The 110,005-nt window shown below is 37.5% G+C and overlaps 2 protein-coding genes and 1 pseudogene across 2 annotated transcripts; all 3 read right to left on the reverse strand.

Moving 5' to 3' along the window:
- Positions 1 to 13,309: 13,309 nt before the first annotated feature.
- Positions 13,310 to 67,664, reverse strand: LOC100654789 (complement factor H-related protein 3-like). Its single transcript, XM_023549163.2, has 6 exons — positions 67,122 to 67,664; positions 64,788 to 64,982; positions 64,171 to 64,347; positions 36,211 to 36,393; positions 14,732 to 14,914; positions 13,310 to 13,966 (listed from the first exon to the last, which is right to left on the reverse strand). The coding sequence occupies exons 1-6, from the start codon at positions 67,246 to 67,248 to the stop codon at positions 13,755 to 13,757; spliced, it is 1,077 nt and encodes a 358-aa protein (XP_023404931.1). The 5' UTR covers positions 67,249 to 67,664; the 3' UTR covers positions 13,310 to 13,754.
- LOC135228670 (complement factor H-like) lies at positions 17,367 to 35,935 on the reverse strand (annotated as a pseudogene).
- Positions 67,665 to 86,156: 18,492 nt separating the features above from the next.
- LOC135228643 (endogenous retrovirus group K member 6 Pro protein-like) lies at positions 86,157 to 86,780 on the reverse strand. The gene has a single exon (XM_064276479.1). The coding sequence runs from the start codon at positions 86,778 to 86,780 to the stop codon at positions 86,157 to 86,159; it is 624 nt and encodes a 207-aa protein (XP_064132549.1).
- Positions 86,781 to 110,005: the final 23,225 nt, after the last annotated feature.

Here is a 110,005-nt window from a genome sequence, read left to right on the forward strand (position 1 = left end):
CACAAGATTCTGGGAATGCTCTCAGAGTCCTCACTGAAAAACAAAAAAGACAACAAAGACTCATTGGTTATTACACTGTCGAGCTGGACCACATTGCAAGGGGCTACCCCCTTCACCTTACAGCAGTCACTGCAACTGCTAGACCAGTCACGGTCACAGCAGATATAGTTTGGGGAATTTTCTTAGTGTTTATGCCCTTCATACAATGTCAGCCATTTTAAATTCAACACTTATTCAACACCTGTTGACCAGAAGGCTGAATTCTTATGAAGTTCTCCTCTGGCCATTTTTAATATCCAGTTACATACTGTAACCTCGCTGTATCCATCTACGTTATAGTGCTGCTATAACAGAAATACCTCAAGTGGATGGCTTTAACAAACAGAAGTTTATTCTCTCACAGTCTAGTAGGCTAGAAATCCGAATTCAGGGTGCCAGCACCAGGGGAAGGCTTTCTGTCTCTGTTGGCTCTGAAGGAAGGTCCTTGTGATGCATCAGTCTTCCCTTGGTCTGGGAGCATCTCAGGGCAGGAACTTCAGGTCCAAGGAACACGCTGTGCTCCCAGCCCTGCTTTCTTGGTGATATGAGGTTCCCCTCTCTGCTCGCTTCCCCTTCCTTTTTATCTCTTGAAAGATAAAAGGTGGTGCAGGCCACAGCCCTGAGGAACTCCCTTTTTACATTGGATCAGGGAGGTGACCTGAACAAGAGTGTTACATCCCACCCTAATCTATTTAACCACAGGCAGAGATTATGGTTTATAATATACAGGAAAATCAAAAATTGAAGGACAACCACACATACCCTAACAAAGTTGACACATACTTTGGGGGGACACACTTCAACCCATTATAGTTATCTTTACCTAATAATGATGACCATCCACCCCCCCATGATTGCTTAAATCTTACTCAGCAGCTTTTGTCTCTTAGAAAACTGTTATGGATTGAATTTTGTCCCCCTCAAAAATGTATGTCAACTTGGCTAATCTATATTCCCAGTATTGCGTGATTATCCATCATTTTGTCATCTGATGTGATTTTCCTATGTGTTGTAAACCTTTATGATGTTTATGAGATGAGATTAGTGGCAGTTATGTTAATGAGGCAGTACTTAACCTACAATATTAGGTTGTGTCTTAAATCAGTCTTTTTTAGATATGAAAGGGAGAAACAAGAGACAGGGGAAATTCATACTGCCAAGAAAACAGCACCAGGAGCAGAGTGCATCCTTTGGACCTGTAGTTCCTGTATTGAGAAGCTTGTCGACAAGGGAAGACTGATGACAAGCATCTTTCTCAGGGACAGGAAGCCTTCCCCTAGAGCTGTCACACTGAATTCAAACTACTATCCTACTAGACTGTGAGAGAATACATCTCTGTTTGTTAAAGCCATCCATTTGTGGTATTTTTGTTATAGCAGCACTAGATAAGACAACAGGTTTACAAGATACCCCATTATCAAGTCTCGATTTAGTTTTATTTGTAGATGGGTTATATTTAAAGCCTGAACCTATCAGCGCTCATTACCAGGGAGGATATGCTATCACTACCTCAACTGAGCTCTCTAAAATGGCTCCTTTCCTGAAGCCACTTCAGCACAGCAAGCTGAAATAATCACAGTAACAAATGCTTGTAAATTGATTTTGGTGGACCTCAGTAAATATTTGTATGGACACTAGGTATGCTACTGGTATTATTCAATATTTTTCGTATGTCATGGATACAAAAGGGGTTCCCAACTTCTGCTGAGACCCAAATGAAAAATGGCTCTTTAGTAGCAGGCCTGTTAGAAGCCATTTACTCCCATCTGAGATTGCCATAATTAAAAATCCAAGCCCATGAACCCAAAGGGGTTCCACAAAGAGGAAATTTAAGGAAAAAACTTAGCTGATAAAGCAGCTAAACAAGCCGTTTCCCAATCACCCTTCAAAGTCTCCACCCTCATTCACAACCATAATTCCACTCATGATCATGATGAAAAGGAAGGAATAGATAATAGAAAAGTTATGTAACCTATAAATATGACGCCTATAAAATGTTGCCTACCAAAATTTGAGTGGAAAGAAATTCCAGAAGCACTTTTTAAACACCAACAATTACCCCTCACAGATGAAATTAGAGAATGGAGACAGGCCAGCAGTCATCAGGATACAACCACTGGATTATTGATTGGGCCTAATAACAAATGTGTTTTGCCAGAATACTTACATGTTCCAGTGGTTCAAAAATGCTGACATGATAATATAGAAATAACAGTAGATGAACTAATCAAGGCTTTAGAAGTTATTTGGGGAAGATTTTTCTACAGCTGTAGACCATGTTTTTTTTCTCATAGTTTTAAAATTCACACTCCCAACAGGAGACAGAGTACCCCGTAACCAGGGATACACACTTTCTCACCCCCTACACTTCTTACCTGTACGTGGCCTCTCCCACTATCCAACGGCTCACGGTTGCTCAGCTGAAGAGACACCAGCTCATTGCTACCTGAATTTGCCATCTTGGACCTCAGCCACAAAAGACAGCAGACAGGGAGTATGCAAAAGCAACTTCACGGATCTCCCAAAGTACCCTGTAACCAGGGATACATGCTTTCCCACTCCCTACCCTTCTCCCCTCTGTGTGGTCTCTATTGCTTTGTAACAGTCCACAGTTGCTCAGTAGGAGAGATAAGATCTCACTGCAGCCTGGGTTGGCCCTCCTGCTACTGGCTGGCCCCTTCACCGCCATTTTTGTTTGTTGTTTTGGGTTTTTTTTTTTTGTTGTTGTTGCTTTTCTCCCTTCCTTCCATTCCTTTCTCCCTGCAAGGTAGCCCCATGTTCTGTCCCCTCCCCTTCTTGCCAGGCTGTGCCACACTGCTCAGCTAGAGAGCCTCTGGTGCATGACAGCCAGGTCTGCATCACCCCTGCCGATAGGCTCTCTCAAGCCATTTTTTTCCAGATTCTTCCCTCTCTCTCCTTTCCTCCCTTTCTTTTCTCTCCCCAAGCTAGCCCTGTGTGATGTCCTCATTCCTTTGTTATAGGCTGTGCCACACTATTCTGCTAGAGAGACACTAGCACATGACCTCCTGGATCCAGGTCACCCCTTTGACAGGCTCCCTCAGAGCCATGTTTTATTTTGTTTTGTTTTTCCAGTTTCTTCTCTCTCTCTCCTTCCCTACCTTTCCTTTCTCCCTCCAAGCTAGGCCCATGTGACATCCCCACCCCTTCTTGGGAGGCTGTGTCACACCATCCTGCTAGACAGCCACTGGCCCACAGCCTCACGGATCAATGTAGCCCCCTCCAGCATGCTCCCTCAGCACCTTTTTTTTCTTTTCTGGTTTCTTCTGTTTTACTCCCTTTCTTCTTTTGTTTTCCCACCCACCTGGCCCTATAAGCTGCCCTCACACTTTCTCAACAGCAGTGTTGCACTGCTTGGCTAGAGAGACACTCTCGCATGCCCTCCCAGGTCCAGGCCACCCCTTATGGCTGGTTCCTTCAGTGCAATATCTTTTGTTTGTTTGTTTCTTCTCTCTCAGTCTCTTCCTTCCTTTCCTTTCTCCTATCCCTTTCTCCACAGCTGAGACACACCGCTCAGCTGGGACCTACCTGCACATGGATTCTCTGGGTCTGCCCTGCCCTACCTGCAAAATTCTAACATGACTTCATTTTTTTTCCTTCTTTTTTTGTGGCTTTTTGTCATGGATTGAATTGTGTCCCCCCAAAATAAGTGTCAACCTGGTTAGGCCATAGTTCCTAGTATTGTGTGGTTGTCCTCCACTGTGTGATTGTAATTTTATGTTGAGAGGATTAGCATGGGATTGTAACATCACCCTCACTCAGGTCACCTCCTTGGTCCAAGGTCGAGGAAGTTTCCCTGGGGTGTGGCCTGTACCACCTTTTATCTGTCAAGAGATAAAAGGAAAGGGAAAAAAGCAGAGAGTCGGGGACCTCATTCCACCAAAAAAAGCAGCACCAGGGTCAGAGCACAACCTTTGGACTGGGGTCCCTGCTCCTGAGAATCTCCTTGACCAGGGGAAGATTGAGGACAAGGATCTTCCTCCAGACCCAACAAAGAGAGAAAGCCTTGCCCTGGAGCTGACACCCTGAATTTGGACTTGTAACCTACTAGAATGAATTTCTCTGTGTTAAAGCCATCTGCTTGTGTTGCTTCTGTTATGGCAGCACTAGATAACTAAGACAGTTTTTTTTTTTTTTTACATTTTTCTCTCTTTTCTGTCTCTCACCTCCTTAGCTCTGCACATCACATCTTCTCCCTTTTCTCTTGCCAATCTGTACCAAATGCCAAGTGTCACACCTCTGAGAACCATGGAGACAGTCCCTTGAACCCACCCTACACTACACCCTTACTGAGCCCTATTGGCCCCAGTTGATGCCACAAATTACCCATGCCTTCCCCTGCCACCAGCTAGACCCACCATGCTACACCATAACTGAGTGACCGGCCCTGCCTACCTAGAAAACATGGTGAGAAGTATCATGCCTACAGGTTAGCAAGCAACAAAATGCACCCAGCCAACCTGTCCAGATACAACCAAATAAAACAAAAAAGCAGGATAAAACAAAGAAATCTACAATCAATAAATGAAGAAAATAATTTCTGAATGGCCAGAGACAGCAGACAATATCAAAACATATTTAAAAACAAACAAAAACAGGAGAACCTGGTTCTGGAAAGTAACCAAAACACCAGATGACTTTCTGGTAGGAAAAAAGGCACTGGAGCTACCAGAGGGGGAATTCAAAACTCTAAAATTCACAGCCTCCAAGAGGTGAAGGAAAATGCAGATAAAAATAAGGAAAAAAATAAAACAATGGAAAATGTAGGCAAAATCAGGGAAACCATAGATAAGGTAATGGAAGAATTCAGGAAAATAACACAGGAACACAATGTCAAAATAAGCAACCTACTAGAAATCATACAAAATCAGGAATTGGGAATCAAAAAAATAAACTACATGATTTCAAAAATGGACAATGCAATAGATTATATGAACAAATTTGAAATAATAGAAGACAGGATCAGCAAAATTAGAGACAAATTCTTGGATACCACATGCTTTGAGAAAAAATCAGAGGAAAGAATGAAGAAAAATGAAGAAACCCTGAGAACAATATTGGATAAAACCAAAAGCTCAAATTTGTGTGTGATCAAAATTCCAGAACAGGGAGAAAATGAAAAACACAGAGAAGATCATTGAAGATTTGCTGACAGAAAATTTCCTTGATATCATGAAAGATGAAAAACTGACCATCCAAGAAGCTCAACAGACCCTATGTAGGATAGACTCCAAAAGATAATCACCAAGAGATATCATAACAACCCTCGCTAATACCAAAGACAAGGAAAGAAGCCTGAGAGCAGCTTGAGAAAAATGAAAAGTCACAAAGGGGAAACAATAAGACTAAGCTCTGATTACTTGCCAGAAAACATGCAGGCAAGAAGGCAATAGGATGACATGTATAAAATCTTGAAATAAAAAAATTAAAAGTGCTAAACAAGAATAATACATCCTGCAAAACTCTCACTCAAATATGATGGTGAAATTACAACATTTCCAGGTGAAATTAAGGGAACATGGAAAATCCAAATCAAACTTTTAAGAATTATTAAAGAGAGTCCTTTGGTTAGAGAACCTACAACAGCAGATAACAACCTGAAACTAGGACACGGGGCAGCATCAGCCACATACCAGCCTACGTAATGAACACTCAAGGATGAAACAAAACTAAAATATTTACAACAGGGATCCATTGACATCAATCTGTAAATGACAACAATATCAAAACAACAAAAGAGGGAAAAATGGTGTAGGTATAGAACTTTTAAATGGAGAGGAATTCAAGATAATGTCAAGTAATAAAAGACTGGTTTAAGCTTGTGAACATAGGGATAAATTTCAAGGTAAACACAAAGAAATTTAACAAAACTATTTTTATTCATCAAAATAAAGAATAAAAATATAAAATCTCAGTAAACACAAAATCTACAAAGATGAATGAAAGAAAAAAGTCACAAACAAAAGGAATTCAGCACAGGAGAGTAAGAAAAACAAAGAAAATATCAGCACCACAAAAAATCACTTCAAAATGACAGCAGTAAACTCATACCTATCAATAATCACTTGAACGTAAAAGGCTTAAACGCACCCATGAAGAGAAAGAGAGTGACTGAATGGATAAAAAAAGGACCCATTAGCATGCTGTCTACAAGAGACACACCTTAGAAACAAAGACATAAATATATTAAAAATTAAAGGATGGAAAAGAAAATCAAGCAAACAGAAACCAAAAAAGAGGAGTGGAAATATAATCTCAGATAAAATAGACTTTTAAAACAGAATCCACCATAAGAGACAGGGAAGGATGTTATATAATGATTAAACGGACAATCCGCCGTGAGGACATAACCATAATAAATATCTACGAACCCAATGACAGGGCTCCAAAATACATAAAACAAACTCTAATAGCGCAAAAAAGAGGAATCGAGAGTTCCACAATAATAGTAGAAGACTTCAACACATCACTCTCGGTAAAGTGCAGAAGAACATCTAGAAAGAAACTCAGCAATGATACAGAAGACCTGAAGGCCACAATCAAGCAACTTGACCTCATAAACATATAAAAAACACTCCATCCAATGGCAGCACCATACGCAACCTTTCTCTATGCTCTTTGTACGTTCTCCAGAATAGACCACATCTTAGGGCACAAAGCGACCTGAAGAAAAACCAAAACTTTGAGAAAATACAAGGCATCTCCTTTGATTACAACACCATTAAAATAGAAATTACTATCAGGAAGAGAAATGGAAAAAAAAATCAAATATATGGAAACTAAATAACACCTTCCTTAAAAATAAAAATTACTATCAGGAAGAGAACTGGAAAAAAAATCAAATATATGGAAACTGAATAACACCTTCCTTAAAAACCACTGGGTACAGAAGAAATCAAAGATGGAATAAAAAAATTTCTAGAATCAAAGGAGAATGTAAGCACATCATACTAAAACCTTTGGGACACAGCAAAGGCAGTGCTCAGAGGTCAATTTATAGCAATAGATGTGCACATCAAAAAGGAAGAAAGGGACAAAATGAAAATATTAGTTATACAACCTGAACAAACAGAACACCCACAGCCACCAGAAGAAAGGAAATAATAAAGACGAGAGCAGAAATAAATGAAATCGAGAATAGAAAAACACTAGAAACAACCAATAAAACCAAAAGCTGTTTCTTTGAAATGATCAATAAAATTGACAAACCATTGGACAAACCGAGAAAAGAAAAACAGGAGAAGATACGAAAAACCCAAAGAAGTAACGAAATGGGGGACATTACAACAGACTCAACTGAAATAAAAAAGATCATAACAGAGTGCTACAAAGCTACACTCCAACAAATTAAAAAACCTAGAGGAAACGGACAAATTTCTAGAAACGCGCTACCTACCTAAACTAACATAAACAGAGGTCGAAAATCTCACCAGACCCATAACAAGAAAACAAATTGAAAAAGTAATAATAATAAAAAAAAATTCCAGCCAAAAAAAAGCCCTGGCCCAGATGGCTTCACTGGAGAGTTCTACAAACATTCAGAGAATAGCCTGCACCATTACTGCCCAAACTATTTCAGAAAAAATAAAAGGAAAGGATATTTCCAATTCATTCTATGAAGCCAGCATAAACCTGATACCAAAGACAGGGAAAGACACCAAAAAAAAAAAAAAAAAAGACAGTTACAGACTAGTACCTCTCATTAATATAGATGCAAAAATTTTCAACAAAATTCTAGCCAATAGAATTCAGCATCATATAAAAATTAATACATCCCAGCCAAGTGGGATTCATACCAGGTCGTAAGGATGGTTCAACACTAGAAAATCAATCGATGTAATCCACCACATAAATGAAACAAAAATAAAGAATCACATGATCATCTTGATTGATACAGAAAAGGCATTCAATAAGGCCTAACACCCATTCCTGATAAAATACTCTCAATGACATAGGTATAGAAGGGAAATTCCTCAACGTAATAAAGGATGTCTACACAAACAGCCAACACCATTCTTAACGGAGACAGGCTAAAAACAAATCCCCTAAGAACAGGAAAAAGACAACGATGCACTTTATCACCAATCTTATTTAACATTGTGCTGGAAGTCCTAGCTAGAGCAATACAGTAAGAAAAAGAAATAAAGGGCATCTACCTTTGTGAGAAAGAAGTAAAACTGTCCATATTATGGGATGATATGATACTATACATAGAAAATCCAAAGGACTCCACAAGAAAACTACTGGAACTAATAGAAAGATTCGGCAGAATATAAGATAAACATACAAAACTCACTTGGATTCCTATACACCAATAAAGAGAGCTACAAAAAGGAAATCAGGACAGCAATACCGCTTATAATAGCACCTAAAAAAATAAAATACTTAGGAATAAATCTAACCAGGGTTATAAAAAAACCTATACAAAAAAACTAAAAAAGACTACTGCAAGAATCCAAAAGAGACCTACATAAATGGAAAAACATACCATGATCATTGATAGACTCAACATTGTGAAAATGTCAATTCTACCTAAAGCAATCTACAGATACAATGCAATCCTGATCCAAATACCAATAAAAAAAAAAAAAAAGAAAAGAAAAACTAATCATTATCTTTATACGGAAAGGAAGAGGTCCCAGATAAGTAAAGCACTATCTGGTGGCATAGTGGTTAAGAGTTCAGCTGCTAACCAAAACGTTGGCAGTTCAAATCCACCAGCTGCTCCTTTGAAACCCTATGGGGAAGCTCTACTCTATCCTATAGTGTCGCTATGAGTCAGAGTCGACTCGATGGCACCTAATAACAACAACAACATTGAAAATGAAGAATAAAGTAGGAGGACTCACACTACTTGACCTCATAAACCACTACGCAGCTCTGTTAGTCCAAATAGCCTGGTAGCGGCACTATGGAATAGAATTGAGAGTCCAGATGTAAATCCATCCACTTACAGACATCTGATTTTCGACAAAATCTTGAAGTCCATTAAATGGGGGAAAAGACAGTGTTTTTAACAAATGGTGCTGGCAAAAATGGATAATCATCTTCAAAAAATTGAAACAGGACCATACCTCACACCATACACAAAAACTAGTCCAAAATGGATCAAAGACCTAAATATAAAACCGAAAACTGCAAGGATCATAGAAGAAAAAATAGGGCCAATGCTAGAGGTCCTAATACATGGCATAAATAGGATACAAACCATAACTAACAATACATAAACCCCAAAAGATAAACTAGATAACTGGGACCTTCTAAAAATTAAACACTTAAGCCAGTCAAAAGCTTCACAAAAGAGTAAAAAGAGAACCTACAGACTAGAAAAAAAACTTTTGGCTATGACAAATGCGACAAAGGTCTAATCTTTAAAACCTATAGGAAAATCCAACACCTCTGCTACGAAAAGACAAATAAGCCAATTAAAAAACAGGCAAAGGATATGAACAGATGCTTCAACAAAGAAGACATTCAGGAGGCTAACAGACACATGAGGAAATGTTCATGATCATTAGCCATTAGAGAAATGCAGATCGAAAGTACCATCTCACCACAACATCACTGGCACAAATCAATTACAAATGTTGGAGAGGCTGCAGTGAGATCGGAACTCTTACGCACTGCTGGTAGGAATGCAAAATGGTACAATCATTTTGGAAAACGATATGGTACTTCCTTAAAACTTAGAAATAGAAATCCTATAGGATCCAGCAATTGGACTTCTAGGAATATATCCTAGAGAAATAACAGCCATCACACGAATAAGTATATGCACAACCACGTTCACTGCAGCATTGTTCGCAATTATAAAAAGATGGAAACAACCTAAGTACCCATCAACAGATGAATGGGTAAACAAACTATGGTACATACACATAATGAAATGATTCCCAAAGATAAAGAACAATGATGACTCTGTAAAACATCTCACAACTTGGATGAATCTGGAGGGCATCAGGCTGACTGAAGTGAGTCAGTCACAAAAGGGCAAATACTGTATGAGGCCACTAGTATAAAAACTCATGAAAAGGTATATGCACAGAAAAAAAGCAATCTTTGACGGTTACTAGGGAGGGGAAGTGTATGGAGGGAAAAACAGTAACTAGAGAATAAAGGAGTGGTAACTTTGGTGAAGGGTAAGACAGTACACAATACTGGGGAAGTCAGCACAACTTGACCAAGACAAGAGCATGAAAGATTCATAGACACATTGAAACCCCCCGAGAGACTGAATTACTGGGCTGAAGGCTGTAGACCATGGTCTCAGGAGACATCTAACTCAATTGGCATAACATAGTTCATAAAGAAAATGTTCTACATCCTACTTTGGTGAGTAGTGTCTGGGGTCTTAAAAGTTTGTGAGTGGTCATCTAAGATACTCCACCTCCACTGGTCTCACCCTGTCTGGAGCAAGGGAAAATGAAGAAAATAAAAGACACAAAGGAAAGATTAGTCCAAAGGACTAATGGACCACAACTACCACAGCCTCCACCAGACTGATTCCTGCCCAAATAGATGATGCCTGGCTACTACCACCGACTTCTCTGACAGGGATCAAAACAGAGGGTCCCAAAAAGAACAAGAGAAAAATGTAGCACAAAATTCTAACTCACAGAAAAAGACCACACTTACTGCTCTGACAGAGAAATTAATTTGCTCTGTAAACCTTTGTCAAAAGCACAATAAAAGCGAACTAAAACAAACAAACAAACAAAAAAGATAATGAAGGGTCTTCCACTAGAGTTTGCAGAGAGAGCATACTAGTGCCCAAGCCCTGAATCTGGACTTCTAGTCTCCAGAACTGTGAGACAGTGAGTTTCTATTCTCTAAAGCCACCTCCTTTGTGGTGTTTTGTTATGGCACCCCTAGGAAACCTAGACACTCTTTCTCCAGTTTTCACTGGACAATGATCTTGTGTTCACCTTCTTCTAACACGGTTTCCCTGGACACTTGGTGAATAGGAAAAGTCATCTGTGTTAGTTGGAAACACAGGCTTGGATTGATAAATATTTGGGGAAAGGCACAGCTTTGAACTTCCTGAGTGCACTGTGATTTTTCTGTCAGTGCTCCCCTTGGCAGCTCCTGGAAGTTCTACCAAAGTTCTCTTTAGGGAGATATTGACCCCTATGACGCCTTTAATGAGAAAATTAAGAGACAGGAAAAAAAAAAAAAAAATTAGATATTTTTCAACCTTATTCCTAATAAACAAAATGCAAGTTAAAACAGACAAATATGCCATATATCTAGCACGTGGTAAACAATACTTTATTCAGTGGGGGAACAGGTAGAAGGAGGTATGATGGAAATAAGACTACTAACCGAAGACCCTTTCATATAATTTTAATTTCTGAAATTTGTAGTTATACTTCATAGTTTAAAAAAGAAGTTATTTAAAAAAGGGAAGAAGAAGCAAAACCTAAAATTTAAAACAAACTAGAGCAAATAAATTTAAAATTTCATCAATATGGTAATGGAGCCATGGAAAGATCAGAATTATTACAAGTTGTTTTGGAAGAGAGTACTCACACACAGCCTAGAGGCAAACATCCTCGGACAAAAGAAATGCAAAGAAATTTTAACTTTCATTCAGTAGTTGAGCTGTTATTTAATAATAATGTTAGCATTTCCCTGGGGATGTTATCTTTATAAATGTCATAAAAAGAAAAGAAAACAGTAAAAAGAAAATACATTACAAAGTTAGTTAAAAACGGTATTATTAAGTTTTGCTTGTAAAATCCAATTGAATTTTAAATGTCATTTATAATTCAAAGATCTGACCAATAAAAGGTACTGGAAGTGATGAGATTTTAATAGAATTGAACATTCTCAACTAGGACAATAGTGCACAATTCTTGGAGTCTAAATTGTTGTTGTGTGCCATCGGGTCAATCCCGGCTCATAGTGACCCTATTTGACAGAGTAGAACTACCCCACAGAGTTTCAAGGCTATAAATCTTTATGGCAGCAGACTGCCACTTATTTCTCCCATGGAAGCAGCTAGTGGCTTCGAACCACCATCCTTTCTGTTAGTAACCAAGGACTTAAGTTGTGCACCACCAGGCCTCTAATAAAAGTATCGGAGCTAATGGAAAGATGCCTGATAGCAGGTGATGGGCAGGAGAAGGACACAGTGAGCTGAGAACATTGTGCTGTACTACAAGAGGAGAAATGTGCAAAGACTAATGGGGATATGTCAGATACGGTCAGGAGCCAGCTTTGGGGGCACTCATTAGCCAAATTTGGAGTAATTTGGCCTCAAAAGGAAGAAATGACTATAATTGATTGTGACAAATTGAGCAAATGAAATTCCTGACTTCTTGATATACAACAAAAAGAACAGGGAGAGCTCTTCACCCAGCTCCCTTAGTGCTGTAGTTCCTACAGATGTCTTCTAAGTTCTGTAAGACTTGATTTACTCTTTAAAAGTTTTGTATTTTTGTAGAAATTAAAAATGTTTCTAGTAAAGAGTATATTAAGTATTTGAAGTTATTTGAACTGTATGAACATAAAAATTGTATTTCTCAATCTTACTGTTGAATATTTACCAAAACTCTTCTACACTCTTTGTGAAAATATTATTAGGCTGTATGATACTTACAAAGTCTTGTTGCCTTTTTAGCCATCTTTATTTTAAAATATTCCTGTGATTCAAATATGATATATGTTAAAAATTTAAAATACAGGCAAGGATAAAGGAGTTAAACACTAATACTTGCTCCTATTATCTCTAAACTCAAATACGATATTGTTGATGGGTACCTTTGAGTTGATTTTGCCTTATAGTGACCCTGTGTGACAAAGTAGAACCAATAGGGTTTTCTTGGTTGTAATCTTTACAGAAACAGATTGCCAGGCCTTTCTCCCATGGAGCCACTGGCTGGGTTCAAACCACCAACTTTTGGGTTAGCAGCCATTTGTGCCATCAGGTCACCTTAACCCAAACATAGTCATTGGAATATGTTATCAACTTTCCTGCCTATCTTTCTTCTGTAGACATTAATTCAGAGCTTACAGTATCGTGTGCATGTATTTGTGTGTGTGTGTTTAGACATGATATTGGATTTTTATCACTTTTTATGTCAGTGTTTTATGATTGCTATAAACACAATTCGATTTTAGTCTCTCCTTATAATTACTTTTAATTATTAAGTGTGCTAGACATCTTGTAGAAAACCATACATTTGATCTTTTTTGGCATATTTATCTATAGATAGATAAGTAGACCAATATTAAGAACTGGTAAATAATTGCTTCTATTTTGTTACTAACATGGGCCTGACTTAGTTTGGTTTTTACATGTCAGTCATGTAACATTATTTTGAAGATGGAGACCACCAGATCTTTTCCATTTCCTCTGAAGCAGGGAGCCTTAGAAAGCTTCAGACATTATGTCAAAAACTTTGAGACTTAGGAAAGTGATGGACTGAAGCAGATACTAAAATGAGTCCCTCTAATATCTTGCCAAGGATGTTTTAGGAACAGGACACATAGCTTCACAGTTTGCCAAGTTTTAAGATGGTGCTTTCTAGTGTCAGATATTGGTCTCTCGAATTATAATTACATCATTTACTTAATATTTAATGCAAATTCTCATTTATGAATAAAATGACAACATTTAGAAAATAAAATTGCAAAAACTAGATTAATAATACAAAATTGAGGATATGTATGTATATTGATTATATAAGCACATTTTAACCAAAGTATGATTTTTCACAACTGGGATACTCCAACTTCCCTTCCTGACATCTTGCTCGAAAAGTCGCTCTCGGTGTCTTTGCCGTATATCCCCATTTACAAGTAAATTCAACAGTATCACTTGTTTTTGAATAAATTCCTTTGTCATACTTCCATTTTAACTTTATATTATGCATTTCCATCATTTCTTCCGATACTACGCAAGCTTCTGAAAGAAAAAACAAACAAAACTTATTAGTACACAAAGAATTATTTTCACAGACTTTCAGAGTTTCAAGTAGAATGTTAGATAATGGTTCAGGAATTCTTTCTCTAAATCTTTCCAAACTGTCTCTGTGAAAAATCACCATGTATATTTACATATTGTGAAAATGGTAAACCTACATAACCTAACCTATTGCAAGTCAAGTCAATCATGACTTGTCAAGTTAATCCAACCCCATATGTTATACCATAGAATTGCCTCATAGATTTTCTTGGCTGTACTCTTTACAGGAGCAGATTGCCAGGCCTCTTTTCACAGCACTGTTTGGTGGGCTCAAACCCCAACCTTTAAGTGAGTAGATGAGTGCAAATTCTGTGTGCCACCCAGGGAACTTGAAACTAGTAAATGATGTAAAAATGACATACTTACCGAGTGATAACTAGATGTTATTATCAGAGAATCATAACATGAATTATATTAAGAGTTTTGACTAAAGAAATGTTCATATCTATGTTTCAGCAAGAATTTACAAAACTTCATATCCTCACATATCAACATGGGAAAACACTACAGAGCAGTTCTACTCTGTAACACGTGGAATTGCATCGAGTAAAAATTGACTCGATAGCAACAGGTTTTGCTTTATTAATATTTGGAAGTCAAGTATTCAACAAAATGGTTCTTCACTAATTTATATAGTATAAATAGTAAAACATCTTCCTCATTACTCTGATTTTTCCATGTGCAGGAGAATACTGAAGTACTTACCTAAGCATTTTGGTGCTTCTGACCACTGTCCATTTCTACACGTTATATGTTTGTCGCCCTGAAGTTCACAGAAGGCCTGGCACTGGTACTCAGCTGTTGATCCTTGAGCATATGTGGGTAATGGGAATGAAGTTATGTCTCCATTTTCTATAGGTGGAGGGAACCCACATTTTCCTTCAGAATCTAAATATATATATATACATATATATGTTATATGATTTATTGAGATATCAGATCAATAAACAGATTAAAATGAGGCAAAATACAATTAAACATAATGTGTAAAATTTCTGAGGAAAGAAATGATTCACTGAAGAATTCTAATCATATAAATTGAGAGCTACAATATTTTTCAGTTCTTCCTTTTATCCTACTTTAAAATACACTAAAACACTAATAAACATGTCTGCTTTGCAGTATTACAGTATCAATTTTTTCTTCATGAATATATGCAGAAAAATTCATAGCCAAGAGAAACAAAGGAATTTTTCCCTTTCTGTTATATGACATACTGTGGTGTCTATTGGGTCTCTAGCCATTTTTTATTTTATTACAAAAGAAACATCAATTCCGTGCAAAAATTCAATGAATAAAAAATGTGTATTTGTACTCCTGCTAAGTATTACTAAAAATCTTTGACATATTATATAAAACCAAAGTAAGAACACTCTGAAAGATGAAAAGAAGAAGTTGGACCTTGGGGCTCAAGGAACCATATGATAGTAAGTTATTTGGGTTTCCTTTTTGTCTCCTGTATATCCTGAACTGGGCACTGGAGAAGGCTGCAACCCAGAATCGATATCCAGTTCAGACAGAATAGTTCCAAGAAGAGTCTCTTTCTCTAACCAAAGGTTCTGGAAAGGAGTAGCCTAGCAAGACAGCAATCTTTTGAACAATACTCTACCTACTCTAGAATATCACCAGAGAAGAAATAAAGACCATCATCCCCACTCTCATGATCATCGGGGCTGAGTGGTCTAGACTTCCACTCACACCCTGAGGTAACAAGGCACCTGTTCCCTTTCCATGGTGTCAATGAGGCCAAATAGGAAGCCTGGTTTGCACCCTGCACGGCAGTAATGGAGGTCTACTAAAATATCAGATTTAAATAGAATTCAGAGTTTCAAAACACACTACCCGAAAGGTACAGGATACAACTGAAAATCACGCATAATATCAAGGCTGGGGAAAAACTCAAAAGAGAAAAGACAAGCAACAGAGGTCAACACTGAGATGACTCAGATGTTGAAATTACCCGAGAAGGATTATTAAAATCTAATGGGGATTATGTAACTAAAAAATATGCTAACAGACATTCTGAAAAATTCACTGAGTTCAATACCTGACTGGAGATAACAGAAGAGTGAATCCAAAACTTGATTATAAAATAATAAATATTAACCAATGTAAAAGTAGAGGGAAAAGAAGAGTGTGGAGTGGGATAAAAAATATTCAAAATAAAATGGATGAAAATTTCCCAAATTGGGCATAAAGCATAAACCTGCATATGCAAGAAGCTGAATGAACTTCAAACAAGATAAACTCAGAGAAATCTGTGTCAAGATACATCCTAATCGAATAGCTGAAAAGTAAAGTAAAAGAAAAAAAATCTTGAAAGCAGCTGGAGCAACACTATGGATTACCTAAAAGGGCAGAAGGATTCAAATGACAACAGGTTATCTCATCTGAAATCAAGGGAGGTCAGAAGGAAGTGATATGACATTTTTCAAACTCTGAAAGAAAGGAACTGTCTACCACAAATTCTATATGCGGTAATACCATCCTTAGGAATAATGGGGAAATAGAGACATTCCCAGACAAAGGAAAACTAAGAGAATTTGTCTCCAGCGGACCCATCCTTAAAGAATGGCTAAATTAATTTCTTCAAATAGAAAGAAAAACAAAACAGAAGAAGAACTGAGACTTCAGGAAGGAAGAAAGAAAAATGGAGTAGATAAAAAAATAATAGGGGTATATATAATAGACTCTCTTTCTCCACATGAGTTTGTTCAATTTTGGCTGTTGAAGTAAAATTATATCATCTGATGTGGTGCTCAGTGTATGCAGAGGAAGCACTTAAGACATATCTATTAAAAATGTGGTGAGGGTAAATGGAGTAACTGGGCAAAATCGAAGCAATGTTTATATGCTTTGTCTGAAGTAGTGAAATTGCAATACAAGTACCTCCCCACACAGGGAATAAGGTTTGTTACATTCATAACGCACTCTCTCCCTAGGTGGATACCTAGTCTTCTGCTTTGAGATAATATTAGCATTTTTCACTTCTGGTGGATTCTCACAAGAAATATCTGAATAGAAAGAAAAATAGTCTCTTCATTAGGGTTCATTTTGAGTAGCAAATCAATAAATGAAATTGCAAGTTTTTTCAAATGAACTTTAAAAATCAGTAGATAACCTATCATGACAAAATAAAAAAATTATACAAAAGATTGAGGAAAAGTACATTAATAAAATACATAAGGTAGAAATGGTAATAATAGAGCCTGAAGAGATATGGGTAGTCATAATGCTTGCATTCTGATTTATGTATATATGTCTATTTTTTCTTTTTGGTTCTGTAAAAATCTAAGTTATATGTAATTATTTCAAATATTTTACAGAATTATGTATTAAGAAGAAGATAATGGATAAGCTGACAGCAGAGCGAATGACGATGAGATTACATTGATGAGTAGTGATTACTTAGGCTTTAGGAACAAAGACAAGAAGTCTGAAAATAAAGATTAGGAGATGCTAAAAGCACACACAAGAGGATTTAAAAGGAAATAATTTGGCCCATGTTGCCAAACTTTTCTTATTACTAAGGCTAAAATTTTCTGTCAGAATCCAGGATTTTCCAGAGATAAATTGTTAAACTCTACAATTAGTGCTTAGTTGCTTATTTGTACCATTTATGTATGCTTTGAATAAAAGATATTCATCATCCATGGAATAAAACTAAATACACTTTTAGGTAAGATAATTAAAAATATATACTTCTGCATTCTAGTGGGGTAGGCCATTTTCCTCCTAAACATTTTATAGATTCAGGTCCATCAATCCCAAAACCATCAGTACAGTTGTAGGTAACTTCTTCTCCATGTTGGTAGCTGTCTAACTCATGAGACAGAACACCATGGTCAATCAAAGGTGGTGGCTCACAAGGCAGCCCTTAAAAAACAATGAAAGAATGCATTCATGTTTCATTTCTTCTTCTGAAATTTAATTTTATGTACTGGGTTTCCCATTTAGTAGTTTTACTTGAAAAGAAGTGAAAACACAGGAGTTACTATCACACCACAAAAAGGTGCAAAAACACTTTCTAAATCCTCCATTCTGTTGTCTGTCACAACCTGAGCAAGAACCGGTGACTTATAATGTCGATGCATTTAGGAAGGATATAGACAGTGCTTCTCTAACCAGTCATGAGTGTTAAAAAGAAACGCATTGAAGATGAATGATCCTAGGAAACGTACCATTATGTTCTAAGAAATCAGAAAGAACGTTGTAGGAAAAACAGTATAAAAATTAAAAAAAAAAAAAAACCAGTTGGCAAAGCAAACATTATAACTTATATAAATAGCTAAATTTAATTATTCCATGCATCACATTTTACGACAAAATAAATGGCAGAGTTTAAAGGGATTCTATAATGGACTAGTGAAATTAACAAAAAAAATTGATTATGCAAAAATTATTTTAATTGTGAAATATAAAAATAATTATATATATATAAATTATATTGTCTTATGACTTTGGTGACAACTGATTATTTTAAATAAATTATTCAGAAAACAAATTTACTTGTCCATACGCCCTCACCTACACACTGAGGTGGAGAACTCCATTTTCGCATGTGGCATGTTATCCCATCTTCTTTGGATAGCTTGAAACCATCTTCACAGACATAAGTTAATTTAGTGCCATGTGGGTAGAGTCCAGGTTTGGATGTTCTTTGCTTTTTTCTGAAAATCTAGATGACTTAATTGCTCCATTTTCAATACTAGGTGGTGGAGAACATAGAATGTTTTCTATATGAACAACAAAGAGATCAAAGGGTCAAGCACAAATACAACTTTTAAATGGAAAAATAAAATCAAACACTATTTGCGATTACAAAATAAAGGTAATTTAAATAAATATTATTGTTTAAAAACTGAACAGCTATCTGGAGCTTGCAAGGATATTTTTCGCCACAATATCTATGCTGCTATTCGCTTGTTAAATATCCTACTTCATTCTTCTGTTCATTATGAGGAAAGAAATAATAACAAACAACTTTATCTGGTATTTTAATAATATCTCTAAGTCTTTTGTCTGTATTGATTTCACAGTATAAGGGAATGAATGCTGATTAATTTGGGCATAGATTGTAGTTTACTGTTTTAGTTGAAAAGTAATAGACATAAAGAAAGGTCTTCACCTCGTTCAATTATGCAAAGCACTGTAGAGTATTAACCTCATTTGGAAGGAATGTTCTAAAGCAAGTTATGAACTACTAACCAACACAGCGAGGTATTGACTGCCATCTTGCATCTTTGCACACGATTTCATCTCCATCCTGAATTAGGTAATTTTCTCAACAGAGAATAGATATTTTTTCTCCTTCTTGATAATTCACTGTCATTGTCATATTTCGAGTGTTAGGAATGTGAGGTGGAGGTGGGCAATTTTTTTTTATTTCTTCTAAAAACAAAAAATTAGATTGATTAAAAAATCATAAATTAAAAATACAGAGGATGGTTTTAATACAGAGAATATTCGATACCAATGTATTATAAATGATCATATAATAATTATTATGCTCTATATTTGTGGCGTGAAACCCTGGTGGCTTAGTGGGCAAGTGCTACAGCTGCAAACCAAAATGTCAGCAGTTTGAACCCACCAAGTGTTCCTTTGAAACTCCATAGGGCAGTTCTACTCTGTTCTGTAGAGTCGCTATGAGCCAGAAACCAGTAGCTAGCAATGGGTTTGTTTTTTCTGTTTTTTTTTTTTTTTTTAAATATGTAGAGCCCTGGTGATGTAGTGTTCATAACAGCCCAGAGCTCTTAATCAAAAAGTCAGCAGTTTGAATCCACCAGCTCCTTGGAAACCCTGTGGGGCAGTTCTACTCTATGGCATGAGTCAGTACGGACAGCCGGCAACCGTTTTTTGATGTTTATACAAGTAGAACTGACTCCTTGTAGCTTTATAATATCTTAATATTAACACTTTTGGTTTGTATTCTTATAGTTTTCCTTCTAGCTTCTTCCTTTGATTCTTTCTGTGATCAATCTTGAATAATTTATAGAAAATCTACTTTAATTATTTCTAACCATTAGGACGTTTCACAGGATTACCTGTTGCCATCGAGTTGATTTGGGCTCATTGTGATCCTACAGGAGAGAGTAAAACTGCCCGATAGAGTTTCCAAGAGCAGCTGGTGAGTTGGACTGCTGACCTTTTGGCTAGCAGCCAGAAGCTTAACCACTGTGCCACTGATGAGCCAGAGTAAGAATTAATTTACAATCAATTCACCTAGTACTGACTCTTGGCCAAGATTAAGAATTAAATATGTTCACTAGTGATTTATAGTGTGCTATTTTTATTCAAAACGTGAAACTGTTTATAGCTTGTTTACACTAGTTAATGACATTTAGATCGATGATAGGCACACAGTTTAACAGATTAAACAGCCTGGCTTTAGTTATATACCAACAGGGTATAACAGACCCCTCTGTTAACTTGTGTCTAAACTCTCCCGAAACTGAGATACCTCAGATATATCTTGTGGGTTTATAATCTGAAGATGAGGCATGTCCTGTCTGACTGAGAGGGGACTCTGGATGGCTGTACCTGAGAGTTTTTGACCTCTTTCTGACTCCCTGATTTTGCTTTTTCCTCTTGTGCTAGGAGCTTTACCTTTATTAAAGCCTCATACAGCTGTACCCTGGGAAGCCTTGGGAGACCTTTCAGTTGTCCGACACTTTGTGATCTATCCAGGGAGATATTTGAATAAACCTCAATAATCCCAATTAATAACTTCAGGTTTTCTGTTTCTGCCTAAGTCAATATGTGTATTTTATGTTTGATTAAAAATATTTTGCCTCATTATTGTTTTTATATTTCTTTGTATAATTTTTCAATGTATACTTATAAATTTATTTTCTTGTATGATATTTAAATTTTTTTGTTCAAATTTCTTAACTTGTTCTTTGCCTTCATAAGTCTAGCTAGAGTTTGGTTTACATATTTTCCTAAAAACTGAACTATAAATTTATTAATATGCTATATATATGGATTTTTGATTTTCTTATATTAATATATGCTTTATTCTTTCCTTTAAGTTCTTTGGATGTATGTCCTTTCCTAGATTCTATATTGTAATGCCTATTGTTATTATTTTATTTCCTTTTTTGCTGATGGATATTTTAAAATGATGATACTCCTGTTTTCATTGTATCCCACTGATTTCAATGTATAATGTTTTCATTTAAATTTTTGACAGTACTCTATCACATAGGGTCACCATGAGCAGGAATCAATGTGACAGCACATAACAATAACAACAACAAAGGCTTATATTTATAAAATGGGATTGTTTAAATGCACATTTTAATTTACTACCATACGAAACGAGAAAAAAAAAATTAAATTCAAGTAATGGGAAAGGGGAAGAGAATAAAGACCACAGAAAAGAGGAAATTGTCAAAGAAAAACAGAAAATAGAAAATCAATCAAGATAAATATACACAAGCTAAAAGTACAAAAGAGAGGAAATTGAGAAAATAAAAACCTTAAAATAGATTATTTGAAAAGATTAATACAATTGAAAACAAAACTGGGACGAGTGATTGAGATAAAAGAGAACAAAAATGATCAGTATCAGGGATGAAAAATAGCTATCACCAAGGATCCTACAGATATTAAAAGGAACACAGAATATTAAGTGAATATTGGGAACAATTGTATGCTAATTATTAGATAAGTTAGATAAAATGGACGTATTTCCTAAACAATGCAACTTCCATACCCTGACAAAAGACAACAGAGAAAATCCTAATAGCCCTCTACCTGTTAAAGGAATTGAATTCTTCATTAAAAAAAAAAAAAAAAAAAAAACTTCCAAAAAATTAAAACAATCAGATGACTTCAGAGATGAATTCTATAAAACATTAAGGGAAAAATAAGATACATATTGCACAGATTCGACGGCACTAGGTTTTATGGCACAGATACTTTCAAAGTACAGAGGAACACGGAACATTTCTCAGTTCATTATATGAGGGTACAAGAGCCCTGATAACAAAACCTGTTGCAGATATTACAAGAAACTGTAAGTAAACTCCAATATCCCCCAAGAACATATAGACACAAAAATTCTCAACTATATGTTATCAAATCAAATACTTCAACATGTAAAATAGTAGTTATAATATTATCATAAGAATAAATATTACAACGAAGTAGAGTTTATCCAAAGAAGGAAAGCTTTGTTTTACATTCAAAAACCAATATATGGGATTCAACATTTTAACAGAATTAGGAAGAAAATCATTTAATCATATCAAAAAATGCAGCAAAAGTATTTAATGATGTTGAACATCCATTAATGATAAAAGCTCTCAACTAACTAGGAATAGAAGGAAACTTCTTCAATCTGATGAAGAGAGCATTTTTAAAAATCCTAAAGCTAACTTCATAATTGTGGCTAAATATCCAATGGTCAGGAACAGATCAAGGGTGTTTGTTCTCATCACTTCCTTCAATACTCTACTGGAGGTTCTAGACAGTTTCAGAAGATAAGAAAAGAAGCAAAAACATAAAAATGGTACAGAGAAATAAAAATATAATCTGCAATGATATAATTGTGTACGGAAAATTCTAAAAGGTCTACAAAGCTACACCTAAATAAAGAAGGGAATATAGTATAAAATTAATATGCAAAAATCAAGTGTATCTATACCTGCTTCAAAAATTTGAAAATCCGAAGTTTAAAAATAGTACAACTATAATAACAAAAAATGTAAGTTAGGAATAATTATTTTAGAACTGCATACCTTTTAGGCTAAAGACATTCATGAGAAAAATGGATCAGATATAAATAATTGGAGAGATATATCAGGTTTATGGATTGGAACTCCAACATGGTTAAGATGTCTGTTACCCCTACTTATCTGTAGATTTGATGCCATCTGTTTCATTATCTAGGCAGATATTTTCTAGGAATTGGTATATTTTTTTTGAAAATTTTTATAGAAATACAAAGATCAGAATAGCTATCAAACTTCAAATGAAAATCCATTGCCCTCAAGTAGATTCCGACTCACAGCGACCCTACAGGACAGAGGAGAACAGCCCCACAGGGTTTCCAAGGCTGTAAATCTTTATGGGAGCAGACTGCCCCATCTTTCTCCTGAAGAGCAGCTGGTTGGTTTGAACCACCGACCTTTTGGTTAGCAGCTGAGCGTTTAACCACTGAACAGGTGCTCCTTAAATCAATCTTGAAAAGAAGATCATATTTGGAGAACAAATACCATGCTTCACAACTTACTATAGGTAATGTGATTTGGGCATAAGGATAAATAAATAAATAACTAAATAAAGTGTCCAGAAATAAACCAGCACTACTACAGTCAATTGTTTTTCATTTCAAAATCTTTTTAGCAGGTGTTTTTAGGAACTGGGTATCCACCAAAAAAAAAAAAAAACATCAACCTCTACTTAGCACTGCACTCAAAAAGCAATAAGAGATAGATGATATACTTAAATACAAATGCTAAAACTATCAAGCTTCTAGAAGAGAATGCAGAGGAATATGTGCACTTCACTGAATATAAATATTACTTGCTTCCTTAAAAAAAAAAAAGCGTAAACATGTTGAACGGTAGATAGTAGGTTTGCTTTAGGATTGGTGTGAAACTACCATCTGTATGCTAGACCTGTCTCAGTTAAAAGCATTGAGGGTAATGGTACAAGGTTTCTCACAGTTGGAGAAGTCATTTACAGACAAGAAGCTTGGGAAGACTCGGATGAACTCTGCTATTCAATTGGAATTGGAGGTGTCAGTATGACTCGAGATTTTCAAGATAGAGATAGAACGGGGCACTGGTGGCAAAGTGGTTAAGAGCTCAGCTGTTAACCAAAGGTCAACAGCTCAAATCTACCTTGCAAACCCTGCTCTGTCCTATAGGGTCATGGAGTCAGAATCAACTCCACGGCAACGTGTTGTTTTTTTAGGGATGAAAAATTGATAGATGATAGATAATCAATATAGGTGTAGGCATACATATGGATTGATTGTGTGTAATAAAAGAACTGAAGCAATGGGAGTCCCACAGTAATGAGCACAACTTAGTGCCCAGATGTTGATTTAAAGCCACCAAGTTTCTGCATGGTTGTTATACAGACAACTAATGTGCAAGATATAATTATTACTTAGAAACAGTGTTTTGTTTAGCTTTTAAATGACCTTGTGGCTTGAAAAGTATTTCTAGTAATAACTAATTTTTTAAAAGACATGAAGATACTACTTTTACAATTTAGGAAGAAACAGGATAATTTTTTAAAAAAAAAATCCTAAAAGAGACCTTACCTGCGCAAGTTAGCTCGGGATCCCGCCTTCCATTTATGCAGGTTGTTTGTTTGTTTTGTGATTTTCCTTTACAAGTGTAAGCGAAGTTTGCATTATGATTAAATTCAGTCTGATCTGATGGCATTAAATGAGATATAGGTATCCTTGATAATTTACACTTCTCAAGTTGTTCTGTTGCTGTAAAATAAAAATATTCCCATGAAAAGACAAATTATAAAAATTTAAACATCTACTATGTAACTCTATAGAATTGGTGATATAATGAAATTATGATTTATGCTAATGAATCCTAGCAATCCAGCTATTCCTGGTCATGTTGCATGCGATGGACTATTACATGTAAAAATAATTTTTGTGTCCATTCTTTGAAATATCAGAGTAAATATCTGTCATAAAGATATATTGCACTTTGGGAATTGGATGAGTCTAAGAGGTTCACTCTCTTGGACGGTCTACATATGGAACACTCATCATGCAGCCTAATGTGGCCCCATATTTGAAATGTATGCAAATGTGCATAGACTTTTACTTTCCTGATGTAAAAAGACACTACATTATTTTAAATCAATAATATGAAAGCATTAAAAATAATATTACCTATGGCAATAGAATCAAAGAAGTTGCTAGTTTAAATGCTTTTTTTTTCCAGAAAGGTAATGAAATATAAAATATACAGAATTTGAGTATTTTAGCAGCTGTCTTCAAGATCACCCCCCCAAAAAAAAACCAACAGATACAGGTACTTGAACTAAGAAAGGGGTGCTAAGAATCCTGACCCATTTTCTCATATAACCTTAGGGTCTTTGAGAAGTTATTTTATACACCAGATCATTCTATAACCCAATTATATTGCAATGCCATAGTAATGAATCTTTGTTGGCTCAAAATGAGTTAATATGTAGACTATGCAAACTTTTTATACAGCTACATATTTCAGTAATCCTGTGATTATGGGGGAAGCTCTGCTGGTGTAGTGGTTAAGAGCTACGGCTGCTAACCAAAAGGTTTGCAGTTCGAATCCGCCCGTCGCTCCATGGAAACCCTATGAGGCAGTTCTACCCTGTCCTATAGGCTCGCTATGAGTCGGAATTGACTTGACGACAATGGGTTTGGTTTGTTTTTTGTTTTTTAAGATTATGGGAGTCTTTTTGAATTTGGTAAAATAGCAATATAAGTTGTTGGTAGTATTTTTTGTTAATGATTAGAAAAGCAGTTTTGAGTGAGGTTGAACAAAGTCAAGTAATTGGCCAAAGAAAAGCACTAGTTATGTAATACAACCCAGAAAGAAAGGAGGCTGATTCAAAACATAGTAGAGAGTTCAGACAAAAATTACTTCCATCTTTAGGAAGGAATGACCTACAACATGATCTGGAGTAATGCTACAGACAAAGCAAGGTGTTCTTTGAGGGATAGTAACTGCAGGAATATCTGTAGTCAAGAAGAGTTGTTTTTGTCATTGACATGTTGTGTCTTTAATGGTTTTATGAGTGGATTTCTTTATTAGGTGAAAAATAAACACATCTGGAAGAGTGAAGAACCCAGAATAGAGAGGGATCAAAAAAAAAAAAAAAAAAAACACTGAGAGGGGTTAACCGGTAGAGTAAGGCCTACAATGGCTGGAAGGGGGTTACACTAGGCTGAATACATGGACACAATTAAATTAATGAAGGCAACTCTGACTTCAGGAAGGAATAACAATTGAAGCTGAGGTATTGGTATAGGCTAGAATGAAAAGCGGACAGTTCTTATGTCTGATTTTATCTTGAGTTTCTCTCCACCTGGAATGAAGTGAAATCATTCATGGAGATCAAAGAGGACAATGGTGAGGCTGGATCATGAAGGACTGGCGGTGCCATTAACAGGAATGTGTTCAGCGAAAATGCAAGGATTAATCAGAAACAGAGTTTACTGATTCATTTCACGAACCCTATTGAATGCCTTCTTTATGTCAGCCAGTTAGTTTTTTGGGTATTGGGAATACAGAAGTGAATAAGACAGGTAGGAATCCCTTTTCTCCTGGAGCTTGATCCTGAGCTTTACCTTCTCCTGGAATTAATTAATGTCTACAAATCTGATGATTAAATAAGAGTGGGCATCCAGAACTTCTGAATGAACCACAGAGGTAAAGTTTAAGAAAGAACTCATTTAAAGGGAAAATGAATCTGGGCTCCCCATCCTCCCAGCTGGACTTGGCCATCAAAGGGGCAGGATGAATCTCTTATAAGTGAAATCCATGTCAGATTTGTTTCCTGGCCCAGCCCTTCACTGCCTCATGTCACTAAGTTATAGCCCAACTGAGAGGGCCTATGGCCCCCCACTCTGCAGCACCTTCACTGCCTTTTGCTGCATTGGAAACAGACTAAGGAATGATCACTGTTAGAAGCTTTGAGAGAGGCAAGAGTAGCAATATGGGTATTTTCTCAACTTTATTTCTTTTTTTCCAGGCCCTGAAGCAATGAGTCATATAATAACAACAGTGGTATTCATGCAAAATACTTATGTTTCCTGATAATTTGTACTCTTATATCATATGACAATCTGTAGGTAAAATTTAGCTTCACAATTATAAAATAAACCATATTAATACCATAATATTCTGTTGCTAGTTTATATTTTTCCCCAATAGACACATATTGATCTATAAACAACAAATCTTTAGATTCATTACTATTCAAGAAATGACATTTTAGGCAATATCTCTGAATATATTTTTAAGGTAAAAATAATAAAATTTATTAAATGTCTCTTTGAGAATTATATTCTCACCAATGCACTGAGGATATAATGGCTCCACACTCTGCTGACACACGTAATTGATCTGTATCCAATCATTGTAAAGGATTCTTTGCAAGTGAACTCCACTGAATCTCCATGGTGATAGGGAGGGTCAGAGGGCAAGCTGTAGCCATGCTCCAGTATAGGTATATCCCCACATGTACTCGCTTCCGCTACATAAATTTCACAAAAATAAGTTTCTCTTTAAAAGATAATTTGTCTTCATATGAATACAGATGCAATTGCTGATTCAAGTTTAAATATTAATATTGTATGTACATTACCAACACATATAGGCAAAGTTGTCCATTTTCCATCAACGCATTGAATTTTCTTAGACCCCTTCATTAGGGATCTGAGATTGCAATCATATTCCACCACTTCGTTGTGTTCATATTCTTCATTCTTTGTCCCCTTAATGACCCCGTTGAGGAGTTGAGGAGGTGGGCCACAAGAGTTTACTTGCCCTACAGTAGAAATACTGTTTAAATAATGGTTAAGTAGTTTCTTTTGCAATAAAAAGTTAACCAAAGTGAAGAAATATTTTGTTTATTATTTCTTTCATGACAGTATTCTTAAACAATGAAAAAGGAACGGTGTTTACCCCGGATTCTTATTTCCCAATCCTGTTAATTCTACTGAACTACAGGAGCCCTGGTGGTGCAGGAGTCAACTGAAAAGTTGGCAGTTGGAAACCACCAGGGGCTCCACAGGAGAAAGATATGGCAGCCTGCTTCTTTAGAGATGTCCAGCCTTGGAAACCACATTGGGCCGCTACAGGTTGCAATCGACTAGACGGCGGTGAGTTTGGTTTTCATGGGATACTGGTTGCACAGTGGTTAGGAGCTTAGCTGCTACCTGAGTGGAAGGTCAGTGGTTTGAACCCACCAGTGGTTCTATGGGAGAAAGATGTGACAATCTGCTGCCATTAACACTGTAGCCTTGGAAAATCTATGTGACAGCTCTACTCTGTCCTACAGGGTCACCTGACGACAATGTTTTTTTATGTTTGTTTCTTACACTGAACTAGGTCATTGTAGGTATAGTAAAACCTTTAAAATATATTCAATAATCTGTATATTCTAACGATGTGTACAGATTAGCAAATATGGTTGTATAATTAAAGTAATATTCATACTCCATGAAAACACTGTTTCAAAAATTTTTGAAAAAGTACAACCACTTAACAAAATCTGTTGATCAACATATTTTGACTTTGATTAATCCATACATGTGACTGCTGATTGAATTGACTTTAAACTGTTGGAATGTTGTATAGAGAAGCACAATGAGACTTGGGGTAAGACTCATCTATATAAAACATTCAACATTAATTGTGGCATTACAGGTAAAGGGGGAAAAAAAAAAACAAAGGAGTATCTCCAGTCTCAGCTGCCATACATGTATCTCTAAATACTCCTAATACACACTTCTATAAACAATTGGAGAGAGATCTATCTGAGCTGTCTACAACCCAGCCCATATCCTTCCCAACTATAACAAAAAATATCTGGCTTCATGTGTTAGCTTACAATCTGAAAGGTCACAGAAAATGAAAAAAAGAAAAAAAAAAGGTGTTGACATCCAAGAAATAAGTTGTTGTTCCATCAATTGTAAGATATTCACCTTTACATGTCGGGGGACTTGGGGACCATCCAAAGTGGTAGCACTGAGTGGAATCTGCTCCAACTCTTTTAAGTCTCTGTCTACAGGAGAAATGCAAGACATCTCCAACTTTATATTTGTTTTTCTTGGGTGAAGCTTCTAAGTTTCATGGTAAATCAGGAACACCGCATTCTTTTTCTAAAAAAAAGTGAAATAGTTTAGAGAGGAAAAATAATTTATCATTGTCAAAATAAATTTTATATGGTCATACAACAATGAGGTGCTGGATGCTGTGCACACAGAGGGGCATCAGATAAGCTCTTTTCCTTGGGGAAAAAACCTGACGTTTTTGTTCACCCTGTCAATTTTTGTGGTGCTCTGTGAGGAATATTAACGTATTGAACAACAATATGTGTGTCCTGAAAATTTATTTGTAAAGTAAACTTGCTTAGTTTGGATCTCATTTTATCACTGGTATTATAAAATTTAAGGTTAATTTTGCTCACTTTAGAAACATAAAATTATTCTTTCACATTAAGAAAAGGAAGCTACAGTTTTTTATTGCACATTTAATAAAAATTTATATTTTGTTTGATGTAATTAACCCATTGCCATTAAGTCAATTTCAATTCATAGCTATACCATAGGATAGAATAGAACTGCCCCCATTGGGTTTCCGAAGCTGTAATCTTTACTCATGCAAACTGTTATATCCTTCTTCTGCAAGCAAGAAGGTGGGTTGGAACTGCTGACTTTCAGTTAGTAGCCAAGCACTTAACCACTGCACCATCACGGTTCCTTTTAATACAATGGAGGAACCAGAATGCAAGAGTGATGCCATATCTAATGTATTTTAAGTTAGAGGATTATTAAAAATCAAATAATTGAATTTTTTTTATGAAGGAAGAAAACAGTCACTCATTAATTTATAAAATTAAAATCTAGAATTTAAGACTTGGAATCATGCTAATAAGAAAATTCACGCCATCAAGAAGTTAAATATTAACACATGATCATAAAATTAAATGTAAATTAACTATTTCAAAAAAATACTACAAAATAACTAACTAAATAAATGCACTTTTGTTTTTGTTTTTATGTTGCGATTAGGAGCTAAATTGAGATCACACTTAAATGAGAATCACTAATACTGCTCTCTTAAATTTCAATTCCATTCCACTACATAGCAATCCTTTTCTTTGTATTTGTGTTTGTTTACATATTTTGTGCTCATCTTATATAGATTTTATTTCTCATCATGTTGTGGAACAAACTGTCCTATGAAGAAAAACAATGATCCCAATTGTTGAGTATCTTTCAACTACTACATTTATGTAGAGATAATAACCTATGCAATGTGATTAAAGAAACCCTTTGAATGGGTATACCACGAATTAGAGATATTTGGTTTTGAACGAATGTCAAAATTGTAAATCCTAGTACTGTTATCTGCAAATGTTAGTGTAAACTTTTAACCCTAAAAACAAACTTCTTTAAGATTGTTGCAACCACTTGTTTAGTTTAAGTGTTTTATGACAACAATTCTTTGGAAAACTTGCACCAAAAAAAAAAGAACTCCAGAACATTTGATATAGACTTAGATATCAGACAACCTGTGTCTACTTTTCTGCCAAATATCTGAGGGAAGAATATTTTAAAAGAACATTAAGCCATCATTCAATCAGCTACTGAAGGACTACACTATGCTGGTCATTTTCTAGTAGTATGTTTACATGATCATACATTTTTTATAAAATTTGCTAAAGGGAGATATTTTTAACACATTAATTTCTACAACCATCTCTGTCATTCCAGTTTTCTCTGCTTCACATTTTCCTGTCATGTCTAGCAGCATTGGAATGGCTGTGAGAATTATGTATTCATAGTTTTCCTTTTTTTTTTTTAAGAAAGCTCCTCAAAATTGCATAAGGTCTGACTTCGAAAAATCTGTATCTGCCTCTAATCACAGAAAAGAAATCCAAACTGATCCAAACCTTGTCTACATGTCCAATGTTATCTTATTTAAAATATGTTTATCATGTGCTTCATTATTTGGTTTAATCCACTGTGTTCTCACCAACCACACTATTCTATACTTTAATGAAAGCTCTGGAAAGGCAGGTCTATATTTTATTTCTTACTGTTTTCTCGTAGCCTATTTAATAGGTGTTTGTTGGCAGCCTAAATGAGTCAGATGTAACTGGGCCTTCGACTTGCTAACCAGCTCTACCTCACTGCTGTAATACTCTCACTCTTTTCTCCGCAGTATCTGTTTTAAACCTTTCCTCTCTGCACAAAAAAAAAAAAAAAAAAAAAAAAAAATTTAATTTTCTCTGCACAGTGCTGCTCCTTCTCCTACCCCCAAACACTGCTCATTCTCAGATGACCTTGCCTCATACTTCACAGAAAATAGAAACCATCACCTCTTGCTTCTTTTCAGCATTCGATTTACAAAAGCCATTTTCCTTCTTTCCTCCTGTTACAAGGTTGAAGGGAGCCATGTTGCCACAAAGCCTGTTATCTCCACAGGAGCTCTGATTCCCTTTCTCTCCCGCAGTCACAGGGACATATCTACCTGCTGTATTCAATCTCTGTTTCCCTCTCTACCATACCCTTGTCCCCAGCAGTCAGCATGTTCTTATAGCTACAATCTTAAAAATAAATAAATAAATAAAACTTTCCATCGGTGCATAATTTCCTCTAGTCATATCCTGAACCTGTCACAGAAAAACGTCTACAAAGGGTTATGTCACATGCTTCCTCTCTTTTAACGTTTTCTTCTCTTCGTGCCTACAACAGATTCATTTTTAGTTTCTTTTTTTTCCTCCTGATTCTCTGAATCCTCCTTTTTTCCATCTATGTTTTCACCTATTCCCTTTCTCTTTGAACTTTACATGTTGAAATATTTCAGGGCTTATGCCTACACTTTCTTCCTTTTCATTCTGTATGCTTCAATAATTAGATGTCATAACTCATAGGTTGATAATCTAAATGTTTGTCATTTGACTAGACCTATAGTTCCAACTCTCCTGTTTACATATCTAATTTTAAATGACCATGAGTAGTTCAACCATAATGTTTCCAAGCCATAAGTTGTGGTATATCCTCCCGAAAGTGGTCTCTGTCCTACTAGCACCATCTTACAAATTGGCTGCAGTGCAATGAATTGCTTTTATGTGGCCTTTCTAACCGTGGTCTTATAACTTCCACAGATGATTGCCTGGGCCACAGTCTTACAAGGGAATGGTATATTACTGTCATGGATTGAATTGTGGCCCCCCAAAATATCTGTCAGCTTGGCTAGGTCATGATTCCCATGTACGATTGCATAATTCTCTACCATTTTATCATTTGATGTGATTTCCCTATGTGTTGTAAATCCTTTCACTATGATGTAATAAGATAGATTAAACCCAGACCCAGTGCCCTTGAGTCGATTTATGGCAGTTATATTGATGAGCTCTATAAGATTAGATAGTGTTTTAAACCAATCTCTTATGAGATATAAAAGAGAGAAATGAACAAAGAGACATGGCGACCTCACACCACCAAGAAAGCAGTGCCGGGAGCACAGGGTGTCCTTTGGACCTGAGGTTCCTGTGCTGAGATGCTCCCACACCTAGGGAAGACTGATGCATCACAAGGATCTTTCTTCAGAGCTGACAGAAAGAGAAAGTCTTCCCCTGGAGCTGGCGCCCTTAATTCAGACGTTTAGCCTACTGGACTGTGAGAGAATAAACTTCTCTTTGTTAAAGCCATCCACTTGTGGTATTTCTGTTACAGTAGCACAAGATGACTAAGACAATTACTATTCAAATTGAGTGACTTGTAGTCTACCAAGAGGATTGGCCAGGTCATGGTCCTGTTGGGGGGACCATGCCTTGAAATTGACAAGGACTTTTTGTATACAAGAGCCAGCCCCACCGAGGTTCAGAGGGATCTCACTAACATTGAGAGCAGAGCACATCATTTCAGCATAGGTTCCCTGTGCAGAGAACCTCTTAGACCCAGAAAAGAGAGGTGTAACACTGAAGAAGTCACCAGATGGCGAGAAGCAGCAGCAAGTACAGTAGAGCCAAGCAGCAGAGAAGCAGCAGCAGCAGAGCGAGCAGCAAGAACTGCAAGACCAGCCGTGACCTTGCTAGCCCAAGGAGAGTGAGCACTTTTGGGAAGGAGGCTTGCTGATGAAGCAAGGTTCCTTCAGGCACTTGTTGATGGAGCTAAAAGAACTATAACACTCGCCCATGCTAGACAGGGACCTGCGTGTGCCCCATGCTGAGGTCACAGGACCATCCGCCTTGTGCAGTGAGGCAGTACCCATTTGGCTCTCAGGTCGTGTAGGTCCGGGTAGCATGGCAGAAGACAGTGGCAGAGGCCTGGGAAGGCCCAGCTGTAGAGGTTAAGGATATGCTGTGCAGGGGTCTTCCTGTGAAAAAATCGAGGCCCAGCAAGGCCCAGCATCAGAAGAGAAGACTCGGGAGCCATGCAGATGATGTGAAGACAGCATCTGACCTGAACCATGGAGAGCTGACCCAGCAATATAAGAATGGAAGTGGGTAATCTGGGGAAGGGTAAGCACTTCCCCTTTGAGAATCTGTTGTTGCTGTTTATAGTTTGCTTTCCATAAATAATACTGATTTTCACTTTGTCAACACTGTGTAAGTATCTCATGTGTCCAGATCGATCACAAATGAACGAAGCACCCAAGGAATGCTTGATGCCAGGTGTGTATGTGACTCATTCCTAGCAGTCTTATGGCTGCCTGGAAGTTTGAGGTATGACCTGTCTGCATGAGCAATGCAGAGAGACAGACAGATAGGCATACAATGGCATTGCTATTTACACACTTGATTCTGAAAAACAAAGCAAAACATAAAAGTTCCTTGACCCAGCATTTAGTGACATCGCCTCTCCTTTCTACCATCAGGTATGTCCCAAGTTTGTTCTCTGCTCTGCATATCCTCAGCCTTCACCTTATCTGAATCCCCATCATTTCTCACCCTACAAGGACTCACTCCTTCCTGACTTGACTACACATGCACCAAGTCAAGGAACAGCCACAACAACAACAAAAAACCTTTCATAAATGAAAGTCTATTTATATCATTGTTTTTCTTAAGTTTTTTTTTAATGTCTTTTCATCAAGCATAAAATTAACCCAATGCTAATATGCTCTGAAGTAACCTGGATAATCTTGCCTTTGCCTCCTAACCAGCCTCAGCTCATAAAATTTTCCCACGTCTTAACTACACCCATCTCACTCTGGCATTTTCCAAAATGTATTTTTCTTCTAGAGCTTTCCATATTTTATTTCTTTTGTTTAGAATACTCTATATCCACCCATTTTTCATAGATTCAAAGGTACTTTCTATATGTGGAAAACAGGAAACTGTTCGGTAAATATACAAGAGGTTTTCAGAATAGTCCAGAGAAGGTGTTGATATCTGAAAATGAAGAGTTCCTGGCAAGAACTGAAGAACTTTACACTTAAGATGGGAAAGCAAAAGCAAAAACTCAGGAGTAAAGCAGCTGAAGAGGTTGTGACTAACCACAATTTGGTAAAGGGTGCCTCAAAAAAAAAACAAAGCAAAAAAACAAACCTGTTGTTGTCGAGTCCGTTCTGACTCATAGTGACCCTAGTTTTAAATAATTTCAAATCTTTCATTTAAAATTACTTGGAAACACTTTATTTTTCATGACAAATCTGTAATGTATGTGGCCCAAAGGAAACATCACTTTGATGCACTGTTTTAAAGATAGGCTATTTGAGCTTCAGGACACCATTTCCTCCCAGTTAACATTAAATCAGAAGAAGACACCTTGATTTTAATCAGCGTTCCTTAAGGATGTCTCTGGATAATTCCGTTACCCCCCAGAGGAACATATACAGATTATATCACCCCCAATTACCCCAAAGAAACGAATACCAGGAAAAAAAACAACGACAGTACTTACCATAACACGTGGGTGTGTCAGACCAGCCATCATCACCACATACTATAGAGCCCGTGGTGCTCCCACCTGTGTTTTCATAGCCCGCGCTGCATTCATAGTCCAGCTGGTCACTGAGCTTAAACCATGTGCCATTGCTTTTGGGTCTGGCGTTCACAAATGATGGCTTGTCACAAGATTCTAATGCATGATGAAATTGAGGATTTCATTTCATGTTACTGAATGGGCAAGCTGACTGAGTAAATTCCATCCGAGAAGCAAAAATCCTTCCCAATTATGTGCCAATATTTAATTAACTTTTTAAAAAATAAGCTAAGAAGACCAAATATAAATTGTTCTCCTGAAATCATTACAATAAAAAGGTATGTTTATGTATACAGCATTCTTCACATCACTTCAAACATCTGAAAAATTTATATTAAGTTCATTTTCTCAATTCTGGTTATGCCTGTGAGCTTGTCATATACTGGTAACAAAACAAGTCACGAGAAGTGTGTATTGGTTTTCAGAAAACAACATTTTTTTAAAAATTTGAGATATCAATCTTATTACTAATTGAGACATACATAACAGAGAAAATGGGTTAATTGGATATAAAGATCTATATAATTAATATCCAACATTTTTTCTTCCATAGTAATGTCTTGTAATAGATATTCGATCACAATTAGTATAAAACAAGTTGATATGAGAGCAACTTTGGTCATTTTTTCTTTAGCCAGAGCCCAGAGTAAACAGAAAAATTGAAAAAACAAATTAAAAGATAATTACACAGTAGGATAGATATCTTTTACTACAAAAATATCAGAGTGGCCTTGAGAAAATAAAGTGTATAACTAAAGCACAATGAGCAAATTGTTCTTAGAAGATCTTTATAAACTTCTAAGCAGCAGGGCAGGGAAAACTTTCAACACAATAGAATTTAGCACTATCAAGAAATGTTTCTCTTCACTACCTAGATGTTTATGAAGATTTTCCAAAAGGCCAGCAGGAATTTTCATAACTGGACCTCTCCTACAGCATTAATTCTATAAATTATAAAGGTCAAATCTCCTGGGATTCTGCACTATGGACTCATCTCTTCACTTAAAAACATGACATTTATGTTTAGGAGCAAGGACTCCAATATGAGAGGCTGGTCATCTAAACACAGGCACAACGGACAAGAAAGTTTCAACTGAAAACATGCAAGTCTACGGCAGAATACTCGAGGCTCCCTCAGCAGTTCCTAAATCACGAGATTGATTGAAAGTAGGAAAAACTTGAACTGAAGAGATGAAATGATCCTCCTTCATATCAGTAATTACACTAGAAAGGCAAGAAAAGACCTAACTATATATACTATAATCACATATATATATGATTTATATATTACATACATAAATTTTACATATTATTTGTATAAAATTTCTATATTCTATATATGTAATTTGTCAAAGGGTTTTATTCATCCTTACAAATGGAAGCATGTCAGCCCTACCTGCACCCTCCAATCCCGTACAAAATAATTAAGTTAAAGTAAACTTTTGTAAAACTATCATCAAGAAAATGACCCTAATAAATTACTTACTGATGCATACGGGTTGAGTTGACCACCCACTTTCCAAGCACGTAATAGATCCTGATGTTTTACCATCTGCTGTCATGTATCCTGATTTACACTTATATTGTGTTTGTTTATTTACTGGATATGAATACTCAGATTCAGAAAAAAATCCATTTGCAATAAGTGTATCTGATTTTGAACATGTTTCTAAAGGAAGAAGGCACAAGGAAAAAATAGGCATATATTTAATAAACATTTTTTATTCCGTGTTAAATGATAGACAATATAAACATTTTTTATTCAGAGTCAAATAATATGACAATATAATAAAATAATAAATCATTTGTAACTGTAAACCTGAAGTAACTGTAATTATCCAAATTCTAGTGTCAGAAAAATAAGCTCAGTTTTATTAAATGTTTTTTGAAACAAGGCAAGATTCAAAACAAGCACTAAGAAAGAGCCAGTAACAACTAGCTCTAGCATGCTGTAGGATTCCAGATCCATTAAACAATTAGGTGTCTAATAATTGATTATGAGGGGATTATGAGTGCTATTCCATAAAAGGATTATTATTTGCCATAGCTTCAGTGCTGACAGAATGAGACGTTTCCCAGTTCTACGTCATCCTCACTATCACTGGAATTTTCGAATCTAACTTTACAATCATTGTAAAAATCTTTCTTACCAACAATCTCCCTCACCTTCGCTGGCCCACTTTTTCACCAAACACGATGTTGTCCTCTAGTGACAGATCTCTCCTAATGGTGTGTCCAAAGCAACAGATTCAGACAATGTTCTGTTGTGATCCATAAGGTCTTCATCGGCTAATTTTTGGAAGTAGATGACCAGGTCTTCCTTCCTACTCTACCTTACTCTGGAGGATCTGCTAAAACCTGTCCACAATAGGTGACCCTGCTGGTATTTGAAATACCTGTGGCACAGCTTCTGGCATCATGGCAACATGCAAACCACCACAGCAGGTGGTAGTTTGGAGGAAATTTGTCACACTAAATTTCTAGTATTAGATGATTATGTGTGTTCCATGTCAATGACTTCAGTTTCCATATTAAGCATTGGAAAAAATACAGGAAATTAAAACCAGAGAAAACAGAAGAAAGAAAAGAATGATCAGAGCAAAAATTAACAAAGTAAAAAAAAGAAAAACATTAGGGCAATTAATAAAACAAAAAAGCCTGGATGAATAAAATTGCAAACCTTTAAATTGATCATGAAAAAAAGAGAAAAGACACAAATTACCAATGTCAACAGATGTTAAAAGGATAATAAAGGGATATTATGAACAATGTTATACCAATAAACTTGACAACTTAGATGAATTGTCAAATTGCTTGGGAGCTACAGCCTACCAAGCCTCAATCAATGAAGAGTAGATAACAGGGGTAAGTTGAATTTACGGTTAAAAAAAATTTCACAAAAGGAAAGGCCCAAGTACAGCTACCTTCAATGGCGAATTCTACCAAAGATTTAAGAGAGAAAAAATTATAACTCTAAATAGACTTGTCCAAAAATAGAAGGGGTGGAAATATTTGCCTTTTCATTCTATGAAGCTTGCAATCTCCTGTTCCCAAAACCAAAGGAAGACATTAGAAATACTCTTATCACTACTATTCAATATTTTACTGACGTTTTGGTCAGTGAAATAACCCAAAAAGAAGAAATAAAAAGCATCTGGATTGGAAAAGAAGTAGAAAGGTTTTTATCTGCAGTTGCCATGATGTCTTCATAGAAAATCCAAAGGATTACTAGAATTAATAAGTGGATTTAGCAAGCTTACAAGATATGATGAGATCAATAACCACAAAAAATCAATTTATTTTCATATACTTACAATGAACTACCAGATATTGAAATAAGAAAAACAATATTGTGTCCACTGGCATAAAAATATGAAATATTTAGGAATAAATCTGAAAAAAATGTGTGAAAGATCTTTACATCCAGAACTAGAAAATATTGCTGAGAAACATTAAAGAATACTTAATATGTGAAGTGACATAATGTGTTCATGGGTCTGAAGACTCAAAAATCGTAAGTCAATTTTCCCAAAACGAATTCTACAGATTCAATGCAATCCTCATAAAAATTCCTTTTTTTTTTTTTTTTAGTAATCATCAAGATTATTCAAATGGTATTATAGAAATGAAAAGGGCCGCAAACAGCCTTTCGAAAGAAATAAACAAATTTGGAAAGTTAACACTAGTTTTTTTAATGTCAAGACATTAAAAAACTTGAGTTATCAATGCACGGTAGTGTTGGTGTCAAGGTAAAGTTCATCAGAACACGTTAGAGAGTCCCAAAAGAGACCCAAACATCAACAGACAACTGATATTTTACTACGCTAAGGCCATTTAGTAGAGAAGAATACTATTTTCAAAATAAGGTGTTGCAACAATGGAATACCAAAATTCAAACTGATAAAGCTTAAAAATAAATAAATAAATAAATAAATTTTTTTTTTTTTTTTTTTTTTTTACTCCATTACTCTCATCACATGCAAAATTTAACTTAATGTGAAACATAGACCTAAATGCAAACTGTAAGACTTCTGGAAGGAAACATAAAGTGAAATCTTACTACCTTGAGTTAGGCAAAGATTTCTTCCATATGACATCAAATAAAACAAAAACCTTAGAAAAAACAGTTCATAAAAGAAGAAAATTTGTAAGTTGTAATTCATCAAAATTAAAAACCTCTGTTCTTCTAAAGGTAATGTTACAAGAATGAAAAGACAAGTCAGAGACTGATAAAATATTTTAAACCATGTATCTAATAAAGGAGTTTTATTGAGTATACATAAAACCTTTGAAAACTTAATAAGAACAACAGAGCTTAAAAAAAATTGGCAAAAGATTTTAACTGACACTTCAACAAAGAAGATAATTAAATAGCAAATAATAACATGAAAAAATGCTTAACACCAAGTTATTAATATAATACAAATGAAAGCCATTTTAAGGTAAGTGTGTGTATCTTTATAATGTTCAGAATAAAACAACTTTCTAAATGTTGGGGAACTTTCATACACCTCTGATGTAATGTAAAATGGTACAACCAGTTTGATATATACAGTGTTGTACTTCCTTATAAAGTTAACTGTATACCTACCATGTGAGCCAACCACTCCACTCCTAAGTATTTACCCTAAGGAAATGAAAGCATATATTCACATAAACACTTCTATACAAATGTTCATGAAAGCTTTATTTAAAATAGCCCAAACCTGGAAATATCATTCAATAAAAGGTGAACAGATATACAGATAACGGTATATCCATATAATAAGATACTTCTCTGCTATAAATTGGATAAAGTATTGAAACCACATGAAAGGATCTTAAAGCAACTTTGAGTAAATGATAAACCCAAAAACATATGAGACTTCATTTATATAATTTCCAATTTGTTGTGTCAATTTACCTAATCTATGCTGCCCAGTTGTTTGGTCAAACAATAGTGTAACTGCTATTTTAAAGTGGTTACAGTGATTAAATCAGTTGGCCTCATTAATGCAGATTACCTTCCATAATGTCGGTGGGACTCAATCAATCAGATGAAGTTCTTAAGAGCAAAAAGGGAGCTTCTCTGCAGTGTGTTCTGTCACCAGACTATAAATAGACCTTTAGCCAGAACACTCTTACTCTTTACTCTTTCTGTTGCCTGATCTACAGATGCTGGGATACAAGCCAGCAGGTCTCCAGCATGTCACCTGATTTGCAGGTTTTGAACTTGCCAGACTCCCACAATTACATAAACCAGTTTCTTAAAATAATACTTTCCCTCTCTCTCTCTCTCTTATTCTCTGTGTGTGTACTATTTCTGTAGAGAACCCTGACTAAGATATAACCATAAAAAAATATTTATCAAATCTATAAGGAACAGAGCCCTTGTGGTGCAGTGGTTAAGAGTTTGGCTGCTAACCAAAAGGTCAGCTGTTCAAATACACCAGCCACTCCCTGGAAATTCTATGGGGCAGTTCTACCCTGTCCTACAGGATCGCTATGAGTTGGAATCAACTCCACAGCAATGCAATAAGGACCTGAAGCAGATAGTGTTTGCTCAGGAGTGGTAGGGATAATGGGATAGGCCAGGGAGGATGGATTCCAAAAAGGCATAAAGAAATTTCTGAGGGTGATGGCTATGTTCACTCTATGGTTTGTGATTTCACAGGTGTATACATATGGGTCAAAATTTATCAAGTTATATATTTTAAATAAGTGCATTTTTTTGTTTCAATTATACCTTCATAATGCTGTTATTAAAAAGTTGTAAACAGCATTAACACTAAATAAAAGGTGCTTATCGTCAGTCTGCATAAAAACCTCAAGATTTAAAGACATGTGAACTAAAAGAAGCCCATTTAAACATAAAGTAACAAATAATTTATAAGAAAATGAAGCATCATGCAAAGGTAAGAAAGCTGGAGTGGTTATGTTGTATCAAACAAAATAGACTTCGAAAGCAGTAATGTTATTGTAGATAAAGACGGCCATCAAATTATAGGTAAGGAATAAATGGTGAACACTAATATAATAAAAAGATCTATGCATCAAAAATCCTGAAAATCCAAACTGTGTTTAGGTAATAATAGAGTTTCAAAATGAAGGAAACAAAATAAAAACAGACAAAACTGAAAGAAGAAATAGACACACCTGCAATTATGTTTAGAGATTTCAATACTCCTTCTCCAATAATTGATAGAACATGTGAGCAGGAAATCAGTAAGGAAATAAAAGACTTCTAAAATATTATCAAGCAACTTGACTTAAAGTATACACCAAGAATATATATTATTTTCAAGTGCATGTGCTGGGCCCTTAAACAAATCTGAACAAGCTTCAAACGACTGACATCAGAGTACGTTCTCCAAAAACAGCGTAATTATATTACAAATTAATAACAAAAGATAGACAGTAAATAAAATATTTGCAACTTAAACAATACATTTTGAATAAACCATTTTAATAAACCATGGATAAAACAAAAATCACATAGAATATTAGAAATTATATTAATTGTGTGATATAAAATGGAAAATATCAAAATATGTAGGGTGCATTTAAAACAATGCTTAGGAAGACACTTTTGAATTCATTAATTATATTTTAAAAAAAGTTTTTAATACCAATGATCAAAGATTCTACCATAGATATCTAGAAACTGAGGGATAAATTAACCCAAATTATGGAGGAAGGGAAACAAAAATATGAGAACAAAATATCAATGATATGGGAACTGAATAAAGAATAGAAATAAAACAATTAAAATAAATGTTAGATCTTTGAAAAGATCCATAAAATTATTAGTCCTGTAGCTAGAAAAATCATGAGAAAGGAAAAGCAAAATTTACCAGTATCAGGAATGAAGGATAAAACATCAGTACAGATCCCAAGACATTCAAAACTAATGAACATTTGTTTACCTTTAAAATTTGACAACTTTACACAAAAAATTACCAAAACAAATGCAAGAATGAAGAGAAAACATGAATATATTTGTTTTTATTCTAAAAATAAATTTGTGATTAAAAATCATCCTGCAGTGAAATAGCCAGGGACAGAAGGATTCAGTGGTGAATTCCATTAGTCATTAAAGAAAAATATTCCAGCCCTACACAGAATCTTTTAGATAGTAGAGGAGAAGGAAACATTCCCTAGCTCATTTTAAGGGCCAACACTATTCTGCTAACAAAATGTAAAACAGACACATACGCAAGACACAACAGGCTGATTCCTCATGTACATAGACACAAATATTCAGAACAAATAATTATCAAATTAAATCCAGCAATATGTGCAAAATATAATACATCACAACCAAGGTGGTTTATCACTAGAAGGTAATGCTGTCTCGGGATTACAAAATCAACCAAAGTAATTGACTCTATTAACAAAGTAAAGAAGAAAATTCACATGATCATATTAATAATTACAGAAAAAGCATTTGGAAGCAATTTTAATGTCCATCCGTGATAAAAATAAATACTCCCATAAAACTGGGAATAAAAAGAACCTTGTTTAAAGTCATTATGGGTGTTGCGATGGTTAGAGTTTGTGTCAAGTTGGCTGGGCCATGTTTTTCAGTGGTTTGACCCTGGTATAATGATGTATTTTGGCACTTATGTAATGATGCAATTTGGCAGTTATGAAACGATGTAGTTATTCTGTTGTGATATAATGTAATCACTTCCATGATGTGATTAGAGGCGATCAGCCAATCAGTTGTAAGGGGAGTTTCCCTGACTGTCTGCCCTGCATCCAATATATATGGACCTTCTGGCAAAGCTCTTTGGCTTTTGCTCATCCAACTCATCATCATCTGACCTCCAGTTCTTGGGACTTGAGCCAGTGGCCAGCCATATCGCTTGGCATCTTGAGATTCGTTGTTCTCCACAACCTGTGGGCCAGCATCCTAGCATCTGACCTACAAACCTTAGATTCATCAGCCCTGCTGCTATGTGAGTCAGGAGAAGCCTCCAGCCTTAACCTGACCTATGGACTTGGGAATCTCCACTCCCTACAACAGATGAGTCATTTCCTTGAGATAAATCGTTCTCTCTCTCTCTCAATCTATCTATATACATACACTTCACTGATTTTGCATCTCTAGAGGACCCAGCCCAAAACGTATGGTACTTGGAGTGGTTCTAGAGAAACAAAATTGGAAGGATGAGTTTTCTAAATTGGTTCTAAAGTCTGGTTAGTGTTTAAGATATTGATGACTTTGCTACCAGTAGTAAAGATGGCATTACTAATCCATAGCATGAGGTGGCAATAGAAATACAGAAAATACCACCACCACTAGATCAAGTATGGGTGAGAGATGATCACATGCTTGATACTTTTCTACAATTTTGTCCGAATGAGAAGTATAAGGAAGCTAGTTGGTTGGTCCTACTTTCACTAGACAAAGTAGTGAAAGAAAGAGATGAGCTTAGGGTTTCAAGCACCATATAAACTACCTCTAAGTTGCCACTTGAGCCCTGAAAGAAAGGCTTATTTCCTGTAATAACACAGCTGATATTGCAGGAAACCTAACCCACAGTCTTATTGTAAGAGTGGCTGATTTTCGACACCAATTGAGTTTCCAGCCTCTAATAGTGCCTGAAATTAAAGTGAGGGCATTGATCAGGAAGAAATGGAATTCTGAAACTTGGGATGGGGATATATGGGCAGATAATCAGGGAGCTGAGGACACTGAGCCCCTAAATTCCATTGAATCACTGCTGCCCACAGAACCAGCCTCTCACTCCCATATGAAGAGATTACTCCATGTTTGTCTGCTAAGCCATCTTCCCCAGTAAAACCATTATCCCCTCTACCCCCATCTGATGAGATTAAACTGACTGTGTCTAAAGAACCTTTATATGAGATATCCCCTGGGGCTGCATCTGAGTCGTTGCCTGGGGTATCACCTGAGGTAAATGCCTTACAAGACATTGCTGAATGTTTGCAAAACACATCCCCACCACCCATTTTTGCTTCTGCACCTATAACTAGACTTAAGTCCCAGCAAGCCCCAAAAGCTGAAGACAAAGTGGGGCCTAGGAACAGGTATGCTACACTCCAAAAGAACTGCTTTTCTAATATGAACACACAGAAACCTGGGAAATACGTGTGGGCATGACTATTTAGGGTGTGGGATAAAGGTGCAAGGAGGATAAAGTTGGATCAGTCTGAATTAGTAGACCTGGTCCCACTAAGCACAGGTTCTTCAGTCAATGATTCAGCTTCAGAGGTTAAGAAAGGATCTACTAATTTATTTGGCTGGGCCACTGAAGCATGGATTACACAGTGGCCTATGCTAAACCAAGGTGAAGCACCAGACATTGGTATACTGAAGAAGGTATCAAAAGGGTCAGGGAAATTGGCATGTTAGAGTGAATTTATTAACTTAGACTCACAGATCCACACACAGAGTGTCCAGAGGCCATACTTTCACCACAACAGTGAGGAACAATTTTGTGAAGGGAACCCCAGTATCCTTGAAGACTGCTGTGATTGCTACCCTACGTAAGTCAGATTTGACAGTGGGAGCTCCCCTAACTGAATTAAGACACCTAACTACAATGGGTCTGACTGGACCATGTGGTGGTAGGGGCCAAGTGGTGGTACTCAATCGACAAAGATGAGGTGGGTATTGTAATAGAAAGTAGACTCAACACAATAATCAGTATATTATGACTTGTATGGACTTATGGTAGTGGCTACTTAGTCACGGTGTCTCTAGGAGTGAAAAAGATGGGAAATCTACTAAATAATTACTTGGTCTGTACAAACAAAGAGTTTTAGGTCAAGTGAATGAAAGGCTAACTCGAATGGCCAGAATAGATAGTAAGGGCCCCTCAATCAATTCCCAGATTTGAGAAAGTTTACAGACCCACAACCCCTTGAATGAAGGGGAGGCTGGGCCTCCTTGAGGAAGGACCCACTACACAGAGCAAAAATTTATACAGGTATTCTTTCTCCTAGCCGTCCCCAAAAGGAGAGTAACTGTTCATTGGGGAAAAGGAAATATTCAGACTTTTCAGGGATTGTTGCATAGTGGCTCTGAAGTAACAATAATTCCAGGAGACACAAAACATCACTGTGGCCCTCTAGTCAGAGTAGGGGTATATGAAGGTCAGGTTACTAATAGAGTCTTAGTTTAGTTTCGTCTCACAGGGGATCCAGTGAGTGTCCAAACCCATCCTGTATTGAGTTCCCCAGTTCCAGAATGCATAATTGGAATACATATACTCAGCAACTGGCAGAACCCCACACTGAATCCAAGACAAGTGGAGTAAGGTAGGAAAAACTACTATTGTGGTAGGAAAACTCTAATGGAAGCCATTAGAACTGTCCTTACCTAGCAAAATAGTGAACCAAAAGCAATGTCACGTTCTTGGAGGGATTGCAGAGGTTACTGCCACCATCAAGATTTTGAGGAACGCAGAGGTAGTGATTCCCACCACATCCCCATTCAACTCGCCTATTTGGCCTGTTGAAAAAACAGATGGATCTTGGAGAATGAGAGTGCATTATCATAAACTTAACCAGGTGGTGACTCCAGTTGTAGCTGCTGTTCGAGATACAGTTTCATTCCTTGAGAAAATTAATACAGTTTCTGGTAACTGGTATGCAGCTATTGAGCTGGCCAATGACTTTTTCTCAATTTTCATTTCAAAGGAACACCAGAAGCAGCCACTTACCCTTCAGCTGGCAAGGCCTGCAATACACCTTCACTGTCCTATTTCAGAGGTAAAGCACCTTTCCAGCCCTATGCTATAACTTAATACACAGGGTACTTGATTGTCTTTTCCTGCCACAGACCTCACACCAGTCCATTACATTGATGATAATAATGCTGATTAGACCTAATAAAGGAAGAAGTGTCAATGACCCTGGACTTATTGGTAAAACGTTTGCATGCTAGAGGGTGGGAAATCATCTGAAAATAATTCAGGCACCTTCCACCTCAGTGAAATTTCTAAGAGTCTAGTGGTGTGGGTCATTTCAACATAATCCTTCTAAAGTGAAGAATAAGTTATTACATGTGGCCTCTACCACAACTAAAAAGGAGGTACAACACCTGGTGGGCCTCCTGGGATTTTGGAGACAACATGTGCCTCACATTTGGGTGTGCTGAACCCGTCTATCAAGTGACCTGAAAAGCTACTATTTTTGAGTGGAGTCCAGAACAACAGGAATTTCTGAAACAGTTGCAGGCTGCCATGCAAGCTGCCTTGCCAGTTGTGCCGTATGATCCAGCTGATTCAATGGTGCTTGAAGTGTCAGTCACAGAAACAGATGCTGTGTGGAGTCTTTAGCTGACACCTATTGGTGAATCACAATGCAGGCGTTAAGATTTGGATAAAAGTCCTATCATCCTCTGCAGAAAATTACTGTCCTTTTGAGAAACAGCTTTTGGCCTGTTACTGGACCTTAGTAGAGCATGAACGCTTAGCCATGAGCTGTCAAGTCACCATATGGTCTGAGCTGCCCATCATGAACAGGTTGAGGTCTGACCCACAGAGCCATAAAGTTGGATACGCACAGCAGCACTCCATCATTAAATGGAGGTGGTGTATATAAGATCAGGCTTGAGCAGGACACAAGTAAGTTGGCACAAGTAAGTTGCATGAGAAAGTGCCCCAGATGCCCATGGTATCAACTCCTGTCACATTACCTGCCCTCTCCCAGTCTGTACCTATGGCTTCATGGGGAATTCCTTTTGATCAATTGACTGAGGAAGAGAAAACTTGGACTTGGTTTACAGATGTTCTGTGAAATATGCAGGCACTATTCAAAAGTGGACAACGGCAGTGCTACAGCCCCTTTCTGAGGCCTCCCTGAAGGACAATGGTGAAGGGAAATCCCCCCAAAGGACAGAACACTGAGCAGTGCACGTGGTTGTTCACCTTGTGTGGAAGAAGAAATGGCCAGGTGTGCGATTGTATGCTGATTCATATGCTGTTGCTAATGGTTTGGCTGGATGGTCAGGGACTTGGAAGGAACTTGATTGGAAAATTAGAGACAAGGAGATGTAGGGTAGAGGTATGTGGATAGACTTCTCTGAATGGGCTTAAGAAGTGAAGATGTTTGTGCCTCATATGAATGCTCACCAAAGGGGGACCTCAGGAAAGGAGGATTTTAACAATCAAGAGGATAGGATCACACATTCTGTGGAAACCAGTCATTCTCTTTTCCCAGCCACTTCCATCATTGCCCAATGGGCCCGTGAACAAAGTGGCCACGGTGGCAGGGATGGAGGTTATTCATGAGCTCAGCGACATGAATTTCCACACACAATGGCCGGCTTAGCTGCAGCTCTGCTGAGTGCCCAGTCTGCCAGCAGAGAAGACCAAAACTGAGTCCATGATACGGCACCATTCCTCAAGGTGATCAGCCAGCAACCTGCTGGCAAGTCGATCACACTGAATTACTTCCATCATGGAAAAGGCAGCATTTCTTTCTTACTGGAATAGACACTTATTCTGAATATGGATTTGCCTTCCGTGCACACAATGCTTCTGCAAAACTTTTATCTGTGGGCTTACAAAATGCCTTATCTACTGTCATGATAACCCATACAGCATCACTTTGGATCAAGTGACTCACATCACGGGAAATGAAGCACAGCAGTGGGCCCATGCTCATAGAATTCACTGGTCTTCCCATGTTCCCCATCATCCTGAAGAAGCTGGCTTGATAGAACAGTGGGATGGCCACAGTTATGGCACCAGATAGATGGCAACACCTTGCAGTGTTGGGGCAATGTTCTCCAGGAGTCTGTAAATGTTCTAAATCAAGGTCAGTATATGATGCTGTTTATCCCATAGCCAGGGTCTATGGGTCCAGGAATCAAGGGGTGGAAATGGAAGTGGCACCACTCAACATTACCCCCACTGACCCACTTGGAAAATTTTTGCTTCCTTTCTCTGTGACCCTATGCTCTGTGGGTGTAGAGGTCTTTGTTCCAAAGGAGAGAATGGTCGCACCGGGAGACACAGCACTGATTCCATTGAATTGGAAGTTAAGAATGCCACCCGGCCACTTTATTTTCCTTATGCCTCTGTATCAACAAGTGTGTATTGGCTGGTGTGATTGAACCTGAATACCAAGTAAAAATCAGATTGATATTACATAATAGAGGTAAAGAAGAGTATGTCTAGGATATTGGAAATCCCTGAGGACATCTCTTAGTACTACCGTGCCCGGTGATTAAAGTCAAAGGCAATCTACATCAAGCCAATTCTGGCATAACTACTAATGGCCCAGGCCCTTAGGAACAAAGGTTTGGGTCACCCCACTGGGAAATGAACCACAGTCTTTTACAGAGGGCAAAAGGAATGTGGAATGGGTGGAGGGAGAAGGTAGTTCTTAATACCATTATGACCACATGAGTAGTTGTAGAAATGAGGACTGTAATTGTTATGAGTATGACTTCCCTGCATGTGGAAACCCTGGTGGTGTAGTGGTTAAGTGCTACGGCTGCTAACCAAAGGGTCGGCAGTTGGAATCCACCAGGTGCTCCTTGGAAACTCTATGGGGCAGTTCTACTCTGTCCTATAGGGTAGCAATGAGTCAGAATTGACTTGACTGTACTGGGTTTTTTTTTTTTTTTTTTATGTGTATCAAATTTTTTGTTTTCTTCACTCTAAAATATAAGATGTAAATGAGTTTAGTGTGTTTTCAGTTGTACACATTAGTTGTATCACGTATGACTTTGTAATTGTCTTATTTAGAGATCTTAAATGGTTTAAAAGATGTCTACAGGTGCCAAGTTGATAAGGGGTGAACTGTGATGGCTAAGATTATGTGTCAGCTCGGCTGGGCCTTGTTTCTCAGTGGTTTGGCCATTATGTAATGATGTAGTTATTCCCCATTTTGTCATATAACGTAGTCATCTCTATAATGTGATCTGATTTGATCAGCCAATCAAATGTAAGCAGAGTTTTCTCAGGTTGTGCTCTGCGTCCATTATGTATGGACATTCTGGAAAATCTCACTGGCATTTGCTTGTTCTGGATCCTGCATGAGGCACATCATCATCTGACTTCTGGTTCTTGGGACTTGGGCCAGCAGCCAGCCATGCTGCCTGCCAATCTTGAGATTTGTAGGCCTCTGCAGTCTGTGTGCATGCAGCATACCGTCTTACCTGCCAATCTTGGATATATATATATATATATGTTTATATGTGTATGTATATAAATACCCAAATACATATATATAAATATACATATATTTTTATAGGTTTTTTTTATTAACTTTTATTGAGCTTCAAGTGAATGTTTACAAATCAAGTCTGACTGTCACATATAAGTTTATGTACACCTTACTCCGTACTCCCACTTGCTCTCCCCCTAATGAGTCAGCCCTTCCAGTCTCTCCTTTCGTGACAATTTTGCCAGCTTCCAACTCTCTGTATCCTCCCATCCCCCCTCCAGACAGGAGATGCTAACACAGTCTCAAGTGTCTACCTGATATAATTAGCTCACTCTTCATCAGCATCTCTCTCCCACCCGCTGACCAGTCCCTTTCATGTCTGATGAGTTGTCTTCGGGAATGGTTCCTGTCCTGGGCCAACAGAAGGTTTGGGGACCATGACCACCAGGATTCCTCTAGTCTCAGTCAGACCATTAAGTATGGTCTTTTTATGAGAATTTGGGGTCTGCATCCCACTGATCTCCTGCTCCCTCAGGGGTTCTCTGCTGTGCTCCCTGTCAGGGCAGTCATCGATTGTGGCCGGGCACCAACAAGTTCTTCTGGTCTCAGGATGATGTAGGTCTCTGGTTCATGTGGCCCTTTCTGTATCTTGGGCTCTTAGTTATCGTGTGACCTTGGTGTTCTTCATTCTCCTTTGCTCCAGGTGGGTTGAGACCAATTGATGCATCTTAGATGGCCACTTGTTAGCATTTAAGACCCCAGACACCACATTTCAAAGTGGGATGCAGAATGTTTTCATAATAGAATTATTTTGCCAACTGACTTAGATGTCCCCTTAAACCATGGTCCCCAAACCCCCGCCCTTGCTCTGCTGACCTTTGAAGCATTCAGTTTATCCCGGAAACTCCTTTGCTTTTGGTCCTGTCCAGTTGAGCTGACCTTCCATGTATTGAGTATTGTCCTTCCCTTCACCTAAAGCAGTTCTTATCTACTAACTAATCAGTAAAAAACCCTCTCCCACCCTCCCTCCCTCCCCCCATCGTAACCACAAAAGTATGTATTCTTCTCAGTTTATACTATTTCTCAAGATCTAATAATAGTGGTCTTATACAATATTTGTCCTTTTGCCTCTGACTAATTTCACTCAGCATAATGCCTTCCAGGTTCCTCCATGTTATGAAATGTTTCACAGATTCGTCACTGTTCTTTATTGATGGTAGTATTCCATTGTCTGAATATACCACAATTTATTTACCCATTCATCCGTTGATGGACACCTTGGTTGCTTCCAGCTTTTTGCTATTGTAAACAGAGCTGCAATAAACATGGGTGTGCATATATCTGTTTGTGTGAAGGCTCTTATTTCTCTAGGGTATATTCCGAGGAGTGGGATTTCTGGGTTGTATGGTAGTTCTATTTCTAACGGTTTAAGATAATGCCAGATGGGTTTCCAAAGTGGTTGTACCATTTTACATTCCCACCAGCAGTGTACAAGAGTTCTAATCTCTCCGCAGTCTCTTCAACATTTATTATTTTGTGTTTTTTGGATTAATGTCAGCCTTGTTGGAGTGAGAGGGAATCTCATCGTAGTTTGAATTTGCATTTCTCTAATGGCTAATGATCGAGAGCATTTTCTCATGTATCTGTTAGCTGCCTGAATATCTTCTTTAGTGAAGTGCATGTTCATCTCCTTTGCCCACTTCTTGATTGGGTTGTTTGTCTTTTTGTGGCTGAGTTTTGACAGAATCATACAGATTTTAGAGATCAGGCCCTGGTCGGAGATGTCATAGCTGAAAATTCTTTCCCAGTCTGTAGGTGGTCTTTTTACTCTTTTGGTGAAGTCTTTAGATGAGCATAGGTGTTTGATTTTTCGGAGCTCCCAATTATCTGGTTTCTCTTCGTCATTTTTGGTAATGTTTTCTATTCTGTTTATGCCTTGTATTAGGGCTCCTAAGGTTGTCCCTTTTCTTTCTTCCATGATCTTTATCGTATTAGTCTTTATGTTTAGGTCTTTGATCCACTTGGAGTTAGTTTTTGTGCATGGTGTGAGGTATGGGTCCTGTTTCATTTTTTTGCAAATGGATATCCAGTTATGCCAGCACCATTTGTTAAAAAGACTATCTTTTCCCCAATTAACTGACACTGGGCCTTTGTCAAATATCAGCTGCTCATATGTGGATGGATTTATATCTGGGTTCTCAATTCTGTTCCACTGGTCTATGTGTCTGTTGTTGTACCAGTACCAGGCTCTTTTGACTACTGTGGCTGTATAATAGCTTCTGAAATCAGGTAGAGTGAGGCCTCCCACTTTCTTCTTCTTTTTCAGTAATGTTTTGCTTATCTGAGGCTTCTTTCCCTTCCATATGAAGTTGGTGATTTGTTTCTCTATCACCTTAAAAAATGACATTGGAATTTGGATCGGAAGTGCATTGTATGTATAGATGGCTTTTGGTAGAATAGACATTTTTACTATGTTAAGTCTTCCTATCCATGAGCAAGGTATGTTTTTCCACTTAAGTATGTCCTTCTGAATTTCTTGTAGTAGAGCTTTGTAGTTTTCTTTGTATAGGTCTTTTACATCTTTGGTAAGATTTATTCCTAAGTATTTTATCTTCTTGGGGGCTACTGTGAATGGTATTGATTTGGTGATTTCCTCTTTGATGTTCTTTTTGTTGATGTAGAGGAATCCAAGTGATTTTTGTATGTTTATCCTATAACCTGAGACTCTGCCAAACTCTTCTATTAGTTTCAGTAGTTTTCTGGAGGATTCCTTATAGTTTTCTGTGTATAAGATCATGTAATCTTCAAATAGAGATAATTTTACTTTCTCCTTGCCAATCCGGATGCCCTTTATTTCTTTGTCTAGCCTAATTGCTCTGGCTAGGACCTCTAGCACAATGTTGAGTAAGAGCAGTGATAAAGGGCATCCTTGTCTGGTTCCCGTTCTCAAGGGAAATGCTTTCAGGCTCTCTCCATTTAGAGTGATATTGGCTGTTGGCTTTGCATAGATGCCCTTTATTATGTTGAGGAATTTTCCTTCAGTTCCTATTTTGGTGAGAGTTTTTATCATAAATGGGTGTTGGACTTTGTCAAATACCTTTTCTGCATCAATTGATAAGATCATGTGGTTTTTGTCTTTTGTTTTATTTATGTGGTGGATTACATTAATGGTTTTTCTGATATTAAACAAGCCGTGCATACCTGGTATAAATCCCACTTGATCGTGGTGAATTATTTTTTTGAAATGTTGTTGAATTATATTGGCTAGAATTTTGTTGAGGATTTTTGCATCTATGTTCTTGAGGGATATAGGACTGTAATTTTCTTTTTTTTGTGATGTCTTTACCTGGTTTTGGTATCAGGGAGATGGTGGCTTCATAGAATGAGTTGGGTAGTATTCCCTCATTTTCTATGCTTTGAAATATCTTTAGTAGTAGTGGTGTTAACTCTTCTCTGAAAGTTTGGTAGAACTCTGCAGTGAAGCCGTCCGGGCCAGGGCTTTTTTTTGTTGGGAGTTTTTTGATTACCGTTTCAATCTCTTTTTTTGTTATGGGTCTATTTAATTGTTTTACCTCTCATTGTGTTAGTTTAGGTAGGTAGTGTTTTTCCAGGAATTCATCCATTTCTTCTAGGTTTGCAAATTTGTTAGAGTACAATTTTTCGTAATAATCTGATATGATTCTTTTAATTTCAGTTGGGTCTGTTGTGATGTGGCCCTTCTCGTTTCTTATTTGGGTTATTTGTTTCCTTTCCTGTATTTCTTTAGTCAGTCTAGCCAATGGTTTATCAATTTTGTTAATTTTTTCGAAGAACCAGCTTTTGGCTTTGTTAATTCTTTCCATTGTTTTTCTGTTCTCTGATTCATTTAGTTCAGCTCTAATTTTTATTATTTGTTTTCTTCTGGTGCCTGATGGATTCTTTTGTTGCTCACTTTCTATTTGTTCAAGTTGTAGGGACAATTCTCTGATTTTGGCTCTTGCTTCTTTTTGTATGTGTGCATTTTTCGATATAAACTGGCCTCTGAGCACTGCTTTTGCTGTGTCCCAGAAGTTTTGATAGGAAGTATTTTCATTCTCATTGCATTCTACAAATTTCCTTATTCCCTCCTTAATGTCTTCTATAACCCAGTCTTTTTTTAGGAGGGTATTTAGTTTCCAAGTATTTGATTTCTTTTCCCTAGTTTTTCTGTTATTGATTTCTACTTTTATTGCCTTGTGGTCTGAGAAGATGCTTTGTAATATTTCGATGTTTTGGACTCTGCAAAGGTTTGTTTTATGACCTAATATGTGGTCTATTCTAGAGAATATTCCATGTGCGCTAGAAAAAAAAGTATACTTTGCAGCAGTTGGGTGGAGAGTTCTGTATAAGTCAATGAGGTCAATTTGGTTGATTGTTGTAATTAGGTCTTCTGTGTCTCTATTGAGCTTCTTACTGTATGTCCTGTCCTTCCCCGAAAGTGGTGTTTTGAAATCTCCTACTATAATTTTGGAGGTGTGTATCTCACTTTTCAGTTCTGTTAAAATTTGATTTATGTATCTTGCAGCCCTGTCATTGGGCACATTTAAATATTTAATATGCTTATATCTTCCTGATCAATTGTCCCTTTTATCATTATGTAGTGTCCTTCTTTATCCTTTGTGGTGGATTTAAGTCTAAAGTCTATTTTGTCATAAATTAATATTGCTGCTCCTTTTCTTTTTTGCTTATTGTTTGCTTGATATATTTTTTTCCATGCTTTGAGTTTTAGTTTGTTTGTGTCTCTAAGTCTAAGGTGTATCTCTTGTAGGCAGCATATAGACGGATCGTGTTTCTTTATCCAGTCCGAGACTCTCTGTCTCTTTATTGGTGCATTTATTCCGTTGACATTCAGTGTAATTATCGATAAGTAAGTGTTTAGTGTTGTCATTTTGATGCCTTTTTATGTGTGTTGTTGACAATTTCATTTTTCCACTTGCTTTTTTGTGCTGAGACGTTTTTCTTTGTAAACTGTGAGATCCTCATTTTCATAGTATTCGACTTTATGTTTGTTGAGTCGTTACATTTTTCTTGGTTTTTATTTTGAGTTATGGAGTTGTTATACCTCTTTGTGGTTACCTTAATATTTACCCGTTTTTCTAAGTAAAAACCTAACTTACATTGTCCTATATCGCCTTGTATCCGTCTCCATATGGCAGTTCTATGCCACCTGTATTAAGTCCCTCTTTTTGATTATTGTGATCTTTTACATATTGACTTCAATGATTCCCTGTTTGGGGCGTTTTTTTCTTTTTAAAATTAATCTTAATTTGTTTTTGTGATTTCCCTATTTGAGTTGATATCAGGAGGTTCTGTTCTATGACCTTGTGTTGTGCTGGTATCTGATATTATTGGTTTTCTGACCAAACAATTTCCTTTAGTATTTCTTGTAGCTTTGGTTTGGTTTTTGCAAATTCTCTAAGCTTGTGTTTATCTGTAAACATCTTAATTTCGCCTTCATATATGAGAGAGAGTTTTGCTGGATATATGATCCTTGGCTGGCAGTTTTTCTCCTTCAGTGCTCTGTATATGTCATCCCATTGCCTTCTTTCCTCCATGGTTTCTGCTGAGTAGTCTGAACTTATTCTTATTGATTCTCCCTTGAAGGAGACCTTTCTTTTCTCCCTGGCTGCTCTTAAAATTTTCTCTTTATCTTTGGTTTTGGCAAGTTTGATGATAATATGTCTTGGTGTTTTTCTTTTTGGATCAGTCTTAAATGGGGTTTGATGAGCATCTTGGATAGATATCCAAGAGTCTTTCATGATGTCAGGGAAGTTTTCTGTCAGCAGATCTTCAACTATTTTCTCTGTGTTTTCTGTCCTCCCTCCCTGTTCTGGGACTCCAATCACTCCCAAGTTATCCTTCTTGATAGAGTCCCACATTATTCTTAGGGTTTCTTCATTTTTTTAAATTCTTTTACCTGATTTTTTTTTTCAGCTATGTTGGTGTTAATTCCCTGGTCCTCCAGATTTCCCATTCTGCATTCTAATTGCTCGAATCTGCTCCTCTGACTTCCTATTGTGTTGTCTAATTCTGTAATTTTATTGTTAATCTTTTGGATTTCTGCATGCTGTCTCTCTATGGATTCTTGCAACTTATTAATTTTTCCACTATGTTCTTGAATAATCGTTTTGAGTTCTTGAACAGTTTTATCAGTGTGTTCCTTGGCTTTTTCTGCAGTTTGCCTTATTTCATTTCTGAGGTCATCCCTGATGTCTTGAAGCATTCTGTAAATTAGTTTTTTATATTGTATATCTGATAATTCCAGGATTGTATCTTCATTTGGGAAAGATTTTGATTCTTTTGTTTGGGGGGTTGTAGAAGCTGTCATGGTCTGCTTCTTTATGTGGTTTAATACCGACTGCTGTCTCCGAGCCATCACTAAGATATAGTAGTGATTTATTCTATAATTGCTCACTGAGTCTTATCTTGTTTTGTTTTCTTTCAATACACGTGGATGGGCTACTAGATTGTTCTGTCTTGTTTGTTGTAGCCCTTGACTTACTTATGACCTCTTACCAGCTGGTTTGGGCTGTTGCCAGATATATATGCCTAAGTCTATTCACTATTCTTGAGTAGAATCTGATTTTGGGTCATCAAGTGTGTGCTGCACCCTAACACTTATCCACCTTGAGAAGTAGTGGTGATAGTTGTGTGCACTAGATTCTATTAGCAGCTGGGGTTCACACTCCAGGGGGGGCAGGATGCTGACAGGCTTCCCCCAAGTGTCAGTGAGGTAGGTGTGTCTCTATTTGTATTGCACCTTGGTGGGAGGGCTCTGCAGCTGTACCTTAGGCCCACAATGCAAGTACCTCTACTGATTGGTAGGTGTCACCCTCCTTAGACCCCTGAGGCAAGAGGCTAGGTGGTCTGGGGGAAGCTTTAGCCCTCAGTTCCCTGTTGGGGGTCAGTTAGGGCTCTGTTGAATAAGCAGAGATATCAGACCTGGGAAACTTGTTTTTCCAGTAAATCTGCTAAAAAAAAATGCAGTCAGATCCCTATCAGAACTGCCTGTGCATTATAACAGCCACCTTGTTCCCTGTAAGGATGAAAGCCCGAGATTTGGATCATATATGCTTGGCTGGAGCTGGTTCTGTGTTTTTAGGCCCATTAGGGAAGGATTTTTGGTCCCTGGGTTTTTTGTGTTTGCTTCTCTCAGGCCGGAAGAATGGGTTAGGAAAAGACTAAAAAAAAAAAAAAAAAAAAAAGGGAAAAGCAAAGCCGCGGAGCCGGAGCTGTTCTCCCTCTGGCTCAGGAAATTCCAATGTTAATGAAGCCGCCTATGAAGGCGAGCGGAGGGTTCAGAAAAGCAGCAGAGAGTAGCACCCCGGAATATAGCCAAAGTTGCTTATCTTGCTTGGGATGACTATTTTATCTGAGATTCCCGAGGGGTGTGTCACCTATGTGTGCTGGCTGTGTGGAGATTGTCCCCGTGGGTCTGGCCCGCTGAAGCCACAGTCAGATCCTCTGCTGCCAGTCCAAAGCCCAGCGTCAAGTTTCCCCTGCTGGGATGCTGCACTCCCGGCTCCAAAATCAGTCGCTGCCTCCCGGGGATTTCTTGTCCTGCCAGCCGCCTGCAATTCCGCCCCCGTGGACCAGCTGGGCCCCCTCCCAGGGTTAGTTCAGAGGAGTAGGGCTGCACCCCGTGTTTGCGCAGTCACAAGATGTTGTGTTCAGCCCCCTGGGCCCAGTCCTAAGCCCGCCGCCAATGTTCCCCGGCTGGGACTCTGCACTCCCGGCTCCAAAACCAGTAACTGCCACCCAGGGACTTCTCCTCCCACCAGCTGCATCGGCACGCCACCCGCGCGGACGGGCTGGGCCCCCTCCCGAGGTCAATTCAGGGGATAGGGCTGCGCCCCGTGTTTGTGCCGTCACAAGATGTTGTGTTCAGCTACCCTGGGCCCAGTCCAAAGCCCGGCGCCAAGGTTATCTGACTGGGACGCTGGCTCCAGGCTCCGAAAACAGTCGCTGCTTCCCCGTAGCTGTTCTTTCTCCATCTCGGTCACTCAGGTCAACTCTTTAAATCTGTGTTTGTTGTTCAGGGTTCGTAGATTGTCATGTATGTGATCGATTCACTTGTTTTTTTGAGTCTTTGTTGCAAGAGGGATCTGAGGTAGTGTCTACCTAGTCAGTCATCTTGGCTCCCTCCTTACCTACATATTTTTTATAAATATATATATGTATTTTTATACACTTCACTGGTTTTGCTTCTCTAAAGAACCCAACCTAAAGCAGGCATCTACAAAAATCCTAAAGCTAAAAAAAAATCCTAAAGCTACAATATATTAATAGTGAAAGACTGAATGCTTTCCTCCAAAGATCAGAAACAGAACAAGGGTGCCCAATCTCCCTACTCTCACTCAACTATGTGCTGGAATACCTAGTCTGTGCAACAAGAAAAAGAAATAATACATAGAGTGAGAGAATGGAAAGAAAACTTTCTTTGTCAAAGTTGGTATGATTTTCTACAGAGAAAACTCTAAAGAATCTACAAAAAAAAAAAACTCTAAGAATTAATATGCCAGTTTAACAAGAATTCTAAATATATACAACCATCAATCACATTTTTATATACTAGCAATAAGTAAATGGAAAACTAAATTTGTAAATAGATAGCATTTACAACAGCAACAAAAATATAAAATACTAAGAATAAATATAATAAAGTATTTGCCACAAATACTGAAGTAAGAAATTTTAAGACGATCCAAATAAATAAAAAGATAAACCGTCTTAATAGATTGAAAGACTCAATATTGTTATAATGTCAATTTGGCCCCAAATTGATTTTTAAGTTTATCATAATCCAAATCAAAATCTCAGCAAAATATTTAGACAAATTGATAAGCTGATTCTAAAATTCACAAAGAAAGTCGAAGGAACTAGAATACCCAAAACAATTTTTCAGAACAAGGTTGGAGTACTCATACTACCTAAATTTCTTAAGACTTACTAAAAACCACAGTAATTAAAACAGTATGTGATATTGGTGAAACGGTAAACACATAGAATAATGGAACAGAATAAAGAGTCCAGAAATGGGTCCACATATATGATCAGTTGATACCTGATAAAGGAGCAAAACCAATTCAATGGAAAAAGAATAGTCTTTTAAACAAACGGTACTATAATGATCAGGCATCAAAATGAAAAATAATGAACATTATCATACTCCTCACATCTTATACAAAAAACTAACTCAAAATTGGTCACATAACTAAATTTAAAACATAAAACTATAAAACTTCTACAATAGAACATAGTCTTAGCTTAGACACTTTCTGGATATGACACCATAAATATAACCCATGAAAGAAAAAACTGAAAATTTGGATTCAAAATAAAATATATTTTCTCTATGAATGACACCACAAAAAGAAAGAAAATGTAAGGTACAGATCAGGGGGAGGGTAGTACATGCAAAACACATATCTGACAAAGCACTACTATCCAGAATATATTACAAACTTTCAAAACTTCAATAAACATTTAAAAAAATAGTAAAAAAGTAGAAAAAATATTTGACAGGTTTCATCAAAGAAGATACATGGATGGCAAATAAGCACGGAAAAAAATGCTCAACAGCAGTAGTCATTAGGGAACAAGAGATTACAATGGCCAAAAAACAACAAAAAACAAAAACAAAGTAAAACAAAAACTTCACCATATCAAGTGTTAGCAAGGCTGGGGAGCAACTGGAACTCTTACCCATTAAGGGTGGTGAATGGTGTGAATACAAAGAGGTACTATGAAGGAAGTTTTTTGTAGTGATAAGACTGTTATTTATACAGAATATTTATTTATCCAGATGGCTCATGTATTTGTCAAATGTTATAGAACTGTACACCAAATTATAAAAACAATTTACTACATATAATTAAAAATTATACCATGTAATTAAAAGTTTCAACTTTAAGGATATTATATGCAAGTTCATAAATAATTACAATTTCATTGTTTAATAGCCCAGTATGGCTAGTGAGAAATAATGATGGATCCTGGAAACTAACTAGAGACTCCAGAAGACTGAGAAAACTAGTGCTTCCAGAAGCATCTGTCAAAATGCCATTAACGTTTAAGCTGCACAACAAGCTAAGGGAAATTTTGTATTCTGTCACCAATTTGGCTAATGTCTGCTTTTCAGTACCTATTTTGAAGAAAACCAAAGTTAATTTCTATTCATGTAGGACAAACTATTATGCATGCTCTTATTCTTCCACAAATATATTTGAACTCTTCGGCTTATTGCCTCAACATATTTTAAAATATTAAGATTTGATTCAGTTGGAAAGCACTGTTATTCATTATGCTGATGATATACTGTTGCTATCTCAGTCTGAAGATCAAGCTAAGGTTTCATAATTAGATAGACATCATGAAAAACAAAGAAAAAAAGTTGATATTGATTCAATCCCAAATCATGTATACTGCATGTGTTTCAGAGTACAGCTGTGCTCCTTAGGATTTTCCATCTTTTGGAAATAGATCGCCAAGCCCTTCTTCCAAAGCACCTTTGGGTGAATTCAAACCACAAACCTTTCAGTTAGTAGCCAAAAGGCAACCAATATACATATTGCAAAAATGAAAAGCTAAAATTGCCTTCGTAGTTTTTTCTTGCCTTGTTGCATGCTGAGAGAAAAAGAAGATAGTAATCTCATAGGTATAATTACAAATGCCCATGTAGATGAAACTAGTTGCTTGCAGAAATTATCCATTGTCTGAAGCTGACAGTACAGATTGGGTTCTGGGACATTATAAGAGCATTCAGTCTGAAGTCATCTATGTGGTACATTTTAATGATTCTAATAAGACCTTATTTGTATGAGAGAATTGTATGAGAATTCCTATTGGGAGTAACTTGTGGGAACTGTGGACTCCTGAACGCACCCAGAAGCATTTGTTCAACAACAGAGCCTCAGACCACTGTGTTAACAATAACTTAGATGACTATGTGTTGGATACCACAGACATAAAATATTTTTGGCATGCCTGATTTTTCATACGATCGTGTACCGCAAGTCTTCAGAATTGTGATTGGCAAATCACTGCCTGTGGATCAAATCCATTTTATAATGTTTCTGTGAAACACAGCCACATTCATTTATTTTCATATTGTCTCTGGCTACTCTCACGCTACAAGAACACAGTGAAGTAGCCACAGTAGAAACCATATAACCCACTGTGATGGTTAAGATTGTGTGTCAGCTTGGCAGGGCCATGATTCTCAGTGTTTTGGCAGTCGTATAATGTGCTCACTTCCCTGTTGAAATCTGATATGTGATCACTCCCAAGATGGGATCTGCTGTGAGTAGCCGATCAGTTGAAACACAGTTTCCTTGGGTGTGTGGCCTATATCAAATATATGACCTGCCAGTCTTGGGATTCATCGATCTTTGCAGCCTATAAGCAAGAGCCCTGCTCTCTGCTCTGCCAATCTTGGGTTTGCCAGACCCCGAGACTACATGAATCAGGAGAAGCCTCTATCCCGACCCACAGACTTGGGACATTTCAGACCCTACTATCATCTGAGCTGTTTCCTCTCTCTTTATATATATTTATACTCTTTACTGGTTTTGCTTTTCTAGATAACTCAGCCTAAGACAAGCACAGAGCCAAAATATTTATTATGACTTTTTACGAAAATTTAGTTACTATCTGACTCTTGTTCTGTACCATTTTTTGTGGATAGAGGAAAATAATCAAGGTCAAGAAAACTAGTAAAACTAAATACAATGTCAGTATAAGATGTCATGGTGGGCTTACATATCAACCATTGATAGCCTCAATATCGACCATGGGCACCTATCAGAAGATCTTTGGCATACACAAACTAATGTATTTCAGGGTAACTACCACACATATGGAAACCCTGGTGGCATACTGGTTAAGAGCTAACCAAAATATGGAAACCCTGGTGGCATACTGGTTAAGAGCTAACTAAAAGGTCGGCAGTTTGAATTCACCAGGCATTCCTTAGAAACTCTGTGGGGCGGTTCTACTCTTCCTATGCGGTCTCTATGAGTCGGAATTCACAGCAACAAATTTGGTTTTCTTTTTACCACTCATATGACATTATTCCGGGTAAGTATACTTTTTTGGATCCAAAATATATTCTTAAATTGTATTCAGTCAATAAGAAGTTAATAGTATACTATATTTGGTAGATAATTGAACATTGTCTAAAATGTACAAAAAGTATCCTGGGCAAAATTGGCACAGGCAAAGAGTTCAAGGACAAGTCAAATTTGACTTTAATGAAGACCTACATACTGAGGAAAATTAGTTACTGATCTATATTAGGTGCTTAGTAGGGATATTATTTTCAGAGTTAGGAAAACAATGGTAGGCAACTTGGACACAAAACACAAATTTAGAATAACAGGTAGAATTAACTGAACAGACAGTACAACAGCATGATAGAAATAATAGATGGGGAAGAGTATTCATGCTGACCCAAGAGGAATTGATAAGTATGCTACAACAGATGAAAGTGGAGAGAGTTCAAAAACAATGGTCTTGATTTTGGCAACAGAATCACAAGAAATTATGAAAGGCTTATGATTCCCCTCATCTATGGAGTTTTATAAATGAAAAATGTAATTTGCCTAGGTGCTGTCTAACTTCCAAGGCCCTGACACAAACAAAAACCAGATTAACCCAGTAGTACAGTTTATTAGAGCCAGAAATTGTTACAATTGACTAAGATTTTACCAATGGAGGGAAGATGAACATTACTTAAGATAAAGCCCATTGGAATCCCGTATCATGGCAACCTTTCGGAGCAATGGTGTGGGGGAAGATTAAGTGGAAAAGGGCAGAAGGTTACTCTCTTCTGAGATTAAAATTGTCTCTTAATTGATAGGATTTGTGGTCATAAGAGTGTATGTATTTTTCAAAACTCATTGCTTACACAGTAAATACATGTGAATTTTATTTTGTGGAATTTATTTCTCAATAAAGTTGATTTTAAAAATGAGCTCATGGAAATTCAAATGTAATTGCTTAAAATTTTTAATGTGATTGAGTTACCAGAAGACAAAAACCAATGCAATCTCTCTGAATAGAAAATGCAATGTAAAAAAAAAAATGAGAAAATATTTAAGTTTCAAAGAGTATCAAGCAAAATCATATAAATTTCAGGCAGAAATACAAGAAAAAAATAAGAAATTAGAACAAACAAAAGTAGCAGTGAAGAAATTCAAAGGTCATCAAATGAAAGTTAATTTCAAATTTTAAGCAAGATTAATAATATTAATCAAATCACCAAAGATTAAAAGAACATTTCTGAAGCTTAAGGGAATAACAATCATGTTATATATAAGAAACATAATTCATAATAGTTATGAAATTTTCATAAGCAAAAATGCATAATAGAAAAGAACTAACAGACATGTCATGGATTGAATTGTGACCCCCAAAATGTGTGTCAATTTGGCTAGGCAATAATTTTGTGGTTGTCCTCCATTCTGTGATCTGATGTAATTATCCTGTGTATTGTAAATCCTAGCCTCTATGTCTGTGGCTATGATTCCATCTGAGAATGACTTGTCCTTTATGTTAATGAGGTAGGATATAATCTACAGAATTAGGCTGTATCTTGAGTCAATCTCTTCTGAGATATTAAAGAGAGAAGCGAGAAGAGAGGACAGGGATCCAGTACCACCAAGAAAGAAGAACCAGGAGTGGAGCAAGTCCTTTGGACCAGGATTCTTGGGCTGAGAAGCTCCTAGAACAGGGAAGGATTGATGACTTTCCATAGAGCCGACAGATAGAGAAAGCCTTCCTCAGGAGTTGGTGCCTTCAGACTTGTAGCCTCCTAAACTGCGAGAGAATAAATTTCTGCTTGTTAAAGCCATCCACTTGCAGTATTTCAGTTATAGCAGCAATAGATAACTAACACACTTAAATAAAAATTTAAATATATAGCATTCATCAATAGCAAGGCTCAATATCATAAAGATACCTGTTTTCCATAAATTGATCTGGAGGTCTAAGGTAATTCCATATAATCTATATAAAGTTTTAGAAGGAATTTACTAAGTTGAATTAAAATGTGTATATCAGAGCAAAGCCACAAGAAAAATAAGAAAATAATGAAGAAAAAATATTAGGGTAAAAGGTTTTCCACAGGTGTCCAGCCTTATTTAAATTTACTGTAATTAAAACAATATAGTAACACTGGAACACTGGCTAAAAATGTACTTATGTCAGAGACCGGAGAACTCAGATTAATAGTCCACATGTAATTTATAATAAATTACAGATCGCTGAGGAAATGTTGAATTTTTCATATTTTTTAAGAAATTTGATTCTTGCCATACATAAAAATCAACCCAAAGTGGATTTAATATATAAACAGGAAATGTGAAATATTGAAACTTTAAAAACCAAAATGGATTGAATATATAAACAGGAAAGGTGAAATATTAAAACTTTTAAAAACAAAATACAGCATAACCTATGTCTTTGATGTAGAGAAGTGTTTCTTAACACACAAGAAGCATTAATCATGAAAGAATAACATTGAATGTAGTAAAAGAAAAGAAAAACTGACACTATAGGAGAAATTGCTTGCAATTCTTATAAGTGAAAGAAAATTAATATTCAGAATAGACAATTCCAACAAATCAATACCAAAATTCCCTAAAATGATAAATTAAGAAAAACATCAATGCACTTCATAAGTAAAGTAATTGCCAATAAACGAGTATATGCTCAACTCAATTAATAAAAGAAATGCATATTAAGAGTAATGCTATAACATTTTACAACCACTTAATCAATAAATATTGAAATGTAACCTCAATCATTAACAAAGATGTCGAGCAACAAGGAACTGTTGTTATAAATGTATATTGGTACAACCACTATGGAAAACTGTTAGGAATCACCTTCTTAGTGGAACATACACAATGTCCAAAAAAATCCATTCCTAGCTATACACACAGACATATAGCAGAAATATTTGCTGAATTACTGCTTGAATACATGAATGATATTTTGGCTTGAATTTTGAAATCCTTTCGAGTAAACCAATTTAGTGACTTCAATGTAATATTAAATGTGACTTATTTTTACCAACAAGTAATATATTCAAAATTATTTTACTGTATTCCTGAGTAATATCAATGAACATGCTCATTTATTTTGCTCAATATTTATCAAGAGACTTGTATATACACTCCTACAAGCTTGGATAAAAAATTAAATAGTTACCATTGGCAAAATGAGAAGTTGGTACTTGCATTTTGCTATGGTTAATATATACCAATCTTAAAAAATTTTCTGAGATCTTACTTACTGACACGGATGCATTTGGGAGGAGGGGACCAGCCATGCTCTGTACACGTAATGGTGCTATGTCCATTTGGAAGACTGTAGCCATGATTGCACTGAACATCTACAGAACGACCCTCTAAACGATATCTTCCTGAATAATGAGAATATCCATTCTCCACATCATACAAATGGCATCTTTCTAAGGACCATAAAAATAACAAATGAAAAACATGAATTTGGTCCAAATACTGAACCAGAAATTATCTTTGCAATGTCTAAATTAGAATGTGTAATAATCTAAAAATGATGTATAAACTAAGGGACAAAGAGTCAAGCTATTACCAAATGGTTGCTGAAAAAAAAAAATCAATAGTCCATGCTATTTGTCTGAAATTTTTATAATTAAAATATGTACAAATGTAGCTTAGAGATATTTTAGAAAGTTCCTATCTTTATTTCTCATTTGTTTTTCAGGAATAGCTACTTACAAAAGAAAAAATCTATTTTGGTCTTTTCACTAGCGCCATTCTTCCTAATGCACTGTTTTTTATCATACAAGAAGCAATCATAATCACTTCAGTGCTTTCTCTCCACTCACCGAAAGATTCATAAATATATAATTCTTAAAGGTTTACTTACTGAGGCATGGGACACTTGGTGACCATCCTTCTCTTCTGCATGTTATGTAACCCCCAGAGCGTTCTTCAGGAGTCACAAAACCACTATTACAGTAGTAGTAGTAATATTTTCCTAGCTCTACTGGAAAGTATGGTCTATAATAATCTTGATAATGTAGATATCCATTTTTTATTTCTGGAAAATCACAAGGTTTCACTTGGAATAAAAAATACAAGACAGTGTAAGTAATATTTTATCTTAAAAAACCTATCAATTTAGATTAAAACTTTTCATCGGTAAAGTATATTCTTTTTTAACCACAATTACACTCATTCATTACATTAGGGCTTCTAGAACAAGACAAGCTACAGAAGTCAGATCACCAAAGTACTACTGAAGGAGGTCTTTGCTAACGATGATGAAATGACATTTTCTAGATCATCTGATGTATAATTTTATATGTAGACTCTCCAAGAAGAAAACTGCACAGACCCATTTAATGTAGTCTCCTTGAGGACACATCTCACTACTAGACTTGGTTGATTAAATGAGCATCCATCCTGGTTGAAGGACTTTTCTTTCTTGCTAATTTTATCAGTCGTCTTATCTGTCTTCTTTCTTTTCCATCCCCATCAGAAATTGGAGCCCTGCCTTCTCTTCCCAAATCTACTCAGATGGAAGGGATATAGTTTTCTTTATTTAATGAGAATTAAAAAAAAAAAAAAACTGTTGCCATCGAGTTGATTCCAACACACAGCAACCCTGTAGGACAGAGTAGAATTGTCCCATAGGGTTTTCAAGGAGTGCCTGGTGGATTTGAGCTGGCAACATTTTGATTAGCAGCCATAACTCTCAACGACTACCCCACCAGGTTTTCCAATGAGAATCATTAGACTAAGAGTATTTCTTAATAGCCAAATAGCTAAGATTATGGTAAAGTTTTGATTGTTTATTTCTAATTTTAATGTGCAAATGGGGTGTCTCTTTAATGTCCTATAAAATATCTATTTTTAATTGGGGTGCAATTCAATTGTGTTCTATTGAGTTATTCTTACATTTACAGTAATTTTAACTAATATGATTAAGTGCTATTTTGCTTATTGAAAGTTTAAACCTTATATTTTGCCACTTCTATAGGATATTCTAAAGATAGTTTAATACTTTTAATACCAGACTAGAATTAATTTCTTTCATAAAATGTCATTCTCCTATTTCATGAAACTTTATGTAATGCTTTTTAAAATGTTTTAAGACACGCATATACAATGATCAGCTGTTCTTAATTATCTTCAACTTTCCTATCTTGAGTTCACTGACCTGGTTTGTTTTCTGTTTGGTTAGGGTTTTCTCAAGTGGTTTCTACAGGTGTGTTATAAGGATAAAAAATTTGAATGCAGGCATTTTAATTGTGAAGGAATTTACACAAATAGACTTAAATAACATATCAGACCCACTATCAAAAAATGTTAAAATTAATTATCCCTGGAAATTAAAGAATAAAGCTCATTTAATCATATTCTGTTGATAAATTGTGTTCAGTGAGGTATACTAAATCTCATTGCTGGTTCAAATGGTTAACCAGCTCAGTTGCTAACCAAAAGGTTTGCAGATTGTGTCCACTCAGAGGCCCACAGAAGAAAGTTCTAGTGTTCTACCTACAAAAGTTCAGCCACTGAAAACCCTGTGAAGCACCGTTCTACTCTCACACACATGCAGTCACTATGAGTCCGAATTACACCACGGCAACTGGTTCTGGCTTGAATCTCATTGGAGGTTTCATTTACCTAACTTGGAAATGTGAGTATTGAATTTTAAGAGAAAATATATTTTAAGTTTTGCTAAAGGAGATAATAATGTTCATGGCTTTTAACAGATTTATTAAGGTATAATTGCTATGAAATATAATATTTAAAATGCACAAGTGGAGAGATTTTGATATGTGAATCTATAAAACCATCACAAAAAAGAATCACTCTTCAAAAAAAAAAAAAAAGCCATCATCAAAAATCCATCACTCTCCAGAATTTCTTTGTATTACAAATAAGAAGTCCCCAAAACATTTTCTTGCTTGAATCTGGCGTTTCTTGTGACATGTTTTTCAGTTAAGATTTTATGACCATATTCACATGTCCCAATAATCACTGTTGAATGGCTTTTCACATTTTGGAACTCAGAAAACATGATTCGGTTCCTTATTTTATTCTGAGATACTTAAATGTGCGCTTCATTTTGATTTCAGAATGCAAATTATTCCTACCAGCCGATTCATTCAAAACTATAGATACACGAAAGTAGATATGACCTAAAACTTCATTTAAGAGAGAAGTTAAATGTTCAGATCTGTTTTTAACTTACCTTGTCCCTCAGCACAAGACACCCACAAGGTGAGGAGGACATTGATTACAAACAGCATATTAGGTGTTCCTTCCCAATGATGTATAAAGACACATATTCCAGTAATGCTGTTTAAAATCAGCTTCATTAGCAGTTTCTAAGTGTGACTCTAAATTTCAGTACACTACAATTTAGCTAAGTAAGCTGATGTCACTAAGTAAATATCAAAGTTCAATGAAATTTGCAAAATCTCTAGATAATTCTTATCAGTGGTTTCACAATCATTTCTCTAATTCATCATCTCTTATATATGTACACATCTTTCTGGAATGAATTGGTTTCATAACTCTAACTTATTTAAAAGAAAGTATTTCTTGAAAATAGGTCAACTTATTCCTCAGCCAGTTGAATATGTGAATAGCTCTCACAATCCAAGCCATGCCACTAGAACTTTCCTCTGTCCTGTATTTCCTTTCACCCAAATGCATTACTTAGGGGTCTCCGAAAATCAACCAGGGTATTTAGACCCTAGTCACCCATCTGTATTTTCACGGGGTTATGGAAGCAAACTTTTTTTTTTTTTTTAATATCATCTCATGTCTGTGACTGAGGATACAGAACCCCAGTGAAATAAATCATTATCACGTGACTAGAAAAAAGAAGTTCTTTCTGATTTTTTTTTTTTAAACTCAGTTGATCGCACTAGCTAGTGCATGGGTTCTAGCACATTCTTAATGTTAATATAATCTTTAAAGTGCTTTGAGGCACCTTTTTTATACGGCACAATGTATTCTGACACATGCAATGATTTTCCTTCTACTGAAGGAATGTCACTGAAGCCTCACTTTCCTTTGACTGGACTGTCCTCTGACTGACTTATTAATTGCTTTTGTTTTTTATTTTCATATATACATATTTAAATATATTTATACACATAAATCTCTTTCCAAACATATTTATCCTTTATAAGATATCCTTTACTAGAAAGAATCGTTTTCAAACAGATAATTACTATTGAAAGCATAGTATTACTATGAAGATGGAGAAAGCAAATCAATGAGCAAAGTCCTGGAGTTATATATTAAAAATCATTTATGTGTATGTTTATTTATTTTAAAAACAATAATTTCTAAGTATTGAAATTATTTAAAATTATGTATGATCAAAACATCCATAATAGCTTATAATCTGACTAAACTTTCTACAAATAATAATTATACACTCAACATGAATGAAAAAAATCTAGCGACTTGAGTGAACAAAAGCAAGCAGGAATTGGAAATCATCCAACCTTTGAAAGAATAAAATCAACCTGTGAGATACATATTTTCTCAGCTTTTCAACTGAGGGTACACCCTAGTCCTCATGGTACATGGATGATAGAGTTTAAGCAGAAATGAGTAGCCTTGTTTTTGTGTTAACTTAGAGGTCTGAGTCTGGCTGGAAAAATGTGTCAACTGAGGAGAGAAATACAGGACAAAAGGAAGCCCCACCAGGGAAATCCCCTCAAATCTGCAGACAACCATTTCTTAAATTATATGCTGACTCTACACCGAGTGTTGTGAATTCCAACCTCTTTAGTAGAAAACAACTGTAGCAGAACTGAAAACCTGAAAAAATGCAGCTATTCCCAGCGTAGGGAAGAAAGAGTTTGGAGTTCAGAGCCAGGGGAACTTAGTGAATTTCTCATAACTTCTTTTGAAACACAGAATGGATATGTCCCAGGAGTACCATATCCCAGTAGTTGACTAAAGACAATGCACTTGAACTAAGACACATCTGAAATAGATCCATGCAAGCAAAACTTAAAACCAGGATGTCACAGGATAATAGTGTACCACCAGGAATAAAGCTCTTAGAAGAAAGTCAATGTTTTTCAGAGGAAGATGTGAGAATGTATAATTTTTACAATGTATTATTCACAATAACTGGTGTAGAATTAAAACTTGTTAAACTTGTTTAACACTGTGTTGTAGTGACATAATAGTAATAGATAAATTGATCAGTGGAACAGAAGAGTCTAGAAATAGACCTACACATGTAAATCACCAGTTTTATGAACTAATGCAATTTGATGTGGGGGGAAAAAGAAAGTTTTTCCCCGGAAACGTTGGCACAACAACTGGGTTTTGGAGTGGTAAACAAAACTGAACCTTGGCCTCTTTTTCTCACACCAAGTAAATCAATTTGTGTTTGATGATAGTTTTAAATGTGAAGTTAGAAAGATAAAATGTGAGATAAAAGCATAGTGGAATACACTCAGTCATTGGTAGTAGACTAACAATTCTCTTAAAAAAAGGCAGAAAGCTAATTATTTTTTAAAATGATGTATTGGATGCCTGTAATATTTTAAACCATTGTCTATCAAAATGTATAATCATAAAACTAAAAAAAAAATCTTAGATTGGGAGGAAATATTTGTAATATATCAGACAAAAGACCCATATGTATCATACATAAACACTTAAAATATTGAGAAATCACCTTGCAAATATAGATTCACAAATGTGCTAACATCATTACTCACCAGTGAAACACAACATAGAAATTCAATTAAATATACTACATACTCACAGTATGGCTAATATTTAAAAGTCACAGAATGGTGAGGATGGGGTTAAGTGGAACTTTCATATATTAAAGGAGGAAGATTAAAGGGTGCAATACAATCACTTTGGAAAATGTGTTGGCAACTGATTCACTCCTAGTAAATTTTTAAGAGAAATGAGTTGGTACGCCCATCAAGTTATATACTAGAATGTTCTTAGATACTTTTTTCATAATAGCCAAATATTGAAAATTAGGGAAATTAATGAATAAATTATTCTACATGCATACAATGGAATGTTCCTCTGGAATAAAAAGAATGAATTTTTGTTATATACAAAAGCTTGGAAGGGTCATCTACATATTCCGTTTAGTTAAAAATGTCAAACAATAATGTAAATAGAGTATAATTTCACTCATATCAAACTCAAAAACAGGAAAACCTAATTAAGGTTTATAATTCCGGAATACAGGTTACCTCTGGAGATGAGCAGGATATAAACTGGAAGCTGGTATAGGAGGGTTGCTATAGGGTGCTGAAAATTGTCTTTGTTCTGATCTGGGTGGTGGAGGTGTGGGTGTACAAATGTAAAAAATCATCAGCTGCTCAGTTAGGATTAGTGCCCTTTACGTACTTAATTATATGCATGATATTAAACAGAAAAAATTCAACTATAATTAGTCTACAATGCAATATTGTGTTTTATTGTTTTCTGTGCAAAATGCTCACTACCTGTGTATTTAAGTTCCCAACATTTTTTCTAGTTAAGCTTTGGAATCATTAAAAATTAACTGAAATTAAAAAAAAAAAAAAGTTTTGCTGATATACACTTGAGATTTAAATAAAAGATTTGAAAATTATATTCTCTTGTTAAAGTATTTACAAACTCTTGTAAGAATGATCCTGTTATTATCTATGTAATAACACAAATGATCACAAAATGTGAGAAGCCACACCACGTTTCACGTTGTGACTAACCGTAATATGGTATCGGGTACCCGATTTTAAATAATTTCAAAGTTTGCCTTTAGGGTTACTAGAAAACCGTTTGCATTTTCTTGACAAATCTGTACTGTATGTGGCCAACAGGAAACATTACTTTGATGCACTGTTTTAATTATCTTTGAACTTCAAAACACCACCTACTCCCAGTTTATATTAAATCAGAAGGCAATATCTTGATTTTAAGCAATGTTCCTTAATGATGTCACTAGACAATTCAAATACTTCCCAAAGCAACATATACTGATTCTATTATCCCAAAGAGATGAACACCAAAGGAAAAAAGCCCAGTAACCACTGTAACACGTGGGCATATCAGACCGACCATCATCACCACATACTACACACCCCGTGGTGCTTCCCCTGTGTTTTCATAGCCAGCGCTGCATTCACAGTCCAGCTTCTCACTGAGCTTAAACCATGTGTCATTACTTTTGGGTCTGGCGTTCTCAGATAATGGCGTATCACAAGATTCTAATGCATGATAAAACTGAAGATTTCATTTCACGTTATTGGATGGGCAAGCTGACTGAGTGAATCCCATCCCAGCAACAAAAAATCCTTCCCGATTATCATGTGCAAATATTTAGGTAGCTTTGAAAAATAAGCTAAGAAGACCAAAGATAAATTGTTCTCCTGAAATAATTACTACAATAAAAATGTACGTTTATGCACACAGCGTTCTTCATATCATTTAAATTACCTGAAAATATTCACACCAAGTACATTTTTCTCAATTCTATTGCTACTTGTGAGCTTGTCACATGCTGGTAGTAAAACAAGTCATAAGACGTGTGTAATTCTTTTTTCAGAAAACCTCGATAACTTTTTTCTTTTTTATTTAAGATGCCAATCTTGTTACCAGGTGAGATATGTATACCAAAGAAAATGGATTAATTGCATATAAAGATCTACATATTTATTACTGGACATTTTATCTTCCATAATAAAGTCTTTTAATAGATATTTTATCACAATTTAGTACAAAACGAGTTGATATGAAAGCAACTTTTGTCATTTTTTCTTTAGCCTGAGCCCATATTCGATATAAAAATTGAAAAACAAGTTAAAAGATAATTACACAGTAGGACAGATATCTTTTATTACAAAAATATCACTGAGTGGCTTTGAGAAAATCGTGTGTAAATAGGGCAAAATAAGCAAATTGTTCTTAAAGGATCTTTATAAACATCTAGGTAATGGTGCAGGGAAATCTTTCAACACAATAGAATTTAGCACTATCAAGAAATGTTTCTCTTCACTACCTACCCACCCAGTGCCCTTGAATTGATTCTAGACGTTTACAAAGATTTTCCAAAAGGGCAGCAGGAATCTTCATAAGTGGACCTCTCCTACACCACTAACTGTATAAATTATAAAGGTCAAATCTGGGATTCTGCACTATGGACTCATCTCTTCACTAAAAACATGACGTTTATGTCTAGGAACAAGAACTCCAATATGAAAGACTTGTCACCTAAACACAGGCACAACAGACACAAAGGTTTCAGATGAAAACACACAAGTCTACAATAGAATACACATGAGGCTCTCTCACCAGTTCCTAAATAATGAGATTGATTTTAAGTAGGAAAAAACTTGAATTGAAAAGATGGACTGACCCTTCTTCCTATCAGTAATTATTCTGAAAGTTAAAAAATTCTGACAAACTCTCTCTCTATATATATATAGCATATATATGTGTATATAAGTATATATATTTATGTACGTGTGTATATATGCTTATACATATGTGTATACATATATACTGGGTTTATATATATATATATATATGCCATTTCTACATTATATCCATGATCTGTACATTATATATATGATTTCTACACTATGTATCTATATTACATATGATTTCTACATTATATATATGATTACTGTATTATGTATGGCGTCTATGCTATATATATGATGTCTATATTATACTTATGATTCCTATATAATACCACATAAATTCTACATTATATATATGATTACTATAGACATAATTTTTCAAAGTGTTTTATACATTTACACATGAAACCATGGCAAACTCACCCTCACTCTCTCACCCCCCTGAAAAAAGAGGGTAAGTAAACTTTTGTTAACACTTTCATCAGGAGAAGGAACCTCATAAATTATTTACTAATTGAGTTGACCATCCACTTTCCAAGCATGTTATAGAGCCTGAAATTTTTTTTTTTTTTGTTACATATCCTGGTTTATATTGTGTTTTTTTTATTTACAGGACATGTATACTCAGATTCAGAAATAAAACCATTCTCAATACTTGTATCTGATTTTGAACATGTTTCTAGAGAAAGAAACCACAGTGAAAAGGTAGGCATATGTTCAATATACATTAATCCTGAATCAAATAATATCACAACATATTGAATAAGTCATTGGTAAATAAAAATCTGAATTAACTGTAATTATCCATGTTCTTGCTTCAGATAAACTAAGCCAAGTTTCATTAGCTATTACATCAAAAAGTTTTATGAAAAAAATTTGAAATAAGAGTTAAAACAAGCACCAAGAAAGAATCAGTTGTCAGTAGAGCTCTAGCATGCTGTAGGATTCCAGATCCCTTAAACGATTAGATTTCTAATAATTTCTTAGAAGAGATTATGAGTGCTGGGCCATAAATAGATTCATAGTTGCCATAACATTGACTACAACAGAGTGAAATGTTGTCCAGTCCTTCATCATCCTCATTGTCATTGACATGTTCAAATCCATCATTGCAGCTATTGTACCAATCCTTCTCACCAAGAATCTCCCTCACCGTCATTTGCCCTCTTTTTAACCAAATCTGTCTTAAAAGATGTCCTCTAATGATTGATCCCTCCTGACAATGTGTCCAAAACAAGCGATTCAGACTGTGTTCTGTTGTGATCCATTAGGTTTTCAGGGGCTAAATTTTGGAAGTAGAAGACCAAGCCTTTCTTCATAGTCTGTCTTAGTCTAGAAGATCTGCTAAACCTGTCTACCATGGATGACCCTGCTGGTATTTAAAATACCAGTGGCCCAGCTTCTAGAATCATAACAACATGTAAGTCACCACAGTAGGTCAAAACTCGTGACTGTAGAAATTTGTCACACTAAATACCTGTATTTGAAGAGAAAAAGTGTTCTACATCAATGGCTTCAATTTCCACATTAAGTATTAGAAAAAGAACGGGACATTAAGCCCAAAGAAAACAGAAGAAGGAAAAGAAGGATCAGAGCAAAAATTAACAAGGTTTTTAAAAAAGGGAGGGGGACAATTAATGGAACAAAAATCTTAGATGAGTAAAATTGCAAAACCTTTAAACAGGCTGATCAGGAAAAAAAGAGAGAAGCACAAATTACCCATATCAACACTGAGATAAACAGTATGACTACTACAGATTTTACAGGTATCAAAAGATAATATGTGGAATATTAGATATAAGATCAAAGACTACAGCCTTCAGTATGGATTACACCACAGAATAAAGAAAGCAAAATTCCTCACTACTGGACCAGTGAGCAATATCATGATAAACAAAGAAAAGATTGAAGTTGTCAAGGATTTCATTTTACTAGGCTCCACAATCAACACCTGGAGAAGCATCAGTCAAGAAATCAAAGGACGCATTGCACTGGGCAAATCTGCTGCAAAAGACCCCTTTGAAGTGTTAAAAAGCAAAGATGTCACCTTGAAGACTAAGGTGCACCTGACTCAAGCCATAGGATTTTCAATCGCCTCATATGCATATGAAAGCTGGACAAAGAATAAAGAAGATCAAAGAAGAGTTGACACTTTTGAACTATGATGTTGGTGGAGAATGTTGACTATACCATGGACTGCCAAAAGCACATACAAATCCGTCTTGGAAGAAGTCCAACCAGAATGCTTCTTGGAGGCAAAACAGCAAGACTATGTCTCACATGCTTTGGTCATGTTATCAGGAGGAATCAGTCTCTGAAGAAGCACATCATGCCTGGTAAAGTAGAGGGTCGTCAAAAAAGAGGGAGACCCTCAATGAGATGGATTGGCATAGCGGCTGCAACAACAGGCTCAAGCACATCAACGATTGTGAGGATGGCGTAAGACCAGGCAGTTTTTTGTTTTGTTCTACATGGGATTGCTATGTGTCAGAACCGACTTGACAGCACCTAACGACAGCAACATGAAAATGTTTTGCCAATAATCTCTACAACTTAAATGAATTGTCTAATTTCTTGAGAGCTATAACTTACCAAAGCTCAATCAAGAAATAACAGATAACACAGATATATATATTAAATGAGTTGAATTTATAGTTAAAAAAAATTATAAAATGAAAAAAAAAATCCAAGTACAGATAGCTTCACTGGTGAATTCTACCAAACATTCAAGGGAGAAAAAAATTGTAATTTATACCCTTGTCCATAAAATCAAAGAGATGGAAAATATCTGCCTTTTCATTCTATGTGACTAGCATTGTCCTGTTACCAAAACCAAAGACATTAGAATTACCAGAAAACTGCAGACCAATATCCTTCAAGAACAAAGATGCAAAACTTCTTAACAAAATTTTAACAATTGAATCCAAAATTCCATAAAAGGATAATATATTAGGATCAAGTTGATTTTCAAAGAATACAAGGATGGTTTATCATTAGAATAGATGTCAATATAATTCACCATATTAAAAACCTAAAGAAGAAAAACATAAACATCTCAATGGTGGAAGACTGAATGTGTTTACCCTAAGATCAGGAAGAATACATGGGTGTTTACTCTCACCACTTCTATTCAATATTTTACTAGAAGTTTGGTCAGTAAAATGACCCAAAAAGGGTATGTAAAAAGCATCTGGATTTGAAAAGTAAAAATGTCTTTATTTGCAGTTGCCATGATGTCTATATAGAAAATCCAATAGATTACTAGAATTAATAAGTGAGTTTAGCAAGTTTACAGGATATGTTGACATCAATAGACACAAAGAATCAATTTATTTTTATATATTTGCAATGAACCATCAGGGATTGAAATTATGAAAAACAGTATTCTGTCTGATGGCATAAAAATATGAAATATTTAGGAATAAATCTGATAAAATATGTGCAAGATCTGTACATCAAAAACTAGAAAACATTCCTGAAAAATATTAGAGAATACGGAATAAATGAAAGAATATAATGTGTTCATAGGTCAGAAGACTCAATGTTGTTAATTCAGTTTTCCTAAAGTTGATCTACAGATTCAGTGCAATTCTCACAAAATTGCCACGTCTTTTTTTTTTTTTTTAGTAATTGTCACCATAATTTAAAAGGTCATATAGAAATGACAAGGACTTCAAATAATCTTTTGAAAGAAATAAACAAATTTGGAAAGTTAATGCTACCTAATGTCAAAACATTAAAAAAATTGAGTAGTTGTGTTGATGTCAAGTTAGAGAAAAGATCATTGGAACAGAATAGAGAGTCCCAAAATAGACCCAAACATCTATGGACAACTGATATTTTACAACTATACTAAGGCAATTTAGTGGAAAAAAAAATTATTTTCAATGAAAAACGCAGCAACAATGGGATACCAAAATGCAAATAGGTATACTTTGCTTCACACCTCTGATCATATACAAAAATTAACCCAATATGGAACATAGGCCCATGTAAACTAAAAAACTTCTAGAAGTAAGAATAAAGTAAAATCTTATAACATAGGGTTAGGCAAAGATTTATTTCATATGATATCAAAAAAAAACCTTAGAAAAAACAAACCATTTAAGAAAAATTGCTCTTCGTCAAAATTAAAAAATTCTCTTCTTCTAAAGGTAATGTTAAAAGAATGAAAAGACAGGCCACAGACTGGGTTAAAATATTTTAAAGCATTTGTCTAATAAAGGCGTTTTATCCAGTTTACAAAAAGAACCTTGAAAAATCAACAAAAACAATGCAGCTAAAAAAAAAAAAAAATGGCAAAAGATTTTAAGAGACTTCAACAAAGAAGATAATCAGATAGTAGATAATAACATGAAAAAGTACTCAATATCAATAGTTGTTTAAAAAATACAAATTAAAGGCATTATGAGATAGGTTGATATACATTTAGAATGGATGTAATAAAAGTGCAGTCTTGAAGCAGGCAGCCATGAAAGGGTTATTATGGGTAATCTCACCATGTTTGGTTGATTCCCCAGGTTTCTTCTCTTTTCCTAGCAGGAAGCTGAGGAGCAGGTGCACAAACTCCAAATTTACCCAATATATGACCTTCCTGGGTGGCAGTAGGGAGCCGTGGCCATTTTTTTAGAGCTGTGTGCAATATTTTTAGAGCCATGTGCAAAAATTCATTCACAAAAATTATGTGGACTGTGCACGCATCACAAGATTGAAGATCATTCCCTCTCTGCTCGGGCATATGTATGCGGTTGTTAGGTGCCAGTCGAGTTGGTTCCGACTCAGCGACCCTACGCACAACAGAAAGAAACACTGCCCGGTGATCTTCCATCCTCACAATCATTGTCATGTTTGAACTCATTGTTGCAGCCACTGTGTCAATCCACCTCGTCGAGGGTCCTCCTCTTTTCCACTCACCCTGTACTTTGCCAAGCATGATATCCTTCTCCAGGGACTGATCCCTCCTGACAACATGTTTAAAGTATGTAAGTCACAGTCTCACCATCTTTGCTTCTAAGGAGCATTCTGGTTGTACTTCTTCCAAGATAGATTTGTTCATTCTTTTGGCAGTCCATGGTATATTCAATATTCTTCACCAACACCACAATTCAAGGCATCAATTCTTCTTTGGTCTTCCTTATTCATTGTCCAGCTTTCACATGCATAGATGAGATGGAAAATACCATGGCTTGGGTCAGGTGCACTTTAGTCTTCAAGGTGACATCTTTGCTCTTCAACACTTTATAGAGAGGTCCTTTGCAGCAGATTTGCCCAGTTCAATGCGTTGTTTGATTTCTTGACTGCTGCTTCCATGAGTGTTGATCCAAGTAAAATGAACTCCTTGACAGCTTCAATCTTTTCTTCATTTAACGTGATGTTGCTCATAGGTCCAGTTGTGAGGATTTTTGTTTTCTTTACGTTGAGGTGCAATCCATACTGAAGGCTGTGCTCTTTGATCTTCATTAGTAAGTGCTTCAAGTCCTTTTCACTTTCAGCAAGCAAGGTTGTATCATCTGCATAATGCAAGTTGTTAATGAGTCTTCCTCCAATCCTGATGCCCTGTTCTTCTTCATAGAGTCCAGCTTCCTGGACTATTTGCTCAGCATACAGATTAAATAGATATGGTGAAAGAATACAATCATGATGCACACCCTTCCTGACTTTAAACCAGTCAGCATTCCCTTGTTCTGTCCAAACAACTGCCTCTTGATCTATGTAAAGCTTCCTCATGAGCACAATTAAGTGTTCTGGAATTCCCATTCTTCACAATGTTAGCTGTAATTTGTTATGTTCCACACAGTCCAATGTCTTTGCATAGTCAATAAAACACAGGTAACCATCCTTGTGGTGTTCTCTGCTTTCAGCCAGGATCTATCTGACATCAGCAATGATATCCCTGGTTCCACTTCCTCTTCTGAAACTGGCCTGAATTTCTGGCAGTTCCCTATAGATATGCTGCTGCAGCCGTTTTTGAATGATCTTCAGCAAAATTTTGCTTGGGTGTGATATTAATATTGTTCTGTAATTTCCACATTCCCCTTTCTTGCATATGTATGTCACTCCCTATAGAAGGAGAAATCTGCCTTGGTTGAGCTGAGCTGGCAGACTTAGGTCGCGAGATCCTGCCTGTCTCCCAGTTTGCAAACTGTGAATAAACCTTTCTGTTCTTCCAATCCTGTGTCTGACTCGATTCAATTCGCTAGACTCCTGGACAAGAACCTTTTAGTTGACGACTTCATTTTGGTACCCCAGGTGGGACACAGCGGACACTCCAGCTCAGGGTAAGTTAGGTGCTGAAACCTCCTCTGAAGTGTGCCCTTGACCCTCCACTGGGTTAGGAGGACTTTCTGGGTGGCACCAACTCTGGACCAGACAACCTTGGAGAACAGAAACGTTCTGACATCACTGTGGAACAGGTATATTTTAAGTTTTAAAAAAGTAGCTACTAAGTGGTGGATTGTGTCCTCAGTAATGGGTGTTATTAGGCCTTGTGGTGATCTCGCTGTGTCCTAGGGCTGAGTCCCCACCTGCATGATCCCTGCACCTGGAGGACACCTGGGGAGACTGTCATGGTGTCCTGGGGCTCAGTCCCCACCTGAACAGGTCTCCATCTGGTCTTTTGTCTTGACCTCTGCATTTTTTTTTTTTTTTTTTCATTTTGGTTGGGATCTAGTTACTCAATCTGGCTAAGGAACATTGTCTTTGTGTCTTGGGCCCCTTTGTTTGTCTCTTGTGTTCGTTAGGAAGACTAGACTGGCTTGAGCCCAGGACCCTCCCTGCACAGGACAGGTTTTATGTCTCTCTTTTTTCTAAGGAATGTAGTGAAAGATATTTTTTAATTTTGGATACTGAGTCTTGCAGTCTTAGTTGGAGCAAAACACACTCCTTACAAATATTGGCTCTGGAAGGAGTGGTGCTTGAATTGCGTTGCCAGAGATTATTTGTTAAGAAACCCAGTTCTGCGCCTCTGTATAGCCAGGGCCTCTCGAATACATCCTTCTTCTGGCCGACTAATTAGAAGGGGTGAAGATCTATAAACAAGATGGGCGCCAGTCAGTCCACCCCTAAACCGTCACCCTTAGAGTGCATCTTGACTCATTAGGATTTTCTTTAAAAACTGATGACACCAGGGGGAAGCGTTTGAGGTTTCTCTGTGGCACGGCTTGGCCTCAATATAACTTAGAAGATCAGGAGAAGTGTCTGACTGAGGGAAGTTTGCATTATAATACCATATTGCAGTTAGATTTGTTTTGCAAGGAAACCCATAAGTGGGATGAGGTGCCTTATGTTCAAATGTTCATGACTCTGTATTATAATCAGGGATTACAATGGCAATGAAAATTGATGGTTCAGGTTAATCAGAAGCCTAAACAAGTTCTTGAGGCAGAAGAGTCCAAGGTTGTGGTGGGACTGCCACACCCATATAATCCTATTTACCCTCAGATTCCTCAAGTTGTTCCTGCTGACCCCGGCCCCAGTGGCTCGGGTGTGGCCCCCGCCGATTCTGGGACCCCAGGAACAGGAAGGGTCTCCCCACCTCACACCCACAGTGGTGCTTCATTTGGCCAGGGTCAGTGCATTTCCTCAACTAGCCAGAGTATTGATAAGGAGGATAATCCAGAAGTGGGCTAATTCCCTTTAAGAGAGGCACTGGTTGGAACAGGAGTGGATGGGAGACTTATGAACACTTTGGTACACGTCAGCTCACTGGGCAGACTGCCAGTACCTGGTGGAAGTTTTTATCTATTCTGAAGAGAGGAGAATGGTTGTGGAAAAGGCTAGACAGTTTGCTGATAAAAAAACATAATGAAGACCCCCAAAATCCTGACAAACTGCCAGCCAGTAATGCAGTCACTTGAGTTGATCCAGAGTGGGATTACAATTCGAGGGAGGGCACAAGTAGGCTAAGGCATTATAGAAAGTGCATATTAGAAGGCCTTAAAACTGGGGCACAAAACCAGAAAAATCTCTCAAAAGTTTATGAAGTAATTCAGGGCTGTAAAGAAAACCCCTCTGAGTTTCTCAAAAGAATTTTTCAGGCTTTCTGGAGACACATTGACATGGATCCTGAAGCTATTGAGAATCAATGAATGGTTAATATCATCTTTATAGGACAAAGCTCTACAGACTTCCACAAAAAATTCCAGAAATTGGATGGAGGACCAGGTATGCCTATCTCTCAATTAGTTGAAATAGCCTTTAAAGTTTTTAATAACAGGGACCAGGAACAAGAGTAGGAGATTCTCCAAGCAAGGCAACAAGCTACCTTGGTGGCAGCAGCCTTAACTGGGAAACCATTCCCCTCACCACAAGAACAGGAATCAAGAGAATAGGAAAAAAAAAAAAAAAAACCATCAGAACTTTGGCCTCCTAAAAAGGGACCAATGCACCTACTGTTGTAAAGAGGGACACTGGAAAACCGAATGCCCCAAACGAGGCTGGCAAGCAAAACATATGGTGAATGCTACAGACTGGGTCCAAGTGGGAGAGGCTGTCACCATCTCCCCTGAAGAGCCCTGGGTTAACCTAACAATAGAGGGAATGCCAATACAATTCCTCTTAGATACAGGGCCCCCCAATCAGTTTTAAATGATCCCCTTACCTTACCTTTGAGTGCCAAAAGGACTCCAGTTGTAGGCATGTCAAGAAAAGTGAATTATAAGAACTTCTTAAAGCCAACTGTATGCATGACTGGGAGCTCCACTCTCATTCATCAACTTTTGTACATAACCGAATGCCCGACCCCCTTGTTGGGACAGGATTTGGTCTCCAAATTAGGGGCTAGTATCTCCTTTCATGGGACTGAAAGCCCAGTTATCCAAATCCAGGCTCCAGCTGAGGTGGGCTCTCGCTTACAAGCAGTTTTCCTGCCCCAGAGGATAGAAAGCTCCTACCCAGTACTAGAGCACATCCTGCAAGCAGTAGGCCCCATTGTATGGGCTAGTGGAAAGCCTGGGAGAGCTGGGCTAGTGGAGAGCCTGGGAGAGCAGTATCCACAGCCCCGGTTGTAATCAAACTAAAGGAAGGGGGGGGGTCTCCCAATCTAAAGCAACATCCCATGAGAAGCTTGAGAAGGACTTCAGAAACTGGTAACCCGATTCTTGAAAACAGGGCTGCTTCGACCATGCCAGTCAGAATACAACACACCCATCCTGCCAGCGAAGAAACCTGACAGAGAATACAGGGTGGTACAGGACCTGAGAGCCATCAACCAAATCGTAAGTGATATCTACCCAGTTGTCCCAAACCCCTATACCTTGCTAGCTATAATACCTGGGGGCTATAACTACTTCTCCATGCTTGATTTAAAAGATGCATTTTTCTACATCCTCACTGCCTAAGAATCTCAGGCCTTGTTCACCTTTGAGTGGGAAGACTACAACACAGGACACAAGTCCCAAATAACTTGAACTGTAATTCCCCAACCATCTTTGGGGAAGCACTTAGTTGGAATCTCCCAGGCCTCAAATTAGACGAGGGCATCCTGATCCAATACACTGATTATCTTCTCATCCCCAGTAAAGGGAATAAGGCCTCGACCAAAATACTGTTAAGACTTTGAATCTCCTGGCCCGGCTGGGATATAAAGTCTCAAAGGAAAAAACTCAGATATCACAGCTACTGGTTCAGTATTTGGGATTCTTCATATCACAAGGAACTCAAACCCTGTCTCCCACACGCTAGAAGGCCATTTGTGCTACTCAAGAACCATCAAACAGGCAGGAGCTCAGAGGGTTTTGGGGCATGGCTGAGTTTTGTAGAGTCTGGATTCCAACCTTAGGACTGATAGCAAAACCCCCGTATGAAGCCACGAAAGAGGGAGATAGAGACCCATTTGTTTGGTCTCCTACCTGTCAACAGGCCTTTAAGGAAATAAAGGCTGCATTATTAAAGGCCCCGGTTTTAGGCCTCCCTAACTTGGAAAACCCTTTTCATCTTTACACCCATGAACGCAAAGGGATTGCCCTGGGAGTCCTTACCCAGAGTCTGGGGCCTCACCAGACACCTGTAGGATGCTTATCCAAGCCACTGGATTTGCCCACACAGGGATGGCCTCCCTGGCTAAGGGCAGTAGCAGCTGCCTGTGAACTAATTCTAGAGGCTGAAAAACTGTTTTTTAGGCCAGCCTCTGACTGCACACCACACCTCTCATGCCTTGATTGCCCTCCTAGAACAAAAAGGAAAGCTACAGCTGACCACTGGCTGACTGGGTAAATAGTAAGCCATCCTACTAGACAACCCAGCTGTAACTCTGATTATCGGAACCCAGTTAAACCCAGCCATTGCCAGTCTGTGAAAATTCTTCTCTAATATATGACTGTTTGCAGACAATAGAAGAAACGTACTGTAGCATACCAGACCACCGAGATGCACTTTCAATGGTATGTTGATGGGAGTATCTTCGTGGAAGGTGGAAAGAGGAGGGCTGGATATGCTGTTGTTTCCCTTGAACCCCCACAGGTTGTCGAAGCTGAACCCCTGCCTCTAGGGACCTCAGCCCAAAAGGCTGAACTTGTTGCTCTAGCCTGAGCCCTAACCTTGGCAGAAGGTAAGACCATGACTATCTGGACCAATTCTTATTACATTTTCTGGGTAGTCCATGCACACACAGCAATATGGAAAGGGAGGATCCTTTTAACAACAGCAAACAAGGGGCTAAAACATGGGGAACAGATTTTGGCACTATTGAAAGCCATTCAAATGCCTCAACAGGAAGCAGTAGTTCACTGTAAAGGACACCAAAAGGAAAACACTCCTGAGGCGAAGGGTAATACCCTGACTGACTTCACAGCAAAACAAGCAGCTTAAAGGACATCCCAGACTGAACAACCACCATCAGTAGAGGGCCTGATCATTCAGCATCCTCAGAAACACTTTAATTCAACATACACAAAAGAGGATTATGAGTTAATAAAAGAATGGAGATTTTCACTAGAGGCCCAACAATCACGAGTGGTATAAAAACCCTGCAGGCATTACCTACTTTCCATGACTCACAGCATGGAACATTTTGAGGGCTTTACAGGAAGCCACTCACTGGGGACAGGAGGCCACAGCCAGATTGATTAAGAGGCACTTTGCTGGGAAAAAGCTCCTTCAGATCATAAAAAGAATTCAAAGACAATGCCATACTTGCATCCAAAATAACCCTAAAAACTGGCCTCTTCTGCCCCCTGGTGTCCAGTTTACAGGAAAGCGTTCAGCTGAAGACTGGCAAGTAGATTTTACAACCATGCCTAAGGCACCTGGAAACTTTAGGTACCTCCTAGTATTTGTAGATACTTTTTCCAGTTGGATACAGGCATTCCCAACTCAGGCAGATAAAGCTTTTTAAGTATCAAAGATTCTGTGAGAGCAAGTTATTCCAAGGTTTGGCATTCCCTTCACTCTTCAATCAGACAATGGGCCAGCTTTTGTCTCTGAAGTAACTCGGCAGGTGTCAAAGGCACTCAACATTACTTGGAGACTACGTGCTGCCTGGAGACCACAGTCTTCTGGAAAGGTAGGAAAAATGAATCATACTCTAAAGAAAGCTATAGAAAAATATGTCAAGACACTGGACTGAAAAGGACAAAGGCCCTACCACTGGCTCTCTTGAGGATTTGGATAACCCCTAAAAGTGGCTTAATTTAAGCCCCTATGAAATGATGTATGGGAGACCCTTTCAAATAGACCACGCTCAGTTTCCTAACAGTGAAGTAGATCCGAAAACTTAGATTAGGACTTTCTTCTCACAAATTCAAGCCTCCTTAACCGAAATAAAGGAATATGTGGTCTGGAGGCTGCCGGACCCGCTTGATGGGCCCTTATACCCCTTCTTACCAGGTGATTGGGTTTTGTTACAACTATGGAAGGAGGATCAAGACCTCCAGTCGATATGGAAAGGACTCTATCTGGTGTTACCAACCACATATTCTCTGAAACTTGAAGGAATAAAGCCATGGGTCCACTATTCCCGAGTAAAACCAACAGCTGCCCCAGGAAGTCCTGGTACTAGAGAACCAGACAAGATTACAGAGCCTGACTGGACAGTAGAGCCATGGAAAGGACTCAAGCTGTTGTTCCGAAGGCCCAGACCTGATAAGTAGACCTTTATACTAATAGTGAGCATACAGATTTTAGGAACTGCATTTGCTATGATATTCTGTTTGGCTTTACCTGTCAGCTGCCCATTTCTGGGTATACTTACTTCCCTTGGTATTAAGGGTTTAAGTCTCAAGAATTAATTGCTTTTGTGCATAGAAGATTCTTAGGACGAAGGCCCTTCTCACATTCCTCCTGGGTGTCTTTATACTATCCCTTTGGGCACAGGGCCCTGAAAACTGAGAAAATAATTACTTTTACCAAATTTCAAATGCCATCAGCGAAGGCCAGCCACTTCATTTATGTTGGATATGTTTTCCCGTCCCATGGGAACATCAGGGAACCTCCAAATTCTCCCTGTGACTAATTACTTCCAGGTGCCACCCCCCACTGTCAACCGTACCAGCTTCCCCCCACCCCCTGCCCCAGAGCCCCCTTGCTCCTCTCTTTCATTAAATCTCCTATAGTCAGGGTTAACTGCACTGATGTCCTCAACAAAACCTACCCAGGAGGCGTGCCTTTCAATCTATGGCTAAAGGGGGGACTAAACAAGACTGATGTCAGGGCCCAGGCCCAGATAGAAAATTTGACTTTAATAGATAATTGGAACATTTCCGACCTCCAGGATTGTGAAACCTCCTTGAAAAATGCCAACAGCACTGCTCAGGTATGTTGTTCCATGAGCAAGGTACAAAAGGGCAAGGGAATTTGCGTAGTGAGTGTATGGGAGGAGCTGAGTTGGGCGCTTGACTTCAACACCTCTGTCCAAAGAAAAAACGCAAAACAATCTTGTGATTCATTCCAGTGGGATTGTTGGCCATACACATCCCCCTTTTCCCCTGGCACCGGCTAGCTTGGCCTGTTGGGATGAAGTCTTTCTGAGAAAGGGTGACTCAGGCAGGCCTGAGATAATCTAACCATCATGCCTTCAAATCACTCTCTCTGTGCCCTGCAAGGATATGCCTAGGTGTGTGGTTACTCCCCACTACCCAGCAGCTCCTACCTGACTAAGTATCATTCTGACGGGTGGGTCCTTGAATTCCTAGGCCCCGTGATTCACGGAGGAGAATGTACCTTAGGGTTCTTAATGCCAGCCGTGACCTTTATACAAATCTTCATTCCCTGAAATAACACCCAGCACAAACGAGCTATAGGACTGATTCTGGCAGGAACTGGAGCCGCCATAGGAATGGTCACCCCTTGGGGAAGATTCACCTATCATGAGGCTACCTTGAGAAATTTAACCCAGACCACTGAGACCATAGCGTTGTCCACAGGCCAGACAATAGAAGTTCAACAAAAATCCTTAGACTCCTTGGCAAAGGTGGTCTTGGACCACTGGATTGCACTGGGCTACTTGTTGGCAGAACAAAGAGAAGTGTGTGTGGTGGCAAACACCTCTTGCTGCACATATATAAATTCCTCTGGTCAGATCGAGATCAATGTAAAAAAGATATGTGATCAGGCCCTGTGGCTCCACAATTTTAACCAGTCATTAAATGCCCAGCATATATGGCAGACTAAAAAAAGTGCACTTCCCTCGCTCACTTGGTTTCTTCCCTTGTTAGGTTCCCTGGTTGCACTACTCTTCTTGTTGTTCTTTGGCCCCTGTATATTCAAGCTTCTTGTTAGATTTTTGTCTTTTAGGATTGAAAAATTCCATTTAGAAATGATGCTTCAACAAGGTTTTTGACCTATCCCTCCAGACGAAGCTGTGAGTCAATTCTATGAGGGCCCTATAGACCCAGACGAATTCCCCTATTCAGCTTGAAGAAGTTACAGAATGACCTTTGCCCCTATTTCCCTTGATTAAAGGGAGGAGTGAGTGTTAGAGGAGGGAATGAAGCCGGCAGCCGTGAAAGGCTTATTAAGGGTATCCCATAATAATTGTTTTTCAGAAAAGTCTGCTGCCGGGGAGATCTATTCTGAGGAGAGGCCTGTATCTTAATACCTTGTTGATTTTTTCCCAGACCTCGAGTAGGGTCAAAGTGCATTTGGGTCATTTGCGCCGTTACTTGAGGGCTAGGACTGTAGAGAAATGCACCCATTTGAGAGAGAACATCCCTTCCCCACAAGGTAAAAGGTATAGCAGGAATAACGTAAGGCTGAAAAGTACCATTACATTGAGGTTCAGATTCGTCCTGCCAATGTAAGATTTGAGAACTTTTCTCGGCCTGTGGTGCCTGTCCCAGCCCCACCAGCGTGGTAGGAGTCTGGGATAATGGCCAAGAGACAGGCCAATCTTTTCCAGCAGCGCAGGATACATCAGCCCCTGTGTCCATAAGGCCATTTATTGGTTTTCCTTCTACTAAAAGTACTTTCATAGGTCTATTCTGAGTGATTTCCTGTAACCAAAAAACCACATCACTGGAGCCAAAGCCTCTATCTCCTCTCTCGACTTGTGAGGCCACAGTCCCCATGGTATGATAGGGAAGTAACAATAATTGTGCAATTCTCTGTCCCTTTTGAATAAAATGTGTTCGAGTTGGGGGTGACATGATAACTTTGATTTCTCCCATAAAATCCGAGTCAATTACTCCTGGAATAACAGTAAGACCTTGGATCGATAGGGAACTCCGTCCTAATATCAATCCGACCACGCCTTTTGGTAATGGTCCAGCAATACCTGTTGGAATTGTAGTAACAGAGACATCAGGAGTTAATATTGTTGAGGTGGTGGAACGGAGGTCCAATCCTGCACTTCCTGGGGTGGCTCGGATGAGACTTGAGACGGGACAAAGGGAATGAATGGGTTGTGAGACTGAGTTTGTACCCCCATTATTTTCGGGGCCGAGGGCAGGCCCCTCAAGGAGTTTCCCGACCCAGTTGGTTCAAGAGCAGTAACATTAGGAGTGTTAGTATTTGGACCTAAAATTTGACCATTTTTATGATATTTAGACCTACAATCCTTCTTCCAGTGAAAACCCTTTTGACAGCGGGGGCAAAGAGTTTTTGGATTTGACATATTTACTATAGCCGATGAATCAGCAGAATTTATTTTTCCGGTATTTTTCGATGGGCACTGTCTACTAATATGTCCTGGTTGATTACAAATGTAACAGTTCCCATTTTTTCCATTACATCCAGTATTATTATTATTACTTTTCCTCTTATTATCAAAATTTGCCATAGCTTGCAAGCATACCAGGGGGGATTCACCTTTGAGAGCGGCTGCCAGGGTGATACCTTGCACAAATGCAGGGGAAAAGTCAGCACATTGTCTAATATATGCGTTAATATCACCCGTCTTCCTTATAGGTCTTAATAAGGTTTGACAAGTAGCATTAGCATTTTCATATGCCAGCTGTTTTGTAACCAACTCACAAGCTTCACTATTAGTAATAATGCGTTCAACCGCCGTTTGCAGTCGAGCTACAAAATCCTCATAAGGTTCCTGTGGTTTGGGTTTGATATCGGCCAATACTGACGTTTTTTCAGTTCCCGGAGGTAAGGAACGCCAAGCCCGTGTAGCACAGCGGGCCGCTATTTGAGATACCTTTTTTGATAAATTTAACTGAGTCTGATTTTGATCCCAGTCTGCTGTCCCTAGGATAGCCTCAAGAGTTATTTTATCCCTCCTGGTACTAGCTGCAACTTCTTTTTTTGCTCGTTCTTCATATTCCATTTTCCATAACAAGAAACTACCCCCTGGTAAGCAGGTTTTTGCCAGCTGATACCAATCATAAGGAGTCATCCAGCTGGTTGACAGAATATCTATTAACAACAATGTGTATGGAGACAGGGGTCCATATTCTTTGCAGGCATTTTTAACCTCCTTGAGGAATTTATAAGAAAGAGGAGTCCATTCTGCATCCTCATCAAATTCCCGGCTATAATGTACTGGAAAGCACAAAGGGAGGGTAACGTCTCCCTCAGACAAGCCTTGTTTTAAGGCTGCTTTGATTTTTTATTTTCCTGTCAGAGAAGGAGGTGGGGGAGGTAAAGGTACTCTATTTCGAGGAGTAAAGGTCAATGATTTAACCTCATACTTTGGAGGCTGTGACTAAATTTGCAACTTTCGTAAAGGAAGAACAATATCCTCATCTTGATGATATCTAGTAGCCTCCTCCTCTAGATCAACTTGCTCCTCCGGGCTCAGAGTGTCATTCGTGATTGGATTAGATAGACCAACAAAGGGGGGAGCTGAAGGGGTAGACACTACAGAAGGATGTTTCTGAAGCAGAGGTGTTTCTTCCTCCTCTAAAGTGGGGTCAGAGTCAGGATTGTCTAGTACTTGGAATGCTTTAACAGAATCGGGAGTTGGGTCAAGAGTATCTCTGATAAGCATCCATAATGCAAAAGCATCAACAGGCACCCCCTCAGGACCACATCTAGTATAATATTTTTGTAGCTGTTCTCCCACAGCTTTCCATATGTCCAAATTAACCGAGCCTCCCTCTGGGAACCAGGGGCATTGTTCCTGAACAAAATGTAAAAACCGAGCTACTTGGCTTCTAGTCACTGCGGTTCCCCTTTTTTTGAGCATACACGTGATGATATCAATAAACAGTTTCCTTTCTGCAGAGGATGTTTGTCCCATAGTGTTTTTCTAGTATTCTCCTGCTTATACAGGGGTCTAACAACTTCTCATATGTTTTGCCTATCTTTCCTTTCCTATCCCCGTCCTCTCTAACGACGGGGTGGCTAAAGGGAGCTTTTCTCCTTTCTTATTTAGCTCTAGGCAACAGCCCTATCTACCCCGAGACGACAATGCTTACCTTCAGGTCCCTGTTCGGGCGCCAGTTGCCGGGGGCCAGCCTCAGCAATGAACAGGGTTACCAGAGGAGGGGTAGAGTTCGGCGAAAAAGAAGGAGAGGTAATGTGTCTTATATTTTCATTTTGTAGAAAAAGAAGCCTGCTCTTTATTTTTTACATGGTCTTTTATATCATAAGCTTACAAAAGCATAACATCGCATGATCAATAAAGGGGCAGTACAAGATATAATCATAAACATCATTTCCCAGAGACATAATTTTCCAAGTGACACATAGTACAGTTCCGCATATGCACACAAGTACAATGAGTTTTTGTTTAATTGAAGAGAATATTTTGTTGATTTTTACACAAAGTAACAATTGACTTCATACTGCTTTACACTTATGCTTAATCTTGCAATTCCTTCCACAGTTTTTATAATAATTAATCTTTTTGCAAAAACCATTGCCACATAGGCTTTGTCCATTTTGTCCAGGGTGGCCAAATTTTTGAAGTCCAGCCACTTTGGGTTACGTCATATTGTCCACGATTATGCCAAGGACAATTAGCCCAATCTCTATACCCAAAGACCAGTCAAGCGCAGCAGTGAGCGGGGTAGACGAGAAGGTTGACCTGTAATTGGCTGAGAAATTGACTGAGAGAACTCACTGCCTTTTGTTTTTCCACTTTTATGGGATCATGTGTGGGTGGTGGTTTAATCACAAAAGGGCCTCGGTAAATACCAGGATTCCACCATCCTGTTTTTGTTTTCCATAGTCGAGCTATTTGTTTTTCCCCTAAGACAACTTCATGTTGATCCCCAAGTAATACATGGGCTGTCCCTACCCGGGATTTCACCAGGGGATTATGAGTAGGATGCCCCCCTTCCAAAGGTCCCTAAATCTATAATGGAATTTTATGCTTATACATTCTGCTATACACAGGCTGAAGATGAAACAGAAACATAACACAGATGACAGAGATATTCCTGACTTTTCAGGAATTCTTCGATGTTTATGCTAGGGGCAGTGGGTGCAGAGGGGCCGCCCTTGCAGCCTGGCTCTTCCTGACTTTTCAGGAATTCTTCAATGTTTATGCTGGGGGCAGTGGGTGCAGAGAGGCTGCCCTTGCAGCCTGGCTCCTCCTGACTTTTCAGGGATTCTTTGATGTTTATGCTGGGGGCAGTGGGTGCAGAGGGGCTGCCCTTGCAGCCTGCCTCCCAGCAGTCTGCTCTTGCTACATATTTGTTACAACCCTTACAGCACTTCACCATGATTGGTTGATTTCCCAGGTTTCTTCTCTTCTCCCAGAAGGTGGCTGAGGAGCAGGCACACTAACTCCAAGTTTACCCCACATATGACCTCCTGGGGTTGGATTAGCGAGCTGTTACCATTTTTTTAGGGCTGAGCACAATAGTTTTAGCGCCCTGTGCAAAGACTCATTCACAAAAATTATGCGGACTGTGCACGCATCACAAAATTGAAGATCTTCCCCTCTCTGCTCCTGCATATGCATGTCACTTCCTATAAAAGGAGGTTATCTGCCCTGGTTGAGCTGAGCTGGCAGCCATAAGTCGGGAGTCTCTGCCTGCTTCCCAGTTTGCAAACCGTGAATAAACCTCTCTGTTCTTCCAGCCCTGCATCTGGCTGACTTCAATTTGCTTGTCTGCTTGACAAGAACCTATTAGTTGACGACTTGAGTCTAAGCGTTGATGAGGAATTTTCATACACTGCTGATGTGAATGTAAAGTTGTACAAGAAGTTTTGTACAGTGTTGTACTTTCTTATAAAATTAACCATACACCTAACATATGAGCCAACCACTCCACTCCTAGGTGTGATATCAGTATAAACAGAAACCAAACCCTTTGCCATCGATACGATTCCAGTTTACAGCAACCCTATATAACTAATGCCAAAAAATTTGGAAAACAAGCATGCTGTTAACCTACTTTTTTTTTTTTTCAGAGAAATTATTGAAAAAAAAACATAATGGTGGCGTGTGTTGGATGCTTTTGCTTCATTCTGGAAACATCTACAAGAAACAAACAAAGAGCAATGACGAAAAAAACGAAAAAACCCTCAGACTAGAGCTGACCAGTTTTTAAGGAGAGTTGGGAGGGTATGCAGTTTGGAAAGTAAATTGATCACTGTGTCTGGTCTTTATTCTAAAATAGATGAAATTCCGATAATTTGTAGATCCTTAGAGTTGATAAAGCCAGCTACTACCATATCCCACACTGAGATTCAAGCACACATGGTTTACTATACCAATCTATTTGCTTTGTAAGTTTGGATTATGAGAGTTGTTAGCAGCGGCACATGCTATACAAATATTTATTTTCTGAATTCCAGATAGTATATTTTGAGTTCAGATATCGCGGAATTTACCTACCAAATTATCTAAATCTGTTACGTCCCTGAATGTAGATAAACAAGGTTTACAGAAGATAATGTGCAAGGCAATTAACCAGAAGCTTGAGATATGCTAAGCAAGGAACTTATTCCACTGGCATTGTTATAATATGGCTTCTGCCTAGCTCTCTGTTTCATGACATGTTATTTGAAGCACTGAGCTAACCATGTGTGGATTCAGCCACTCTGAAGCTGCCGTGGTGCAGAAACCTGGAAGAGACCACACAGAGATAGAAAGAAACCCTAGAACCGTTTGCTATCGAATAGACTCTAACTCACAATGACTGCATGTGTGTCAGAGTAGAATTGTACTTCACAGAGTTTTCAATGGCTAACTTTTTGGAAGTAGTTGGCCAGGTCTTTTTCCAAAGCCTCTCTGTGTGGTGGAACATCCAACCTTTTGGTTAGCGGCCAATTATGAGAGTTAACTAGCTGCACAACCTGAGGTACCCCAGGATGGTCAATTCCCAGCCTTTCATTTTTATTTTAGAGGTTCTTCACATATGGTGAAAGATCTAGTGCTCAGTGATTGTAGATGGATTTGTTAATAGATTAATTTCTCATAGGGTTAGATATACTTATTTGAGTTTCTTGACATCCGACTGAAGGTGTATTATTTATCATTTCTATTTTAGTATGAGGCATTTGACCACTTTTTATCCCCAACAGATTTGAATGTTTCTAGGTTGTGTTTAAGGAACCCTAGTGGTGCAATGGTTAAGCACTCAGCTGCTAACAGAAAGGTCTGCAGTTTGAACCCACCAGCAGCTCCACAGAAGAAAAGACACATTTGGACTTGCTACCTATTACAAGAAAAGCAAAGGTCCATGTATTTAATAGATTATTTCTTTATAAAAAATAAAACATATCATTAAGAGTACATTTACTAACTGATTGAACTTCATTTGGGAGGAGAAGACCAGCCACGTTCCATATATGTAATGTATCACAATTTGTACCGTGTCACTTTCCAGGTGTGTTTGTCCTGAAGCTTCAGAATGCCCACTTACATCCAAGAGAAAAATCACTGTGCTAATGATCCAAAAGATGACAAATATTATTGTTGAAAGTGGCAAAAATAATAAATTAAAAGAGCTTTTAAAAATATTCATAATATCTTGGCAAGCTGCTAAACTAAATATCCTATTTCAGGATATTCTCATCAGACCTCTGTCTTCCCTCTACAGGCATTGAGAGATTGATAAAGGTGTAATTTTAAGGACCAAATATTTAATTAGTAAAAATAATAAAATCACTATTTTACTACTACTATTTTTTTTATTGCTACTACTACTAGTGTTAATAATGTCAAATCACCCCTTGAATACTAAAGAAAATGGAAAACTTAGAGAAATTATATATTAAAAACCATCATTTTTAATCTAAATTCTTCTTTGACAATATCATGTTTGCAACTACTCTTATTTCTCTGTCTCTCTTTCTTCCTCCCTTTCTCTCTCTCATTTTCCAGGCTAATTTTAGTGCATGCATTTATTTAGCCTTTTTGAGCCACTGTCATTTAAGTGTGTCTCTTGTATACAGCATTAATCAATTAATAAGAGAGTTAAACCTATTATAGATAAGTCATAGATGTGGTATAAACTCTGTCATATTATGTTATCTTACAATTACCATTTCACTTGCAACTTAATATTTCTTCTTTGCTTTTTCATTATTCGAAAATTTTTTTATTTATGCTCTCATGTTTTCCACACATCTACATATCTATGTCTACATCTATTGCTATGTCGTTATTTTTCCTTAATTGTACAATCTGCTGTTTTGTAATTTTCTACTTTTTAATTTCAGGTATTTGATTTTTTATTCCAAGACATATATATATATATATATATATATATATATATATATATATATATATAGGGGGAGGAGATTTTTAATTGATCTTTCTACTCAACTTATCATCTTTCTTAATTAGACCCATCTTTTCCTATAGATTCTCCAAATATATAATGTATTAATTACTTGAAAATTGTTTTCCAGTTAATTTCTACCTAATTGACTTCTAGTGGGTAACTAAATTACTGGTAGATCATTTTCGATGGAAAACCTAAGTAGTATCCCAATGTACTCTAACATGTTTAAAGTTCAATTCTAATTGTTATTTTCCCTACACGAGGCAGTTTCAGAAATATCTGCTCAGATTCTACAGCCTTCAACTTTTTCATTCTATAGACCCGTTTGGAGTCTCACCTATGCATGTTCAATCTTGGTGTCAACAGAGAATTTGAGAAATATTTGTAAGTAGACCTTTTTGGGGATCCTCCTCTTTGTGGCCCCTTTATTTTTTTATTTTTATTTTTTCTAAATTTAATGTTTTTGTAACAAATGTATAAAACTTCTGAATAGTTAACAATATGAATTTAAGGTGCTGATGTAATTGTTTTCTCCTATGTATATTTTATTTTCTACTCAAAAGCAATACTTTTGTCTTATAAAAATGGCATTTTAAATTATAATAGATATTTATTGGGGAAAAAGTTACATAACTGAAGGGGAAAACAGGCTTTGCAAGGCCAAACATGAGCACCCTCACGTGATCTGCTAGTTTCCTACCATTTGCTGAGTCATTCTTGTAGCCACTATTGTCCACTACCATGATAAAGCCTCTGCCCTTCCACTGCAGAGTTTAGAGATCTGATTTGGTCCTGCAGCTACCCAGGGCTTGGCCTTGTATGTGAGTCTTCCTAATAAACTCCTTTGCTGCCACACTGGAGTTGCCTGCCTTTTTTGTTGATCTCTCAGCACCCTCTATTTTTGGAGACAAGTTTCATGTTACTGTTCCATGACTGGACAATAACTTATCAATGAAACGTCAATAAGTCCGTGAACTGGCAGTTCACTTTTTAGTTCTGTTGTAGAATAAGGAGGATCATTGAACTAAAACAATATCTAAGTGTAAGGACAAAGAGCCCTGGTTGTGCAATAGTTAAGCATCACCTGCTAATTGAAAGGTTGGCGGTTCAAACCCACGAGCTGCTCCACAGTAGAAAGACTTGATGCTCTACTCCCGTAAAGATTACAGTCAAGAAAACCCTATGGGACAATTTTACTGTCGCACATGGGGTTGTTATGAGACAAAATCAACTTCACGGCACCTGACAATAACAGCAAACATAAAGACACAATTACGCCTTCAGTGGTTTTCCTCCAACAGAAGGGAAATAATTGCAAATATCAAAATTGTGTCTTCTCTGTAAATGGTGATTCCATGTACCTTAGTTGAAGATGATTTAGATACCTGGGATGTTCTAGAAATCTTAGTTTAACAAATGTAATTTAAGTTTTTTTTTTAAATCCCAATTTATTTTCCTAAGTACATAAAAATGTAGAAGACAACCAACACCAAAATGCATTGTTTGGTTTTCAAAGAGATCTTTAAGCAAGGAAGGGAAGGGAAGTAAATGACAAGATGAAGTTTATAATGACATGGCCTCTGAGAGTTACTCCATTAGTTGAGAGAGAATTCCAGTATTCAAGGATCTTTTATATGGAAATTAATATTTTGTGTTAATTTCTCAGCCAGTCCAGTCATGTTATAAGAGTTTTGCAAATACCCATTAAGTGATAATTTCCAAGTATTATTTTGAAAGCACTGACAGGATTTATTTCAAAATTTTAGGAAACTTTGTGTGAACTTTGCTGTTTATCAAATTACATTATTTAACCAGATTCGTATTAACTCCCTGAAATTCAGAGTGATGCTAGATAATGCTTAATGAAAGAGACCTCAAAGGTGAAACCATAAAAGCTATAATATTTTCATTTATTAACAATTGGGACTCTCTAACATGTTACTCACATTATGGGTTTCCTATGAGGGAAGAAAAGCTGAAAAAAAGTCTGAATTCTCAGATACCCTTCTGAATTTTGTTTTATATTATCCTCTATGCATGTACATTTTTGATATACCAATGGGTGGGAATATTTTAAACTATGGAGTCATACTAACATATATGGTTAATTGAAAAATTACCTCATATTAATCAAGGGGAAATATGTTTTTTGTTTTTTGAGTTCAAAAATATATTTAAAAACTACTGATTGTGGACACGTTAATGATGAAAAATCAAGTACATCGAACATGATGGTGAACTCTAATCCTGTATATATCCCTGCAAACTCAACTGGAAAATATGACATGAGGAAAGTTGGATTCTCACAACAAAATATGTGGAAGACTCTTATCTTACAAATAATACTCTAAAATTTAAAAAATCTTTTAAAAATTTTATTGATTTATTTTTTCCTCAAAATTTGTAGTAAACAAAAGGATATTTCTTTTAATAAAATTTTTAATTTTCATAAAAATTTTAATTTTCTAGTGTAAATAAGTTTTAATTATTTTAATTGAGCACTTCTAAAAATGTTCACAGCAAAATAAAATGTTACATCACTTCTATTATTGAAATGATAAATTCTTTTATTGAAATGACAAATTCTTCATAATACTATACAGTAGTTGATCACATTTCCTCATAAAATTCAATGCAATATTTCCCTGGTGTTGCCAATGAAACTTCTACTGACTCAAGTGTTCCATTGACTCTCCTGAAATTGGTAGAAATAATGACCATGCACTAAGCAGGACTAAGTACAAAATTAAAATAGACTCACACCACTCTAACTAACTCTAAAACCAAGCCTCTGTTGGATAAAAATGACCTGCCAGTAATTTAGTTACCTACTGGAAGTCAATTAGCTAGAAATTAACTAGAAAAAAAAATTCAAGTAATTAATATATTAATTATATTGGAGAATCTATAGGAAAACATGGTTCTAATCAGGAAAGGGATGAGAATGTGAGTAGATAGATACTTAAAAAAAAAAACTCTCAAAAAGAAGCAAATATAAATCTTAGAATAAAAAATAAACATTTGAAATTAAAAATTAGGAATTTACAAAAGAGCAGATAGGACAATTAAGGGAAAAAAAAAACATTAGGGCACAAATAGAAGCTTTCTCAAATAATGAAATACCAAAGAACAAATATTAAATTGGAAGTGAAACAGTATTTATAACATCATTTAATATGACACAGTTTATACCACACATATGACTTATCTATAGTAGGTTTAACTCTCTTATTAATTGATTCATGCTGTATGTAAGAGACATTTAAATGACTAAATAAGTGCATGCACTAAAATTGGCAAAGTAAATGAGAGAGAGAGAAAGAAAGGGAGGGAGAGAGAGACAGACACAGAGAGAGAGACAGGGAAAGAGAGTGGCTAGTTGCAATCACGATATTGTCAGACAAAGTAGAATTTAGATTAAAAAGCATTAGAGAGACAAAGAAAGACACTTTATAATGGTAAAAGTAAAAAACAAACAAGCAAACACACACACACAGAAAAATATAACAACACTTTGTAATACCTGCATATTAAAAGCCCAGAATGCATCTATATTAAACAGGAGTTATAGAAGATATTAGGGGAATGGATAAAAACCACATATAATAGTTAATGAGATAACAGAGGTAAACTAGATAAATAAATCAGTGGAAATCCCTGTTTACTAAAAATAGGAAAATACACAAACTACTAACAAATTTCATCAAGGCTGAAGCAGGAAAGCTATAATGTAAGACTGGCACTCCAATTAGAGAGTAAATACATGAAAAAATACGCAGAAGTATCTTGAAAGGGCTCTCATTGAGATGCAGTGAAATTTGAACATCAAAATGAATACTGATAGTAATGCATTATAATCTACTGAATAGAAAAGGAAAATTCTATGAGTCCATACGGATACTAGATAATTTACTAAATAACTGTTGCTGTTAGGTGCCATCGAGCCGGCTCCAACTCACAGTGACTCTACATACAACAGAACCAAACATTGCCCTGTCCTGCATCATCCACACAATCATTGCTATGTTTGAGCCCATGGTTGCAACCACTGTGTCAGTCCATCTCATTGAGGGTCTTCCTCCTTTACGCTGATCCCCTACCTTACAAAGCATGATCTTCTCCAGGAACTAGTCCTTCCTGATAATATATCCAAAGTACATGAGACGAAGTCTCACCATCCTCGATTACAAGGAGTACTCTGGCTGTATATCTTCCGAGACAGATTTATTAGTTATTCTGGCAGTCTGTGGAATACTCAGTATTCTTCACCAACAGCATAATTCAAAGGCACTTGATTCTTTTTGGTCTTCTTTATCCATTGTCTAGCTTTTGTGTGCATATGAGGAGATTCAAAATATAATGGCTTGGGTCAGGCTCACCTTAGTCCTCAAAGTGACATCTTTGCTTTTTAACACTTTAAAGAGGTCTTTTGCAGATTTGCCCAATGCAATACTTCATTTGATTTCTTGGCTGCTGCATCCATACGCGTTGATTGTGGATCCAAATAAAACAAAATCCTTGACAACATCAATTTTTTATCTGTTTATCATGATGTTGCTTATTGGTCCAGTTGTGAGAGTTTTTGCTTTCTTAGACTGAGGTGAAATCCATATTGAAGGCTGTAGTCTTTGACTGTCATCAGTAAGTACTTCAAGTTCTCTTCACTTTTCAGCAAGCTAGGTTGTTTCACCTTCATAACGAAGGTTGTTAATGAGTCTTCCTCCAGTCCTGATGATGTGCTATTCTTTATATAGTCCAGCTTCTCCGAGTATTTGCTCAGCATACAGACTGAATAAATATGGTGAAATGATACAACCCTGACACACATCTTCCCTGATTTTGAGCCATATGGTAGCTCTTTGTTCTTTTTGAATGATTGACTCTTGGTCTATGTACAGGTTCCACCTGAGCACAATTAAGTGTTCTGGAATTCCCATTCTTTACAATGTTATTCATAATTTGTTATGATCCATACAGTCAAATGCTTTTGCATAGTCAATAAAACACGGGTAAACATCTTTCCAGTGTTTTGTGTTTTCAGCCAAGATCCATCTGACATCAGCAGTGATATCTTTCCTCCCACATCCTCTTCTGAATCCAGCTTGAATTTGTGGCACTTCCTTGTCTATGTACTACTGCAACCATTTCTGAATTATTGTCAGCAAAATTTTACTTGGTGTGATACTAATGATATTGCTCAGTAATTCTGCATTCTGTCAGATCACCTTTCTTTGAAAGGAGCACAAATATGGATTTCTTTCAGTCATTTGGCCAGGTAACTGTCTTCCAAATTTCTTGATATAGATGAATGAGCATCTCCAAAGCTGCATACATTTAATGAAACATCTCAGTTAGTATTCCTTCAATTCCTGGAGCCTTGCTTTTTGCCAGGGACTTCAGTACAACTTGGAATTCTTCATTCAGCATCTTTGGTTCTTAATAATAGGCTACCTCCTGAAATGGTTGAATTTCAACAGATTCTTTTTGGTACAGTGACTTTGTATTCCTTCCATCTTCTTTTGATGCCTTGTGGTGTCATTCAATATTTTCTCCGTAGAATCTTTCAGCATTGCAACGTGAGGATTGAATTTTTCTTCAGTTCATTTGGCTTGAGAAATGCTGAATGTGTTTTACCCTTCAGATTTCCTAACCCCAGAATTGGTAGTTGGAAATGACACTGGAGATTGCATGATAAAATTTTGCAAGACCAAACCAAAGATTTATTCATTACAAATACCTTTTTCAACAACATAAATGGTGATTTTACACATGGACCTCAATGAATGGAATGGATGGAATACACAGGAATCAAATAGGCTACATCTGTGTAAAGCGATGCTAGAGAAGCTCAATATCATCAGTCAGAACAAGGCCAGGGGCTGACTGAGGAATAGAGCATCAACTGTTCATATGGAAGTTTAAGTTGAAGCTGAAGAAAATTAAAACAAGTACCATGAGAGCCAAAGTATGACCCTGAGCCAGCTGAATTCAGAGATCATCTCAAGATAGATTTGATACATTGAACGCTAATGACCCAAGATCATACGAGTTGTGGGATGACATCAAGGAGATCACACATGAAGAAAGCGAAAGGTCATTAAAAAGACAGGAAAGAAAGAAAAGACCAAAATGGATGACAGAAGAGACTCTGAAACTTGCTCTTGAACCTATAGCAGCTAAAGCTATTGGAAAAAAATAGTTAAATAAGAGAGCTGAACAGAAGATTTCAAAGGGTGGCTTGAGTAAACAAAGTATCATAATGACACGTGCAAAGACCTGGATTTAGAAAGTCAAAAGCGAAGAACATGCTTGGCATTTCTCACGCTGAAAGAGCTAAATAACAAAATACATAATAGACATGGAAGTAAATAAGTAATGAGGGTGGGAAAGTCGTCTTCTTTGGAATAGAATTCCAAATAATGAAAAGATTTTAAAATTTTTCAAAGTAGCTAAATTAAAAATTTTTTTTTTAACCTTCATAGGTATTATTTTTTAAAGCAAGAGCCGTTTTCATTAATGAATGTTAAAACCACTGGGTGAAATTTTGATGAAAAATATAGTACTGAGCAACTTCAAATAATCTCCCAAGTGATGAGGTGTAAACTGCAAAGGTTAAAAAAAAGGTATATTTGTAGTGAGAAAACTTGGCAGACCTCACTTCAAAGAATCAAAATTAATATCACTAATAGTGGACAAATTAACAGCATGATAAACTGTGAGGGCGCATGATTACTTGTATAATATTGCTGCCAAATTACACAACAGAATCCATACATGAGGAAATACTGAGTAACCCCTGAGTAATATTTTACAAGACTAATACTTGCATTCTCGAAAAAATGTCAGCATCAAGAAAGGGGTGGGAGAAGGCTTAGAACCTCTTACAGATTAAATGAAACTACAAAAGTAGTGCAGTTAGATGCAGCTCTCAATCTTGAATTTGATGTTGCATCTACCAAAAATATTTCTATTAAGGACATTATTGGGACAATTGATAAAATTAAATCTGCATTGTATATTAATTAATAGCATTGTATCAGTGTTGAATTTTCTGTGATAATTGCACTCTGTTATATAAGAGAATATTCTTATTCTTAGCAGATACATGCTTAAATGTAAATAATCAAGAACCAAGATACATGTAATTTACTCTCAAATGGTTTATCAAAAATAAAAATTATACATGCTAATGAATACAGATGTAAATTTATATCTATCTAGCACCTATCTACCCATCTATCCATCCATCCGTCTACCTACCTGTCTATCTATCTGTCTGCCTGTTTGTCTTAGTCTGGGTTCTCTAGAGAAGCAAAACCAGTAAAGTGTATAAATAAATACATATAGAGAGAGATTTATATCAAGGAAATGGGTCACACAGCTGTAGAAGCTGTAACGTCCCAAGTTTGTGGATCAGGAAAGAGGTTTCTCCTGATTTACCTAGCCGCAGGGGCTGGCAAAAACAAGATCAGTAGGTCGGATAGCAAAGCTATTGCTCACAGTTTGTGAAGACTGACTAATCTCAAGATCGGCAGGCAAGACCACAGGTAAGCTGCTACCTCAAGTCTCAAGAACCAGAGGTCAGATGAACAAAAGCCAGCTGCAGGATTCAGAATGAGCAAAAGCGCCCGAGCATTGCCTGAATGTCTGCCCACATTTGGTGCAGGCCACATGCCCAAAGAAATTCCCCTTCAACTGATTGGCTACTCACAGCAGATTCCATCATGGGGATGATCATGTATCAAATGTCAGCAAGGAAGTGGTCACAACATTATATGACTGCCAAAACACTGAGAATCATTGGCCCAGCCAAGCTGACACACAATCTTAACCGTCACAGTCTGCTCCTTGTCAACTTGGCACCTATAAACATCTCCTTAAACCATACATAATATCTGAATAAAGACAGTTATAAGGTCGTTCTTGGGCTTAAGATGATACAAAGAACACATATACAATGAAACATGCATCTTATATTTTATAAGTGAAGGAAACAAAAATATTTGATACACACATACAAAGCAGAAATACTCCTAACGATTACAGTCCTCATTTCTGCAACTGGTCACTTGGCCATAATTCATATTTAGAACTACCTTCTTCCACCACCCATTCCATATGCCCTTTGCTCTCAGGAAGCACTTCAGCTGGTTGCGGTTCTTTGCCTGATGGGGTGGCCCAAGCCCTCACTCCTAAAGAATCTGGGTCATTAGTAGTCATGTCGGAATTGGGTTGCTTTAGTACTTTAGTTTTGCATTGACTTTAATCACAGGGCACGGTAGTACTAAGAGACACTCTAAGGAATCTCCTGGATTCCAGACATACTGTTCTTTTCCTCCATTATGTAATAGCAATCTGATTCCCCCTTCGTAATCAGGATTGGTCACACCAGCCAGCATGGTAACTCCCTTCTTTGCCAGAGGCATAAGGAGCCCAAAGTGGCCTGGTGGCATTCTTAGCTTCCATTGAACAATGAAATTAGTGATGTGTCTCCGGGTGGGAGCATTCCTTCCTCTGGAACTAAGACCTCCAGACCTGCAGAGTGTAAGGTCACAGGGACAGGAAACAAAATCTTATTAAGTGGGTCACTACGGGTATTAGTGAGTGGTGCCACTCCCATTTCCACCCGTTGATTCATGGGCCCATGAATCCTGGCTATGGGAGAAATAACACCATATATTGGACACTGGTTTAGAGCATGTACAGCCTCCTGGAGGACACTGCCCCAAGAATGCAAGGTATTGACACCAACTGGAGCCATGATTGTGTCTTTACCAGGCGATTCCATCGTTCTATCAAGACAGCTACTTCGGGATGATAGGGAACATGGCTTAAGACCAGGGAATTCCATGAGCATGTGCCCACTGCCACACTTCATTTCTGTGAAGTGTGTTCCTTGATCTGAAGCAATGCTGTGTGGGATACACTGATAGTGGATAAGGCATTCTGTAAGTCCACAGATGGTAGTTTTTGCAGAAGCATTCATGCAGGGAAGGTAAATCCATATCCAGAATAAATGTCTATTCCAGTAAGAACAAAATGCTGCCCTTTCTGTGACAGAAGTGGTCCTGTGTAATCAACTTGCCACCAGGGTGCTGGATGATCACCTCAAGGAATGGTGCCATATTGGGGACCCAGTGTTGGTCTCTGCTGCTGGCAGATTGGGCACTCAGCAGTAGCTGTAGTCAAATCAGCCTTGGTGAGTGGAAGCCCATGTTGCTGGGCCCATGCATAACCTCCATCCCTGCCACCATGGCCAACTTGTTCATGAGCTCATTGAACAATGATGGGAGTATCTGGGGAAAGAGGATGAGTGGTTTCCACAGAGCATGTCATCCTATCCACTTGTTAAAATCCTCTTCTGCTGAGGTCACCCTTTGGTGAGCATTCACATGAGACACAAATACCTTCACTTCTTTGACCCATTCGGAGAGGCCTATCCACACACCTTTTCCCCATAAACCCTTGTCTCCAATTTTCCGATCATATTCCTTCCAAGTCCCTGACCATCCAGCCAAACCATTGGCCACGGCCCATGAATCATTATACAATCACACATTGGGCCATTTCTCCTTCCAAGGAAAGTGAACAACCTCGTGCACTGCTTGAAGTTCTGTCCATTGGGAGGATTATCCTTCACGACTGTCCTTCAGGGAGGTCCCGGAAAGGGGCTGTAGTGCTGCCACTGTTCACTTTCCAGTGGTGCCTGCATATCGTGCAGAACCATCTGTAAACCAGGCAACAGTTTTCTCTTCTTCAGCCAGTTGATCATAAGGAACTCCCCACAAGGCCATAAGTGAAGACTGGGAGATGGAAGATAATGTGACATGAGTGGAAACCATGAGCATTTGGTCCACTTCCTCCTGCAACTTACTTGTGCCTTCAGGTCCTGCTCGAGCTGATCTCATAAATACCACTTGCATTTAATGATGGAGTGCTGCTGTGCACAACAAACTTTATGACTCTGTGGGTTAGACAACACCCAATTCATGATGGGCAGCTCAGGCAGCATGGTGACTTGGTGTCCCATGGTTAAGTGTTCAGTCTCTACTAGGGCCCAGTAACAAGCCAAAAGCTGTTTCTTAAAAGAATAGTTCTCTGCAGAGGATGGCAGAACTTCCCACCAAAATCCAAAGAGTCTGCACTGTGATTCACCAGGAAGGGCCTGCCAAAGACTCCAAACAGCACCTCCATCTGCCACAGACACTTCAAGCACCATTGGATCAGCCAGACCATATGGCCCAAGTGGCAGTGTGGCTTGCGCAGCAGCCTGAATCTCTTGCAGAGCCTTTTCTTGCTCTGGAACCCTCAAAACTAGCAGCTTTTTGAGTCACTTGACAAATAGGCCAGAATAGCACACCCAAATGAGGAACGTGCTACCTTCAAAATCCAAAGAGGCCCACTAGGTATTGTGCCTCCTTTTTAGCTGTGGGAGGAGCCAGATGCAGTAAATTTTCCTTCACTTTAGAAGGAATATCTCAACATGTCCCACACCATTGGACCTCTAGAAATATCACTGAGGTGGAAGGTGCCTGAATTTTTGTGGGATTAATTTCCCACTCTCTAGCACTCAAATGTTTTGTCAATTAAGTCCAGAGTCATTGGCGCTTCTTCCTTACTAAATTCAATCAGCATAATATCACCAACGTAAGGGACCAATGTGAAGTCTTGTGGAAGGGAAAGGTGATTAAGTTCCCTGAAGGCTAAATTACGACATAGGACTGAAGAGTTGATGTAGCTCTGGCGTAGGCAACTGAAGATGTATTACTGGCCTTGACTGCTGAAGACAAACTGGTTCTTATGGTCCTTCAAAACAGGTATGGAGAAAAAGGCATTAGCCAGATCAATAGTTGCATACCAGGTACCAGGAGATGTATGAATTTGCTCAAGCAATGAGAATACATCTGGAACAGCAGCTGCAATTGAAGTCACTACCTGGTTAAATTTTCAATAGTTCACTGGCATTCTCCAAGATCCATCTGTCTTTTGGTCTTTTGCAGAGGCCAAATAGGTAAATTGAATGGGGGTGTGGTGGGAATCATGACCCCTGCATCCTTCAAGTCCTTGACGGTGGCGGCAATCTCTGCAAGCCCTCCAGGAATGCAGTATAGATTTTGGTTTACTATTTTCCTAGGTAGTGACAGTTCTAACGGTTTCCACTTGGCTTTTCCTACCATAATAGCCCTTACTTCACTTGGCAGGGATCCAATGTGGGGGTTCTGCCAGTTGCTGAATATATCTATTCCAATTATGCATTTTGGAACTGAGGAAATCACTACACATGGGTTCTGGGACACATTGGACCTACTGTGAGATGGGCATAAACTAAGACTCCATTAATATCCTGACCTCCATATGCCCCTACTCTGACTGGTGGGCCACAGTGATGTTTTGTGTCTCCTAGAATTAGTGTCATTTCAGAGCCAGTATCCAGTAATCTATGAAAAGTCTGATTATTTCCTTTTCCCCAATGAACAGTCACTCTCATAAAAAGCCATAGGTTCCTTTGGGGAAGGTTGGGAGAAAGATTAACAGTATAAGTTTTTTTCAGTGTATTAGAGCCCTTCCTCAAGGGGACCTGGCCTCTCCTTCAATCAAGGAGTTGTGGGTCTGTAAATTCATTCGAGCTTGGCAATTGATTGAGGGAGTGTGGCTCTTTATTCTGGCAATTCAAGTTAGACTGCTGTTCACCTGACCTAGAATTCATCCATTTGTACAGACCAAGTAAATATTTAGTAGATTTCCTATCTATCTCACTCCTAGGGACACCATCAGTCCATACGAGTCAGACTGTTCTGATTTCTGCTTTGACTCTGCTGTCTATCACGGCAACCATGCCCACCTTGTCTTTGTCAATTGAGTGCCACCACTTGGCCCCTACCACCACAAGCTCAAATCAGCCCCATTGTAGTAAGGTGTCTTAATTCAGTTAGAGCAGTTCCCACTATCAAATCTGACTTACATAAAAGAGCAATCACAACAGTCTTCAAGGATGCTGGGGCTCCCTTCACAAATTTGTGGTAAATGGTGTGTCCTCTGGGCAGTCCCTGTGTGAATCTGTGGGTTTAGCCTGATAAATCCACTCTAACAAGCCAATTTCCCTAAGCCTTTGAATACCTTCTACAGTATACGGAGGCAGGTCTGGTACTTCAACTTGATTTAGTGTATACCACTGAGTAATCCATGCTTTAGCAATGCAACTAAATAAGGTATTAGATTCTTTCCTAACTTCTCGAGCTGAAATATTGAGTGAAGAATCTGTGCTTAGTAAGCCCATATCAATAAACTCAGAAAGATCCATCTTTATGTTCCTTGCACCATTATCCTATACCCTTAATAGACATTCCCACACATATTCTCCAGGTTTCTGTTTATACATATTAGGAAAGTCTAGCAGTTCTTTTGGAGTGTAGCATATCTCTTCACGGGTTACACTTTGTACTTCACCTTTTGGGGCTCACTGGGACTTTAGCTATGGGTCTAGAAGCCAAAATCGGTGAGGAAATGCTTTGAGAATATTAAGCCTTGTCTTGTAAAGCATCTGCCTGGGGCAATGTCCAAGGCAATGACTCAGACAAAGGTGCTTTAGATGCAACTGGCTTAATCTCATTAGATGGGAGTAGATGGGTTAATGGTTCTGTTGGCAGGGGTGATTCAACAGAACATAGGGGCTTAGTGTCCGCAGCTTCCTCATTACCTGCCCATATGTCCCCACCCCAGGTTTCAGGACCCCATTTCTTCCCAATCAATGCCCTGAATTTAACTTCAAGTACCTCTCAAATTTGGCGGTTGAGTTGGCATTGTAATTCAGCCACTTTTACAGTAAGACTCTGGGTTTGGTTTTCAGAAATATCAGCTCTGTTACTACAGGAAATAAAGACTTTCTTTCAAGGCACAAGTGGAAACTTTGAGGTCACTTTTGCGGTGCTTTAGCTTTGACTCTGAAGCCCTGAGCTCATCCTTTTCTTTCACCAGTTTGTCTACTGAAAGTAGTACCAAGAAACCAGCTTCCTTATACTTCTCATCATGATGAAATTGTAGAAAGGTATCATACGTGCAATCATCCAGAGCCTCATTTTTGACCAATACCTGATCTATTGGTGGTGATATTTTGTGTATATAAATTGCCACCTTACAGCATGGGTTAGCAGTGCCCTCTTTATTACTGGAAGCAGAGTCATCCACATCTTTAAGACTAATCAGACATGAGAACAAATTTAGAAAATTTATCCTTACATTTTAGTTTCTCTAAAAGTACTCTTGGTACCAAATGTCTTAGGCTGGGTTCTCTAGAGAAGCAAAACAAGTAAAGCACAGAGAGAGAGGCTTATATGATGGAAATGGTTCATGTGGATGTAGAGGCTGTAACTTTCCAAATCCATGGGCCAGGGAAGAGGGTTCACCTGATTCATGTAGCCGCAGGGGCTGGTGAACCCAGGATTGGCATGCCCGAGAGCAGGGCTATTGCTCACAGGCTGTGAAGATCAAAAATCCTGATTGGCAGGCAAGACCGAAGGTAAACTGCTATCTCAAGTCCTAAGAGCCAGAGGTCAGATAAACAGGAGCCAGCCACAGGATCCAGAATGACCAAAAGCCCCAAGCCCTGCCTAAATGTCCACCCACACTTGATGCAGACCATAAATCATTAAGATATACCTGCAAAGATACCTTGCTAATTGTTAAAATGTTTCTTAAATTTGAAGGATCTGGCTGTCACCACCTGAGACAATTTATCTAAATTAAGATCACTCACAGGATGGCAACCTTATAGTATATGCCACTATAACGTGAATTAACATGGTTTCAGGTATAAAATATTTTTGCCAAAATAGTTCAATGAAACCTAATCATTCAAACCCAAATTCCAGGTTATAGAAAAAAAGATGATAAGAAGAATAAGTTAGAGGATACTATGTGAAGAAAAAAAAAAACAGAATTGCCTAGAATGTGGACTATTTTATAAGAAAACTGTCCTTATATAAATTAAATGTCCTTTATAAAAAATAATAAAATGGAGAAGGGATGTTCTCTTAAAAGAGAATAAAGTGGCATAGTAATCAAATACAATGCAGGAATGTTGATTACCTCCACACTTGAAGTAACAGCTATGTTGTTGTTGTTGTTAGGTGCAATCGAGTCGGTTTTGACTCATAGCAGCCCTATGTCCAACAGAACGAAACACTGCCCAGTCTCTTGTCATCCTCACAATTGTTTTTAAGCTTGAGCCCATTGCTGCAGCCACTGTGTCAATCCATCCCATTGAGGGTCTTCCTCTTTTTCGCTGACCCTCTGCTTTACCAAGCATGATGTCTTTCTCCAGGGACTGTCCCTCCTGATAACATGTCCAAAGTACGTGAGATGTAGTCTCACCATCCTTGCTTCTAACGAGCATTCTGGTTGCGCTTCTTTCAAGGCAGGTTTGTTTGTTCTCTTGGCAGCCCATGGTATATTCAACATTCTTCACCAACACCACAATTCAAAGGCGTCAATTCTTCGGTCTTCCTTATTCATTGTCTAGCTTTCCATGCATATGAGGCAATTGAGAACACCATGGCTTGGGTCAGGCACACCTTAGTCCTCAAGGTGACATCTTTGCTGTTCAACACTTCTAAGAGGTCTTTTGCAGCAGACTTGCCCAGTGTAATGCATCTTTTGATTTTTTGACTGCTGCATTCATGGGTGCTGTGATCGAAGTAAAATGAAATCCTTGACAACTTCAGTGTTTTCTCCGTTTATCATAATGCTGCTTATTCGTCCATTTCTGAGGATTTTTGTTTTATTCTGAGGTGTAATCCACAATAGGTATTAGGGAATTAGTGTCAGTTTTCATAGTTCTGACTATGAAATTTTGCTTTTTATGTAGATTAACTTGGTTAGTGACTCAAGCTGAAAAATAGAAGCTTACAGTGTTTGCAAATTTTCTTATGGTTTACCCCTCCCCCCCACTCAAAATAGAGAATTGCACAGAGAGACAGGAAATTACTGATAACGTATATGAAAGATGTTAAAGATGATGACTCTAGATTTGGGCTGTAACAGTGTTCATTATACTGCTATTCCAACTTGCTACAGTATACAGCTCATTGGCTGTGAGTAAACTGACATGTCTAAACAATAATAATAGTAAATGATTGATAGGGAACTGGACATTCCTTTAATCGAAAAACCAAAACCAAACCAAACCTATGCCATACAGTCGATTCTAACTCATAGCGACACTATAGTTCCTTAAGTGACCCTTAACGTGAAAGGGACACCTCAAAAAAAAAATTTTTTTTTTTTTGTCACAAGGGAGATGTAACTGTTCGAGAATGGGGTATAACTCATTAATCATATGTGTGTTTCTGATGTGATATACAATTAAGTACCAAACATCACGAAAGTGTTCTAGCGCAAAAGCATTCTTCTTATTGGTGATCCTGAGCGCGGGCAGGAGTTAGCGGGAGAGATGAAGCCTCGACTTGCTTGCTACTGCACAGGTCGAATTCCTTAACTTAACACCGTCGATTCTGTAGTTCCTACAGATTCCTTTTAAATTCTACCAGTGAGATTGAGTGTGAGATTTAAAGATTTCCTGGTTTTGTAGAAATGAAAAATGTTTCTAGCCAAGAATGATTTTAAGTATTTCATGCTATCAGAAATGTATGGCCATAAAAATTGTATTTCAGAACGTTATCGTTGAATATTTACCAAAATTCTTCTACACACATAAGTTCATGAAAATGTTATTAGGTCTCAAGCTAATTACAAACAAGGTCTTCATAGCAGTCAACATGTATTGTCTTACTTTTTAGCCATCTTTATTTTAAAATAACATTCTTGCGATTCAAATATGATATATATTAAAAACTGAAAAACTGAGAATACAGATAAGTATGTTATTATTGTTAGCTGTCCTCAAGCCTGCCCCCTACTCATGGTGCTCCTACGTGTTACAGAGTAGAACTGCTCCACAGGATTTTCTTGGCTGTAATCTTTATGGGACCAGATCACCACGCCTTTCTTTCACAGATACTTTGAGTGAGTTCAGATGGGTACCTTTAAGTTAGCAGGCAATCACAAACTGCTTGGGCAACCCAGGCTTCTTTTATAGATAAACATAGAAGAATTAAACATTAATACTTACCCTTGCTGCTGTTGTTGTTAGGTGCCATCGAGTCGTTTCTGATTCATAGTAACCCTATGTACAACAGAAGGAAACACTGCCCTGTCCTGTGCCATGCTCACAATTGCTATGCTTGAGCCTACTGTTGCAGCCACTGTGTCAAACCACCTCATTGAGGGTCTTCCTATTTTCTTTAACCCTTTACTTTACCAAGCATGATGGCCTTCTCTAGGGACTGATCCCTCCTGACATGTCCCAAGTATGTAAGACACAGTCTCAGCATCGTTGCTTCTAAGGAACCTTCTGGTTGTACATCTTCCAAGACAGATTTGTTTTTCTTTTGGCAGTCCATGGTATATTCAGTATTCTTCACCAACACCACAATTCAAAGGCATCAATTCTTCTTTGGTCTTCCTTATTCATTGTCCAGTTTGCACATGTGTATGATGTCAGTGAAAATAATATGGTTTGGCTCAGGTGCACCTTAATCTTCAAGGTGACGTCTTTGTTTTTCAACACTTTAAAAGAAGTCCTTTGCAGCAGATTTGCCCAATGC

The sequence above is a fragment of the Loxodonta africana genome, chromosome 25, assembly GCF_030014295.1.
Source record: "Loxodonta africana isolate mLoxAfr1 chromosome 25, mLoxAfr1.hap2, whole genome shotgun sequence".
Lineage (NCBI taxonomy): Eukaryota > Metazoa > Chordata > Mammalia > Proboscidea > Elephantidae > Loxodonta > Loxodonta africana.

What these genes read in the sequence shown, in the direction of transcription:
- LOC100654789 (XM_023549163.2), bottom strand. Translation starts at nt 67,248, where the DNA reads ATGAAGCTGATTTTAAACAGCATTACTGGAATATGTGTCTTTATACAT. An exon ending in TCCCAAATGCATCCGTGTCA is followed by an intron (nt 36,394 to 64,170) that starts GTAAGTAAGATC and finishes TTCTTCCTTTAG; the next exon opens with AAACATGTTCAAAATCAGAT. An exon ending in AACTCAACCCGTATGCATCA is followed by an intron (nt 14,915 to 36,210) that starts GTAAGTAATTTA and finishes ATATATATTTAG; the next exon opens with ATTCTGAAGGAAAATGTGGG.
- LOC135228643 (XM_064276479.1), bottom strand. Translation starts at nt 86,780, where the DNA reads ATGGGGACTGTGGCCTCACAAGTCGAGAGAGGAGATAGAGGCTTTGGC.